At 48.4% G+C, this 139,661-nt stretch overlaps 7 protein-coding genes and 1 pseudogene across 17 annotated transcripts in view; 6 read left to right on the top strand and 2 right to left on the bottom strand.

The window, feature by feature from the left end:
* The first annotated feature begins 3,739 nt into the window (after positions 1-3,739).
* MYADM (myeloid associated differentiation marker) lies at positions 3,740-11,084 on the top strand. 5 transcript variants are annotated; one of them, XM_045847260.1, is made up of 3 exons: positions 3,740-3,905; positions 6,947-7,012; positions 8,746-11,084. In XM_045847260.1, the coding sequence occupies exon 3, from the start codon at positions 8,748-8,750 to the stop codon at positions 9,714-9,716; it is 969 nt and encodes a 322-aa protein (XP_045703216.1). In that variant the 5' UTR covers positions 3,740-3,905; positions 6,947-7,012; positions 8,746-8,747; the 3' UTR covers positions 9,717-11,084. The 5 variants fall into 5 exon arrangements, with proteins under 5 accessions (XP_045703216.1, XP_045703214.1, XP_045703217.1 ...); XM_045847258.1 differs by lacking the exon at positions 3,740-3,905 and adding an exon at positions 5,090-5,230; XM_045847261.1 differs by lacking the exon at positions 3,740-3,905 and adding an exon at positions 5,153-5,225.
* Positions 11,085-13,474: 2,390 nt separating this feature from the next.
* Positions 13,475-31,125, top strand: PRKCG (protein kinase C gamma). Its single transcript, XM_045847242.1, has 19 exons — positions 13,475-13,563; positions 13,973-14,172; positions 14,544-14,575; positions 15,560-15,642; positions 19,671-19,782; positions 19,917-20,048; positions 20,532-20,688; positions 21,361-21,495; positions 21,757-21,844; positions 22,142-22,171; positions 24,089-24,241; positions 24,575-24,763; positions 25,883-25,974; positions 26,063-26,125; positions 26,249-26,387; positions 27,455-27,535; positions 28,701-28,808; positions 30,182-30,322; positions 30,538-31,125. Exons 1-19 carry the CDS (start codon positions 13,525-13,527, stop codon positions 30,724-30,726), a joined length of 2,163 nt encoding a protein of 720 aa, XP_045703198.1. The 5' UTR covers positions 13,475-13,524; the 3' UTR covers positions 30,727-31,125.
* A 2,333-nt stretch (positions 31,126-33,458) lies between these two features.
* CACNG7 (calcium voltage-gated channel auxiliary subunit gamma 7) lies at positions 33,459-54,493 on the top strand. 2 transcript variants are annotated; one of them, XM_045847247.1, is made up of 6 exons: positions 33,459-33,584; positions 36,233-36,457; positions 37,101-37,187; positions 37,587-37,727; positions 52,646-52,791; positions 53,104-53,499. In XM_045847247.1, the coding sequence occupies exons 2-6, from the start codon at positions 36,262-36,264 to the stop codon at positions 53,359-53,361; spliced, it is 828 nt and encodes a 275-aa protein (XP_045703203.1). In that variant the 5' UTR covers positions 33,459-33,584; positions 36,233-36,261; the 3' UTR covers positions 53,362-53,499. The 2 variants fall into 2 exon arrangements, with proteins under 2 accessions (XP_045703203.1, XP_045703202.1); XM_045847246.1 differs by lacking the exon at positions 52,646-52,791 and having other exon boundaries at positions 53,104-54,493.
* On the top strand, positions 38,917-39,073 carry LOC123824215 (annotated as a pseudogene).
* Positions 54,494-66,885: 12,392 nt separating the features above from the next.
* On the top strand, positions 66,886-83,634 carry CACNG8 (calcium voltage-gated channel auxiliary subunit gamma 8). Its single transcript, XM_045847254.1, has 5 exons — positions 66,886-67,120; positions 69,704-70,163; positions 80,144-80,227; positions 81,407-81,547; positions 82,889-83,634. The coding sequence occupies exons 2-5, from the start codon at positions 69,989-69,991 to the stop codon at positions 83,632-83,634; spliced, it is 1,146 nt and encodes a 381-aa protein (XP_045703210.1). The 5' UTR covers positions 66,886-67,120; positions 69,704-69,988.
* Positions 83,635-89,254: 5,620 nt separating this feature from the next.
* Positions 89,255-100,807, top strand: CACNG6 (calcium voltage-gated channel auxiliary subunit gamma 6). The gene is made up of 4 exons (XM_045847245.1): positions 89,255-90,752; positions 94,609-94,683; positions 96,096-96,233; positions 99,945-100,807. Exons 1-4 carry the CDS (start codon positions 90,422-90,424, stop codon positions 100,181-100,183), a joined length of 783 nt encoding a protein of 260 aa, XP_045703201.1. The 5' UTR covers positions 89,255-90,421; the 3' UTR covers positions 100,184-100,807.
* An 11,720-nt stretch (positions 100,808-112,527) lies between these two features.
* LOC123824155 (V-set and transmembrane domain-containing protein 1-like) lies at positions 112,528-127,703 on the bottom strand. 4 transcript variants are annotated; one of them, XM_045847263.1, is made up of 10 exons: positions 127,532-127,703; positions 126,262-126,297; positions 124,992-125,276; positions 121,365-121,403; positions 115,748-115,840; positions 115,389-115,416; positions 115,140-115,171; positions 115,000-115,031; positions 113,561-113,638; positions 112,528-112,800 (listed from the first exon to the last, which is right to left on the bottom strand). In XM_045847263.1, the coding sequence occupies exons 1-10, from the start codon at positions 127,563-127,565 to the stop codon at positions 112,717-112,719; spliced, it is 741 nt and encodes a 246-aa protein (XP_045703219.1). In that variant the 5' UTR covers positions 127,566-127,703; the 3' UTR covers positions 112,528-112,716. The 4 variants fall into 4 exon arrangements, with proteins under 4 accessions (XP_045703219.1, XP_045703221.1, XP_045703220.1 ...); XM_045847265.1 differs by having other exon boundaries at positions 124,992-125,184; positions 127,532-127,636; XM_045847264.1 differs by lacking the exon at positions 113,561-113,638.
* A 7,421-nt stretch (positions 127,704-135,124) lies between these two features.
* TARM1 (T cell-interacting, activating receptor on myeloid cells 1) overlaps positions 135,125-139,661 on the bottom strand; it is a 17,259-nt gene continuing 12,722 nt past the window's right edge. The window contains exons 5-10 of one of the 3 annotated variants that reach the window (XM_045847248.1): positions 139,093-139,128; positions 138,613-138,699; positions 138,477-138,504; positions 138,071-138,105; positions 137,657-137,694; positions 135,125-136,031 (exon numbers count right to left, since the gene is read on the bottom strand). In XM_045847248.1, the coding sequence (XP_045703204.1) occupies positions 135,888-136,031; positions 137,657-137,694; positions 138,071-138,105; positions 138,477-138,504; positions 138,613-138,699; positions 139,093-139,128 (368 nt within the window). In that variant the 3' untranslated portion in view covers positions 135,125-135,887. The remainder of the gene's footprint in view (positions 136,032-137,656; positions 137,695-138,070; positions 138,106-138,476; positions 138,505-138,612; positions 138,700-139,092; positions 139,129-139,661) is intronic. The other 2 variants (XM_045847249.1, XM_045847250.1) reach the window with 2 other exon arrangements.

Below are 139,661 nucleotides of genomic sequence, written 5' to 3'. Positions count from 1 at the left end.
TTATTTAATTTTTATTTTAATCATTGTTCAAGTAGTTTTCTGTCCTTTACTCCCATCCTGGCCCACCCACCCATCCCTCCCTCCCTCCCTCCCTCCCATTTCCACCCCCCAAGTTTTTGTCTATGTATCCTTTATACTTGTTCCTGTATACCCTTCCCCTTCTCCCCTGAAATTCCCTCCCCTCTCCTCTCTGGTGTTTATTTATTTTTAGGGAGAGGAGAAGGGAGAGAGAAATATCGATGTGGGAAAGAAACATCAATCAGTTGCCTCTCACACACCCTCAACCAGGGGCCAGCAACTCAGGCATGTGCCCTGAACTGGAATGAAACCTGCAACCTTTTGGTTTTCAGGATGATGCCCAAAGCACTGAGCCATACCAGCCCAGGAAAATTGTGGTTTTATATACTAGGAAGTCCCCCAAATACTAAACATTGTCTGTAGTGTTTAAATATGCTCAAGTTCTGCAGAGAACATTCAGGGAAGTAGGAGGTTTTAGACACTCTTACACCAGAGACCAGCAGAGCAGGAGTCCTGGGTATTTAACAATTTCAGGAGCCACACTTCCTATTTATTCAGCATTTTGTTTTATTTTAGGGAGAGGAAGGGAGAGAAGCATCAGTCTGTTATTCCATCTATCCACATGTTCATTGGTTGATTCCCATATGTGCCCTGACCTGGGATTGAATCTGCAACCTAGGTGCATCTCGACGATGCTCCAACCAACTGAGCCACCTGGTCTAGGCTGTGAATTTACTTTTCAACTGTCTATTTTATGAATTCTATCTACAGATAAAGCCTTTCCCTTGAAAACTTAGCATCCAAGTTGAGATGTGCTTTGCACTGGCCAGGCAGCTCCATTGGTTAGAGCATCATACCAATATGCCAGGGTTGCGGGTTTGATCCCCAGTAAGGGCACTTACAAGAATCAATCAATGAATCAACCAATAAATAAGCAGAAGAACAACTCTCTCTCTCATAAAAAAATAAATAAAATAAAATAAGTTGAAATGCACTAAAGTTTTTTTATATTTATTTAATTTTTAGAGGTGGGCAAGGGAGAAAGAGAAGAAGAGAAACATTGATGAATGAGAGGAACATCGACTGGTTGCCTCTTGCACACCCGCAACTGGAGACCTGGCAGGAAACCCAGGCATGTGCCTGACTGGGAATCAAACCAGAAACCTTTTGGTCTGCAGAGCAGCACTCAACCCACTGAGCCACACCAGCCAGGGCACATTTTTGTCATTTGAAGCCACCAAGATTGTGAGGATTTGTTAAGGCAGCCCTAGGAGGCTTATACAGTTAGATGTCCCACCTTTGCTTGGAGTTAAATTAATTCTCTAACTCTGTTCCACAGCTTATTCTGCAGGCAACTTGATCTTTTAATGCCTCATAGATTCCATTCTGACCAACTGTGTGGATGACATCATGTTGATAAGACCTAAAAACCAGGAAGGAACAGATTGATACACTGTATATCTTATCAAGACACACACAGGTCAGCACTGGCTAGGTAGCTCAGTTGGTTGGGGCATTATCCTCCTACCCCGAGGTTGTGGGCTCGATCCCTGGTCAGGGCACAGACAAGAAGCAACCAGTGAATGCAGAAATAAGTGGAACAACAACTACCTATCTCACTCCCTCTCTAAATTAAAGAATAACAGAGAGCATGGAAGATAAACCTGAGGGAAATGAGGAAGCTGATCAAGGCAGGGGAGTTACTGAGAACACAGCAACTGAGGACAGTGGGACTATTGCACATACCCAGATGAATTTACTACATCTTGAACCCTCTGTCACTAACAAATGAGGTAAAATCTTCATTCTTTAGCTTGCTTTCTTCTCACTTAGAAGACACTCATAAATAACTCATATTTGCCGATGAATGAATGAAACTTTCCGAAGAAGCCAGGGTATGGAGAGACGTGTGTAAGAATGTGCCTTCCAGAGTTCAGTGAGCCATTTTAGTGAATTATTAAACCTGGGAGGGAGTCACGGGGATCCCCACTTAGAAGTAGGGGAGGCATGGGAGATGTGCTTCGCGTCTGAAGTGGGGGGTGGCCTTGGGGCACTGAGCCCTTAACCCGCAGGGGTCTGACGCTAACCCTAGGTGAGCATACCCCGATTCAGAAATCGAATCGCTGGATACTCAGCTGTTGTCCTGAGAGTTGGAGAAATGGCTGCTGGTGTGAAACAAAGAGACACACCCTCACATAGGGTGTCAGGAGTGAAAAACAATTCACCTGTATCCCAGGGGAAGGTCCTGCCTCTCAAACTCTCACGGAGAATGCATTTAAGCCATCTGGTAGGTTGACCAGATGACCAGACCTCTCTGTGGCTCCATCAGCATCTTTCTCTGGCCTCCCTGGTGCTTGCTTAATGGGTTCATCAGTATTCAGTGATTCACCCAAGTTTAGCCAGCAAGGTCACTCATACTGACAAAGGCCCACCTTCCTGGCAGAAGCAAGCAGTGTTAACTGCCCCCTCCCCTCCACTATGGGATGATTTCTTAGGGAGACCAGCCAAATACCTGGTCATCAGAGAATTACATGGAGCCCCTTCCACCATGGATGGGGCAGCGAGATTCTTCCTCCCTAGAATAATTTTATCTCCCGGCTGTATTTGCTTTTCTGCCCTTCCACGCTGCTGCCAACAGCAGCACCTGGGCCTGCACTCAGTGGCCCTGTTCACCGTCTCATTAACCCACACAGTATCGCTTCTGATCAGGGAACTCCAATTACGAGGAAGTCAGTGGGCGGGTCCACGTCCCCCATCGTCCCGGAGCAGCTCACCTCAGAGAACAGAGGCGAGGCGTGTTTGAGGCTGGGCAACAGTGCCAGGCTGCAGGCAGCATCGTGGGGGGTCAGGGTCTCGTTCCCCCAGGATGGGCAAACACTCCGAACCAACCTAGGAACCCGAAGGTTTCACTTCCCTGGATCACACCCAATGAGTCATTCTTTAAATGTTTGCTTCTGGTCCCCCTGCCCTGAACTCCGCGGCTGTGTGTTGTAATACCTCAAGGGGGAAAGGTTTCTACCAGCGAACGCAGAGCGTATGTTGTGTGAGTGCAGACCGCCCCGGCACTTTTCCGGGTGTCTCAGGAGGGCCACCGTGGGGTCAGGCAGAGAGAGTGATGGATTTGGGCAGGAAGGAGAGGATGGGGAGATACTGCTGCCCTGGGGGCCCGGGAAAGGTGTAAGTAAGGTTTGGGGATGTCCCTGGAAAACCTCTAACTAATGCCACGTTAATGCCACGTCCTGATTTTCATCTGTCCTGATGTAGGGTGTTTTTTTTTTTTAAAGATTTTATTTATTTATTTTTAGAGAGAGGGGAAGGAGAAAGAGAGGGAGGGAAATACCAATGTGTGGTTGCCTCTTGTGCATCCCCCACTGGGGACCTGGCCCTCAACCCAGGCATGTGCCCTGACTGGGAATTGAAACACGACCCCTTATTCGCAGTCCAGCGCTCAAATCCACTGTGCCACACCAGCCAGGGCTTGATGCGGGGTTCCTGAGGACCCCTTCCCTACGCAGGACAGAGAATGAGACAGGGTCTGTACCTACCCACTTTGCAGGGGCACAAAAATGGGCACACAGGCTCCACATCCTACCCACCCCCCATTTCTGCAGAGGTCCCAGCATCCAGGCACCCCCCCCCGCCCCTCCCACCTCCGCAGGGCTTGCAGCAAGGTTTACGATGCTCCCGGACCCTTTCCCACCCCTCCCTTCCCTACTCGAGCTGCTCTCACTGCGGGGCTGGTTCTGCAAGCCTCGTCCAAGCACGCAGCGGCAGCAGCTAGGCCAGCAGAGGGTTAGCTCCGCGTTACAGAGCATCTTCATCCGCCACCAGGCCCCGCCTCGCAGCGGCAGCGAGCCAGGTCGCGCAGAGGACGACTACAGAAGGTGGTGAGTGCACAGGCCCTGCGGTGAGGGACCTCAGCGGCCTAAACCCTGCCCCACCCGACCCAGGGCCCGGCAGCAAGGCCTTCAGTTCCCGCTGGCTTCTTGGCTCTGTCAAGCGGTGTCAGGGCCCCAGAGCCGCCCCCAGAAAAGGACCCCACAGCCCCGCCCTGCTCCGGGTCGTCAGACCCGCTCCTACGGCCCCTCCCCTCTTGCAGGAACCTGGAATCTGGCGCCCCCAGTCCCGGTCTTCATTAAGCTTTTGAACCCCTCCCTCTTTCCAGGAGCCAGGAATGCAGGCCAAAAATATCTCTCCCTTCCGGACCCATGAGGCTCCGCTTGCAACCACATCTGCTCTGGAAACCCAGGCGTCTAAGCTTTGATTGCTCTTTCAAGCCAAGGATATGGGTCCCCAGCCTGGGCGTCTTGTGGAACCCGGGAGTCGGTGCTCCCAACTCCTACCGCCCTAGTTCCCAGGAATTTTGCTGCCAACATCCGCCCCCCCTCCCCCGACTCTATGGACGGTGACATCAGGGACCCAGCGGTCCAGCCCGCCAGTCCTTGCACCGCGAGTCCCGGTGAAAATAACGATCAGGGGACCCTCGGATCCTTAGGGACAGGAATCCGACCACTGTTATTTTGGGGACCTAGGAGTCAGGGACCTCAGCTCTGAAACCTCCCGAAAGCTGGGGAACCTCTATCCTTTTTAGACACCTAGGAGACAGAGATCCTAGACCCTGTTAAACTGAGGCCCGGTCGCCCACCCCCTGAGACCCAGATGTCCCATGATTTCATCCATCCTGACAGGCTGGGCTGGAGCAGACGGGGAGGGAGAGGGCAGCGAGGCCGAGGCAAGAGTGAGGTGACACAGGGGCGGGACCTAAGCTGAGGGTCTCGGTCCTAAACAAAAGCTAAACACGCGGGTTGCCATGGCAACGGCCTTCCGGGGCCTCCCCTGGAGACCGCACTGGAGCTGTGTGGGGGGGGGGCGACCTTAGGAATCCCCACTCTTGCAGCTGTGTGTCTTCCTGTTTTGTCACCATGGTGATAGTGACTTCAGCCCTCCACTCCCCGCCACGGTGGGTGGAGTGGGAGAGTACGGGTTCAATTATTCCCCCAGGGGGCGTGATCTTTGTGCCGGCTCCGCCCTGGGGCGGGGCTGGGATAGCCCGGGCTCGCTGGAGTCCTGTTCCAGTCCAGAACCCTGAGCTCCGGCCCCGCCCCCGGCCGCCATCCCCACCCAGCCCGCCATCCCCACCCAGTCCGCAGACCCTTCTAGTCTGCAGCTGTCGCCTCTGCTTCATTCAGCTCAGCAGCCACAAGCTGGTGAGGTGAGGCTGCGGTGATTCCGAGGGCGGGGGCAGCAGTCCAGGATTCTTGGGTGCAGGAGGAGAAATGGGCTGGGATTCACAATGTCTGAGTCCCTCGAAAGACTGGGGCTGGGCCAGATTCGGGCTCTGGAGAGGAGAGGGCTGGGGACCTGGACTCCTACAAGTCATACGTCTGAACGGAGAAGGGGAACAGGGGCCTAGACCCCTGGGCCTGAGGGAGGAGGGGCTGGGGGTCTGGACCCCTGAGTCTGAGGGGGAGGGGCTGGGGTCCTGGATCCCTGTGTCTGAGGGAGGAGGGGGTGGGGGCCTAGACCCCCGGGTCTGATGGGGGAGGGGCTGGGGGGCCTGGACTCCTGGATCTGAGGGAGCAGAGGGATGGGGACTCCTAGGATCCCAGTTTGAAGGGGCTGGAATGTGGTTCGGAGAGGTCCTCAGGAGGCGGGGAGCTTGGAGTGGGAGTCCTGAGTTTGGGAAAGAGTGGCCTGGGGTTGAGAATTATCGACTTCCCAATCTTGGGGACAGAACTCGAACTTGGACTGGAAAGGCCGGGGCTGAGGTCCAGCACCCGTGCTCCAAAGCGCGGACGGAGCTGGGAAGCTGGGCGCGTTAAGACGGAGACAGAACAAGGCTGAGATCAGCGTCCCCGGATGTGGAGCGCACAGGCTGGGATCCCCGGGTGCGATCCTCAGTCTGCAGGGCGGAGGGGTGGGGTGCAATGCCTGGAGGTGGGGAGATGGCAGGCTGTGGCCCGGGGAGTCCTGAATTGCGCCGAGAAGCCGGAGGGGTGTTACTTTTCCTCCTCGGGGCCCGGCCGCCCATTCCCGATCTCTGTGTCAGGCCATCCCCAAGGTGGCCCCAGTGTTAACCGCCATCCACGCGACACCACGGGAGCCCTGGCCCGGCCTCTTCCTCCTGGGCAGTCCGGACTTCCTCCTAACGGGTCCTCGAGGGAGGGGCGTGGGGGCGGCACCTGCCAGGTGTCCTGGGACACCGCCCTTCCTGGAGCTGCTGAGTGGTGTGGCTGCGTATCTCTGTACTGAGCCTCTCGCCAGGCGCACACAGGGATTAAGGTTCCCGGCCACTCCTCTTGGGGGGGGGGCAGGTGTCCAGCCCATCCTCCTGGGGACCCAGAACTCACATGTTGGACGTCCCAGAAACGTAGGTGCCAAGCCTTTCCAACTACAACCTGGAGTCCCGGTTCTCTGCGCCTTCCCCCTCTTCTCCCAAACCGACAAGCGTGGTGGGTCATCCCAGAGGCCAGCGCGCGGCTGGGGTCCCAGCGCCGCCTACTGTCCCCCGCCACTGTACTGCTGGCTGGGCTGACTTGAAGTCCTTATAAGGCCCGGAGACACGGCGCCGGCTGGCCCGGCGCCCGGCAGCCCCGCCGCCTCTGCCCAGGGCCCTCCCCCGCGGCTGCCCGGGGGGTTGGGTGACGCTCACTCACGCCCACGCTCGCCCGAGGGGCGTGCCCTTTCGCTTTTCCGCCTCAGCTGCACCGCCGCGGTTTGGCGGCTCCGGAGACAGTGGGGCTGCCCTGGGGTCACGCCACCCAACTCTGGCCCTGTGGGGAGGTGCGCCCGGGCTGATGGAGCGTCTACTAGGCGGTTGGCGGGAGCCTCCCACCGAGGCCCGCCAGCGGCCTGGGAGGGCGGAGCTGGGGCTGAGCTGGACGCTGAGGTTCTCCCTCCCTCTTATGCTTTGACTAACCTTTTCCAGGTGTCTGACTTCATCCGCCTCCGCAGCCCGATCTTTCTCTGTCGGGGTCCTCAGCTAAGACCGCTGGTGAGTGGACTGGAGGCCTGGACTCCCCGGGCCGAGCGGGGAAGGGCTGAGGGCCTGGACTCCAGGGTCTCAGGGGGTAGGGGTTGGGGTGGTGGGAGTCTTAAATATTTTGGTCTGAGAGGATGAGACTGGGGTTCGATGCCTAGATCCTTCGGGAAGTACCTGGGAGCTTGGTTTCCGAGGAGTCGTGGGGCCCCAACACCTGTGTGTGGGAGGAAGGAGTGTGTCGTGGAGCTGGGCTCCTATGTCCTCAGGGAGCCACTGTGCAGGGATGGCAGGGCCTAAGTGGTTAAAGCTTGTTATACTGGCTCCTGACGCTGGAAAGAGGAAGTTTTAGTTCCCTGTGGCTGAGAGAGGCCTTCTGAGCTTTTTAGAGATGGCAACACCCCTAAAGAGGTGTTGAGATGTGAGACATTTCAAAGGCCTGAGAGAGGATCTGATCCCCAACACACTGGAGATGCCAAGGCTGTAGGTTGGGGAGAGAGTGAAGCCGGAAGCTGATTTCCCTGAGTGCAGGTGTGTCTGGTTGTTGTGGGCTGAAGGCCCAGAATCCCGAAGTGTGAAGCTGTATAAGGAGCAAGTGAGGGGAGGAGAGGCCTAGAGAGTTCAGTGGAAGGGCCAGGGCGCTGCCCTGTTGAGAATCTGGGAGCTGAATTTCCATGAAGGTGGGGGACTAGCTGGCTGGGACCCTGAGGGGGTTGGACTCCCTGCGGGGGAGGGGGATAGGCATGAGGAAGCCCCACTTCCTTTAGGTTGAAGTTCTCAGACAGAACTCCCAGGCAGGAGTCACACTGGTGATCTCTGAGTGGGGAGCGGGGCAGAGACTGCTGGGGGAGAGGGTGCTGTTCAGAGGCTGGAGCTAGTTCCAGGGACTGGCTGGAAGCTCTGATCAGATGTGAGTCCCTGAGGATGCTCGCACGTGGAGGTTGCACTCCTGAACTTTGGGACGTGGGAAATATCTAGGCCTGTTAGGTGAAGGAGGAAGTTGGAGATGAGGGCTGAGATGCAGAGCCCTGGGAACTCAAAAAGGGGGAAAGCAGAGAGAGAGAGAGAGAGAGATGGGTTGTTATGGGGACAGAGCCTCTTCTGTCAGGGGTGGTGGGGGAGGTAGGGAAAGGGATGCTTTAGAACCTGGTCTTAAATGCTGGGTGACTGAGTCTCTGGGGCAAGGAGGGCAGCTTTGGATGTCCATTGGAAGAAAGCTCTGTTAATTTATTTCCTTATTTATATTGAATTTATTGGAGTGACATTGGTTAATGGACTTATATAGGTTTCAGGAGCACAATTCTATAATAACATCATTGATATATTGTATTGTGTGTTTACCACTCCAAGCCAAGTTTCTTCCCATCACCATTTACCCCGTCTTTATCCTCTCCTACCTCCTCCCACCCCAGAAGCTCTGTGGTTTTATAAGAGGTGGGTTACAGGGAGAGGAAAGGAGTGTCTTGACAAGGAGAGAACTAGGAGCTGGACTCCTGAGTTCTGACATGAGAGGAGGAACACCTGAGGCCAGAGGAAAGGAGGGGCCTGGGACCTGGTTATTAGCCAAGTCATCCTAGTAGGCCTGGGACTGTCCCAGTTTGAAAACTGAAAGACCTGAATCTGGGAAACCCACTCCAGCTACAGTCCAGGTTCCTTTGTCCCCCTGGGATGGGGGGGGCAAAGAGGCTGGGAGCCTAGATTCTCCCAGTTGGAACCTCCTTAAGGCATTGTCTTTCCCCCTCCTGCAGCCATGCCGGTGACAGTGACCCGCACGACCGTCACAACCACCACCACGTCATCTTCAGGCCTGGGCTCCCCGACCATCCTGGGGTCCCCTCGGGCACTGACCCAGCCCCTGGGCCTCCTCCGACTGGTACAGCTGCTTTCCACTTGCGTGGCCTTCTCATTGGTGGCCAGTGTGAATGCTTGGTCAGGGTTCGCCGGTCACTGGTGTATGTTCTCCTGGTGCTCCTGCTTTGCCGTGACCCTCATCATCATCATTGTGGAGTTAGGTGGGCTCCAGGCTCGCTTCCCACTGTCCTGGCGCAACTTCCCCATAACCTACGCCTGCTACGCCGCCCTCTTCTGCCTCACGGCCTCCGTCATCTACCCTACCATCTACGTCCAGTTCCTGTCTCACGGCCGCTCAAGGGACCATGCCATCGCCGCCACCTTCTTCTCCTGTGTCGCTTGTGTGGCTTATGCCACTGAGGTGGCCTGGACCCGGGCCCGGCCCGGCGAGATCACTGGCTACATGGCCACGGTGCCAGGCCTGCTCAAAGTGGTCGAGACCTTCGTGGCCTGCATCATCTTCACCTTCATCAGTGAGCCCAGCCTGTACAATCAGAAGCCGGCCCTGAATTGGTGCGTAGCCGTCTACGCCATCTGCTTCATCCTGGCTGCCGTGGCCATCCTGCTGAACCTGTGTGACTGCACCAACGTGCTCCCCATCCCCTTCCCCACGTTCCTGTCCGGGCTGGCCCTGCTCTCTGTCCTCTTCTATGCCTCTGCCATGGTCCTCTGGCCTCTCTACCAGTTCGACGAGAGGTACGGTGGCCGTCCAGAGCGGCGGAAGGATGTTAGCTGCCAGAACAAGCACAGCTCCTATGTGTGCTACTGGGACCGCTGCCTGGCTGTGACCATCTTGACGGCCATCAACCTGCTGGCTTATGTGGCCGACCTGGTGTACTCGGCCCGTCTGGTTTTTGTCAGGGTCTGAGGCTCTGACCAGGAAGAAGCTCCCGAATCCCACTTCTTTCCCCGGGTGTCTTTAATGAGTTCTGATTTCCTCTGATGTCCTCTTCCTGGGTCCCTCTTTTCCCCTTCTCTTCTCTTTCCCATTCAGCTCACTGTCTCCTATCTCTTTCACCTGCTCCCCCCTGTCCTGATGCTCTGCCTCCTTCTTTTACTGCCTTTTTTTTTTTTTTGGTTGCTCACATCCTGTTTTGCCTTTCTCTTTTCACTCTCTTTTCTACTTAGTGTGTTGCTTGGTTCTTTTCTGGTCATCCTGTTGGTGTTCTCACCTACCTTCTTTCCTGACTGCTTCCCATTTTCCTTCTTTCAATATCCTCGGGAGCCCTGAGACTTCTCTGTTCACCCCCCCACTGCCACCCCCCACTCCAAAGGTGCTGAGCTCCACATCCCACACCCCTCTTCACAGCTGTTCAGACCCTGGGCCCCCTGAGGGGCCTCATTGCCAAAGCATGTGCCCACCCTGGCTGTGCCTTAGTAGGTGTGTGTGTATGTGTGTATGTGTGTTTGGGGGGTGGGGTGGGTGGGTAGCTATGGATTGGCCTCCCTTTCTCCCAGTGGAAGGGGGTATACAGTGCACCTCTTTTTTAAGTTAAAAAAATGCCTGGAGGTTAATAATTTCTAGTGTGTGGGAGGCTTAAATCACAGACCCCGACTGCTTAGTCCCTGCCCGACACTCAGCCTTACCTGAGATTGGCTCCAGAATTTTTGCCAGGCTTAGTAAAACCTTGTGCCTAGAGGCCCTCTTAAAGAAAGCAGAGAGTGATGGATGCCTTCCACCCCAGCTGCTCTCTGGATGTCAAGATTCCTGAAGTGTTTGTGAGGGGCAGGCATGTGGGGCTCCAGCTGTAGTATTAAAAACAGCATGCACTGCCTTTGCAGGGGTGGGGGGAATGACCACTGCTAGCCTTACTCAGACTGGTAGCCAGGGTTTTTCCTTCTTCCTGTCACAAGGGCAGACATTACTGGGTGGTCCTATTCTTAAAGGGGAAGTTTCTTTTCCATTGAAAAAAAAAAATTTGTGGGTGGGTTGGGTAAGTGGGGATTGCCATTGCCCTAGTGAGGATTTGCACTGCTTGAGTGTGTGACACACGCATGTTTCTGTGTGCTAGGTGCTTCCTGCTGCTACTTCCTGCTTCTCTGGAACCCACACCCATAACATGATATATATATATAAATGTACAAATATATATTTTATTTTTTTTAATTCCTTGGAGCTTCTGGTTCCCATCAGCCTCTGCCGTCAACTACAGAGGGAAGCCTTGTCCCTTCCTCCACTCCCACACTCGTCATGTTCTTTATTTTATTTTTTACCTCAATATAAAGATAAAAGGAAGGCTTGTGCTTGTGTTATTATAGGGGAGGGCTCCAGGAGGGTAGGGCAAGGCCCAGATTCCTAGGTCTGGTGGGAGAAAGGGGTGTCTCAAACCAGGAGAACTACTTAGGATAGAAATGAACAAGATTTCTCCGTCCTTGGAGACCCATGGCCACCTCAGAAATACAATGTCCCAACCCGAATGCAGCATCTTTCTTTCAAAATTAATTCTTGCAGATTCCCCACCTTGGTATTAGCCTCTCAGAGCTGAGGACCCAGGCACTTTTTCTTCCTGGCCCCTTTCTCAGTCAGTTATTAATCAAACACTTTATATATATATATATTCCCTTATCCAGGTTCCTGACCCAGCTCAGGTTTCCTTGTTTTGCACCAGAGCTATTGCCCCAGTCTTGTCCCTCACCATCCTACCTCCAGCCCTTGGGTGCTCCCAACACCCAGGTGGGATCCTACCCTCCTTGCTCACATCCTTCCATAGCCCACTCGACCTAGCCTACGGGTAACACCAAAACCCCTCGGTCCGGCATTCAAGGCTTTCAGGATCTGACCCTGCCTACATTCCACTCTCGCTTCTTTTTCCGTTCTTCCCCCCACCCCCCACTCTCAGTTCTAAGCCCCCTGTTACACCTGGTCAATAGACGGCCTTGATAAAGAGCAAATGAGTTTCTGTCCCACAGAAAGTCATCCTGCCCCTTTCTCCAGACCCAGAATCATAAATATATAAATCTGAGGAACTGCCAGAATCGTGCCACCCAATTTCTGCACCGACACCTGTGAAAGCAGTTGGGAAGAGGAACTGCAAGGGTGGGGAGGGTCTCACCGGAAGAGTGGGGGGCCTACCTAGTACAGAGGCACCCCATTTGATGACGTATAGCCTCTTATCGCTGCAGTGTCCACCCCAGAATTCTGACCTGCATCTACCCCTGTCTCCTCAAAGGTCGTCTCCTACCCTCCTAGCTGGGGGTGTCTCTCCCCACCCCCACCCCATGCTTGAACCCCTTCTGGAAGGCGCCAGAATGGGCCGCTCGAGCAGCCAGGGGTGGAACGTAGATGACGGGGAAGAACCCCGGGAGCACTGGAACCGAGGGCGGTGGGATTCCGAGGTCAGTTTCCAGGGCCACTCCTGCCCCCATCTACTCTGGGGCATGGCAGATGCCCGGGGTTGGCTGGAAGGCGAGAGGACTCTCTCTCGCCTCTCCTTTGATTTTGGAAAGGGGTACCCGGATCCCAAAAAGTGCGGTGGGAGTCCCGAGTCGCCAGGCACCGCCGCAGCGCCCCGCTCTGCTTTGCTTCGAGGAGCATGCCGGGAGAGGAAGTTCTCGACCGCCTCGTGACCTCAGGCCGTCCCCAGGATCAAACTACACGCCCCAGGATGCATTGCGCCCCGCAGCCCGGGCGGCCGTGGTTGCCGTGGGCAACAGCGGAGCTCTGAGCGAGCCCTGCGAAGCTCCCTGGAGCTGAAGGAGGGACGGAGCGCGACCAGAGAGGGACAGAGAAGCTGGCGGAGTGACGGAAGGGGGCGGGGGAGGAGACCCCCCAGGGCCGATGTTTGGAGAGACCTCTCCCAACGCCGGAACAGATGCTATTTTTAATACTAGAACTCCAGAGCCGGAGAGGGCCAAGGACTGAATCCCAGAAAGGGGGGCGGGGGGGGGGGAGAGAGGCGCGCCCCTCCCCAAGAGACAGAGAGATTCATAGAATCAGAGAGACAAGTAGAGAGTGGGTGAGAAAAGCACAAAGATGGTGGGGGGCGGGATCAGGAGACGGAGAGAAACTCCCCCACCCAGCAACAGAGGGGAAGGATTGGGTCTAGAGAAGCACGGGCAGAGAGAGATAAGAAGAGACCAGCACGAGCAGAGAGGGAAAAAGGAAACATTTCCCAAGACGGAGAGAGGGAAAGATGGCCAGGATTTAGAGACCGAGAGACAGAGAGAGAGAGGATTTAGGGAGAGACCCCCAGCAAGAGGGAGGCGGGAACACACGACCTACAGAAAGGCAGTGAGATCAAGACCCAGACAGGGTCACAGGATGAGTGACAGATACAGATGGGAAAGAAAAAACCCCCAGAGAAACAGAAATCCTCAGAGACTAGAAGAAACAACGACCCACTCAGAGAACGTGCGCGCCCGGCATCCGGGGAGCGCAGCAGCCACCGAGAGCGACGCCCCCAGCGGGAGACCCAGACGCAGACCTGCACAGAGGCCCCGGGAGAGGAGTCAGGACTCAGGTGGCGGCGGAGAGAGTGAGACGCCAAGCCTCCCCGCTCGCGGGCGGATCCCAGCACCGAAGGAAAAGTTTCTGGGTGGAAGCAGAGTGGCGCCGTCAGAAACGCAGAGATCCGAGAGGGGTCGCAGTGGGCTACGGGGAGCCGCAGCGGCGCCCGAGTCCGGAAGGAAGGCGGGCCAGGCGACAGATTGGGGTGGGGGAGGGCACGGCTCCCAGGATGCCCCCCCTTTCAGCCAGCCCCCGAGGCGGAGCGGGGGTGCGCACGTGTATATGTGTGTGTCGGGCGGGGGAGGGCGCGTTAGGAAGAGGATATTTGGACATTTGTCCTGTGTTCAGGGAGGGGAACGCCTTTAAGCAGAAACCCCGCCCCTCGGTCGTCATGGCAACGCCTACCCCCACCCCGGGCTCCCACATTTCAGCAGGTGCCCGAGCCCGAGCTCCCACCACCGCCGCCCGTGCCTCCGGCTGCGCGCACCCCTGCCCTAGGCTCTGCGCTCCGCTCGCCCGCTCCCTTTGGGCGCGCCCGGGGGCCGCTGCCGGTGCTGCACGCTAGCTCCTGGAGGTGCCTCACCCCTCTCCTCCCTTCCTCGGGATCTCCCCGTGGCTCCTCGGCTTTCCCGAGTCTCCGGCTCCTCGCCCTTCCACCTGTTCCCCCAAAAAGGCAGGATCCTGGTCCCTGCGACGTTCTTGGGGCCATGGCAGGCCTGGGCCCCGGTGGAGGCGATTCAGAGGGCGGGCCCCGGCCCCTCTTTTGCAGAAAGGGGGCTCTGAGGCAGAAGGTGGTCCACGAAGTCAAGAGCCATAAGTTCACCGCTCGCTTCTTCAAGCAGCCAACCTTCTGCAGCCACTGCACGGACTTCATCTGGTGAGGGAAGGGGGCTGGGGGCCTGAGGGACGAGGGGACCAGGGGTCGAGACCCCCTGTCTCACCAGATTCCTGAGTAATGAGGAAAGAGGGGGCTGTGAGTAGTCCTGGCTTCTGGTCCCAGGGCAGGAGGAGTCTGGGAGCCAAGACTCCTGGATCCGAGGGAGGAGGCACTGAGGGTCCTGGGCTCCGGGGTCTGAGGGAGGAGGGGCTGGGCGCCGGAATTTCTGGGTTCTAGAAAGACGAGGCGGCTAGGGCTTGGACTCTTGGCTCCCGAGGGAGGAGAGCCAGAGGCCGCCTGTGGGGCTCACAGATGTGACGGGATTCTGGTCGCCCTTTTCTCTACTAACCCCGGGTCCTCGACTCTTGCAGGGGAATTGGAAAGCAGGGTCTGCAATGTCAAGGTAAGACCTGGCGACCTGGACTCCTGGGACCCTCAAGAGGGTGGAGGCTGGGGCCCCATAGCTGAGGCTCCTTGACACACGTGTTCTCTGGTCCCCAGAGAAGCGCGGGGGAGCCCGGGGCGGGGGGTGTGGCAGAGACACAGCTTGTGGTGGGGAGGGAGCTCTAATGGTGGGGCCACCGCGGAGGTGGTGCTGGGGGCCCCTCCCTTGGCCGGCTCCAGGTGGGGACAGATATTTGGAGAATCTGTTGCCATGGGAACAGGGAGATTTGGAAAAGGGGAGCTGAAGGGGGGGCTGAAGATGCCAAGTCAGAGCCCCACCCCCAGGCTGCCGTCACCATGACAACATCAACCGTCCTAGGCAGGGGCAGGCCGGGTGGGGTCACCAATGAGCGGGTGGGGACCGGGTGGGGCCGGCAGTTCTGGGGGGCGGAAAGGGGGGGCGAGTCCTAAAGCACCAGCTGCTACTCTGAGAACAGAGTGAGTCAGGGAGCAGGGCGACCGCAGAGGCGCCCCCAGACTCACTTCTGCCCAAGTTGCGGCTCTCTGTTTTGTCCGAGGACATCCCCGTGCGCTTTCTCTCTTTCCTCTACCTCCTTCTCTCCTCCCTCGCTCCTCTCTTTCTGGGCCTGGGCCGGGGCCTGGGTCTGTCCGTGGGATCCTCTGTGCTCTCTCTGTCTCTTTTTCTGTCTTTCTGTCTCTGTCTCTGCGTGTGTGCTCTGTGCTCTGTGTTTCTCTCTCTGATTCTTTGCCTCTCCGTTTCTGTCTTTGAGTCCATCTCTTGAATTTCCATCTGCTAGTTTTTCATCTCTGTTTCTCTGCTTGTGAAGCTTCCCTTTTGATTTACTCTCAGTTGAACTCTATCTATATGGGATCTATCTCTCTCTATCTGGTTTTCTTTTTGTCGGGCTCGCCCCCGCCCCTCTGATTTTCTATCCCTTAGGGTCTCTCTCTGTCTCTGTGTCTCTGTGATTCTCACCTTCAGTCTGCAGCTTTGTGGTTCATCGGCGATGCCACGAATTTGTGACCTTCGAGTGTCCAGGCGCTGGGAAGGGCCCCCAGACGGACGTGAGTGCCCAAACACCTGGTTATTCCTCCTCAGGCCGCGCCCCCTCCCTCACCCCCTAGGCGTCCGTCCCAATTTCTCCTGCTATTTTTAAGGCTGGGAGGGGAGGGGGGCTGGAGAGATAGAGAGAGCTAGTCTGGCCCAGATTCTCTGCCCTTGGCCTGGAAAGGGGGAATCAGAGAGGACTGAGACAGGCTGGAGACACAGGTGGGGGACAGAGAGGAGGCAGAGGTGAGGGGACCAAAGACTGGCACTGGAGGAGGTAGCTGGGCTGTGAACCAGTGCTCAAGACATTTAAAACGAGAAAGCCGAGGGAGAGAAATATTGATGCAGGCCCCAAGATCCTGAGATAAGAAGAGAGGGAATCTCAAAAATGCAGAAAAAGATAGAGACCCAGAGAGAGAGAGAGACTGAGGCAGAGAGAGAGAGAGTGAGAGCAAGTGAGAGAGAAAGAGTTGGAACAGAGGCAGCAACACACAGGAAGCAGAAAAAGAGGACCTGGAGAAACTGCAAGAAACAGAGACAGAGACACTCAGAGAGACAGAGGTGCAGATAACTTAGAGAGAGACCAGAATAGAAAATGGTGGGTATGGAAAACAGCTGAGGTTCTGAGAGGAGGTCCAGAGAGATCCCACAATACACATGCGTGCACTTGCACGTATGCAGCTCCTCATATGCACACATATGCATTTATAGATCCTCGTGCACATACAGGTGCATACACAGATCCCACATGCACACACACACCTGCATATGCAGATCCCCCTTGCACACACACATTGCATATGCAGATTCCCCCTTGTGCTCACACACCTGCATATACAGACCTCTGAGGTGCACACAGACCTGCACGTGTAGATCCCCATGTGTGCACACACACATCTGCACATGCAGATCCCTGTGTGCACACACCCACCTAAATATAAAGATCTCCATATGCACGCACACACCTGCATATACAGATCCCCCTTGCACACACACATTACATATACAGATCCCCGTGTAGACACACACACACCTGCACATGCAGATCCCCGTGTGCATACACACCCACCAAAATATAAAGATCTCCATATGCGTACACACACATTGCATATGCAGATCCCCCATGTGCACACACACGCCTGCATGTGCAGAGCCCCATGTGCATACACACCCACCTAAATATAAAGATCTCCATATACGTACACATACCTGCATATGCAGGTCCCCTATGTGCACATACACATGTGCACGCAGATCTGCATTTGCACACACACATGAATATACAAGTCCCCCTGTGCACACATAACCACCTGCATGCCACACACACACATCATGCATATATAGATCTCCATGTGTACACACATGTGCATACAGTTTTTTATGTGTACGCACATAGATGCCTACAAATTATCTTTCCCACCCCCACATCAGGGGCTCAAAAAACAGCCCATCCCTTACCCCTCCTTCACTTTCTGTCTGGCTGTGGGGCTCTCTTCTCTGAGCCTCAGCCCCCTGCTCCCTCACCTCCCTTATAAAGTGGGTCTGACCATCTAGTGTCCACCAACAGAGCTTTCTGCAGTGATGGAAATGTCCTGTGTCTGTGTGTCCAATACTGAAGCCACTGCCACGCTTCCAGCGAGCACTTGAGAGGGACTATGTCACCGAAGAAGGGAAATCTAAGTTCCATTTTGTTTGAATTAATTTAAACTTAAGTAGTTGCATGTGGTTAGTCACTACCACATGGCACAATGTAAATCTAGACATCCCAGTTTTGGCAGTTTAATGAAAGCAGGTGTGTTAAGCATCTAGCCCAGGGTTTGACACAGAGTTAGAGATGGCTTTATCATTAGTAGACAGAGAAAGAGACAGAGAGAAGGAGGGAGAACCACACACACAGAAGTCTATGAGTAATTTTGCCAGCTTGTCCAGTGGAGAAAATAGAAGTTTCCATAAAGGATGTGACTTCATAGAACATATATTGAGCACCACTGACTACCAGCACTTATAGATATTATTGATCAGATGCCTCACCTGCCCACCTCCATTGCCAATGCTACTTCTGATTTGCCCAGTTTCATTGCACACACTTATCAGGTGTTGTGAATACAGCATAGAATCGAATCTGCACAGCAGCTTATCAGGTTAGGCACTGGCCATCTTCTCAGCAGGGCCCCCCAAGCCAGAACACCTGGGCTCAGATCCCAGCCCCACCACATGTTGGTTCTGTGACCTTCCAAAAGGTGGCTTACTTGTCGGCATCTCTTGAGTTCCAGTTTGTCACCTGTAAAGTGAGGAGGATCAGCGTGCCCAACTTGCAGGACTGTTTTGAGAACTAAGTGAGTCAAACGCTTGGGACTGTACCTGGCACATGGCAAGAGACAAACTATTAATTGTCATTAAAACTATTATTGTTACTGATGATGAAACAGAGGTAAATAGTGAAGAAGGAGTCTTTCCTCTACATACTGGCTTTTTTTTTTATTCTTAATGTGTTTGATTTCATAAGTAACCTGGATTGAGGATGATGACTTCATTTAGTCTTCACAAGACCCCTTGCAGGGATGGCTCCCCTCTGCCTCGAATTTTATAGGAAGGAAATCTGAGTCTCTGGAAGGGATTGGAGGAGCCCACCCAGCTGGCTAGTGGGCAGAGTAAACATGTGGACCCTGATCCATCTAATGGGAGCCCTGCACTGTCACCTTTTGGATAAGTGACTTTCACCTTGAGAATAATACCAGCTTCTCCCCATGGGGTGTGCTTGTGTGTCAGTCACCTTGCTGAGGACTTTCACATGCACAGCATCTCAATTGGTCGGGCAGGAATCCTTTGATTCAGGATCAGCTGAGCATCTTTAGAAGCCCAGAGCATTGAAACAGATCATGGCAGCCACCGACACCTCCTGCTACACCACCCAAGTATTATTCGAAATTGGGTCCCCACTAAATTGCCAAATAAATAAAAGTCTGGGAGAAACCTGAATTTTTACCCTTTGGTAACTCTTGCAGTGGATACTTCACCAAAGGCAAATATCAAATGCTTTTAACACTCAGATCTTGCTGGGGGTGGAGGGAGTGTGCTTTTCCAGTGCCCTAAATTCTTGCTTAACTGGACTCTAGACAGTTAGCATTGCTTCATGATGTAGCTTCTTTATTTCCACTGGGCAGAGAGGGAGGCTAAGGCTCAAAAGTGGGCATGAGCTTGTCCCAAATCACACAGCTGGGAACTGGCCTAACTCTTATTTAAACCCAGGGCTACACTATGAGAGGACTGCAATAAACTCACTAATAATAACCCCCGCAGTAAATAACAGTACTGAACACATTCCACACCTTAGGCCCTGCTGTGTGGTTTACACGTAATCTTTCATGTAGGATGCCTGGGGTCCTGTACCAACAGGCCAGATCTCCATTTCACCAGGGGCTCCGAGAAGGCAGGTGTCTGGGCAAACAGTGACAGAGGCTGACAGTGATCCCTCACAGATTCACAGTGGCCCACAAGCTCTCGAAGACCAGCTTGTGTGACGTGGGGGCGTAGGGATTATGGGACTTTGGAAGCCCCACCTCCTTTGGATTAGTCCCAAATGCCACCTTGTTAGTCATGGCTACTGGTTGATCATTATTTCAACCTTTAGCCCTCCCCCCAGTCCGACACACACACACACACACACACACACACACACACACACACACACACACTCTACTGGCAGTTCCTTCCCTGCTTCATTTCTCTCTCGAGCACCTATCACCGTCCATCATAGATTATAATGTATGCATCCCGTTTATTTTCTGTGCCCCTTCATTAGAAAGCAAATGCCATGTGGACAGGAATTTTTGTTTGTTTTGTTCACGGCTGGGGTCCGAAACCGAGAAAGAACCGTGCTTGGCACACAGTAGGCGCTCCATAAATGCTGTAGAATGAATGAGTGAGGCGGAGCACCAGCAAGACCCAGAAAGCCAAGCGGAAGGAGAAAGAGTGCAAAGGACTAGTCTCCGTGGGTTCCAGCCACCCCTGCCGCCCCCTCTGACTGACTCCTCTGTGCTCTCAGGACCCCCGGAACAAGCACAAGTTCCGTCTGCACAGCTACAGCAGCCCCACCTTCTGCGACCACTGCGGCTCCCTCCTGTATGGGCTGGTGCACCAGGGCATGAAATGCTCCTGTGAGTACTTCTGCTCCAGCCAGAACTTGGCGCTTCTGGGGCCCCTGCGAAAGTGCAGTGGGAATGGAGCCTGGGGTCCCAGGTGAGGCCTGAAGGGCTACCCCAGTTTTGTTCCCCCGCCACCCTCCACCCAGGCTGCGAGATGAACGTGCATCGGCGCTGTGTGCGCAGCGTGCCCTCTCTGTGCGGTGTGGACCACACGGAGCGCCGAGGGCGCCTGCAGCTGGAAATCCGAGCTCCAACTGCGGATGAAATCCACGTCACGGGTGAGGCCACGCCCCTTTACCCAAGTCCGCAGCGCTAGCTCTAGGACCGGGAAGGCCCCGCCCCTCTCAGTGACCGCGCCCATCTAGAAGGCCACGCCCACGCCCGAGTCCCCCTTTAGAGGCTAGCACCACCTGGCCATGCCCCGTCTAGCTGACAGCCCCATCTCCAGCCTGGCCTCTATCAACTTTCTGCCCATTTTAATGACCTTTCGAGGCGTCAAGGTCCTTGAGAGGGAGGGATAAGAGAAGACCTGCTGATACGGTCAGGTCCTGACTCCTGGGTCCTAAGGAAGGAGACTCTGATTTCCGGGTCAAAGGTCTTTATGCCCTGTCTCTGGTACTGGAGAAGTGAGATATCAAAGGCATCTGGGTCCAGAGGAGGGCAGCTAAGAGCATGGAAACGTTGATGCTGACTGGGGGCGGGCTTGGGGCCCTCTTCCTGCATCGCTAACCCGATCTGCCCTCCTTCACCTCCCCGCTCAGTCGGTGAGGCCCGTAACCTCATCCCAATGGACCCTAATGGTCTGTCGGACCCCTACGTGAAACTGAAGCTCATCCCAGACCCTCGGAACTTGACAAAACAGAAGACCCGGACAGTGAAAGCCACGCTGAACCCTGTGTGGAACGAGACCTTTGTGTTGTGAGCCTCGAATACAGGGGAGGTCGTGATGGCTGACAGAGGAGGGTCTGAGGGTCCTGGTGGCTCACAAGACTCCCAGGGAGCAGCTGGTGGAGGAATTAGGATAGAAGAAACCTCCCTGAAAAGAGCAGAAAAGGATGATGGGAGAAGGGAAGGGAGTGATGGGGGGGGGGGTTAGGAATGGAGATACCAAAGCTAAGAGACAGGTATCTGTGTATTTAATCTCCATCAAAGTGCACCACGTGAGAGCGAGACAGAGACAAGGGAGAGAGGGAGGAGAGGACGAGGAGGAGAGAGACCCCCAGCAGAATGGAAGTGGTTGGGAGCAAAGAGGTGGTGGGTGGGTGGCAAGGGAAGAAAGAGAAGCCAAATGAGATAAAGACAGTGGAACTCAGAGTAGGACAGAGACCTGGAGACAGGGATGGGAAGGGGCCAAGAATGAGGGAGTGAGGGAAGGAGTGGGGGGAGATGGAGAGAGGGCTACCCAGGTGTACTTAGGGTTCTGGTGTTGGGCGAGGGAACCTGTATGTGAGGACCGCAGGTGGGAAGATGTTTCACAGAGCAGGAAACAGACCCCAGCTTGCCTGCCAGGTTAGTCTTTTCCTGCAGCAGCAAGGATGGGGAGTGAGGCAGCCCGCAGCTGGGCCCCTCACTCTGCCCCTCCTCCTGCAGCAACCTGAAGCCTGGGGATGTGGAGCGCAGGCTCAGCGTGGAGGTGTGGGACTGGGATCGGACCTCCCGCAACGACTTCATGGGCGCCATGTCCTTTGGGGTGTCAGAGCTGCTCAAGGCGCCAGTGGATGGCTGGTGAGGGCCAGGATGGGGCGGGCGGCCAGCATCTTCACCTCTGTATGTGTTGTCTCCCTCCTCCAGGCCAATGTCCTCCTCTCTCCCCCATCCCCCATCCCACTCTCTCCTTATCTCACTCTTTCTCTCCATCTCTGTGTCTGTCTCTCTGTGTCTCGTTCCCCCTTCGGATGTCTCTGCCTCTCCTGTGGGTCCCCCCCCACGCCTGGCCCACCCATCTCCCCCCTTCCTGCCTGGCTCTGGTCTCTGTCTGCATGTCAGGTACAAGTTACTGAACCAGGAGGAGGGCGAATATTACAATGTGCCGGTGGCTGATGCTGACAATTGCAACCTCCTCCAGAAGTTTGAGGTACCGGGACCCTGGCTTCCCCATGGAAAGCCCAGCCCAGCCCCCCTCAGTTCAGTTCAGAGCTGGCCTTTCTCAAATGCCGCTGCTGGTAGCCCACTCCTGGGACTACAATTCCTAGAAGATCCCGAGGCTCCTTTCCCTGCTTTTCTAGGGAACTCCTGCCTCAGGGCCTGATGGGAATTCAAGTTCCTATCCATCCCTGTGACTTGGGAGTTTGGGGACCCTGACCCCCTCCTCCAGGGCAATCTCTTCCTTCTCTGGGGCTCTGACTCTGGCTTTCTTCCTGCCCTTTCCCAGGCCTGTAACTACCCCCTGGAACTGTATGAGGTGAGTGGAGCTGAGGCCTGGAATGGAAACAGTTTCATTTTTGGGGTCTGTATCTGTCTCCCCTAATATCTATCTTCATGTCCACACACATGGACTGAGTACATACTTGGTGGCAAGGGTTATGCTTGCTGAGTAATCCTAGGTGAATCTGATTCTCAGGTAATTTCCCCAGGTAGGGGCACTGTCACAGATATGATAGTTAAACCCCAGGATGATGTACTAAACCAGAGCCCAGGACACTCAAGAAGCAAGAGGAGGTACTAATCCAGTCTAGGGGGGAAGGTGGTCAGGGAAGACTTCCTGGCAGAAGTGCCACCAGAATTGATCCTCAAGTTTTTCTATATATTTATCACTGTGGCCTCTTTCTCCTCCATTCATTTACTCATTCACTAAACATCTGTTTCCAAAGGTGTAATGTAAGCCAAGAGTACAATCAAGCCATTGTCTGGGGTCTCTTCTTTCAGTGTAAAAGAAAGTTACTGCTAGAGAAATTGACCACCAGGAGAAATATGTTTGATATGGAGAGCCTCAGGCTCTAGGGAGATCCTGGAAGTCCTTGGCACTGCCTGGGAGAATCAATCAGAGAAGGATTCCCAGAGGGCTGAGTCCTGGAGGATGTGCAGGATTCCCCAGGCGAAGAAGAGAGGTACCGGATTACCAGGCCAAAGAAAGGCAAACTTTCTTCCTCATGTATTCTTCCATAAAACATTTTGTTGAGCTCCTCTGTGGGTAAGGCATGGCCCAGGTCACTGGGGATAGAGCTACGAACAAGAGAGAAAAAAAGTTCCCACCCCCATGAGGCTTAACATTGAGAAAGATATTAAACAAAATAAAGTAAATGATAATATGGTAGAAAGCAATGAGTGATGTGGAGAAAACCAAACGTGAAAGAGGGTAGGGAGTGCCCTTGGAGACGTTTTTGTGATTGTAACTGCAGTAAGCAGAGAAGGGTTCACTGAGAAAGCACCATGTGGCAAAGATGTATGGGAGGTGAGAGAGAAAGACAGAGAGAGTGCCATGTGGAGATTGGAGAAGAGACTTCCAGGCAGCAGGAACAGCACGTGCAAAGGCCTTGAGGTGGGGGAAGGCTGGCAGTGTCTACTTCACAGCAAGGAAGACAGGGTGGGGTTGGGGTACAGGAGAAGAAGAAGTCCGAGAGGGAAGGTTGGAGGTGGGGGCACCTTGTGACTCATTGGAAGGATTTTGGCTTTTAAACCTAGTGAGGATATCAGACATGGCCTGAGTTGGTTTTGATTTGAACAAGGTGACTGCCTCTGTGTAGAGGTCAGATGGTGGAAGGCAAAGGTGGGAGGAGGGAGAAGGCTGTTGTGACCACACAGGTGGGGGCAGCTGGCCCAGGGCACAGCAGGGGAAAGGATGCTCAGATTCTGGGTCTCGTCTGAAGGTTGAGTGATACATATTGCATTCAGCACTTGTCTTGGAGATGGCCATCCATTCAACACCCTCTTGCTGAGACCTTCTGTGTTCCAAGCCACGTGCTGGGTGATGGTAGAGAAACAGAAGGCAGGGAGACACAGCCTGACTTTAATGGATTTTGATTTCTGGCTTTGCCTCTTATCCTCTGTGTGACTTGGAGCAAGTTGCTTAACATCTCTGTGCCAGTTTCCTTTTCTTTAAAATGAGAGTGGTATGGGGATGATAATGGGGTTTTCCAGAGGATTAATGTCATATAATAAGTTCTCTAAGGGTTAGTTAAACAGTAAATAAACCCTCTGGCTCTGGAAAGTCATAGAAAGGTCTTAGGTCAAGGAGGGGGTAGAAACAACTTTTGTTTTCTCTCCATCTCTCCCCACCTTTTTCATTGTTGGATGCTGTCTCTCTTAGGGGCACCCCCCGCCCCCCACCTTAAACCTATCAGGGATCTGACTACTTCCGGGTCTCTCCCCTTTCTCACAGAGGGTGCGGATGGGTCCTTCTTCCTCTCCCATCCCCTCCCCATCTCCTAGTCCCACCGACTCCAAGCGCTGTTTCTTCGGGGTGAGCCCTGGACGTCTGCATATCTCAGACTTCAGCTTCCTCATGGTTCTAGGAAAAGGCAGTTTTGGGAAGGTTGGATTCCTGGGGCTCTGGGGGGAGGGAAGGATGTCTGGAGGGTGGTCACATTTCTGGTCCTTAGAGAGGAATAGGAGGGGAGGGACGTTGGGCTACTGAGTCCCCAAAGAGGGTTGGATGGGGCCTCTGGGGTCCCTGGAGAGGAGAGACATAAACAGGTGGATTGCTTTCCCTGAGGGAGGGGTTGGCAAAGTCAGAGCACCAGATCCCTTGTGAGGGAGAGGAAGGACCTGAGATTTTGTTTCTCTGTGTCCCTGAAAGGGAAGGGCAGGGGCCTGCACCCCTTGGGGTTCCCAAGACAGACTGAGCCTTTCATGCCTCTGTGCCTAGGTGATGCTGGCTGAGCGTAGGGGCTCCGATGAACTTTATGCCATCAAGATCCTGAAGAAAGATGTGATTGTCCAGGACGACGATGTGGATTGCACCCTGGTGGAGAAACGTGTGCTGGCTCTGGGGGGCCGAGGCCCAGGAGGCCGGCCCCACTTCCTCACCCAGCTCCATTCCACCTTCCAGACCCCGGTAAGGACGGAGCTGGTGGAGGCTGGCTCTAGAGGCCTGCCTCATCCCCACCTAGATGGATCAGGTATCTGCTCCAGGATTCTGAGCTATGGCAAGAGACCAAAGAGCTTCACCAACTCTGAACAGGCTTGGCCAGATGGATGGGGTCCTGAGTGGGCGTGGCCAGGCAGATGGTTCCTGTGTTTAAGACCCAGCAAGCTTGGTCTTGAGTGTTGAGTGGGTGTTTTTGAGTAAAGGCTTGTTGAGTAAAGGAATGCGTGGAGGAGAATGTTTTCTGAGTGGGTGTGCCCAGAATTGGGCTCCGAGTGACGAGGTTGTCACGCTTGGATTCTGAGGGAAGGACTCATCAGAAAGAAGCTTTTCTCAAGATGTGGAATGGGACAAGGAGTCTGAACCCTCAGGCATTTGAGAGGGCGTGACTCTACTTCCAAGAACTCTGAATGGGTGTGCCTAGCTTCCTGAGTTTTTTTTTAAAAAATTTTGTTTATTTTTACAGAGGGAAGAGAGGGAGAGAGAGAGAGAGAGAGAGAGAGAGAGAGAGAGAGAGAGAGAGAGAGAGAGAGAGAGAGAAACATCAATGTGCGGTTGCTGGGGGTTACCTGCAACCCAAGCATGTACCCTGGCTGGGAATTGAACCTGCGACACTTTGGTTCGCAGCCCGCGCTCAATCCACTGAGCTATGCCAGCCAGGGGCTTCCTGAGTTTTAAATTATTATTATTATCATCAGTAGCAGGTGAGGCCTGAACAACATCAGTTCCTAACAGGTGGCTAGAACTGCATATGGGTGTGAGTGGGTATAAAAGAGGTTTCTGATCCCAGGGATTTCCAGCGAATGGTGAACTTCAAGCTTCAGTTCTGAGAGGAGGGACCAGAACAGCTATCATTTGGAGTAACAAGGGATGGGGCACTTGGAGATTCTGAGATTGCCTTCTTAGATCTTGGGGGGGGGGGCAGTAGGCGTGGCCAGTTGCTCTGGGCTCTTGATTGGGTGGACCCCAGCCTTTCACATTTGTCTCCAACAAGTAGGAATTGACCATTACTTGAGTGCTGCATGCATAGGCTGACAAGAACCCTTGATGGGCTTGCCCTCGCCTCTAAGCCCTGCCCACTCCCCCCAGGATCGCCTGTATTTTGTGATGGAGTATGTCACTGGGGGTGACTTGATGTACCACATTCAGCAGTTGGGCAAGTTTAAGGAGCCCCATGCAGCGTAAGTCTTGGCCAAGGTGAGGGTGGAGGAAAGCAGGAAGGGGGTGGGATCCAGCCGTTGATCTCTGACTCTCCACCTCCTCCTCTAGGTTCTACGCAGCGGAAATTGCCATCGGCCTCTTCTTCCTTCACAATCAGGGTATCATCTACAGGTTAGCAGTCTCATGCCTTTCCATGGAGGGGATCAGGCCCCTAGAGGGGAAGGAGTTTGAACTTAGGGATCTAGTCCATTGAACTCTCTCTGTATTTCTACTCAACCCACCCCACACCACTAGGGACCTGAAACTGGACAACGTGATGCTGGATGCCGAAGGACACATCAAGATCACTGACTTTGGCATGTGTAAGGAGAACATCTTCCCTGGGACCACAACTCGCACCTTCTGTGGGACCCCAGACTACATAGCCCCAGAGGTAACCCCAACTCTGCTGCCCTGGGTGCTCGCACTCCAAATATGCTGAGTGGGTGTGGCTAGTTGTCTAGTATTCATAATGCAGGGCACCTGACCCTGGGGTCTTTCCATGAGTAGGGGGCATTCTAATGGAGAACAGCGCACAGAGGTCTTTGTGCTGAGCATTCAAAGTGGGTGGAGCTGGGTCTTTAAATAGGCAAAGTGGGTGGGACCTGTGGGTGAACCTACTAGAAGAGTGAGACCAGCTCATAGGAATTCCAAGAGAATAGGGTCTGTTAATGGACTACTTTGAGAAGGTGCAAAGATTTCCAGTTAGTCTGAGTGGGTGGGGCCCATCCCCCCAGAACACCATGCCTGTGTCTCCTGAGTATTTCAAGTGGTCAGAGTATGCTGGGGCTTTGTAAAGGGGTGGGGCTAATGATCTGACTGCACCTATAGATAGAGAGTGTGGCAGGAGGAGATGGTGCTGGTGGTTGCCATCCATGATCTTTCCAGGTGATTCAATGCTAGTGCCCAAGTAACCAAGGTTAGTGGTTTCAAAACCTGGCTGGTAATCAGAGTCACCTGGGGAGGTTTAGAAACACACACACACACACACACACACACACACACACACACACACACACCTGTTCCTGCCTCTAACTATGTCCTGTTGAGGCTAGAATTCTTCAGGGCTGGAAACATCTATTTTTAAACAGTCCCCTAGATGAATCTGAAATGCATCCAGATTTAAGAATCTCTGGTCTCTGGAATTGAGCCCTGTGCACCCAGTACTGTAAGAAGAGGGTCCAGTTACCTACATATTCTAGATGGGTGGGACTTGTGACTTGGCCCTTAGTTGTCTTTTTATTTGGGACCAGAGGAATATCCTCAATAAGTAAAGTTTGTTCCCCGGATCTCCCAAAGAACAGAGCTCTGGCCACGGTATTCTCGGTGGGGAGAGTTTGTGCTGAATACTCTTAAAGTGGGTAGGGTACCCACAGGTTGAAGCCAGAAGGGTCCTATGCTTCTTAAAGCACAAAGCATGAATTCTTGCCTTCCATTCTCCCTCCCCTCTCCCCTAAATAGATCATTGCCTACCAACCCTATGGGAAGTCTGTCGACTGGTGGTCCTTTGGGGTTCTGCTGTATGAAATGTTGGCGGGACAGGTAAGGGAAGCTGGGGAGAGGCTAACCTGGCTAAAGGCAACACGAAGCGGGACACCATCTGTTACATGATCTTTATCTCAGAAAAAACCTGGGAAGGAGGTTCTATAGTCTAAGGAAGTGCTTGAAGGCTGGGAAGGTCAAGCCGGTTAGCGCTGTCCGTGGTTCTGAAGCGTTGTCTTCCCACTGTGCTTTGGACCCCTTCACAGAACAATGGTTTCCAATACACAAAGTAGCCCTGCCTGGAGTGGCTCAGTGGATTGAGTGCCGGCCTACCAACCCAATCAAATGCACAAAGTAAAAATAGGGTTACAAAAGAAGTCAGTCGTATTAAAATATATCACCAATACTTTAAACGTGTAATCTAACCAACTAAATAAGTTTAATTTCAGTGTATATAGTTACCTAAATATTAATCACCAATGTATATAGTTACCTAACTAAATATAGTTACCTAAGTAGACGTGAACATATATATGATGTCCTACTAATAAGCTAAATAGTAATATCTTGCTGGGATAGGAAGTAAATAGAAAGATCTACCAGTAATCTTGAAGTAGAGATGACTGATATTTTGAGATATCTGCAACTCTAATGTGGTAAAAAAATATTAGTAGTTTCTGTTGGTGATGAAGCCACAAGTATTGCTGTTATGGTTTGTTGCCTACATTCATAATTGAAGGGAATGTTAAATTCCAGCTAGACATTAAAAAAAAAGATGCACTTTCTCTGTCCAAGTTCATGGGCACCTTCAATTGTATAAACACTTTCTAGACCCCACATTAAGAATCCGTGCCTGGATGGTGCTCTTCCTCACCTCAGAAGAGTGGAGACCTCTCATCCAACCAGAATGCTTGTGTAGCTTTTCCTGCCGTTTTCTCTGTCTTCTAGTTAAGTGACATATTGCCTAATTAACGCCCTGCTGATTTACATAACAGATAAAGAGAGAAAGAGCAGCAAAGAGGTGCTGAGAGCTGAAGTCTTAGGGAAATCAAAGCATCTAGGGGTAGGATGAGGTGGGGGAAGATAAAGCTTTGTTGGTTAGCTCACTTTGTTTTTTCTAGGATGTATGTGGGGGGCTTGTGTTTGTGATGGGGGATGAAGGTGTGGAAGGTGAGGGGAAGTAGTCCATCAAGCCTTGGACTTTGTAACCCCTCTACTTCCTTAGCCCCCCTTTGATGGAGAAGATGAGGAGGAGCTGTTTCAGGCCATCATGGAACAAACTGTTACCTACCCTAAGTCGCTGTCCCGGGAAGCTGTGGCCATCTGCAAGGGGGTGAGAACCCTGACTCCTGGGTTGTCTGGACTCACTGTCTGTGAGTCCCACCACTGCCAGGGCTTCCCACCCAGTGTCTCTGTGCATATTAGAAAGTGGCTCCCATTGCTCAAGTCACTTGACGGCTGTCTGCTGGATGAGTTTATGTCACAGCAATTTTGTTAGAATAATAATTTACTGCCCACTGACACCTCCAGTTCAAGAATGGCCTCTGTCTTAACCTCTTCTGCTGCCCCCAATCCCCAGCTCACTACAGGGAGGGCTGGAAGCCAGGGCCTGCCTCTTTAGAACCAGGTGGGTCAGACGAACCTCTCTCCACCACGTGTCCTCCTGTGGGATTTTGGGCAAGTCAGTGGAACTCCAGGAGCCTGGGTTTCCTCTTCTAGGGTTGCAGAGTCAATGCAGGAGGAAGCTGCATAGCTTATAGCAGCTTTGCCCCAGTCGTCAGCACACTTCTGCTCCTGGCTCCTCTCTCCATGTCTCTCTGATGGTCTCTCTCTTGGTTTCTGTCTCACCCCTGTGCCTTTATCTACCTGTGATGGGGCTTTCTGTGTCTGTCCCTTTTCTGTGTCCTCTGGAATCTGTCTACCTCTTGCATCTCTGTTTCCTTCTTCCCCCGACTTACACACACACACACACACACACACACACACACACACACACTGGCTGTCTGTCCTTCTTTGTCTGGATTTCTTTCCTCCAACTTTTCTGACATCCTTCTCTCTGAGGGTCTGTCTCTGGAGACTCTGTCCTCTGTTCTGTTGCCTTCATTGTCTATGTTCTCTGGGTCCCTACCGCTACTTCTGGCTCTCCTCTCTCTCAATCTCTTATTTCCCATTTTTTGGGGGTCTTCAAACTCTTTTCTTCTCCCCCCATGCTGTCCCCCTCTCTTCTCATTCTCCCACTCTGAGATTCTTCCCTTGTCCTCTTCTTCTCTTTCTGGGTCTGTCTCCTTCTTTCTCTGAGTCTCTGCCTTTGTATCTGGTTTTTGTTATTCTCTCTGGGGGTTTGTCTCCTGGGTCCCCATCCCCCTTTACTCTGGGTCTCCAACCTCTCTCCCTCTCTCCTTGTACTCCATCCATCCCCTTCCCTGATTCTTTCCTGTCTCCTTCCTCTCTTTCTGGGCTTCTCTGGCCCTTCTCTGTCTTTCTCTGTCTTTCTCTGGGTCTGTGGGCTTGGATTTCATCTACCCCATTCTCACTCCTCTTTCTTCCTCTTTCTCTCTCCCCACCCTTCTGTCCCTGGATCCCTATGCTTGTGTCTCTCTGTTTCTTCGTCCTTGTCTCCCCCTCTCTCTTTCTTGTTCTCTTGGCCTTCCTGTTTGGGACTTGTCTGTCTGTCTGTCTGTCTGTGTCTTTCTGTGTTCTCCACAGTTCCTAACCAAGCACCCTGCGAAGCGCCTGGGCTCAGGGCCTGATGGGGAACCCACCATCCGCGCTCATGGCTTTTTCCGCTGGATCGACTGGGAACGGCTGGAGCGGTTGGAGATCCCACCTCCGTTCAGACCACGCCCGGTAGGTCACCTACCAGAACAAAACCTTGTTCCCTGGAGGTGGGGCACTCAGGAGCTCCAGTACCCAAATGAAGAGGTGGGGCAGGGTTCCCTCTGAGGAGACCACTGAAGTGGGGGACACACAAGGATATGCAAGGATTCCACAGGAGATTGGAGATGTTTGGAGATGTTTACCCAAGGAGAGAGTAGAACATGTTTTCCTCCGGTGTTTTCCAGTGTGGCCGCAGTGGTGAGAACTTTGACAAGTTCTTCACGAGGGCGGCGCCCGCGCTGACCCCCCCAGACCGCCTCGTTCTGGCCAGCATCGACCAGGCCGATTTCCAAGGCTTCACCTACGTGAACCCGGATTTCGTGCACCCGGATGCTCGCAGCCCCATCAGCCCAGCGCCTGTGCCAGTCATGTAATCCCATCTTCCACCACTAGATGTCCCCACAGCTCCCTCCACCGCACCAGCCTGGGCTGTACTTCACCATCTCCTTTCCAATTCTAGATCCTGCTCCCCAGCATTCTGGCCTCTGCCCCCTGGGTGCTAGGTGCCCTTCTCAAGTGTTCCTGGCATTCTCAACTCCATACAGTTTCTAGAGCATCCCCGTGCTCTAGATTCTGCCGTGTTGAGTCCTAGTTTCTCACCCACCTCCGTGTTCTGGACTCTGTTTCACCAGGTTCCAGAACCACCACTACCATCCCTACTCCATGGGGTTGTACACTCCATCTTGGTAGACTCTCCTCCTCCTCTTCCTCCTTTCTTCCCTTTCTCTTCCTTCTCCTCTCCTCCCCCTCCCTCCCCTCCTCCCCTCTAACTCCTCCCCTCCTCCTCCCTCCTCCTCCCTCCTCCTCCCTCCTCCTCCCTCCTCCTCCTTCTCCTCCTTCTCCTCCCTCCTTTTCCTCCCCCCTCTCCTCCTCCTTCTTCTTCCCCTCCAACCCTTTCCCCTCCTTCTCATTCTTCTTTTCTTCCATTCTGGGAAATAGTCTCATGGGGTGGGCTGTTTCAGACTTGGGTTCCCAGACAAACCCCCACCTCCAAGGCCTTGCCCACCCCCACTTCATTCTGGAGTAAGTGGGGGGCTGTGCCCCGATGCTGGAGTAAGTGGGAGGCTGTGCCCCGATGCTCCAGTGCCCTCTTCCACACTCTGGGAATGCCTGGGGTGTGCGGAGGATCCTTTCCCCCACTGTTCTCAACCAGCTTTCATTCTAGACTCCCCCCTCCTACACCCAGCCCAACCGCCTGCCAGGTGCATGGCTCCAGTTCTGCTCGGAACCCCGCCTCCACCCCGTGCCTGCCACTCTCCACTCTCGGGGACTCCCCACCCCCAACTCCTCTTCTCTTTGCCTCTCCCATCCAGCCACAGCTGCTGGAGAATAAATTTGGGATGCTGACGCTGAGGTGTTTGGATGTTTTCTTCTAAGCTTGGAGAGTGAAGGGTGTGCGGAGGTGGGACAAGGACTGCACATAGAAACAAACACAGAGAGAGAGGGAATGGGAGGGGGATGGCAGAGAGAGAGGGAATGCTCTGAGCGCCATAGAGGGAGAGAAGATACCTACAGGATGAGAGCGAAGAACAGAGACTCGAAGACAGACCCACAGAGAGGATCGAAGGGCACACGTGCCCGGGGAGGTGGAAATCCATTGCAAGCACCAGGGGGAGACCCTGGGTGTAGAGACGCAAGCAAGCACATCCTCACCAAGACATTCTCACAAGCTCACAGACACACACTGCACCCAGACACGAGGAAGTCCCGGGCGGGGAGATGAAAGGCGAGCCTCCCACTGAGACATCTGCAGATTCCATCGGAGGGACTGACACAGAAACCTAAACGATAAACGACCAGAACTTGCGAGCTTAAGGATCAGCGACTGAGGCGGCAGGCAGACAGACGCGCCCCCCAGGCCTCCTTCCCCTGACCCAATTGCCAGTGGGGGGAGTCAAGAGGGTAGTACGTATGGACTACACATCCCAGCAGACACCGCGGCGGCAGACCCTTCCCCCAAGTGCAGCCCCTCGCCGCTAGTACTGATGGGAAATGTAGTCCCTGGACGGGGCAGACTGGTCGAATGGTGTGCCTCTGTCTGTGTGTTTGGAAGGACTGAGCCCCAAAGCTTCACAGGTTCCCTCGGGGAGCCCCAGCGTCTCTTCGTTCCTCTTGGGTTTATGGGGATCTGTCTCCGGAATGGATGCTGGGGCTTCCTTTGTGTCCCCCAGCACCGCTGTGTACCCCCACCCAAGGCCCGCGCCTCCCAGGCACCCTCCCACCCTCGCTCCGACCCTCGGCAGGCGGCCTGCCCCTTTAAGAGTGGCCCCGCTGACATCACGGCGGGGGGGGGCGGGTGCTGGCCCCGCTCCCGGCTCCGCGGCGGCTGCAGGACCCGGCTTCTCTCTGCGCCCGCCTGCTGCTCTGGGGACCCAGGCTTGGGACGCCCCCTTTCGCTTCCTCCAGCCGTCCAGACCCCAGGCTCCGCCCCAGGCCCGACCAGAGCCCCAGTCCTCATCAGGGGACCCCAAGGATTGCCCCTGTTGTCTCTCCTCTCAGGGTCTCTCTCTGTCTGTCTCTGTCCCTCCTTCTGTCTTTCTGTCTCTCTGCCTGGCTCAAGGTGTCTGGGTCTCAGCGTCTCTCAGCCCAAGGCCTCTGAGCGCCCCGTGCCTCTTTCTGCCTCTGCTGCCTGACCTCTTCACTTCTAGCGCCCCAGAGTCTCCGAGCCTGGGGAGCAGGGGCCTGGGACCCACTCTCTGCCCCACCTCTCTCTCTCTCTCTCTCTCTCTCTCTCTCTCTCTCTCTCTCTCACTCTCAGGCCACCTCTGTGTTTCCTCGTCTCCAGACCTGCGAGTCTCAGGATTGCTCAGCCTCGAGGTCTGGGTGCGTCTAGTCCTCTCTCCGCTGTTTCCCAGCCCTCCGGGCGCCCCTGCTCCTGTCGGCGCTCCGCTCGGTTCCTACCCTCTCCCTCCCTGCCACCCCCCATTCTCCAGGCCCGTCACCCTCCCTCCCGCATCCTTGCTCCCCCCTCTGCGCCCCTCCCCTCCTCCGCGGCAACCAATGAGCGGCCGCCGGTCCCAGCTCCCGGCGTCGTCCGCCGAGTGAGGCCGCGGGCGCGGGGGGTGGGGGGTGGGAGACCAGGGGGCCGGGACGCCGGGCTCCGGGGCGGGGGCGGGGGGCGCGGGCATCGGCGACCCCGGTGGCGGCGGCGGCGGTGGCCGGGGGAAGCCGCGGGGCCGGTCATGCGGCTGCGGGGCCCGCGGCCCGGAGCGTCCCCCCAGCCCTGAGCGAGGTGAGCGTGAGGGGAGGGTCCTGGAAGGAGGTGTGGGGGGCGGGGGTTCCCCTTGAGGTGGCTGGGGGGCAGGGGCTGGGGCTAAAAGAGGCCTGTGTGGCCCCGGGGGGTGGCATTCCAGCGGCCCGGACGCCCGACTTCGGGAGGCTATGGGGCATGCAGGGACGTTGGGGCCTAGGGAGGACGGGGTCCGAGGGTCCGGAGCGGGGCAACTATACTCGTCGGGTCTGAGCCGCGGAGACCGTGCGCTCTGGGGAGGGTGCAAACCAGGTCCTCGAGGGAGGCGGTCCTGGCGCAGCGGGAGGATCTCGTCCGCTTAGAGCAGGATGTGAGTCTGAGAAGGGGTTCCCGGAAAGCGGGGGTCTGTCCCCCGTGAGGTCGAAGGGAGATGGAGTTTGGACTTGGGTTTGCAGGAGGGGACCCTGGGGATCCGCATGCTCCAATCCAGGAGACTCTGGGGAAAAGGATGAGAAGGAGGCTCCAGGCCTGGGCAGAGAGGGTCCCAAAGGAGAGAGGTTGGAAGCTGGCGGAGAGTGTAGAGGGCTGGGCGGGCCACGGAGAGTGAGGAGGAATCGGAGCCGTGAAGGAGGGGGTTTCCAACGAGAAAGCGAGCTGAGTGACTGTGAGCCGGGTCCCCGCTGGAGTCGGAGGCGCCAATGGCGGGAGCTGAGGTCAGCTACCTGAGCTAAGGCAATCAGGGTAACTGGGTTTCTGAGGCTTGTTTCCGAGCTGAGCAGGCTAGAGGAGGAGCGGGCAGCTGGCGGTCGAGCCCTGGAGCCACGGGACGGGGGATGGGAAGAAAAGCTGGTCGGAGCTCTGCCACACTCGGGTCCCCGAGTCCTCCAGGAGGCTGGGGGCGGGGAGGAGGGGCACTGGCTGGGGAAATGAGAGTAGTGGCGAAAGTTGTCTGACTCCTTATTGGGGTGGGAACAGAGTTTCAAGGCTACCAGCATTCTGTTTTTTAAAAAGTGGTGTCTCAAATCTTGGCTGCATTTGTTGGGAAGTGTTTAGGGATCTTAACCTTCATAGTTAAAAAGATGATGGGGACTCTGATATTCAGAGGTGTAGAGGTCTCTGGTTGAGATTGGTTGGGGATCCCATATTGAGTCTCCCAAATCATGGGGTTGTTTAGGGAAAAGCTCATGGTGGGGGTGAGGGTGCTGGATAAGGGATGAGGAGCATCCTAGTTGGAATCTCCAGATTCCTGATTGGAGCGGGGAGGGGGCAGCTATGAAGAGGAGATCTCTTGTTTAAGCATCCAGTGTTTTGGTGATCAGAGCCCTAGCATGAGAAGTGGGGCCCAGAACCTCTGGTAGGGAATTTTGGGGTCAAACAATGGAAGACTAGGGAGATGGGATCCTGGTCTTCCTGATGGGGGTTTAAGAGTTCAGAGGACTGATCCCTAGCGTGAAGGAAGGTCACTTGTTTGACTGGAGAGCTCTGGTTAGAGTGCTGACTTGGGGGTGGAGGGCGGGTTCCCAGATCATTGTTTTGATATTCGGGAGTCTTTATTCAAAATCCTGGCTCCAGGTTTCTGGGCCCAGTGTTTAGGGATCCAGCATCCCAGGTTCAGGGGCCTGCTTGGGCTTGATGTTGGAGGGCATTAAGGTTCTGGAATCTCAGATTAGGGTACCAAATGGAAGTCAAGACACAGGATCAGAGTCAGAAGGTCATGGGTCATGTTCTTGGTGTTAGAATTGGGTGTTATGGATCAAGATATGAGTCTAAGAGATTACACTTAAGTGGGGGCCTCTGCTCAAGGTCTGAGGGAAGCCTGAGGTCAGGAGACTGAGGCTAGGGTATGGAATTAGGGCCCTTCGTTGGTGACCCACTTGGGGGACTTGTGCTTTCCATTCAGGGACAGAGTCCAAAGAGAAAGGATCAGCAGACAGACTCAGGATTGGGTGGCCTGGGTTAGGGCTTCTACACAGGTTACATTGCTCACCATCCAGTGTTGATGTTTCAACACTCAGGGTTCAGAGACCTAGGTCATGGCTGAGTGATGAGGTCACAGGCCCTTGCTGGAGTCTTGTATTCAAAGTTTGTGGCTTGCATCAAGGCACAAAGTCAAGGTTGGGGCTGTGTTCCCGGCCCTGGTTTTGGAGCACCTGATCACCATAATAGCTTCTGAGTCATGGGCCCAGGCTCCTGGTTAGGGATTCTGGTGGGGTCTAATGTCTGTGGTCAAGGTCTCGGGTCAGGGCATGCGGTTCAGGCTGGAGGGCTTGGCTCTGGGGTTGAGAATCTAGAAACTGAATTTCTAGTTGAAGTTGTGACATTGGGCACGCAGGTCCAGACACACAGTTGGAGCTGAGGTTCAGTCCCTGGATGTGGGCTGAAGATTATGGTTGGAAATCTTATCCTGGGATTTGGGGGGGGGTGGTGTCGGGTGTGGGGTCTCTGATCAGGATCCAGAGCCAGAGCACAAGTGTCAGGTTTGGGAAGGCCAGTTCTAGGGTTGAAGGTCAACAATTGGTGTCACTGGTTCAAATCCAGGGAGGGAATCATGGGTCAGGACACAGACGTCAGATTTGAGAGGTTTGGGGATTGGTGTCTTAGTCCGAGTCCAGTGTCCCAGCTGAATGCATGGGGGTGAGGACTCTAGTTGGTCCTATCAGGTCTCCCCAAGGCAGCTTCCGGTCCCTCAGGCCCCGCAGGGCGCCCCCCGCCACTGAGGATGAGTCACTGCAGCAGCCGCGCCCTGACCCTGCTGAGCAGCGTGTTTGGTGCGTGTGGCCTTCTGCTTGTGGGCATCGCAGTCAGCACTGACTACTGGCTATACATGGAGGAGGGGACGGTGCTGCCACAGAACCAGACCACGGAGGTCAAGATGGCGCTGCACGCCGGCCTCTGGCGCGTGTGTTTCTTCGCAGGTACAGACCGCAGCCACCCTCCACTCAACTGTCCCTGCCTTGCCTGGGTGGGATCCGAAAGTCCTGATCCTTAGTTCGGTCTCTTGGGCTCCAGAAATCCAGAAACTGATCCTGTTTCTGTCCTGAAGTGTCAAATTCCTACATGGAGACCCAATTTCTAGCCCTCTATTGCCTGGGTCTAGGAGTGCTAGAGCTCACACAGTCTTGTGGTCCCTAACCCCCTAGGAACCTCAGAGTCCCCCTCCCCCTCAGAAATGGCAATCTAGGTTCAGAACTTGTTCCCTGGACAGCTGCATTGCTGAATGGACAGGGTAGAAAAATCTGTGTTTCCCAGAGATCACAGAGACCCCTCCTTCAAGGACCCTGTCAATCACTACCTTATTTTCTTTAGGGACCTAGAAGACCTGGTCCACAGCCCCTCCTCATTTGGGACCCAGGGTTCCAGCCCTGCCCTCCATCCATGGGTCTGGTCTCTAGGAAAGCTGGCACCAGGAACTCCCAGACCTCCTGCTCATCCCCTTCTGTAACCCTTGGACTAAGCCATTGCCATCCTGGGGTCTCCCCACTGTGCATCGTGCCCCTGACTGCCTCTCCAGAGCTTAGGATCATCTCACCCAGCGCTACTTTCTTACCGTCCCCCCAGGTCGGGAGAAGGGTCGCTGCGTGGCCTCGGAATATTTTCTTGAACCGGAGATCAACTTGGTGACGGAGAACACGGAGAATATTCTGAGTGAGGGGAAGCAGGGGGCCTAGGCAACAAGGGGGCAGGATCACAGGGCAGGTCCTGGGAGAAAGGGCAGGACCAGGAAAGGGGTAGGGCGAAATGGCAAGAGTGGAGACTGGAGAGAAGGCAAGGTGGTTGGGTAAGGGGGAGGAGTCGAGTTGAAGGGGCGGGGCCTAGTCAGTTGGTGGAGCCAACAGGAAAGGGGTTGGGTCAGGCCAAAGAGGTGTAGTCTGAGTAAAGGGGTGGAGTCTGCAGTGGAAATACCAGACTTGGGAAGAATCTGCAGAGAGGGGAGAAACCACCCAAAGTAAAGGGACAGGGAGATGGTGGAAATGGAGAGGTCCGGGGAATGGGGAGGTGTCCCTGCGGATTGTCCCCCTCACCCCTTCTCTCCCCCTCCCCCAGAGACAGTGCGCACAGCCACCCCCTTCCCCATGGTCAGTCTCTTCCTCGTGTTCACCGCCTTCGTCATCAGCAATATCGGCCACATCCGCCCGCAGAGGACCATTCTGGCTTTCGTTTCTGGCATCTTCTTCATCCTATCGGGTGAGCCCAAGGAAAGGACTTACGGGCTGGGGGGCTCTTTTAGGTAGCAAGAGCCCGAAGTCCCTCTTCCTTGCTGTGCAGTCCTGAAGGAGCTGCAGAACCTCTCTGAGCCCCACTTTTCTCCTGGGTGAGAGGGAAAGGGAAGCGCCTATTTCACATGGGACCGAATCATAGTGAATGCTCATTAGGTGCTAGTTAGGTGCCAGGTTCTGTGGTGATCCCCACAACCCTGGGAGGTGATAACAGGTTATAAGTTTCCTTGTTTCCTGTGGAGTATTTTGTCTGAAAATTTTTCAAAAAGAAAAGGTGAAAAATTTTGGAGTGAACACCTGTGGACCTACCACTTAGAGCAGCCATCGCCATATAACTAGACTTGCTTTGTCCTGTATCTGTTCATGTAGCTATATTTCTACCTATCTTATTGTTATTTATCTCACGATTTTTTATGCATTTCAAAGTGAGTTGAGGCATCATTACACTTTACCCTAAATACTTCACTATGCATGCCATTAGCTAGAGTTCAGTATGTGTTTATAGCTTTTTTTAAAAATTTTCTTTATTGATTTGAGAGAGAGAGAGACATTGATTTGTTGTTCCACTTATATATACATTCATCAGTTAATTCTTGTATGTGCTGTGACTGGGGATGAAACCCACACAGCCTTGGTGTGTATGAGGACAACTCTCCAATCAACTGAGCCACCCAACCTGTGCCATAGTTATTTTTATTTTTATTTTTTTAGCTATGAGTGATCTCAAATCCTTTTTCATAACATCTCTGCCTGGGGGTTATTATTAGCACTCACTGAATAAAATGGGGGTACTGAGGCCCAGAATTGTGCACAGATTTGCCTAAGACACAAGCATAAGCTGGTGCCCCGGGGACTCAAGTGTCCTGAGTTCTAGAGTAGAATCCTTTTTGGTGTTCCCCTCATCCAAACTGCAGCTCTATTTGGTCTACTTCAGTCCCAGTCAAGTAAAGTCAGCCTAGATCAACTCAGCTCTGACACATTTAACTCCATCCATCTACTCTAACTGACCCCAATCTATTCTGACTCAATTCTTCAGTTCAATTCAAATTAATTCAACATAACTTAATTTAACTCCATCTGGGTCCTTTTAATCCAGTTGATATTTTATGAACAAACCCTGTTGTACATCTCATTTCTATTCTTTCCCCTGGGTATTGATTGCTTCTCAGCCTTTTGGCTAAGATCAAGGATAGAGATCTGTTTTTACCAGTTTAATATTCTGTCCCCTGGGACCTCCACTTAGCTCCCCCTTTAGAGGTGGCTCTGCAAATAATTAAAGGTGAATTTTTGAATATCGCTTCCCGCGGTCCCTTTCCTGCTCCTCGCCCAGCTTCCTCTAGGCTAAACCTCCATTGTGCCTCTAACTGAGACTGACAAGACTTTATCCAGGGAAACCAGGATGCAACCTCTGTGTGAACTTGAACCACCGCGTGTACAGCCAGACACTGAGCTAAAATAAGACATGTAGGATCTCACCATCCCGGAGTGTCAGAGCAAAAGGTCTCATCCTTTTTTTCAGATGACAAAAAACATAGTGGCCTAGAGAGAGAGAAAGTGGGGCATGGAGACTTTATTTAATCCACCCAAAACATTTGAAAGAAAATCCCATTGATTGCGGCTCACAGCAGTGGAAACAGGAGAGGTGACCTAGCTAGTCAATGGCAGGGCTGGGGTTAGAAGTGAGGGCTTTCTCATCACAAAAACCATGCTCGTGCCAGTGCACCAGGACCTTGAGGATCAGTGGTGCTGTCGGGGCTGGAAGTCAGGCCTTTGATGTAACAATCTGAAGGGGACTGAACCCCTTCCTCAAGTTTATATCATGGACTATGGCCTGTTTACCCACCCCAAGGTATCCATCATGTACTTGTTTTAAAAAATATTTTATTTGTTTTTATTTTTATTTTTAGACAGAGGGGAAGGGAGGGAGAAAGAGAGGGAGAGAAACATCAATGTGTGGTTGCCTGTAGCATGCCCCATGCTGGAGACCTGACCTGTAACCCATGCATGTGCCCTGACTGGGAATCGAACTGATGACCCTTTGGTTTGCAGGCTGGTGCTCAAGCCACTGAGCCACACCAGCCAGGACCATCATGTACTTTTTTAAAAAAAGATTTTATTTATTTCTAGAGAAAGAGGAAGGGAGGTAGAAAGAAAGGGAGAGGAACATTCACATGCCCTCAATCGGGGACCGGGCCCACAACCCAGGCATGTGTCCTGACTGGGAATTGAACAGGTGACCTTTTGGTTCACAGGGTGACACCCAACCCACTGAGCCACACCAGTCAGGGCTCCATCATGTACTTTCAAGGTTGTGGGTGTGGTGCCTGAAGGCATATGTTGCTGTGAACCTGGAAAGAATGGGGTTCAAATCCCAACAGTTACTGTATGTGTTACAGCTTCCCTTGGTGGAGTTGCTGAGAAAACAGATCTTGGGCAGAAGTTGGCAAACTTTACATAGCAAATATTTCAGGTTTTGTGAGCTGTTGGGTTGTAGTGCCCAAGCAACCAGAGGTAGAGCAGAGGGCATGGCTGCTGTGTTCCAATAATACTATTTATGGACCCTAAAATGCAAATTCAATGCAATTTTCATGGGTTATGAAATATTTTTTGTTTTTGTTTTTTCATACCATTAACAAATGTAAACACCACACTTAGCTCACAGACCATACAAAATCACGTGGTGGGACAAATTATAGTTAGCTGACCCCTGGTCTAGGTCATGGTTGTGAAGGGCCAACCCAGTGGCTGGTCTGTGACAATAACTGCTCAACACATGGTAGTTTTAGTAACAACCACCACCGTAACAATAAATGCTTTATCCAGGGCCATGGTTTGGGAAAATTCTTGGGAAAATTCTATGTGCTTTTTCTTCACCTTGCAAGGCAGACAGCGTTATTATTCTCATTTTCCAGTTGAGGAAACAGAAACAGTCAAAGTTAAGCTGCTCCATTATGGAAGGTGGATTGCAACCCAGGCTTTTCACTGCGGCACTATACTGTCCCATAAAAATCATAAAAATGAAGGTGATTTAAAAGGGAGTGGAAAGGATGGAAATAGTACCAATATCTTAGATCTTGGAGCAAAATGATCTGGTACAACCACCTCATGTTCCCTATGAGAACAGAGAGGGAGAGAGAGAGGAGTTGCCTGAGGTCTGACAAGTGGTAGAGTTGACATTCAGTCCTGGGAAAAGCAATGGAAGTGCTGGGACAGGAGAGGGATAGGGTCACACTGGGCATTAAACATCCCTCAGGGAGCTGTGTTGGGGATGGACTAGAGGAAGATGAGCAAACCAAGGAGGAGGCTTATGCAGTGGTCTGAGCAATAAGGTTTGAGCTGAGCCAGGGCCAGGAGGATAAAGGCAATTGCATGACTTTGAAAGGGAAGAATATTGACAGAAAAATCAATATAGAATCAGTTGGCTGACTGGGTCTGGTGAGAGATGGGATGAGGAGGCTGGTGTAGCATTGATTTTCCTTTTCCAGGTCATAAAAGGCATGCTTTCTGGGCATGGCCCCTATTAACCCCTGATCCTCAAAAACATGTTCTAGGCATGTGCCCATTTATTCACTTGTCAAACATTTACAGAGACATCCTACATACCAGGCTCTGTGTTGGGCCCTGGAGACAACACGGCTGAATCCTAAGTGAGAGTCCACATGCAGTTACTCCCCAAACAGCCCCCAACTGCACATTCATCAAAGCTTAAATGTCACACATCACTTGAAGTCTTGAGTGCTTTGATGAATTCCCATTACACTTAGAGTACGTCCAAACTCCTTCTGCTGGCCCTTCATGGTTCGGCTACTGCTCAGATCTGTGACCTCATTTCCTAACCCACTGACACTCTCCTTTGCTTATAACTTCAGACACACTCGCCTCCTGCTACTCCTCAAAAATGCAAATCTCAGCCCAGTTGAGGATTTTTACAATCACTATGCTTCTGTACTTGTAAGTCTCTTCTCCCTGGTTCTCACAGGGCAGGGATATTCCCTCTTCAGAGTTTCTTCTTTCTGACAACAATATGTAATGCCTTGCTCCCTCTGCTATCCTATTCCTTGTTTGATTATTGTTTCTTAGCACGACTGCTGTTGTCAGTCATCTTGTTTTCAGTCCCCTCCCACTGGAATGTAATTTCCGAGCTTCAGAGAGCTCTACAAACATCTGCCAATCCTATATTGAGTTGCTAGTACAAAGTACATACTGAAATATTTGTAGACCGGGTGAGGGATAAGGATAGCTCAGGGCATGCTGGGAAAGGGGAGATGTATTCACCTAACACAGAAGAGTGGTGGGGAGGGTGGGAGTGACCGGGATTCCAACGGGAGGTGACATCCAAGCTGATGATACTGAAAGAGGGAGGGGTATTTTTTCTTGTGAAGAAAGAGAAGGCAGTGATTTGCAAGGATATTGAATTAACAGCGTGTGGTAAGACCCCAAAAGCAGTTAAGACTCAGGTCGACGCGGGTGCCGCTCTCCATGGTCCTGAAACGGTATTGTTCTAAAGCCGAGGTGTGTCTCTATTCCTCTTGGAATGTAGGCGATTCTTGCCTACTGAGCTCTAAGAATTCTGGAAGAGATACAGTGGAGAGGGTAGGGAGAGGGTTGGGTTACAGAAAAAAAGGGAAGGAGAAAAATAAGAAGGGAGAAAAGGTTATTTTTAGAGAACAAGAGCCATTGTGAAATGGCCAGGAAGGAGAATGACAAAAATAATTTACCTTCTGACATTATTTTTATTTAATTTTCAATGACCAAAAGCAAAACCACAATCAAAACGTGTGTATTTGTAAATGTTTGTGGGGTTTTTTTCTCATCAGTTCCTGCTCCTCTCTCTCCTGATGGAGAATGTTTTTTATTTAGAACTGTTATATGAATCATGGTACTTAAAGTGAGGCAGGTGTAGTTAGCAGGGATCGGATCATAAAGAGCCTTGAATCTCAGACAGTAAAATTAATACCTTTTCCTGTGTATAGCAAGGAGCCAGGGAAAGAGTTTCAACAAGAAAAGAAAAGAAAAGAAAAGAAAAGAAAAGAAAAGAAAAGAAAAGAAAAGAAAAAAGAATCCAGTATGAGTTTTAGAAAGAATCTGTTCCTAAAACAAGGGGATGGGGTGGTACAGACATAGAAGTAACCTTAGCTGGGTCAGAGGACTTGGGTTAACAAAAGTGGTGTAGATTCATGAGAGATTCAGGAAGTAAAATGGACATTACTTGATGACTGGGAATCCTTGATGGAAGAGAGAGAGCGGAATGAAGGTTACCCCTGCACCTGACTAGGGTGCCCAAGTGAGTGTGGTTCAGGGCTGCCTTTGGTATTCCTTTCCCAGAAACCTGCTCACCTGTCAAGACTTAACCTCAGATGCCTTTTCCCCTGTGTAACACATCATGGGCCCCCTCTTGTTTGAACATTAAAATTACGGGATACGCCCTGGCTGGTGTAGCTCAGTGAATTGAGCATGGGGCTGTGAACCAAAGCATCACAGGTTTGATCCCCAGTCAGGGCACATGCCTGGGTTGCAGGTCATGGCCCCCAGCAACTGCACATTGGTGTTTCTCTCTCTCTCTTCCTCCCTTCCCTCTCTAAAAATAAATAAAATCTTAAAAAAAAAAGAATGGAATCTCTTGATTCCTTCACCAAAGCTTTAAAAAAAATTATGGGATACTAGAAGAAGTTCAAAGTATTGTGGAAGTTCAGAGCAAGAAAAGGTTAATTCTTAGAGGAGGTTGAGAAATGGTGGGAGTTAGAGTGGATTAAAATAGGGAAGCAACTATGAGCTCTTGTGGAAGTTCATTGTGAAGCAAGTATATTAATTCATTCAACCAGTCTTTATTTGTGCTGGATCTTTGCTAGATGTTGGGATGCTAGCAGTTGGGGACAAGGTAGACTGGTTTCAAGCATCCTAGCAGGGGTGGGAGAGATGTGTGGCAAAAAAAAATACAAATAAGTGGAAAATGTCGTGTCAGGTGGTAATAAGTGCTATGAAGAAAAATGAAGTAGGTTAAGGGGAAGGTGAGTGATGGGGGAGGGTCCTTATTTTATCTCACCTGAGTCACTCTGAATTTTTTAGTGGAAACTTTAAAACCTATATAATGGTACAATGAATGAACACTGTCATACCATCTCCCACCTACATCCAAATAGATCCTGCATTTTGCTAATTTTTGGCTGTATCCTCTCTCTCTCTCTCCTCTTCCTCCTCCTCCTACTACCACAAACACATTTCTTTGGCCTTACAAAATTGAAAGTAAGCTGCAGACACCATGACAGTTTACCTCTAAACATTTTATAACAGTATGCATCTCTAACAGTAAGGACATGCTTCTATGTAACATTAGCACCATTATCACACCCAGAAATTTTACAATAATTCTATAATGTAATTCATTCCATCTTTAAACTGTCACAGTGGTTTCAAAAATGCCTTTTAGCCCTGGCTGAGGAGCTCAGTTGGTTAGAGTGTCACCCTGATATGCCAAGGTTGTGTGTTTGATTCTCGGTCAGGGCCCATACAAGAATTAACCAATGAATGCATCAATAAATGGAACAACAAATTGATGTTTCTCTCTCCCTCTCTCTATCTCCCTTCCTCTCTCTAAAAAAATCAACACCATATTTTGCCATGTATAATGCACACCCACGTTTTTGGCCCAAACTTCCAGGAAAAAAAACTTTCATTTTAATTTTTAATTCAATTTTTTACTTATATATAAAACTGGTAATCATATTCCAGAGTATTATTTTGCATATGGATATCATTATTGCTTTCTAGAGTTATACCTATAACTCATAAGCATGAATAAAAGAATTAAAAACATTTATATAGATATGAAACTAGTACTACCCATGTATAATGCACATCCTTGTTTTTCCCTCAAAAATTTGGGCAAAAATGTGCGCGTTGTACATGGCCAAAAACAGTAAATTTTTTTTAAAAAAGATGGCTTTTACAGCTTTGCCCCAGGACCACATTTAATCCAGTTTCACATATAGTATTTGGTTAATGTCTCTGTTACTTCAGACGACTTCTCCCACTATTTTATTTACAACAGTGACTTTTAAAATGTACTTCATTTTAAAAATATAGAAAGAATAGTGTAACGAAATGCCATGCATCCTTCACTGAGTTTCAACAATTATCAACATATGGTGAGTCCTTTTTTAAGCCACACTGCCATACCTTCCCTCTACACTACACTACATTTTTTCAAAGCCAAACTCACACATTAAATCATCTTACCCACAAACATTTCTGTCTCTCTGAGAAATAAGCATTTTGTTATTTAACATAACTGCAGCACCATAATCATGTCCAAACAATTAAGAATAGCTGCTTAATATCATTTAATATCTAGGAAGTGTTCAACGTCCCCACTTGTCTCATAAACGCCTTTTTTACAGTTACTTTGTGGTAAGTGGGGATCCTCATTCCACTTGTGCATTCGGCTGATAGATCTCCAAAGCCTCTTTTAGTCTATAACAGTCCCTCTCCTGTTTTTTCCTCGCCATTTACTCGTTGAAGGAATCTAGTCATTTGTCTTGTAGCATTCACGCTCTAGATTTTTCCAGTTGTGTTCCTGTGTCATGGTTTAACGTGCCCATCCATCCCTGTATCTTCTTGTAACATTGCTATTGACCAGGTTCAGGTTTGATTTTTTTTTTCCAAAAATATTTTATAGGTAGGTGGTGCTGTTTGCATCTGACTGTATTATACGAGACACATAATGTCTGGTCATCTCTTCTTGAGGTGTTAAGACTGATCACTACTTCTGGTGTTATCAGCTTGATATTTATCACATCTTGGATTTGGTTGGTTCCTTGTGGCATCATTTAATTTATTCCTCTTTCCTTTGTATTTTCTGTAGTTTTGTCTGGCCAACATGAAAATTATGCCTAGACTACCTTACATTGATGAGATTCAGCTTAAAAATGTCTGGCAAGAAGATTCAGAGGAACTGTGTTCTTTATATTTTTTTACTTCAGGTGGTTTCACCATGAGTAATTCAAAATTTGAATTTATGATTTTTTATTGATTGATTGATTTGAGAGCGAGAGAGAGAGACAGACAAACATCAGTTTGTTGTGCTACTTATTTATGCATTCACTGGTTGATTCTTGTATGTGCCATGACCGAGCTTCGAACCCACAACCTTGGCATATTGGGATGGTGCCCAAACCAACTGAGCTACCCAGTCAGGGTTGTAGTGCAAAGTCTGAATGCTTGATAAAGGATGAGGTCATCAGAGCTCTCCATTGAGATGGGGCATTTTTCTTTTTACAATGAATAAATAATCTGCAGGTAACCCTTAGGCACCTTGGGGAAAAATCCTGTTTGGCAATACCTATTTTTTAAATTATAGTTGATGTACAATATTATATTAGTTTTATCGCTTCTTGGTCTTTTGGCTAAGATCAAGTGTAATATTATATTAGTTTCAGATATACAACCCTGTGATTAGACACTGATATAATCTACAAAGTGATCCCCCTGATAATTCTAGTACTCAGCTGGCATCATCCACAGTTACTACAGTATTGCTGACTGTATTCCCTGTGCTGTACTTTACACCCCCATGACTATTTTGTAACTACCAATGTGTACTTCTAAATCTTGGGGATACTTATTTTATTTAAACATTTTAAATTTTGGAAATAATTCAAATTTTAAACTTACAGGAAAATTTAAAAATACAGTGAACTCATATAGCTTTCACTTAGAGCAATTTTTTTTAGAAACTGAGTTTTAAAAAAAATATTTATTTATTTATTTTTAGAGAGAGGGGAAGGAAGGGAGAAAGAGGGAGAGAAACACCAATGTGTGGTTGACTCTTATGTGGCCCCCACTGGGGACCTGGCCTGCAACTCAGGCATGTGCCCTGACTGGGAATCAAACCAGCAACCCTTTGGTTCGCAGCTCACACTCAATCCACTGAGCTACACCAGCCAGGGCTCACTTAGATAAATTTTTAACATTTTGGAACATTTGTTTTTATCTATCTATCTATCTATCTATCTACTTATCTATCTACTTCCATTGACCACCTCCATTGATCTATCTCCATTGATCACCTATCTATCATCTATGTATTTATGTCATCTACATCTATTAATTCTGTCATCTATCTAGCTTTCTATCATATACATGGCTCGTCTATCTATATCCAATTATTAATTATCTCTATTAAGCTTTATCATTTTCCCTCACCCATTTTATCTCTGTTGTATTTATTAATATCTAACATATATTTACATCATCTATGTATCTATCTCTAAAACCACTTGACTATACATCATAAACACTTTACCCTTAAGCCCTGCAGCAAGTATCTCCTATGACAAGTGTGCTTTCTTTTCTACCCACAGTGCAATCATTGACTTCAGGAAGTTGAACCTTTACACAACCCTATAGCTGATACACAGTCTATATGCCTCTTTCACCAATTGTCCCAGTGCTGTCTTTTATAGCCTTCCCCCACCCTGAGTTGGGATCCAGTCTGAAATCATGCTCTGTATTTCTTTGTCGCGTCTCTTTTGTCTCTTCATCTTTTATATAGTTCCTGTGCCTTTAAAAAATTATCTTTCATGTCAACTCTCTTTGAAGAGTGCAGTCAGTTGTGCTGTACAATGCCCCAGTTTCTGCAGGAGTGGATTCAGGTTACACATTCTCAGCAGGGAGGCTACATAAGTGAAGTAGAGGCAGGCTGTCATCGGAAGGTCATGGCATCAGTCTGCCCGTTGCTGGTGATGTCAGCTTCCATCCCTTGGTGAAGTTGGTGTCTGCCAGGTTCCTTTACAATAGAGGAAGCTTTTTTTTAATCTTTATATAATCTCTTTTTTTTATTTTTGAGTTACAGTTCACATGCAATATTATATTAGTTTCAGATGTACAATGTAATGATTAGACATTTATATAACTTGTGAAGTACCCTCCCTCCATAAGTCTGGTATCCACTTGACACCATACAGTTATTACAATATTATTACCTGCATTCCTTGAGCTGGCTTTACATCCCTCGTGACTGTTCCAAAACTACCCTTTTGTGTTTCTTAATCACTTCACCTCTTTCACCCATTCCCTCAGCACCCCTCCCCTTTGGCAACCATCAGTCTGTTCTCTGTATCTATGAGTCTGTTCTCATTCTGTTTGTTTATTGTGTTATTTTGGTTTCACACGTAAGTAGAATCATGGTGTTTGTTTTTTTCTCTGTCTGACTTTATAATCTCTTTGTAATTAGTAGCTATTCCATGGGGAAATTCAATCCAGTGATTCAGTGTCCACTGATGATTCTTGTGCAAATCCCAATATTACCACTAAGGTTGCAAAATGGTGTTTTCTAACTCTGTAAATAAGAATTTTCTCTCTTCCTTGATTAGTTATTGACTTTATAATATATCATTATGTATTCCCACTTTTTAAAAATCCAGCATGTTTAATGCCATTACTTTTAGTATTCATTTGATCCTCAAATTGCCCCCAGTTGGATAATCAGGAATTCCTTTCCAGCTAGTTCCCATGTTCTTGTTTGACACGTTCCTTTCATTCTTGTTTGGAGCACTTCCTTACTTTGTGGCACAAATACACTTTTACATGTCTTCCCCAGGCTTTAAATTAGCTATTTCTCCCAGGAGCCCCTGCTCCTTATATAGTGCAGGGTGATATTAGAGACCAAAATCTGGGTGCTAGGTGTGCTCATTGCTGCTGAGATGTCACTGCTTCTGGAATCTTTCAGGAGAGAAAGCTGGCAAATTATATATATTGGTAAAATAGGAGCTTATATTGCACCTAAGCCCCAGAGGTTTCTTCCTTGCTTTAACTTATTCTGACTTATATCTTACTTCTTTCAGAGAAAGAAGAGAACTTGAGCTCCCCAAAACATTAACATATTTACACATTTACTCAACCCTACAATGTAATCAGAATAATTTCAGAACTGTTACCCCTAGACCACTAATGACAACAACAACCACCATATTAAGTAAGGTTCAAAATTTCTTTGATGATCTTCTTGTCTTTGGACTGAGATATATAATCAAAGTACTCTATTCATAAGTTACTGGATTATTAATTTCCCCCTCCTGTGGTGATACTCTTCATTTGATGTGAAGTCAGTTTTATTTATGTTTGTCCACATTCACCTTTAGTTTTTCCCCATCCTTGTTGAAATTATCTTTTGAATACACAAAATATTAGCATAGTTGCAAAGGTCAAAGCTCAGGGGAGTGCCACTTCCTCCCTATTGCTTACTTCTTTCCTGTTCTCACCTGCCCCTAGTAGGTTATCAACTGCATTTGTTTTCTTTCCTTTGTCTCATATTTCAAAAATAAACAGATGCATACATGTGTTCTTATGTACCCTTCTTTTTTTTCTTAAAAGCAGCATCCTGTACACTCTTTTGTGCATTTTTTAAAGAGATTTTATTTATTTATTTTTTAGAGAGAGGGGAAAGGAGAAAGAGAGGGAAACATCAATGTGTGGTTGCCTCTCACGCACCCCTTACAGGGGACCTGGCCCACCACCCAGACATGTTGTCTGACTGGGAATTGAACCTGGGACCCTTTGGTTCACAGGCTGGCACTCAATCCACTGAGCCATGGCAGACAGGGCTGTGCTTTTTTTTTTTAATGTGGTGAGATAGTCTGAACCATCACTGAACTCCATCCACATCAGTGCACAGAGATTGACTTCATTCTCACTGCACAGTGGCTCAGTACTCTGCTATGTGATGTTTTCTAGATTATTTCATGAATCAAGGGCATCTGGGTTGTTTCTGATATTTTGCAATTATGAACACTGACTGCCGCAGTGAATTAACTTGTACCTGTAAGCTTTCATCAAACAGATATCTTCATTGGAGAGATTTCTCCAGGGAAGATTCCTAGCAGTGAGATTTCTAGGTTAAAGGATAAACACCTGTGTGGTTTTGTTAGTTATGGCCAGACTCCCCTCCATGGGGGCTGTGTTATTGTACAGCTGCACAAGGAACATATAAGAGCTTTCATTCTCCTGGCCTCACCAGGAAAAAAAATGTGAAACTCAAAAAAACAGTTTAAAAAATTGATTGGTTTAGAGAGAGAGATTAATTTGTTTTTCCACTTGCTAATGCATTCATTGGTTGATTCTTGTATGTGCCCTGAATGGAGATTGAACCCACAGCCTTGGCGTATCGGAACAATGCTCTAACCAACTGAACTAGCTGGCTAGGGTTGTTGTGAAGCTTTTTAACTTTTGATGATCTGATGCATGAGACATGGTAGCCCCTCATAGTTTTCACAGGTTTTTGTCTTACTTTGAATAATAGAGCATGGCTTTGTTTTTGTTTTTGTTGTTTTTTGTCTTGTTTTTCAAGAGAGAGATCATAGAAGGCCTTTCTAAAGAAGTGATAAGGAAGGAGAGGGTTAAGTGAAGTGACAGAGAGAGAGAGAGAGAGAGAGAGAGAGAGAGAGAGATCTGGGGAAAGAGAATTCCAGGGAGCTAGAAGAGCAAGTGCAAAAGCCCTGAGGCAGAAATGAGCTTGGTGTGTTCAAGGAAGAAGGAGAAGTTCATGTGGTTTAAGCAGAGGGAGCAAGGAGAGAGTGACCAGGGATGAGCGTGGCTGGTACCATGTGGGCATTATAGTTCAGGAGTTGGTCAAGTTTTTCTGTAGGAAAGCCAGACAATAAATAGAGTTTTGCTGGCCTCACTGTATCTGTTGCAGCCACTGAACTTCGCCTGTATAGCCACGGGCAATGTGTAAGTAAACTGGCTGTGTTCCAATAAAATTTTACTTGTGGACCTTGAAATTTGAAATTCTTAGACTTTTAAAATTGAGATATTCTAATTCATATAACCTAAAATTCATATAATTCTATGTTTTTTCACAAGGGTGGGCATCCCCATTACCTAATTTGACAACATTTTCATCACCCCCAAAAGAAACTTCACACCTTTTAACAGCCAGTCATAATCCCCCTTTACCCCATTCCCTGGCAAACACTAATCTACTTTCTGTCTCGATCGTTTTGCTTGTTTTGGATGCTTCATATAAATGCATCCATGTAATATGTGGTCTTCTTTTACATACCATATTTTTTAGGTTCATCCCTGTGGTAGCAAAAGTCAGTACTTCCTTTTTCTGGCTGAATAATATTCTCTTATATGGTTGGTTATGCCAGTTGATGGCCATTTAGGCTGTTTCTACTTTTTGGCTATTACGAATAATGCTGCTACAAACAGTCGGGTGAAAGTTTCAGTGTGGACGTATGTTTCTGAGTCTCTTGAGTAGACACAAAGGAGTGAAATTGCTGAGTCACAGGTCCATTTTATTTTACCTATTTAAAAAATTTTATTGATTGATTTTGAGAGAAAGAGGGAAGGGGAGACGGAAAACATAAATTTGTTGCTCTACTGATTTATGCATTCATGGACTGATTCTTGTGTGTGCTCTGCATGAAGATCAAACCCACAACCTTGGTGTATCAGGACGATGGTCTAACCAACTGAGCTAGCCAGTGAGGGCACAGCTTTAACACTTTGAGAAACTGCCAAATGCAATTGCATACTTTTTAGGTGCCACAAAATATCATTCTTCTTTTGACGTTTTAAAACAGTTTAGTTACATAAAAGCCATTCTTAGCTAGGAGGCCATACAAAAAACAGCCCTGTTGTAGGCAGTGGAAGGAATGTCTACTTATTCTAGGGCGATGGGCACACAATCCTATTCGTAGGATTCAGGGGGAAGATGCTGACAAGGATGACATCGATTCATTAGGGACCCTTAGTGTGGCTGCTGTTAAAAAGAAAGATCATCTTGAGGAAGCGTTATTTGCCTCCTAAAAATTTTCAACCCAGACCTCTCCTCTCCACCTTCCTCATGAGCCTCTGTTTCCTCATCTGTAAATGGAGATAAAAATGGTGCTGACTCGAAAGCGTTGTAAAGTTTGAATGAGTTAAAGCATATTTGACACTGAGAATGGTGGGTGGCACAGAGCAAGATCTACATAAGCAGTTGTTGTTATTGTTATTATTATTGATGTTGCTGCTATTATTACCCATAACTCAGCTCAGACCTCCTCCTTCCCCCACCCCGGAATATACAACTCCAGTGTTTCTCCTCCAATCTCTTTCCAAAACCAACCAGCCCCCAAATGATCTTCTACTCTCCAATCTGGTCCTGTCATTCCTCTGCTCCAGACCTTCCATGGTTCTCTGCTGTCCTGGGCATCAAGGCTGAGCTCCTCTGCCAGGCATGGGAGGCTTACCATGGTTGTGCCCCTGCCCCCCCACCCCCCGTTTGACCCCATCTCTTGTGGCTGCGGTCCATGTTGTAGCCACATGGACGGATCAGCTCAGGCCAGCCTCCAAGCCTTTGCCCTTGGTGTTCCCTCTGCCCAGAGTGGTATCACAGGCACTCTTATCCACTTCCTGTAGGACTTGGGCAAAGGTCCTTCTTCCAGGAAGCTTTTCTTGGCTTCCCCTGACCCTGACCTTGACCCTGACTCTGCCTGTTGACCAGCTTTCATAATTTCCTTTCCCAATGACGCTGGGAGCTCCTGGATACAAACTTGGGGTGGGGGAGAAGGAGGGCGATTCATTTCTGGGATTGCTGCACCCAGCCAAGGCCCAGAACACAAGGGGCTTCAAAAGAAGGAAGTTAGCCCCTAGCTGGGTGGCTTAGTTGGTAAGAGCATCATCCTCATATGCCAAGGTTGCCAGTTCCATCCCTGGTCAGGGCACATACAGAAATCAACCAATGAACGCATCAAAAAATGCAACAACAACAACAACAACAAAAATGCTGGAAGTTAGTTCACACCCCAGTAGGGAGGAGAGGGAGAGGACAGTGGTGGGAGGGTCGGCGCTGGGGAAAGAGGTCCATTGCTAATGGACCACGGGCACCCCCTGCTCCCCCAGGCCTCTCCTTGGTGGTGGGCTTGGTTCTCTACATTTCCAGCATCAATGACGAGGTCATGAACAGGCCCAGCAGCTCTGAGCAGTATTTCCACTATCGCTACGGGTGGTCTTTTGCCTTCGCTGCTTCCTCCTTCCTACTCAAAGAGGTGATGTCTTGGGGCCCACATGAAAGCTTTGAATGGGGCGGGGTCTCGGGTCCAGGAGGAAGAGAAGAGGAGATGGTGGGGTAGGGGCATAGACCCTAGAAGAGTGGTGGCTGAGGCCCTAGGGGAGGAGGGGGCTGGGGACCTGGATTTCTGGGGTCCTGCGAGGGTAAAGGGGGGTGGGGACCTGGACTCCTGGGGTTCTGGAGAAGGAGGAAGCTGGAGGCCTGGAATCTTGGGGGTCGTGGGGGTCGTGAGACTCTGGGTAGAGAGCCTGAGACCAGCCTCCGGGACTCTGACCCTGCTTTGTCACAGGGAGCTGGCGTGATGTCTGTGTACTTGTTCACCAAGCGCTACGCGGAGGAGGAGATGTACCGCCCGCACCCGGCCTTCTACCGCCCGCGTCTCAGCGACTGCTCCGACTACTCGGGCCAGTTCCTGCAGCCCGAGGCTTGGCGTCGCGGACGCAGCCCCTCCGACATCTCCAGCGACGTGTCCATCCAGATGACGCAGAACTACCCTCCCGCCATCAAGTACCCGGACCACCTGCACATCTCCACCTCGCCCTGCTGAGGCCCTGCCCCTCGGAGCTCCCTTCCTCCTCCTCCTCCTTAGGGGTCTCCCTGCGACGCAGCTCCCCTGCCTCGCGTCTCTTCTGGACTCGGCTTTCTCCTAGAGGGTGCTGCCCACACTTTAGCCCCACCCTCTGCCCAGTAGCCACGCCCACCCCCATACCCCTTTCTCTTTCCAATAGCCCCTGCCATTTCCTGGCCCTTATACTTCATTGGGCCCGTTTACTTCCAGATCGCTCCACTCCCTCGATTGCCCGCCCCCTTTTGCGGAGGCCACGCCCCTTCCTCGGGCCCCGCCCTCCCAGCTAAGTCACTCACTGGGTTCTACCGTGCAGGTGCCCACCTCCCCGGAGTCCCCCAACCTGCTGCCTCCCCACAGGGGCACTGGGCTGGAGAGTAGGGTCCGGCAGCCGCCAGGAATGCCAACCATCCTCTTCTCCCTTCTGCTCCTAATGCTCCTTCCTGGCTCCGTCTCACCTGCGCACCCTGGGGGCTCTTGAGTGCAGTGGGGGGCTTCTTTGCTCCGCCCACAGCCCCGGGGTGGGTCGGTGTCTGTAGGCCGTGGGTATGGTTAATCTGGTGTCCCTCCCACACGTGTCTCTGGCCCCACTGGGAGACCCCCTTCTTTCTCACCGGCTGGGCTCTTCTTGGCCACCTGAGGGTTACGTGCCTTTCAGGGGGCGCTGTCTAACCAATCTTCTAGCTTTCTCTGCTACCCTAGCTTCTCTTTCTCCCTCCTCTCCTTCCTCTTCCTCCTCTAACTGTCTCCTTCCTCCTTTTCACCTACACACCACACGTCAAGGATGGAGACCCTAGGGTGAGGGAATTCCGTGCTGTTTCCACACCTGTGCCCGCCTCTTCCCCCTCGAGGCTCCGTCGGGGGAGGGAGAGACAGTAGCGGGGGTCGACACCCCCCAAATCTCGAAGTCTTCCATTTTCTGGCAACTCCCTTTCATTGAAGTTTCCCTTCCCATCTCAGACCCCCAACTCTGGCCTCTTTCAAGGGTCCGTCCTCCCCCTTGGACAGATTTGGGGGCGTCTCAGAAATTCGCCCACCCCCCCGTATTAGGGGAGGAGGGGCGAGGTAGCACAGTGTTGTACACGGAAGCAGAAAGGCCCCCGGGGTGGGGGGGGGGAGGGAGGCAGGGGAGGGACGCGGGCTTTTAGTTTGCATCTTAGGTGGGAGGGGGGGAGGGGGGACCGCAGCAGTTAACCTGTCTTTACGCAGCGATTTTTAACGAGGCTGGGGGGAGGGGGGCTACGGGGGGGGGGAGGGTGGGTGGGGGGCCTGGCTCTGTTATTTACCGTGTATCATATGTAAATACCAACAGAAACTTCAATAAACTGTATTTCAAACACGTCTCTGCCTGCCCAGGGGGAGGGCATTGGCTATGGAGTGCTGGGTTCAGGTCTCTGCCCCCAGGGTCAGGGAATAAGGTTAGATTGGTATTTGTCAAATTGCTCAATCCTCATCGTTATTAACATCAGCACTTTATCATTCAGTCCATGTAAAGCGTGTAGGACTGCAAATGACACGGGTCAGAATCAATAAAAATTAACTCTTGCTATTACTCTGACCACTTAGAGTACTGTTACTCTTCCTCACCTTTTTCCTACATTCACCGTTTCATTTTGTTTTCTCCCCAAGACTTCACGTGGAGTTTGTGGGACTCCCTTTGCAGCGAGACCCACAGAGGTGAGATGACTCCTTCAGGGTCACAGAGGTTGAACTTGGCAGAACCATGAGCCTTGAGAGAGCGGTGGGTTCTCCCCATGTGAGGGTTTCAGTCATTCTGTTTAGAAATAACTGTTACCATTTATTGCACACCTACTATGAGCCACACACACAGTCCTCTTGTCCAGACCCCATGAGATGTTTCCAGCAGTGCTGGTGTAGGAATTATCACACACACAAACACACACACACACACCCAGTGGACTCTGCTATTTATGATCTCACTGTCTACATTTAGGGACTAAAAACAGCCTGCTTGTTGGATAAACCTGTTCTTGAGTTGTATTGAAAAGGAAACACAACACAGTGTAGCCCATCAGTTCTTTGCCTTGTCTTGATTTAACTTCTCCAGGACACTCCACTCAGAACTTCAGCCACACCCACACTTATCAAGCTGTCATTCAGTGTCGAACCCGGTGCTGAGAACCCTTCATGCATAACCTGATCGGATTCTCTCAGCCATCCTGTGAGGATTCCACAGAGCCCCATTTTGTAGATGTAGAAACTGAGACTCAGGAGGTGAGGTCACTCAGCTGGTAAGATGCCTAGGAACTTGGCAGGATAGTTCAGTTGGTTAAAGTGTCGCCCCCATACACCAAGGTTGCAAGTTTGATCCCCGATCAGGGTGTATACAAGAATCAACCAATGAATGCACGAATAAGTGGAAAACAAACTGATCTCCATCTCTCCCTCCTTCCTTCCCTTCCTTCATATCTCATAATTAAAAAAAAAAAAACAAGGAGTGCTAAGGAGAATTCACACCCAGGCCTTTCCAACCCCAGAATCTACTCTCTTGGCTGCTCCATTTACTACTAGGAATTTGATGCAAACTCATTCTGTGACCTTGAGCAAGTCTTTTAATCTCTGGGGCTTCAGTTTCTTTTTCTGTAACAAAGAAGGGGGATGGGCTAGAAGGACTCCAGATCCATCTGGAAGAGGGAGAGTTGGTGCGGGGAGGGGGGGTGGTGAGTAGGTTAGCAGGAAAGAATTAAGATTCAGCAGGATCAGACTCCCTGGGGGAAATAACTCTGAGTCATTTTCAGTGGTTTCAGGAATTTCTGGCGATCACACTTGAGATTTGGGATGGCAAATAGGTTTCAGCTTCTTTGTCAAGATTAATCGATCCTTTGTGGCTGCCTGCAGAGCACAGTGTTGATAAGGATTTTGAACTTCTGCTCAGTGGGGAAGGACGTCCCCATCAATTAGTGCTGTCTGCTGTCCTGATTAATTGATGCTGTGTGTCCTGCTAGCAGGATGGGAGATGGTGGTTCCAGTGCTGGGTATTTGCTGACTTTGTCCAGAAGCTAACAACCCAAAGTCTGAAAATATATGTTCTTTTTATTATTTTTTTAAAATCATGCTAGTTTTTGTTGTTGTTATTGTTGTTTTGCTTTATACATTTTGAAAAGGGATTCCATAGTTAAAAATCTGTTTTTTAAAAAACATTTTTATGGATTGATTTTTTTTTTAGAGAGGAAGGAAGGGAGAGAAAGAAAGAGAGAAACATCAGTTTGTTGTTTCACTTATTCATGCATCCGTTGGTTCTTTCATGTATGTCCTGACTGGGCATCGAACCTGTGACCTTGGCCTATTGGGACCATGCTCTAACCCACTGAGGTACCCAGCTTGGGCTTGTTTGTTTGTCTTTAAGGAATGCTGTGAAAAGTCAGTCTTACTTCTGACCTCTTGACATCCGGAAGCCCCGAGGTACTACCATCTTTTAATGTATAACTTCATGAATACTACATGCACATTGAAATATATATGCCTGCATTTACAGCCACACTGGTGGATATGTCATGTGTATGTACGTGTTGACTGGACTCAGCATTTAACATCAAAGGCACACAGTGCTGTATCTTTCCATTTCACGTGGCAATGTATCATGGAGATCACTTAGCATCAGTTACATAAGCCTGCCTAACTGTTTTCTAAGGCTGCTTAATAACAATACTTTGCATGAATTAGTCACATAATTTATCCAGCGTTTCCTTTGTGCCTTCCCCTTTGCATTCCAGTCCTCAGCACTTTCCATTCAATAATCCAAGGAGGTCGGTGCTTTTATTGTCGCCCCCATTTTATAAATGACATCCTGAGGCAAAGAGAGGTTGATTCACTTTCTCCTGGTCACACAGCTGATAAATGGTCGAGTTAAGATTTGAACCCTGGGAGTCTCCTGAGCCTGCCGTGCTTACCCACTAAGGCTAAGCTGTATACCTCTGCATATATTGAAGCCACATTGTTTCATCTATTTATCATGATTTTTATACCATGTTTTGCACTCAGTTTATTTACAGAACAATACAGAATATCTGGGGTTCTCACAGAGTAGCCCAGGGACCCTGGGCATTCCTGAGATGTGTTTAAGGGGTCCATGAGGTCCAAACAATTTTTCTAATAATGCTGTGATACTGTTTGCCTCTTCACTCCTAGTCTCTCATGAGTGTAAGTCCAGAATCTTTGTGTGGCTTCAGGGCAGGTGACAGCATAGCAGAGTAAATGCGGAAGCAGAGCCCTGGCCCGTGTGGCTCAGTGGATTGAGCCCTGGACTTTGAGCCAAAGGGTCACTGGTTGGATTCCCAATCCAGGCACATGCCTGGGTTGCAGGCCAGGTCCCCATCGGGGGGCATGCAAGAGGCAACCACACATTGATATTTCTCTCTTTTTCTTCCTCCCATCCCCTTTCTCTAAAAATAGATAATTAAAATATTTAAAAAATAAATGCAGAAGCAGATATGAGAACTCAACTTTCTTCTATAAGGCCAAACACTGAGTAAAATTTCAAAAATATAGATATACATACATTTATATGTGTTTTATTTATATGTATATAAATATACATATATATGTTTTTGTTTGGTAAAATACAGTTATTTTCCACCAAAATAAGTCATTTATATAAACATACAATGACTTTATTATTGTTTTACTTGAATGAATACATATTTTTAAAATCTTCATTTAAATTTTGAATATGTTGACTATGTATAGACAAAACTCACATAAACCAAAGCTCTTTGGGATATCCTAAAGTTTTTAAGTGCATGAAGAGAGCCCTGAGACCAAAGGGGTTAAGCATTGGGGTTGTATCTCATGCAGCAATATACTAGAAGTGAAGACGTCTCATTTTTTCAATGACTTTGTAGTGGTCCATTGAATAGGACTACAGAAGTCCCCCTTCTCTTATCCACAGGGGATATAATACAAGACCCCCAGTAGATCCCTGAAACCTCAGATAGTATTGAGGTTTATTTATTTATTTTATTTTATTTAGTATGTTTTTTCCCCAATACACACTCTACTTTTTCACTTAAGCTTTTCACTTACGCACTATGACTTCTCTTTGGTATATCTGGATTGCCAGAATCATTATGCTTCCTCTTCTGGACTTTTTTTTTTACACACTGCAGGGACATTTTTAAAATTATTAATTATGTATTGATTTGAGAGAGAGAGAGAAGAAGGGAGGAGGAGGAGACCCCCTTCTCTTATCCACAGGGGATATAATACAAGACCCCCAGTAGATCCCTGAAACCTCAGATAGTATTGAGGTTTATTTATTTATTTTATTTTATTTAGTATGTTTTTTCCCCAATACACACTCTACTTTTTCACTTAAGCTTTTCACTTACGCACTATGACTTCTCTTTGGTATATCTGGATTGCCAGAATCATTATGCTTCCTCTTCTGGACTTTTTTTTTTACACACTGCAGGGACATTTTTAAAATTATTAATTATGTATTGATTTGAGAGAGAGAGAGAAGAAGGGAGGAGGAGGAGACAGAGGTTTGTTGTTTTTCTTATTGATGCATTCATTGGTTGATTCTTGCATGTGCCCTGACCAGAGATCGAACCCACAGCCTTGACAAGTGGAGACAACGTTCTAACCAACTGAGCTATCTCGCCAGAGCCTTCTTTAGGGCCATTAGGAAGTACAATAACGATTACCTGACCATAAGCACTGTGACACCAGTCAATCTGATCCTGGAGAAGGCTACTAACAGGTGAGTAGTGTACATTGTGTGGAGACACCGGACAAAGAGATGATTCACATCCTGGGTGGGATGGGGCTAGATGGCGAGGGATTTCGTCATGCTACTCAGAACAGCGCACAATTTAAAATTTATAAATTGTTTATTCCTGGAATTTTCCATGTCATTATTTAAAAAAATATTTTATTTATTTGTTTTTAGAGAGGGGGAAGGGAGGGAGAAAGAGAGGGAGAGAAACATCACTGTGTGGTTTTCTCTCACCCTGCAACACAGGCATGTGCTCTGGTTGGGAACTGAACCTATGATCCTTTGGTGCACAGGCTGGCACCCAATCCATTGAGCCACACCAGCCAGGGCTTCATATCATGTTTTCAAACTGAGGTTGACCACAGGTAACTGTAACAGTGGAAAGCAGAGCGCGGATAAGGGGGATAGCTACTGTAATTTACTTTAACAGTAAACTTATTTTTATTATAAATTTAGTCATGATCTTCAAATGTCAGCAGCAGAGAAGGGTAGAGGATTTTTTTTAAAGATTTTATTTATTTATTTTTAGAGAGGGAAGGGAGGGAGATAGAGAGAGAGAGTGAAACATCAATGTGTGGTTGCTGGGGGCCGTGGCCTGCAACCCAGGCATGTACCCTGACTGGGAATCGAACCTGCGACACTTTGGTTCGCAGCCTGCGCTCAATCCACTGAGCTATGCCAGCCAGGGAGGATTTTTTCTTCTTCTTCTTCTCATTTCTCAGAGGAAATGATTTTTGGCAGTTTCTTCTAGAGCAGTGGTTACTCACTCGAAGGGTTTTTGTCCCCGAGGGACACAGGGCAATATCTGGGGACATTTGGAATGTCACAACTTATGGGAGCTGCTGTTAGCATCTAGTGGGTCAGGGATGCTTCTAAACATCCTACAATGTAGAGGATGGTCCTCGTCACAGAGAATTACTGGTCCAGGATGTGGCTAGTGCAGAGGCTGAGAAAACTCTGCTCTAGATGATATGCATTTATATATGTTCCCTGTTCATTTTTTCTGCCTTTATTTTTACTAACACAAATGAGATTTTGCTAAATCGATTTATAAGCAGTGACTCTTAACTCGTAGGGGACGAGGGATCCCTTTTGTGAAACAGAGCAAAGCTGTGGAAGCTCAGAAAAGAATACACATACTCACAACATTTGCTAGATAATTCTAGGGCTTCACAGACCCCCAGAAAGCCCTGCTAGGATTCCTGGGGGGTGTGACTTTGAATCCCGGTCCCAGAATATCCCATCCAGAGCAATCTCTCACCAACTGCAATCCCCTTTCACAGACCACAGGATGGAGGTGCAGAGAGAACAAGAGTCTGGCTTCTGGGTCCTACAGGGAGAAAAAGAAAAGCAAGGATTGTAACTCAGGCCACCTGACTCCCTAGCACTGGAATATTTCCACTTCACCCTGAATGAGGACGTTTTAGAAACGCTGATCTTCTCTTCCTGGTACAGCGGGAGAACACACCACCACCACTTGGTTCCTCTTGAGAAAACACAAAGGGCCCAGCTGCTGCTGATGACAAACACTCAAGCACCTGGGAAACCACACATTCGGAATGGGAGGCGGGGAGGGGGATTGGACCGGGACAAGAGGTTGTGATTGGCTGTGAGAGGGAGAGGACGCTGGAATCTGTATTTGTCTGTTTGTCCCCTGAGCCTTTCATTCATTCTTTCAATCATCTATCCATCCATCCATTCAGTACCTGTGGTCTGAGGCTTCCTGTCTACTGGGGCTGGCCTTTGGGGGACACAGAAGTGATCCAGACTGTGTCTTTTCTTGAACAGCTTCCACTGGGCTGGGGGAGACCCGAGCGAGATCACAATGCAGGGTGACTTTGCTTTAATGGGGGTAGTAGAGGGCAGTGTGGTGGGAGCACAGCTGTAACCTCTGATGCAGGCTTGGAAGGTCAGGGAGGACTTCCTGGAGGAAGAGGCATGTAAGTGGAATCTTCAAGAGAAAGTAGAGAGTTTGTCCTATGACTGAGAGATGGAAAGGGATTCCAGGCAAGGGAGCCACACTCAGAATCCTCAAAAACATGAAGTCACTGGGCATGGAGTGGGGGTGGGATGTGTCTCCTATTTGCAGAAGACAGCAGTAGGGAGGGTGGCCTAAGATGTGACAAGTGGTCTTGGCAAAAGACAATTTTAAACAGAGGACAAACAGGGTCAGCTCTGAATGTTAGAAAGAGCCTTTAGGGGCCAAGTAAAAATTGCGCTCTGGCTGATGTAGCTCAGTGGATTGAGCTCCAGCCTGCAAACCAACGGGTCGTCAGTTCGATTCCCAGTCAGGGCACATGCCTGGGTTGCAGGCCAGGTCCCCAGTAGGGGGCGCACAAGAGCCGACCACACATTGATGTTTCTCTCCCTCTCTTCCACCCTTCCCCCTCCCTAAAAATAAATAAATAAAATTTTTAAAAAATATTGTACTGGAGGGAGACCAGGGGTGTAGGCTGGTGGCACAGTCCAGGCAAGAGCAGGACAGAGAGAAGGGTAGGGATGATAGGGGTCCAGGAGGGAGAGGGGTCCATCCATAGGGAGTGAGGGACAGGGAGGCACTGAGGAGGCATTAAGGCATCACTGGCTGAGAGGCCCTGTGTGACCTTCAGGGGGCAAGGTGATTGACAGGGTATATTAGTTAGCTGCTGCTGCATAACAAATCACCACAAAGGGAGGAACTTAAAGCAACACATTTATTATCTCACCATCTTCATGGATCAGGAACCCAGGACACTGCCACTGGGTCCTCTGCTCAGAATCTCACAGGGCCAAAATCAAATGTCAGCTGGCTGTGTCCTCACCCAAAGGTTCAGTTAGGGACAGACCCACTTTCAAGCTTCTGCAGGTTGAGTAGAAGTAGTTTCCTTGTGGTTATGTGACTGAAGTCCCTGTGTTCTCGCTAGTGGTGGCCACCCTCATCACAGGACCCTCTCAACCACAGCACAGTTTGCTTTTCCCAGGGCAGTAGCAGAATCTCACACTTTGAAGCTCTCTGACTTCTCGACTCTTTAAAAAGAGATCAACTGATTAGGTCAGACCCACCAAGGATAATCTCCCTTTTGATTACCTTTGAGTAAATTTTAAGACTTTAATTACATGTACAAAATCCCTTCACTCAGCCATATCATGTAATCTAATCATGGGGTGACACCAGTCCTATTCACAGATCCTGCAGAGTATGTATGCCAAGGAATGGGAACCTCAGGGGCCTTTTTAGAGTTCTGCCTACCACATGGGGCCAGGGGAAGTGAGAGTGAAGGGCTTCTCAAGGGTAGGGGCTTCGCAGACTCATCTCTGAGTCTATGCAGTCTTTAGTTCTCTGGGTTAAGCCCACTGGAGACTTTGACTCATGTGAGATGAATTCACAAGCAAATTTGGGAATGAGTTCTGAAAGGGCCCATAACCTGCTTTGTTTGTGACTCTGCTTCTGAAGAGTCCTCCCCTGGGCCGATGGGGCCATCAGGGGGGATGTCATATTTCTATCTTCGAAATGAAGTCCAGAGACGCTACCTCAGTTCTCAGCCTGTGATACAGCAAGTCCTCTCCTAAGTATGTGCCCAACAGACGGGAAAACATATGTCCATGCAAAAACTTGTACATGAACGTTCATGGCAACATCACTCACAACAGCCAAAATGTGGAAATAACCCAAGTATCCAACAGAAAAATAAAACATGGCCTATTCATCAAATGGAATATTATTTTTTAAAGATTTATTTATTTATTTTTAGAGAAGGAAGGGAGGGAGAAAGAGAGAGAGAGAGAGAAACATCAATGTGCGGTTGCTGGGGGTCATGGCCTGCAACCCAGGCATGTACCCTGACTGGGAATCGAACCTGCAACACTTTGGTTCGCAGCCCGCGCTCAATCCACTGAGCTACGCCAGCCAGGGCTGGAATATTATTTTTTTTAAGTTTATTTATTTATGTATTTATTTTTAGGGAGAGGGGAAGGGAAAGAGAAAGAGAGGGAGAGAGACATCAATGTGTGGTTGCCTTTCTCATGCCCCCCAAGTGGGGACCTGGCCTGCAACCCAGGCATATGCCCTGACTGGGAATTGAGCTAGTGACCCTTTGGTTTGCAGGCTGGTGCTCAGCCCACTGAGCTACACCAGCCGGGGCAAATGGAATATTACTAATACAAGGAAATAAAGTTCTGACACCTACTACTATAGGGGTGGATTTGGAAAGCATTATACTGAGAGAAGTCAGTCACTAACAAGCATTCTGTTTATACCAAGCGTCCAGAATAGGCAAATCTATACAGATAGAAAGTGGATTAGTTGTTGCCTAGGGCTGGGGTGTGTTTGGGAAGATTGGCTGGCTCAGGGGTGTGTGGTCTCTCCTTGGGCTCCTGAAAATGTTCTAAAATGGATTTAAAGTTGATGGTTGCACTATCCTATGATTATAGTTAAAAGCCATTGAATTGTACACTTTAAGTGGGTGAATTGTGTGGTATGTGGATTCTCTCTGGATAAAGCTGTTACAAAAAAAGAAGAGATAGGCACTTGGAAACAAGAAATCACGATGTAAGTCTGTTGCTTAATGTCACCAAATGAACCAATAGCAGAACTAAAAATACTTATATGGGGAGGAAAAGAGGGAAAAGTGAAGTCCAGATGAGTTAAACCCTTATCTACCAGAGGAACAAATATCTGTAGTGCTGACAAACCCAGAAGATAATTATTTAGGGATGTAGAGGCAAGTAAGAGAGGAAACAACTACAAATATTAAAAGGCTTTTTCCAGTAAGGAACAGAATTGGGGTGGAACAGATGGAGTTCTCTTTATTACAGCTCTTGTTTTTGGCATCTGGAGGGGAGAGACCAGAGATGCCACTCTGGTTCCTACTATGCACAGGAACCCCCCCACCCCCACTCACCATAGGTAATTGTCTGACCCGAATGCCAATAGTTCCAAGGCTTAGCCCTGGCTGGGTAGCTCAGTTGGTTAGAACGTTGTCCCAATACCCCGAGGTTGTCAGGGCACATACAAGACTCAACTGGTGAATGAATGTATGAGTAAGTGGAACAACAAATCGATGTCTCTCTCTCTCTCCCCTCCCATCCCTTCTCTCTCTCTTTCTGTAACATTGATAAATAAAAATTTGGAGAAAAAAAAGTTCCTTCCTGGCCAGTATGGCTCGGGTGGTTGGAGTGTCATCTGTAAACCTAAAAATTGTGGGTTCCATTCCTGGGTTTAGTTCCTGGTCAGGGCACATACTTAGGTTGCTGGCTGGTCTGGATCAGTCCAGAAGCAATCAATTGATCTCTCTCTCTCTCCAATGATGAGGATTGAAAAATAATAATAAAAATAATAAAATCTTTAAAAAACAGTTCCAAGGTTTAGAACTCCTGGCTCCTTTTATTATCTGATAGTTGTTTCCACTTTTTGAATGTATCTGTTTCCGTTGTTTATTTTTAGTTCTCTCATTGAGGACATAAACAACCCTCACCCCCACCCACCGAAGAACGAAGAACGGAGAGGCAGTCAGCCTTGACTCTGATTTCCACCGTGCCCATGCAAATCGCTCAGAATCTGTGATATCAGCACTTAATTTATATCAGTTCCCATTATTGTCCGCAGCTGTATTTCTCTCCTGGCGGAAGAGCAGAGGCGGAACGAATGTTTCTCAGTCGAGTGAATTCCAGGCCCCTTCCCTTGAGGCTGGTGTTTCTTCGCTGCTAAACCAGGGGTGTCCGAATGCTTCTCTCTAAACTCCTCTCCTGAGTAAGTCAACTGACCTACAGAAATTCCAGTGGAAATCAGAGCCCGTCTGGGGAAGGTGATTGGATGTGCGGGGAGGAGGCAGGTTATCTCTGCCTTCCTCCAGCTCCCCCCCCAAACGGAGGAGCTGGCCCAGGAAAGGCTGGTTAAGTGGTTCTGAAGTTCACCTAAGGTTGACTACCCCTGGCACCCCCCACAGAGAGGCTGCTTCATCCCCAGGTCCAGCTGAACGTGGGCAAATCACTACTCATCTCCGAGCCTCAGTCTGCTCATCTGTAATATGGGAACATGAGTGTCTACTGGCAAGGATTTTCGTAAGAATTTCATGAGACAACAAAGCATGCAAAACGGCCTAACCCCAAGGCTCGCTTTTCATGTTTGATAGCATTAGTACGAGGACACACCTCTGAAATAACTGTGTACCTGGAGCAGCAGGCAGAGATACATTTATCATCCATATCTCATTTCATTGGAGGTAGTCCGGCCCCCAGGATACCTGGAAGAGAGGAAATGTTTTGCCCGAGGTCACACACAGGGGCATCTCTGAGATCCGAACCCAAGACCAAACTTTCTGGGCTCATCTAATTTTTTTTTTCTTTCCTTGAGTTGTCTCCCTCCCTCCCCACACAATCCAGGATGGATTTCTTTCAAATGTATTTCCACTCAAGCTTCTTTCTTGCATCCTACTTTGCTCCTCACTCCCATCCCCATCTTGGGAAAATCAAACTCTTAGAGTTTAAAGTTGGGTAGTGGGGTAAGAAAAAAAAATTTGTTGGTGCAACTCCAAGGGCTTGCCATCCTTGTAAATTTAATATAATTGTATTTTCTGGAGAACTTTGTCCTTGCCGTTTGGGGGAGGGTGGGAAGGCACGGGGAAGTTGAGCTTTTCCTTGGATTTTGGGAAAGGGGCGAGCTCCTGGGGTCCTTTCTAAAAGGCCCTCCCCTCATTTCCGGCCGCTGTTGCCAGCCTTGGCTGGGCGCCTGGATCCTGTTGCTATGACGACAGGAAGAGGCGGTGGCGGCGGCAAGCGATGCTGTGGAGAGATGGAGGCTAGTGGGGGTGGGGGTAGTGGCTTTGAATTGGGGATGGGGGTAGGGATCAGGGGCTGGGGAGGAGGGTGGGGGAGGGGGCAGGGGTGTCCTTTCTCTCTGACCTCTTTCACTGCTCTGAGCCCGGCCCCTCTCCCGTGTTTCTCCACCTTCCTTTTGATGCCTCCTGGGTCTCTATCTCTGTCTCTCGGTCCTTGGGTCTCTCTCTTCCCCACTCACAGTCTCTCTCCATCTGTCTCTCTCTTTGGATATCTTTTCTTCTGCACCTGCTTCTCTGTCTCCAGGCTCCTTCTGCCACTCAGAGCCCTCTCTCTTAAATTTCTCTAATTCATTATCTCTCTCTGTCTCCTTTTCTCTTTCTAAAGCATCCCTCTCTCCTTTGCCCCATCCCCAATTTCTCTTCCCCTTGTATTTTTTTCTCTCCCCTCTGTCTCTCTCTGTCTCTCCCCATCTGTCTCTCCTCCCCCTCTCTGGATGACTCTCTCTCAGTCTCTTCTTTCCTTCGGCTACCCAGACCCTTCCCCCCATCCTCTCCCTCACCCCAACCCTCCCCCATCCCCCACCTTCCCCCAGTCTCTTGGTCTCTCTCTTTGGGTCTCTGTCTCTCTTCCCTTCTCTCTCTGGATATTTCTCTGTGTGTGTGTCTCTCTCCAACTTCCTCCTGCTACCAGCCGCTGCCTCCCCCAAATTTCTCCCTCCCCCATTTCTGTTTCCCAGTCTCCGGGTCCCTTTCCGCTTCTCCTTGCCTCTCTCCCTCCCTCTCCGGGTCTCTCTTTTCTTCCCCAGCTTCCTTCTGCCACCCAGACCCTGCCCCCCCAATTATTTTCCTCCCCCATCTCTTCTCCGTGGCTCCCCCATCCTCAGCGGCTCCCCCTCCCCCTCCCTCCCTCCTCCCTCCCTCTCTCGTCCTCCAGCTCCGCACTTTACCCAGCGACACGAGAACCAAATTGTCTCCTCACCTTTTTTTCCCCCATCTCAACCCCCCCCACTTTCTTGGGGCCCGAGCTCAGAGCTGCCCCTCAGCCTCCCCCACCACCTCAACAGCCCCCTCTCCCATACGCCTCCTCATCTCCACCCCCCTACCAGGTCGGACGCCTGGGTCCCTCGCTGCTGGGGGAGGGGGAGCAGCGAGAACTGGGAACCACAAAGGTGTTTCTGGGGGGGTGCCGACAGGGGGGCACATCGTCCCCTCCCCAGTGCATCGGAGAGTTGACCTATCGTTAACAGAGGTGAGACAGATCTTTTTATTAATCGGAGGTGGGTGGATGTAGAATGAAGCTTCTGTGACCCCCCTAATTCTGGAGGAAGGAGCTGGTCCCCTCCAGAGGGAGAGGGGATGGTAACCCCTGTCATATCCAGAGGCTTTAGAATTGGGGGTTCCCTTCTCCCTCTTCCTTTGCTGCCGCTGACAGATGGACTAAAGGAACAGTCCCTAAAGCCAAACAGATTGTGACCCCCACATTGATAAAATGAAAGATCTTCAAGTCTTTTTTCAGATGGAGAATTTCCCTCATTTGCCCCCGGTTTCCATCCCTTACTAACCTCAGGTTGTAGGGGGCCCAGCACGGGAAGGGGTACCTCCTGGGGTCACAGGCTCACCCAGGTGGAAGCAGAAATGTGCTAGGACAGTGGACGTGGCGGTGCTGCTGCTAGTGAGGGGCACAGATGGGGGAGAAGAGGCCCAGAGACCAGAGGAGAGGAAACTCGGCAGCATCTGTCTGGAGAGTGGAGAGAGGAAGGGGCCAGCACCCAGGAAAGGGAGGCTGGGGGTGTCAGTGCCCAGTGCCTGGTGAATGGGACCAGGTAGGGGCTGCGTGTGGGCAGACAGGAGCTGAAGTGGGGGAGGGAACACATGTGTGGGGCACTGGGCCCAGTTGCCATGGAGACACCCCCCCTAGACAACCTTTTCAGCAGCCCCTGGAAGCAGACCCAGTGGGGGCTCCCCTGTTGATGGGGGCAAAAGAGGCCAAGGTCACCCTGGTACTGGGACCCAGCCTGGCTTTTCCTCTCCTCCGTGGCCGCTAGGCTCTTCAGTCTAACAAGGGTTTGGGGAGGAAGTCTAGGAAAGAGTGAGTGGTGGAAGCAGGTAAGGGACACACCTGGGTGAGGTGGAGAAGGCAGAGCTGAGGGCGTGGTGGTGGGACTGCTCTGGAAGAGGGAACTGAATGGACACTGGAGGGGTGTGGAGGGGGAGATTATTCCTACCTGAAAGAGAGCAGTAGTCCATGGACATCAAATTTGTGTCAGGGGCCTTGTCTGTGGAGGAGCTCTTTTTAAATTTGGAAGATAATGCATGCACGGTGTATGTTCCTGCACAGGTGAACTAGTAGGGGGAGTCTTGGGGTGTTCCCAAGAAGGGAAGTCTGAGGGCCATGTAGGGGGTTTTCCTGAGTAGGTGAGATGCTGCAAGTCAGAGTGGGTGGAAGAGAGGGCTGAGTGAGGGAGATTCTTCGTGATGTAAGAGAAGTTGGACAGTGGGTGGGGAAAGTTCTTGTAGCTGGAAGAGACAGTGGGAGGTCCAGGTGAGTTGGGGAGATCCAGAATGGGGGGTTCCTCTTGTGCGAGGAGATAACAAGGGTGACCCTGGGGAGGTGGAATCAGTAGGAGATGGTGGGAGGACCGTGGAATGGGGTGGGAGGGTGCTGGGTGGCGGCAGTGGGTTTGGGGGGAGGCGGATCTCCTTGGACAGCAGTGGATGTCCAGGTCAGACCTTGCGAGGTCCTGAATGGAGAGGAACTGGGGGTCTGAAGGAAGGGATTCTTGGGAATAGAAAATGCCATGAGCTCATGGGGGAAATTTTTTTTTAATAGAGACGAAGAAAGTGATGGTGGTGATGAGTTTGTCTAAGTTGTAGCAATGGAGGGGGCCAGATTCCAGAGACTTCTTTAAGCAAAGCGAAGAGGGGGTGGTTTCTTGAGTCGGAGACATACTAAGGGGTTGGGGTAGTCTGAGGGGCCTCAGTAGCAGCTGTTAGAAGGGATGTGATGGAGATGGGGGAGGGTATTCTTCTAAACCAATGGGGCTAATGTGGTGTTGGTTGCCCACTAAAATCCCCTAGGTAGCGGTGAAAAACCAAGGGGCTCTGGGCTACACCAGAGCAGACCAATAAAATCAAAATTTCCCCAGTTGGGACTCAGGTATCTGTTCTCCAAAGGTCCTCTGGTGACCTTCCCAAGGTGGGTTGGAACCTTGATCCAGAGAGAGAGGGATCTGTGTGGAGAAGGGGGTTCCCAGGCAGAGGACCCTATGTTTGGGAGGGGGGTGTTAGTGGTAACCATGAGGATTCTTCTGAGTTGTGAAAAAAGTGAGGGTTCCTCGGGAAGACTTTTTTTTTTTAAGCTGAGAAGACATGAAAAAATTTATATTTCTTGAGTAGGGGACACAGTAGGTGAAGAAGTAGGACTAGGAGGGAAGAGAGGGAGGAGCTGTGTCTGAGAAGAAGGGTGATGGGGGGTCTTGGAGGATGAGGAAAAGAAGGGGGGGCTCCTTGGGCTGGGGAAGCGCTAGGGCTGGAGCGAAGGGTGCCTTTTTATCTGATGAGAACAGTGACCAGAGGGGAGGAGCTTGGGGGGTAGAGGAGGGTCCTGGAGTGTCAGGGAGGGGGGATACTCCTTGGGGAGAGATTGGTGGTAAGACTTTCCTCAGAAGAGGCGGATTTTGTCGCCTAAGGGGCGGCAGTGGGAAACACAGTGGAAGGAGTTTGTTCGGGTGAGGATATAGTGGGGTTCTTTTTGGGGTCGCGGGCCAGGGTGGCTGGGGAGGTAGGTACTGATGCCTCCTAACCCTGTATCTCGCTCCCTGCCTTCCACCAGCTGGTGATCATGGCCGCCCTCTGACCCCTCCCGGCTAAGCCTCGTCCTCGCCGCCCTTCCCCAGCCTCCAGGGGCCCAGGCCCCCCACTTCTGCCTGCGCTGTGACCCCCCCCAGCCGCCGGCACGGCCCCGCCCCCGCTGCCCCGGTGGTGGCCCACGGCCCCCCGGCTGCCCGTGGTCAAACTGGAGTCGCTGAAGCGCTGGAACGAAGAGAGGGGCCTCTGGTGCGAGAAGGGGGTGCAAGTGCTGCTGACCACGGTGGGCGCCTTCGCCGCCTTCGGCCTCATGACCATTGCCATCAGCACCGACTACTGGCTGTACACGCGCGCCTTCATCTGCAACACCACCAACCTCACAGCCGGCGACGAGGGGCCCCCCCACCGCGGGGGAGGCTCCTCCGAAAAGAAGGACCCAGGGGGCCTCACCCACTCTGGCCTCTGGCGGATCTGCTGCCTGGAAGGTAGGTGGGGCCACTGCGCCCCTCCACGCAGCCCCTCCCCTCCTCTCCTGAATCTCCCAGGGGTGGTCTGCACTGGTGGTGCTGCTTCTCCCGCTGGTCCCCGCAGGTGCACGCCCTGCCACCCTCTCCAGCCTTTCACTCTGCTCCACACCCCCCCCCCCCACCGTGCACCCGTCTTGTTCTCTCTCCCACATCCTGTCCCAGGGCTCTGAGTATCCCCCTCTTTTGCCCCCATTCACACCCTCTCCTCTCTCCTCCATCCCTTTGCTGCGTTTTGGTGGTTTCTGCCCTTAGACTCCCTGCCCAGCTGGTCTTAGGTGTGGCTGTCTGCTCTGGCCTCTCACCCTTTCTCCTCTTGCCTCCTCTCCCACCCCCGGTGTCTTCCAACCTCCCACCCTGGTCCTGGTCCGCCCTCGTCCTCCTGATGGCTCTGTGTCATCCTCCCTGCGCCCAAGCCCGCAGTCTCCTCTTCCTCCCCCCGCACCTCATTCCTCTTCCAACCTCTTATCTCTGTTTTTTTTCCCCCTCAGTGGTCTCTCTCTCTCTACCCTGCTCCTCGCCAGTCCCCCTGTGTGACTGGTATCTTAGCACCTCAGGCTCAACCTCTGGGCCTCGCAGCCCCAGCTGTGACATGAAGCAGTGGGACCAGCCTATCCCAAGGCTCCCCCTTAGGAGCCAGAAATGCTGAGGTTCCTCCCCTTCTTTTTTCCCCCATCCTTTTCTCCCCTGTGTGGCCAAGCACTCAGGATGAGCAGGGAATGTTATCATCTTGTTTAATCCTGTGAACTGGGCTTCACTGCTCCTGTCTGGAATGGGGAAACTAAGGCTCAGAGAGGTTAAGTCACTTGCCCAAGGTCACCCAGCTGTGGATGGGGCAGAGCCAAGAAAACTCAGGTCTGAGGGATGGGATTTGCAGATAGGCTTGGTTTGGCATGTGGAGTGTTTGAAGACCAAAACCAAAATCTGAATTAGTCGCCAACTTTTAAAAATAGGAAGACTTCACATTGAAAAATCTGATTTCCGGTTTCTTTGGAACTAGCACAAAACTGACAACATGGGGGTCTGCCATGGCCATGGTTGGCTGGATCCGAGTAGCAGCTGCTTTTTCAGATAACACATCAGGGGAGGGGTATGTCCATACCTTCACAATCCCCTCCGCTCCCTATTGCCTCCTATCCTGTCCACTTCTCTCATTAGGAAACTTTCTTCCTCCTGTGGGCATTTGACTTCAGGTTCACTCACTGGTCTGACTGAGGAGCAGGCATAGAGCAAGTGGTCTGGCTTGCATCCTGAAACCCCTAGGACAGCGTAGGGCATAGAGTAAGAATGTCGTTTGTTCGTTCATTCATTCATCAACAACCAATATTTATTGACTTTTTACTGTGTGCCAGGAACTATTCTTGATTCTGGGGCTACAACAGTGGGAAAAACAAACAAAAAACATTCCTGTTTTTATATGCCTTATATTCCAGAAGGAGAGACAGAGAATAAAAGAGATCAACCAATAAAACACTTAGGGTGTTAGACAGAGCTCAGTGCCGAGGAGATGGATGTGTGAGGGGCATGTGTATAAAATTGTCTTGGAGACTTTGCAGGTGACATGCGGTAGAGGTTCAAAGGAAGTGAGAGACAGGCTTCAGGCTGCAGAAAGAGCCAAAGCAAAGGCACTGGAGTAGGACCAGGGGGAGGTGGAGAGGCTGGGGCAGAGGGAGTGAGGGGGATGTGGTGAGACGGAAGTCAGGGAGATAACAGGGCCCAACTGGGGACCTGTCTCACAACCTAGGCATGTATACTGACTGGGAATAGAACCGGTGATATTTGGGTTTGCAGGAGGATGTCCAACCCACTGATCCACACCAGTCAGAGCCATATCAGAGGTTTTCTCTCTCTTTTTTAGATTTTATTTATTTATTTTTTAGAGAGAGGGGAAGGGAGGGAGAAAGAGAGGGAGAGAGAGAGGGAGAGAAATATCAATGTGTGGTTGCCTCTCACACACCACCAACCGGGGACCTGGCCTGCAGCCTGGGCATGTGCCCTGACTGGGAATCGAACCTGTGACCCTTTGGTTCTCAGGCTGGCACTCAATCCACTGAGACACACCAGCCAGGGCTCTTTCAGAGTTTCTTGAGCAGAGGAGTAACGAGAGCTGACTTCAATTTGAACAGGATGGCTCTTGTTGCTGTGTTGAGAAACTAGGGAGAGAAAGCAGGAGGTGGTGTGTCTGGGGTAGAACATTAGAGTTTGGGCAGTGGTTTGAATTCAGACCCAAGTCTGAAGCTATAATGGCAGGAGTTCCTGGTGGGGCAGTTGTGGGATATGAGAGAGAAGAGTCAGTGTGTTCCTAGGGCAGCATTTCTCTACCACAGGGCTGTTGACATTTTGGGAGAAATAACTCTGTGCTGTGGGGGGCTGTCCTGTGCATGGTACCATGTTTAACAGCATCCTGGCCTCTACCTTCCAAAAGCCAGGAGCACTTTCCAGTTGTGACAACCAAAATTGTCAACTCTCTCTAGACTAGGAATACAGTTACCTCTAGTTGAGAATCACTGCTCTAAGGTTGTATCCTGAGTACCTGAGAATAGGGTGGGGGAAGAAGGAAGTGTTCATAATGTGTAACAGCAGGTATTTTATTTTATTTTTGTTTCTGTCATCTAATTTATTGCAAGGAGGGCTATCATGAGCCTAAATTTGGATGTTAAACTTAAATTATTTATGTATTAATTTTAGAGAGAGAGAGAGAGAGAGAGAGAGAAACATTGATTTGTTGTTCCAATCATTTATCTATTCACTGGTTGCTTCCTGTCTGTTCCCTGACTGGGGATCCATCTCAAAACCTTGGCATATCGTGACAATGCTCTACCCAACTGAGTTACCTGGTTAGGCCTGGACACATTAAATTTAACCTGCCTATTACAGAGATCATCTAGGACAAATGTCAGCTTGGTAAAAACCCTGCAATGTGTCACATACTCAACATTTTAGGCTTTGTGGAGCACAGTTTGTCTCACAACCACCCCTGAGAACAACCAGAGAAAACATAAGAGTTAATGGCTGTGGTGGCACTCCTCACTTATAGTCACAGACATCTGAATTTCCTACCATTTTCACGTGCCATGGAACAGTCTTTTTTGATATTTTTTCAGTCCTTTCAAAAAGTATAAAACCCAGCACTGGCTGCTGTGGCTCAGTGGATTGAGTGCCGGCCTGCAAACCAAAGGGTCGTGGGTTTGATTCCCAGTCACGGCACATACCTGTGTTGTGGGGCCAGGCTCCCAGCTGGGGACATGCTAGAGGAAACCACACATTGATGTTTATCTCCCTCTCTTTCTCCCTTCCTTCCCCATTCTCTAAAAATAAATAAATTTCCTTTAACAGATATAAAACCCACTCTTTGCTGGGTTTGGACTGTGGGCCACAGTTAGCAGACCCCTTATCCAGGCTGTCAGCAATATGATGTGAGGCCAGAGTTCAGGAGACAGTCTGGGCTGGAGACACAAATTGGGGGTCATGGCATATGAACAGATGAGGTCACATAGGGAATGAGAAGAGAGAGAAACCAAAAAAGAGTTGAGGGCCTGCCGCCTGAGTTAGTGATTACAAGGCAGTCAGAGAGATGAGAAGAAACCTGCAAGGGAGCTGAGAAAGGAGTGGCCACAGAGGTTTGGGCAAAATGAAGTGAGTGTGTGTCCTGAGAGTGAAAAGAAGGAGGCGTTTTATAAAAGGGATACTTACAGGCTGGCTTGATTGTTACCGTCATTGTCATTCCTTCGTCACAAGAACCCTGTGCGATATGTATTCTTAGATCTCCATCTGCTGGAAATGGAAGCTGAGGCTCAGAGAGGTGAAGCAATTTGCCCAAGGTCACACAGCTAATATGCAGTAGAGGTTGGATTTGAATCTGGGTCCATTTTTTTTCCTAAGGAGAACAAAGCCATGTGTCCATCAGCCACCAGCCCCTCATGGATCCGGGAGTATAGAAACTGGTCCCCTTGCCCTGGCTGGGTGGTTCAGTTGGTTGGAGTGTGCTCCCATGCACAAAAAGTTGTAGGTTTGATCCCCTGTCAGAGCACATAGGCTGTGGGTTCGATCCCTGGTGGGGGCACATACGGGAGGTCGATGTTTCTCTCTCACATCGATGTTTCTCTCTTTCTAAAATCAATAAACATATCCTTGGGTGAGGATTTAAAAATCAAAGAAAAAGAAACTGGGCCCTCTGAGGCATCTCCTCCTGAAAGTACTGTATCCCCTGGAATTCTTGGGGTCCACCCCCAGCTCTGAGTGATGCAGTGGACTGTAGTGATTGGTTTACCTCCTGGGTGCCATGTACAGCAGGGTCACCTTGGGCCATATAGTTAACCTCTCTGTGTCTATTCCATCATCGGTGAAATGGGGATTAGAAGAGCCCCCAACCACAGTGTTATGGGAAAAGTCAACTGAGTTAGCATGTGTGAGACATTTAAAAGGCTAGCAGGCTCAACCCTGACCCACAGAGTTCAATGGGTGGGGCATCGCCCTGCAAATGGAAAGTTCACCCTGTTCAATTCCCGTTCTGGGCACATGCCTGGATTTCGGGCCAGGTCCATGTGTGAGAGGCAGCTAGATTCATGTTTCTCTAGCAGATCATTGTTTTTCTCCCTTGCTTTCTTCTTTCTTTCCCTTCTTTCTAAAAATAAATAAATAAAAAAAAGGCTGACAGGCACAGAGTGAGGGCTGGATTATATAGTTTATATTTGGTTGTTCTTATTATTATTCGGAATTCAGGTGACCCTGAATCCCTGCTCCTTGGTAATCTAGAAGTCCCAGCCTCTCTCCCAGCACTGCCCACAGAGACATCACACAAGCTGCGTATGTGACTTAAATTTTTCTAGGAGCTACATGAAAACAAGTAAACAGGGAAAGGTTCAATGAATATAATTTATACAACATTGTACATTCATGTGAAGGCTAACAATTTATTTAACCAAGCAGAGCCCAAATATTTTACCATGTAATCAATATGTACAATTAATGAACTATTATGCTTTTTTTCATATTAAGTCTGTAATCAGTGAGTATTTTACCCTCACAGCTCATTTCAGTTGCCGTGTTTCAAGGACCCTAGACCTATTGGCACTGGTGGCTGGTGTATGGCTGTAGCCCCTCTCCGGGAATCTCAGCTGCAATCCCAGGTCCTCTGTTAGGACACAGTGACCTGTACCCAGAGACCATTTATTCCAGCCACTGTCCAAAGCCTCTTTGCTCAGCACTTTGCCTGCCTTATTATCTCATTGAGTCCTCTCAACTGTGCCAGGGAAAGGTATTATTATGGCTTGTGTTTGTCAGGGCAGGAAGCTGATGGCCAGAAAGGGGAAGTGAGTCAGCCTTATGGCTCTCATACACGCAATGGGCAGAGCGGGCTGGAACCCACTTCTGCACATGTCCTCACCTCACCTGTGCCCCCTTCACAGCAACCTAGGCAGGTTCTGGGGGAGACTCTGGGACCCATCGCCATCACTGCACATGGAAAGCTCCCAGCCCAATAGGGTCACAGGACATACATGTAGCCTTGTAATCCCCATGTGTCCTGTAATTGTCCTGTGCTTGTCCTGTGTTTCATGGAATTCTTTTTAAAAGTTATTTATTTATTTATTTTTAGGGAGAGGAGGAGGGAGAAAGATAGGGAAACATCAATGTGTGCCTCTTGTGCGCCCCCTACTGGGGACCTGGCCTGTAATTCAGCCATGTGCCCTGACTGTGAATCAAACCAGTGGCCCTTTGGTTCATAGGCTGGTGCTCAATCCACTGAACCACACTAGCCAGGGCTCACTGAATTCTTATCAAGCCCTATAAAGTCCTGTCATCGTCCTCCTTTTTGAAATGAGGAAACTGAGGCTTGTAGCCACCATGCTCCGCAGCCCTCAATCTGTTGGCCTCTGAAGCCTAGCTGCTCCTGCACCTCCTCCCATGACTAATCCTCCATGTGGGACCCAGAAGCCTCTTCAACTCCATGCCTCAGTTTCCTCATCTGCAGAATGAGGAGACTGTTATTGCCTCGTACCTCTAGATTCGTCCTAAGTATTGGGTGTGTTACTCCCTGTCAGTGGCTGCTTGTTATTACTGCTGTCACCACCGTTCTGCTGAAAGAGTCTGTGTGCCCTGTGCTCCCCGTGCTCAACCTCATTTAATTGTCATTAATGTTGGGAGAGCAGGACTGTGATCCCATTCGGGAAAGGAGAGTACTTCAGGGGTCCTCAGTCTTAACTGCCACATCATCGTGCATGTGCTGATGGGTAAGAGTTTGCTCTGTGAGTGTATGTTCATTTATTCATTCAATCATTTTTTAATTGTAAAATATATGGAACATAAAATTGATCATTTTAATCATTAAAAAAGATTTTATTTATTTATTTTTAGAGAGCGGGGAAGGGAAGGAGAAAGAGAGGGAGAGAAACATCAACGTGTGGTTGCCCCTCAAGTGCCCTCCAGTGGGGGGTCCTGGCCTGCAATCTAGGCACGTGCCCCAGTGGGAATTAAACCGGTGACCCCTTGGTTCACAGGCTTGTGCTCAATCCACTGAGTTACTACAGCCAGGGCCATTTTAACCATTTTTAAGGCTACAGTTTAGTGGTCTTAAGTACCTTCACGTTGTACAACCATCACCATCATCCATCTCCAGAGCTCTTCTCATCTTGCAAAATTTCAACTCTGCCTCCATTAAACAACTTCTCATTTCCTCTCTCCTAGCTCCTGTATTTTGAAATTTGTCTCCTGTATGCACCAGATAGAAGTGGAACCATGCAGTATTTGTCTTTCTGTGTTTGACATATTTTACTTAGCATAATATCCTCAAGGTTCATCCGTGTTGTTGCATATATCAGAATTCCCTTCCTTTTTACAGCTGAATAATATTCTTTTGAATATGTATACCACATTTTATCCATTCATACATTGATGGACACTTGAATTGCTTTTGGCTATTGTGAATAATTCTGGTATGAAAATGGGTATACAAATATTTCTCAGAGACCCTGCTTTAAATTATTTTGAGCATATACCCTAAAGGGAAGTTGCTGGATCATCTAGTCATTGTTTTTAATTTTTTTATAGGAACCTGCATACTATTTTCCATAGCAACTCCACCATTTTACATTCCCACCAACAGTGCACAAGGGTCTCAATTTCTCCACATCCTTGACAACTACATTATTTTGTTTTCAAAACATTTTTTATAGTAGCCATCCCAGTGGGTATGAGGTGGTATCTCACTGTGGTTTTGATCTGCATTTCCCTAGTGATTCATGATGCTGAGTACATTTTCATGTGTTTGTTGGCCCATTCAGTCATTCTTCCTTTCTTTCTTTCTTTTCTTTTTTTTTAAAAGATTTTATTTATTTATTTTTAGGGAGAGGGGAAGGAATGGAGAAAGAGAGGGAGAGAAACATCAGAGTGTGTTTGCCTTTCACACGTCCCCTACTGGGGACCTGGCCTGCAACCCAGACATGTGCCCTGATTGGGAATTGAACCTGCAACCCTTTGGTTCACAGGCCGGCACTCAATCCACTCAGCCACACCAGCCAGGGCCCAATCATTCTTTCATAAAAATATTTATCAAGCCCTGGCTGGGGTAGCTTAGTGGATTGAGTGCCAGCCTGCAAACCAAAGGGTCGCTGGTTCAATTCCCAGTCAGGGCACATGCCTGGGTTGCAGGCCAGGTCCCTGGTGGGGAGTGCATGAGAGGCAACCACACATTGATGTTTCTCTCTGCTTCTTTCTCCCTCCCTTTTTTTTTTTAAAGAATGAAAATATTTATCAAGCACTTACATGTGTTAGGCGTTGTTCCAGGTGCTGGGGATACAGTGGTGAACCGTCCATATGCTTACATTCTAGTAAGGAAAACTGTGGTGTGTGAGTCTGCTTGCACCACCCATCAGCTTTGAACTGATGAACCCTTTCTGCACCTCTGTTTTCCTCATCTGGACAATGGGTATGTCTACTGATCATGACTGAGCACTTAGTTGTGACCCAGGCACAGTGCTAAATCTCTACCCGAATTCAATCCTCACCACATCCCCATGAGGAAGGTCTTACTGCACCCTTTTTAGGTGAAGAAACTGGAGCAAATTGACCTAAGTAATGCCAACAGGTCACAGAATAAAGACATGATGAAGTGCTGCTTCATTATCAAGCAGTGGGACTCAGATTCGCAATGTTTGGTCTCTGCATGAGACCAATAACATCATGTATTTCACGGGACTCTGGGGAGCTCCAGATGAGTTCATTCACCTAGGAAGCACTTACCAATGTTAGCTCTTAATGGAATTACTCACTGTCTAATAGTTCTTCGGACTCCTTGTCTTTCCCCCATTCTTTTCCCTGTTGTCATCTACCTCAAATCCTGCCTTCTGCTATCCTTATATTTACTCACTCTCTCATTCATTCTTTCAACACCCATTTCTTTAAAAAAATTTTATTTATTGATTTTAGAGAGTCATGGGGGAGAGGAGAGAGGAAAAACATTATTTTGTTGTTCTACTTATCTGTGCATTTGTTGTTTTTTTTCCCTGTATGTGCTCTGATGGAGGATGGAACCTATAATCTTGGGGTATTGGGAGGACACTCTAACCAATTGAGCTAACCAGGGCTGGACTCCCATTTCTTGAGGCCTCCTTTGTGCCAGGCAATGCTAGGGACACAGAGGACCCAGACCCTATGTGCCTTTGCCTCCCCTAACACACACACACACACACACACACACACACACACACACTGCCTTGCAGAAACTCTCAGCTTGCTAACAAGAAATTCATAAGTCCACCGGATGCATACCAGAAAGCGGGTATAGCACAGGGAGCAGCTGCAGCCCAGAGGGGGAATTGGACCCAACTTTAGTGGGAGAAGTGAGTGCAAGCCCAGGACATGCTCCCTCAGGAGGCATCCTGTGAGCTGGCCGCTTGCAGGGTACATTTTCTTCAGTGAAGAATGTGAGTGGACTGTTTCACAACCTGGAGTTAGAAGGAGCCTGGAGAATCGAGGAAATGAAACATATTGATATTTATGCTTAATTATAGAGCAGTCTCAAGTGATGTGTTAGAACGGGAACTGTCCTCTGAAATGAGATAATAGGTTCTCAAAGGGTGTGAGGGCTGGGACCTGAGGATAGGATTCTGGGGTGGATGAAGGGGGAGAGGCTGGAAGACCCCTGGAGGCAGACCTCTCACATGCCTCTGTTTGCTCCAATCACTCCATCCCCTTCCAGCGGATTCCAGGGAAGTCGCTGGGTATCCCTCTCCTGATTTACAGGATCGAAGATGCTAGAACTCTCATGAACAGCTGGGGCTGCTCTCCCCGCAGTTGGACTCAAGATTTCATAGGGTCTCATGGGAAATATAGTCTTCCTCACCTTATGCAGCCTCCTTCAGCTTCCCATGCATTTTCAGAGTCTTAGCAAGTTCAGACTTAGAAAGGCATCTTCTTGTAGAGGGAAACACGAAGCCAGAAGGCAGAGAGGCTGGTGTCCTAGCCCAGGTTTCAGGGCAAACGTCCCTGTGGCCTTTTAGTGAGCTTTGGAATTTATTTTAAGTTTTATTTATTATTTCTATTTTTAGAGAGAGGAGAAGGGAAGGAGAACGAGAGGGAGAGAAACATCAATGTGTGGTTGCCTCTCATGCGTCCCCCATTGGGGACTCGGTGCACAACCCAGGCATGTGCCCTGACTGGGAATTGAACCAGTGACCCCTTGGTTCGCAGCCCGCGTTCAATCCATTGAGCTACACCAACCAAGCTGGATTTTTTTTTCTCTTTTAAAGAAAAACTGGTGAGGAAACCAGAGCCAGAGAGGTGGAAAGTTTGTCCCAAATGCCAGGACAAGCTCAGGAGCCAGGGTTTTCTATCTCCCAGTCAACATGGGGCAGGGGGCCGGTTGAGGGAAGAGGTGGGATTCTTTCAAAGGGGGTCCCCGAACTCCGAAGTACCCTCAGAGCACCACCTCCGTCTCCCTCCAGGGCTGAAAAGAGGCGTCTGCGTGAAGATTAACCATTTCCCGGAGGACACCGACTACGACCATGACAGTGCGGAGTATCTGCTCCGTAAGTTGGGGTCGTAAGTTGGGGTCGGGGACAGATTAGGGGACTGCGGGGCCTGGCCTGTGTGTGTGTGTGTGTGTGTGTGGCGGGGTGGGGGGGCAGTTTGATCGACACACAGGGAAGAGCGTGCCAGCTAATTCAAGTCCGAACGCTGAGATCCTCTGCTCACGGATTGGCTTAGTGGTTTCTCTCCCGCCTGCTCCTCTCACCTCGGGGCGGGCTGAGTGGAGATCCTGGGAGCTGATTGGCGGCCGTGTAGTCACTCTCTGGGCTGGGATTTGCCTTTGCGCCCTTGGGCTGTGATGCAATTTGCGGGGCCGCCCGGCCAATCTCAGGAGCGGGCTGGGGAAGCATGTAATGCGATTGGTAGCTACCACAAGAACGCGGCAAATCCTGAGTTATGATTGGCTGTGGCCTCCGCGGCGGGGGGGGGTGCTCAGAAATCGCAAAATCTGTTAGCCTAGGGTTTGGGGGTGGAAAGGACTGCAGAGAGAGGGGGAGAGAGGCTTGACAGAGAGAGAGAGAGAAAGAAGAGAAACTCAGAGCTATAAATGAAGCCAGACAGAAAAGGGTGGGGTGACATAGAAGAGAGGGGGAGAGAGAAAAAAAGAAACAGAAGGGGGAAGGGGGGGAGAGAAGGGAGGAAAGAGGAGAAGGGAGAAGGAGAAAAAAAAGGAGAAACCTAGAGAGATAGATAAAGCCAGGCAGAAAGGAGAGGAGGGAAAGAAATATTAAGAGGTTTGACAGGGATCTGGAGAAAAAGAAATGCGCGGAAAGGGCAGGATCGTGCTAGAAGGGGAAAGAGAAAGGGAGGGGTCCACGGAGAAATAGAGAAGTTCAGAAAAAGAGCGATTTAGAGAAATAATAAGGAAGAAATGTATATTATATATATTTGCCAGAAGACAGAAAAATAGACTGAGGAAAGAAAAATGACAAAGAGAAAGAGGAAATCTGACTGAGAGAAAAATGTTTAAAAGGAAGATGAGGCAATGAATGAAATAACCAGAACACAGGGAGAGACGGAAACCTGAAGAACTAGGGAGGGATAAGTGGAGGCAAAATCAGGCATGAGGCGCAGCGTGCCGGGCTGAGGGCGGGGGCGGGGCGCAGGCAGCAGCCTCTGACCGCCCTGATGCCCACCCTCTCTCTGTCTCTTCCCCTCCCCTCCCTTTTCCCTGGTAGGAGTCGTCCGGGCCTCCAGCATCTTCCCCATCCTCAGCGCCATCCTGCTGCTGCTTGGGGGCGTGTGCGTGGCAGCCTCTCGGGTCTACAAGTCCAAGAGGAACATCATTCTGGGCGCAGGAATCCTGTTCGTGGCAGCAGGTGAGAGGCAGAGGGAGGGGGCAGCTGTCAGGGCGGCCCACCTACGTCACTACGAGTGTGTGTGTGGGTGTGTGTCGGTGTGTGTGCGCGCGCAAAACCACTCTGCCCCGGGCGCCCCCTGGGGCCTGGAGCCTGCCTAGGGTCTTCCCAAACTCCATCGCCACCCGTTGGGCAAGGTAGGTGTCGCCTTTGCGCCAGTTACGGGGGAGCAAACAGCTCAGACAGGTGTGCAGCGCGTAATCTGCGATGCGGGGAAGGTCTAGGGTCCAAAGCCCTTGGTTCTGGTGACCGAAGGGGTGGAGCTTGAGCGTTGAGGCACAATTAGGGTCTTGAAAATAGAGGGGCGAGGCTGGGCGGTGAAAGACCTGGCCGCAGAGAAAAGTGATTTGGTGCAGATGAGGAGGAGCCTGCTTTAGGGGGCGGGGCCTTGTGGTCTCTGGCGCATCCAGGCAGGGGCTGTCTTCGGAAACCATCCAGACCAACTCCAAGCGACACACCTCATGAAGGGGTCAGATGCCCTTTCTACTGGAAATGAGTAGTAACTCAGAGAAGGCTCATTAAGGGATGAGGGTGTTTTTTGGGGGACGGGTCAACATCTGAAGGGGGCGGGGCTTGCTCGACCTGGGAGAAGCCCGATCTAGAATCGCGGGGGGAGCGGGCTGTGTGGGGCATGGAGGCTGGATTTGAGTAGAAATGGGACCTGCTCCAACTAAGGGGAAATTTTAGACCAGCCCAGAAGAGATAACCAGACTGGGATGATAATCATAAAAGGAGAAGTTTGAATCAACTAGGGTCAGGGCCTAGAGTCAGAGTGGGATTATTTCATTAAGAGTTTAAACTAGCAGAAGGTGGGGCCTAGGGGAAACCCAGGTGTATAACGGTAATGGTGATATTAGACCAATCAGAGTAGGGCCTGGACCGCCCAGCGGGGTGTCCGGACCACGTAAGGTGTGGCTAAGGCTACCTGGGGGCGGGGTCTGGGCCAGCCGGGGCGGAGTTTAGACGGGACTCGGACGTCCGGGATAGAGTCTGAACCATTAAGGGCATGGCCTCTAGACCATCCTGGGTTAGAGTTTAGACCGGTTGGGTTATCTGAGGGTGGGGCGGAGGCTTTGTAGGGGCAGGATTAGACCTGATGGGTTGAGGTCTGGACCTTTTGGGATGTGTACCTGGGGGACGAGGACCGACCAGCTGGGGCTTTTAGCCCACCTGGGACAGGGTTCAGACCACTGGGGCGGGACCTATACCTGGGGGAGTGGAGCTTAGGCCCGCGGGGGCGGGACTTCAGGGAGGGGCGGGCCCGGGTGGCCTAGAGGCTCCCCTCTGACCGTCCCTGCCCAGGCCTGAGCAACATCATCGGCGTCATCGTGTACATCTCGGCCAACGCGGGCGAGCCGGGCCCGAAGCGGGACGAGGAGAAGAAGAACCACTACTCGTACGGCTGGTCCTTCTACTTCGGCGGGCTGTCCTTCATCCTGGCAGAGGTGATCGGCGTGCTGGCCGTCAACATCTACATCGAGCGCAGCCGCGAGGCGCACTGCCAGTCTCGCTCGGACCTGCTCAAGGCCGGCGGGGGCGCGGGCGGCAGTGGCGGGAGCGGCCCCTCGGCCATCCTCCGTCTGCCCAGTTACCGCTTCCGCTACCGCCGCCGCTCCCGCTCTAGCTCCCGTTCCAGCGAGCCGTCGCCGTCGCGGGACGCGTCTCCCGGCGGCGCCGGGGGCCCGGGCTTCGCCTCCACGGACATCTCCATGTACACGCTCAGCCGCGACCCATCCAAGGGCAGCGTAGCCGCGGGGCTGGCGGGGGCCGGCGGCGGAGGGGCTTTCGGCGGCGCGGCTGGGGGCGCGGGCGGCAGCGGCGGCGGGGCGGGTGCCGAGCGGGACCGCGGGGGGGCGCCCGGCTTCCTCACTCTGCATAACGCCTTCCCCAAGGAGGCCGGTGGCGGCGTCACGGTCACGGTCACCGGGCCGCCCGCTGCCCCCGCGCCCGCCCCGCCCGCGCCCGCCGCGCCCGCCCCCGGGACCCTGGCCAAGGAGGCCGCCGCCTCCAACACCAACACGCTCAACAGGAAAACCACGCCGGTGTAGGGGCGCGCGGGGGGCGCCGGGGCGCGTGCGCGGGCGCGCGTGCAACGAGGCTGCCGGGGGTCGGGGGCACCCCCTCCTTCCCGTGAGCGCGCTGGGACTGCTAGGCCTTCCCCCCGCGTCCCCTCCCCCCCCAGGAGTGGAGGAGTGCCCCCCACCCTCGAATCAGGGACCCCAAGGGAGGGGGAAAGGAAGGCGAGGGAGTGGGCCGCGTGAGGGAGCGTCATGTTCTATTTTATTTTTTGTGGGATTGGGTGGGGGAGGGCCTTGGTGTTTTTTGCAGTTTTGAGATGTTTTCTTTTTAATGTTTTGCTGTGTGCATGTGGTGGTGGGGCGGTGGGGAGGGAGGGACTCCCAGCCCAGCCCAGCCAAGCCCAACTCCTGGAGAGGGGCCCGTAATACAAATATAGAGTTACACCTACCAACTATATATATGCTCTCTATAAGGAGACAGGTAAAGAGAAGGGATGTGGAGAGGCTGAGGGACAAGGTGTGGATGTGGACGTTCATTTACTTTTCCGTTTGTTATTCCACAAGGGTTTACTGAGCACCTGCTGTGTACCAGGACAGCACCTCAAAGGACGTAAACGGGCACAGAAAGGGACTCATTCAGTCATTACCAGCAATTTATTTGTGTCCTGAAGTGCTAGGCATTGTTCTGAGCGCTGAGCCTGCAGAAGGCAGGAAAACAGACAGGGTGCCCACTATCCTCAGAGAGTTTACATCTTGTGCATTTAATCAAGTGGACATTGTGTGGACACAATGTCCACAAACAGTAAATTACAGTTAGGACATAGGGAAAATCCAACAGGCTGCAAAATGCTCTGTAACGGGGGCATTTTAACCTAGTTTAAAAGGAAGGGATAGTTTAGCTTACACGAAATAGGATGACAAGCAGCAGCCAGGTGAAGGTGGGGGGAGCTGTTTCAGCCAGAGAACAGCATATGCAAAGGTCCTGGGGCAGGAGGAGCTTCCAGGGAAGGCTTTTCTGTAGTGAGGGAGCCAGGTGCAGACGGAACAGGATGAGGCTGGAGTGAGTGAGCCAGGTGCAGATGGAACAGGACGAGGTTGGAGTGAATGAGCCAGGTGCAGATGGAACAAGATGAGACTGGAGTAAATGAGCCAGGTGCAGATGGAACAAGATGAAGCTGGAGACATTGACAGGGCCAGACAGGGCCAGACTTCCCGGGGACTTAGAAGTTAGGCTGGGAGTTCAGATTCTGTTCTGAGGCCAGTGGGAAGCCGTGGAATGAATGGTTGTCAGCAGGAATGCAACGTGAATGGTGTACAAAGGGGAGGCGGGAACTCAGAGATGAGAGAGGCAGACACGCTGGGGTTCAGCATCAAACACAGACACTGGCTCTTGAAATTCACACTCGTGGGAGAAGGCTGATAATTACACAAATACTGAAGCACAGGCACCGTGTCTTCAGCGTGCAGGAGATTCGTGTGTCATTCATTCATTCAACCATCCACTCGTTGACATTTTTGTGCCTCTGCTGATGTACCAGGCAGTGTGCTGCAGCATCAGGATCCCTGGAGGTAAGAGGTTTAAGCAGACCTTACAGGAACCAACAAGAACCACAATCCAGGCAGAGCAATGGGTGCTGTAACAAGGACCACGTTGGGTATCTTGACGGAGAAGGGAGTGACAAACCGCCCAGACTGGGCAGCATGTAGGGGAGCTTCCTGGGGAACTTCATGCCCACACCAGCCTAGGCTTCAAATGGATGAGTAGGAGTCTGCCAGGTGAGGAAGACTTTTGGACAAAGCCCTGGAGGAGTGAAACAGCATGCTGCAAGGGGACAGTGGTCAGTTTGGGGATGTTGAAGGACAAGGTGAAAGTGGGAGGTAAGCCCAGAGAAGCAGCCAGAAGGCAGAGTCTTAGGTGCTGGAGTTCCAGGCTGAGGGAAATATGGGAGACCTTTGAATAGGGGACTAGAAGGATCAGTTGTGGGTGTTAGGAGAAGCCCTTGGGACATGGCTGGTGCTGTTGGGTGGTGAGAGAGTATGGCAGTTGAGCTGGGCAAGGGCTGTGGGGGTGGAGGGGGGATGGGTTTGAAGGTCAATGAGGACGACCAAGGAACAGTGCTGGGTGGCTTCCCTTCATTGATTCAACAAAGGTTCCCTGAGGTCTCCCAGCTGCCAAGCCCAGTGCTCTGAGATGCTGGGTGTGCAGAGATAATCAAGCCAAGCCCTGCCCTCAGGGGGCTCCTAGTCTGGTGGGAGAACAGACAGGGAGGAGTGGGCAGTGAGGGCCCCATGATGCTTGGGGCTCTGTCAGCCTGTGTTGTGACAACAGGGAGCAGCAGAAAATGGTGGGACAGAGGAGGATGGGACTTCCCCGTGGGAGAATGGGTTTGGGGACTTCCCCCAGAGACCCCTGTGGAAGGACTAGAAAGGGGGAGAGAGATTGGAGGGAGGGGACCAGCAAGGAATGACATGGCGACAGTGTCAGAGATACCAGACAATGTGGGGGGAAGGAATATGCATTATTGAGAGGGGAGAACTTGGTATAGGGTGATCTATGGAAGGGGGGCGATGGAGAGGTGGGGTTAGAAACCAGTTTGGTGGGAGTTGGAGCTCTGGTGGAGGGGGCGCAGAACTGGTGGAGGGTTGTGGAGTCTAGAGTCCAAAGGCCAGAGAACAAGAAAGAGGTAGGGGGTGGGCATAGGCAGGGATACAGGGGAAGGGAAATGGGAAGAAGGATGGGGACAACAGAGATCCAAACCAGGTGAGTCACAGACTGAGAAAAAGGAGGGAGATCCAGAGAGGAGAGACAAAGGGACCAGAGAAACTGACACAGAGAAATGAGACATTGCAGAGACATTAAAAAATATGCAGAGAGACAGAACCACAGAGAAATATCCCAAGATCTGCCCAGAAAGAAATACAGAGACCCAGGAGAAAATGTGCCATGTAGGAGTGAGCCATTTCTGTTGCTTGGTTTCTTGTGTTCAGCATTTGAGAAGTATTCACTGAGCACCATCCTGTTCTAGACTCTGGCGAGGCCCCAGGCATTGGCTGAGTGGATAGCCAAAGTCCTGCTCTCCTGGAACTCACAGGAGAGGCAAATGAGAATTTGGGTTACAGGGAACAGCTTAAAAAACCTAGCAGAATGTATGGACCCCCTCGGGGGCAGGGCTCTGGAGGAGACCTCCCTGCAGAGGTAACCTTTACACAGAGACTGGGGTTGTGAGTAGAAAAGGGACAGGGAAAGTGTTCTGGCCACCAAAGGCAGCGCCAAAACCCAGAGGAGCCCCAGGGTGGCCAGGATGCTTGGAGGTGGTGGGCAGGCTAACAGAGAGGCAAGTCGGCAATGAGGGCCAGCAGATCAGGGTGAGGTCAGAGCAGGCTGGGGGCCCATCAGGCAGGACCTTTCAGCCCTGGGAATTAACTTGAATTTCTAGTTTCCGTGGGGATCGAGCACAGGCCCGATGACATGATTATAGTTTCATTGAAAACCAAAATAACAGCACCACACAGCTGTGCTGAGAATCGATTTCAGAGTGAAAACGTCAGTAAGGAGTTAGGGAGCCGTTGTCCTTGGTGGCCTGGCCCCATGGGGCATTGGTGAGGGTGGAGAGAAGTGAGATTCTGGAGGCAGAACCTACAGTGATGAACTGGATGCTGCAGGAGGCAGGAGTGAAGAAGCAAAATGAGAAGAGGAAATCCTTAATTGGGAACAGACCAGGAGGCCCCAGGGGAAGGAGTCAGGATTCTGGTGGCCCGATCCAGAGCCCTCCTTTGTAGAGGCCTGTGAGAAACCCAAGTCGGAGTATCACGTTGCTGGTTGGGAATGTGAGACTAGAGCTGGGGAAGAGAGGTCATAGGTGGAAATACAAATTTTGGAAAGGTCAGCATATAGGAAACGATTAAAGCCAGAGGACTGGATGAGGTGACCTAGGAGGTCAGTGCAGACAGAGAAGCAGACACAGCCCGAGGGGTGGGGGTGGGGGGAGCATCTGCACAGGGCAGAAGAGGATGTAGCAGAGAGGGGGAGAGGGGTGACTATGAGGTAGGCGGAGACCGGGAGGAAGCCCTGAAATGCTGCTGAGAACAAGGAAAATCCCGAAAGTAACCAATGAGTTTGGTTTGATGGCTGAGAGGCCATCGCAATACAAGGCTGGGGACTGGGCCCCTGCTGGCGTGGAAGAAAGAATGAGGGAGGGTGGAGACCAGGCCTTCCTTTTGGTGTGAGAGTGACAAAGACTTCCATGCCAAAGAATGTTCGTACCCTTTCTGTGAAAGGAGAGACAGGGAGACTGGCAGATGGAGGTGGGGTGGGGGGGGGGGACAGAAAAATGCACCCCGGAACGAGAGAGCTGTTACAGCAGATAGATTGAGAAAGACAGGGGGCTCAGGGCCTAGAGGGGACATGGATTCAGGGGGCAGGTGACTGTCCCCAGGGCTGCCCTGCCCTGCTGTGCACCTGGGCTTCCCCCCCAGGGAGCCTGTGGAGGTCTGGGAAGACCCTGTGATGTGAAGAAACAAACAGGTTTCACTCATACATTTAAGAGGGTTCCTGAGTGGTCTGGAGACTCGCAGGACAGCCAATTAGATAGCAGAGGGGGTGTGGCCGAGGGGGTGCTTTCCCTAGCTTGGGAGAGGATGTTCCCATCTCACTCCATCCATCCATTTGCTCATTCATTCATTCATTCATTCACTCACTTGCCTAATGCACACTTCCTAAGGCCTTCGGTGTGGTCCTGGGGTGGGCGGTGCTGAGGTGGAAGAGGTGAGTGCCACCTGCACCTGACCCAGACCCCAGGCCACAGGGCAGCCCACAGATGCGCTCAGTCACATCCCAGGGCAGGTGATGTGTGTTCCTGTGGTAGCGACATGGCGCCGCGGTGTCCAGAGCAGGGTGCGCAGAGAAGGCCAGGGCGCACCAGCTGGCTGGAGCAGCCAACTCTGGTCAAAGGAGTTGGTGAAGGTGGGTCCCGCCTGGGCCGTTGGCACAGAGGCTGAGGGCAGCGGGGGAAGGGGTGAAGACCAGGCCCTGCCGCCATTCCACACGGCTGTCCTGTCCCTGCCCCTGGGGGAGCACACAACTGCATGGAAAGTCCTCCGGGGCGCCCCGTCTAATAAACTTGATGAAGAGGACTACGGCTCTGATTCCCGTGCCTCTCTCAACCACCAGCCTCTCCCTGGGTGTGACCTTTCACCCTCCTGCGGAGCTCAGGCCCCAAGCGCCTCCTCCCTCAGACCTGGGAGAGTGAGCTCTCGGTCCCCTTCTGACCCAGCACTCAAGAGTTGAAGTGCCCAGGTTTCTTCTCCTCCTGGACCCGAGACTGCCGGCGCAGCCCCTCCTCCCTCGGAACCTGCAGTTCACTTCCCAGCTGGGCCTAGGCGGGACCAAAAATCGAAGCTCCCTGTCCTCCTCCCTCTTTCGCCACCTGGGAGGACAGACCCTCGGCTCCCAGGCTTGCCCCTTAAGGTAGTAAATGTCCTTTCAGGCTCCAGCCGGGTCAGGACCCAGCCCAGCCCCTCCCCCGCCCCTTGTCCCCTTAAAATACCCGGGATCCCTATGGCAACTAGCGCGGGGCGACAGGTGCTAGTGTTATTTACGGGTCGAGCCCGAAATAGCCCGGAGGGTGGGGGTGGGCGCCCGGGGGCGAGGCCGCCTCGAGCGCAGCGCAGGTCCAGGCGGCTCAGCAGCAGGCGGTGCGGAGCCCACGGTTCGGAGGATCGCGGAGCTGGGGCCGGCGCGGCACCCAGGCAGGAGGGAGAGGGGGGTCCCTGCCCAGGAGCCCGGGGTGGGAGGCCTGCGGGAGGCGCCCGGCCTGGTGCTGAGCCTGGAGCCATCCCGGCCGGGCAGGCCCTGGGAGCCCGGGGGAGGGAGAGCCCGGTGATCCCGAGGGATCACAGAGTCTCTTCGGGGTCCCCGCTGTCATTGGAACGGCGGGGGGGGTCTCTGTCTCCATTTCCTGAGCCGCAGAGCAGAGCGCAGCCTATCTGAGCCCCCGTGGGGACCCCAGGTCCCCCCCCCCCGCACCAGCGCGGGGGAGCCCTCAGCTCCTTTCTCTGGACTCCGCCGTGTCCCTCAGCCATCGGTCCCCTGTCTCAGGTCCAGTGCAGACCTCTGATCTCTGTTCTCTGAATTCCAGCAGGTCCCCAGCCCCCCCCCCCCTTTTCCGAGCCCCAGCCAAGACTCTGCTATTTCCTTCTGTGAATGCTGGGGGTGGCCTCCTGCCTGTGTGAGACCCAGAAGAAGTTTGGATCTCCCTCCTAAACCCCCGAGGGGACCCAACTCCTACCTCCTCAGATTCTGAGCCCCAAAGAAGCCAGGAGGTGCCTCCTTTCAAACGCACGGAGGACCTCAGCTTCCTCTCCTGGGTACCTCGAACTCTGAGCCCAGTGGGGACCCGGAACAGCCCCTCAGAGCTTCGGGTAACCCCCCACGACCACCTGTGGAGCCCTCAGGCCCCCCTCCTTGGCACCCAAGTTCTAGCTCGGACCTCAGGGGACCCTGATTTTCCCCTGAGGTCTCTCCTCTTTGCTGAGTTTCTGTGGATACCTCAGGCCTTTTGCTGAACCTCAGCAGGCTCCCCAGCGCCCGGGGGCGGCCGGATCTTGTTTTTTTTTTTTTCTTTCTTTTTTTTTTCTTTCTTCCTCTTCTGAGATCCAGAGGCACCCTCGGCTTTCCCGTGTGAGGTTCCAGGGAGATTCAGAAATTCCTTTTTTTTTAATAGTCCAGTGGAAGCAGCTCCTCACCCGCTTCGAGCCCCCAGGCCTCCCCCACCCCCGCCCCCTCCCAGCCCTCTCGGTTCAGCTTTCTCCACATCTTATGATGATGTGGTCCAACTTCCTAATGCAAGAGGAGAACCGGCGGCGGGCCGAGGCCGGGCGGCGGGGGCGCGGGCAGGGCCTTTCGGGGCTGTCGCCGGAGCAGGAGGGGAAGGTGAAGCTGGTGCTGCTGCTGACCGCGGTGGGCGCCACGCTGGCCGTGCTGGCCGTGGGCACCGAGTTCTGGGTGGAGCTCAACACCTTCAAGGCCAACGGCAGCGCCGTGTGCGACGCCGCGCACCTGGGGCTGTGGAAGATGTGCACCAAGCGACTGTGGCAGGCGGACGTGCCCGCAGGCAGGGAGACGTGCGGCCCCGCGGAGCTGCCCGGAGGTGAGGCCGTCCCCAGGCACGGACCCCAGATGGCGAGAGAGCCGCGGTGGGAGAAAACAGTGCCCCAGAGACAGCCTGAGCCCCAGGGAGGGAGCTTGCACCCTGGTGGTCAGCCCGAAACCACATCACCCTGTGCTCCCCAGCGGCCTCTGTCCCTGGCACAGACTCTGTAGGGAGAGAAAGTCTGTACCCCAGACTAGTGTGTGCTCTAAGACCAGCATGCACCCCCAGACTAGCTTGTTCCCCAGGCCAGCTTCTTCCCCCAGACCAGCCTATGACCTCCAAAGCTCCTGCACCCCAAGTGTAGCCTGTGAACCCAGACATGTCTGTGTCCCCAGGCCAGCCTGCACCCCCTGAGAGCGCTTAGAGACAACTTGTGCCCCCACACATGGCCCAGGTCCTGACACCCAGCCTGTGACTCCAGACACAGCTGGTGTCCTCAGACAGCCTGGGTCCCCCAGAAATGCCCACACCCCTCTCCCCTCAGACAGCCTGTGCCCCTAGAGAGAGAGAGAGTCTGGGTTCTTGGTGTCAGCTTGCTCTTCCCACTCCCAAGACAGCCTGCACCCCCATCCTTGGAAGACAGACCGCCTTGACCCCCATCCCCAAGTAGAATCCATGCCTGTTCCAACCGACTGATTCCACTGAAGTGGAGTTCTCACCACACACCTCCCAACATCCCAGGGTAGCTCCCCAGCTTCCAGGGAAATGATCTCTTTTGTGTCCCATCCTCTTGCCTCCAAATGGCCAGATGGTGCATATCACCCTGCTCATTTTCTCTTACAGACACCCCACACCCTCACTTCCCCACAGAGTGGCTCTTCACCCCTAACTATGCCAGGGAGCCATCCCCTGCCTCTCACTCTTCCTGACAGGGCACACACACCATGCCCTTTGCTTATACCAGGGGGACACCCTACCTGCCTTGGGCATCAAATCTCATGCCACCTTCACTGACTGGAGGAGGCTACCTGACTCCCCTCATCACCCACATGGATCTCCATCACTCTTTACTCTCCAAAGGCCGCCCTATAACTTCCATACCCCCTCAAAGATCTCCTATCCCTCTGGGCTCTGATAGGACCTCCTTCCTTCCTTCCTTCTTTACTTCCCCAAGTGTGGAATCCTACATCCATGGGATCCCAAATAGGATGAGCTGAGGCCTTAGTAGCAAAGTGGGATGTGAAGCACCCCTGTTGTCTGAGGTACCCACCCACTCAGATTACACTTCACTTCTGCAGGTGGGCTACCCCCCGCCCTTCAGATCCTCAGGCAGGAACTTGCCAAACTTTTGTCAAATGAGATGCCCCGTAATATAAATATTAGATGTTTATGTAGGGCCTGGCTCTGTTCTAGGTACCTGGCATGCAAGTGACTCTGTAGATGCAGCCTGCCTTCTCATATGGGGTTCGAACCCTGGTCATCTCTGTTCTTAGCTACTACACTACATTGTATCTCACTGTTCGGCAAAGATGTCCCAAAGGTTCCCACGGCACTGGAGGCAATGTCCCACCCACCACATTGCATACGATGGGGTCCCCCACAGCTCTTGCTGTCCTCCGATTGGTCAGAAAGGACTTCACCTTCATTACAAGACCATTACCATCCTCTCATTCAGAGGATATCTCACCTCTTTCATTATTTCAGAAATATCCCACACATCCCACTGCCTGTCAAAGGGCATGCCAAGGGGCTGCAAAGGGGTGACTTCTAAACTACTCTTTTCCAAATGGGATGTGCCATATTCTTTGGGGTCAGAGACAAGATGTCTTAGATTATTAGTAGCCAAAATGGGATGTCAGACATCTCACACTGCCCTGGAATGATGTTGCACCACACCCACTAGAGGGGACTTCCCAGTTCCCTCATGCCTGTAGGTCACGTCCCCCCATTAACTGCTACAATAGGGTCCTCTCTCCTGTGCTATGTGAAGCATAAGTCCTGTCCCTGCTTCTGAAGAGACATCTCATGTCCTCCTCCTTCCCTTAGGCCACCAGGTGGAGTGTCCTGCCTCACTTGGCTCAGTTTGTCTCTTGTCATTTTTCTCTTCTGTAGAATGGGGCAATGAGAATTACTCATGGGATTGCTGTGTGGATGAATGAGTTAATGCATGCCAAGTGCCTGGAACAGAGCCGGGAGCTACCTAAGCATCCAATATATATAATACCTGCACATTTTCATTGCGAATACCTTCAGTTTGGAAAGTTCCTTCCCATTCCCCCAGACTGCCTGGCCCCTCCTCTATTTCTTTCACCCCTCTTATTCTCTACCTCTCTCCTCCCTTTCCATGCCTAACTCTATGTAGAATAAGAAAGTTGAAAGAGATGAATTCTGTGGGAAGTTCTGGCTTTAAAATGCAGCTTGGAAGGTGTATTCTTTTTTGTTTAAGTTCAGGGTTTCTTGGACTCATCTAAGAAAAAGTTGGGTGAATCATACTCTTCAGTCTATGTCACAAAGTCATTAACAGCTTTCACAAGATCCTTCTTCTGCTCTATTTAACATTATTTTTCTTTTGTTTCATCTCTTTCCAACTCATCTCTTTAATGGGTTTGTTTTGTCTTTCCACTTGGAAAATATGTGATGTTATTTTACACCTGTAGGTGTTTTAATTTACATAAATTATATCAAGGTATAGATTTTTCCTGTTTTTTTAAAAGTATTTTTTCTTAATACTGTGTTTCTCAACTATCTCTAGGTTGCTTTCTGTTAGTCTTCTGGCTCCCTGTTATTGTAAATATATATGTTCCTGCATATAGTTTTTGTCTGTATGTATCCCCAGAAGTAAAATGGCTGGTTGTAGGGTATAAATGTACCACACTTTATAAAATCTGTCAGCATGATTTCCAAAAAGACTAGCACAGGCATGCCTCAAAGATATCATGGATTCTGTTCTAGGCCACTGCAATAAAGCCAGTCACACAAAATGATTGGTTTCCCATACACATAAAATGTGTGTTTACACTATACTGTAGTCTATAAGTGTGTAATAGCATTATGTCTAAAACAATGTACATATCTTAATTTAAAAAGACTCTATTGCTAAAAAAATGTTAGCCATCATCTGAGCCTTCAGTGAGTTGTAATTTTGCCTGTGGAGAGTCTCACCTTGATGTTGGTGAAAACACAGTATCTTCAAAGCATAATAAAACAAAGTATGCCTGTACCAGTTCACACTCCCAGCTGTTTCCTCTTATCCTTCCAATGCTTGATGTTATCCTTTTAATATTTGCCAATCTAATTGCTCTTAAGTGACATTCCCCTGCTGACTCGAGTTGCATTTCTGTGATCCCTGGTGAGGTGGAGCATCTCTTCACATACTTGTGAGTCATCAGGCTTCCTCTTCTATCAATTGACTATTCATATCCTTTGCCCATTTTTGATTGAGTTACCTCTCTTTTCTGGCCTGAGGGATTCCTTTGTGTATTCTAGCCAGGAATCCTTTCTGTGATAAGAATTTCTTCTGTTAACCTTCCATTGCCTGGATCTTGGCATCCTTTGCTGAATAAAGCAATTATCCATTTCTAACCCCACTTGACTCTCAACAAACCCATATGATGGAGCCAAGAAAGAGACTATTATCTCATTTCATAGAGGAAGATTCAGAGGTCCCCAAGAGGTCTATAGCCCACTCAAAGCTACAGATCTGGACCTCAAAACTCTGCATTGGAATCCCAGCTCCTGGGTAGCCTGTGACAGCAGGTAGCTTCACTGAGCATCATTTTTCTCTTCTGTCTATCAGGGATGCTAATGTCATATGTGTAGGTTACTGTGAGCTATGTTTCATGCCCAGTCCTGACATTATATGAGGGACCTCAATGTCCTCACTTCCCTTTCTCTCTCTCTCCCGCTCCCACAGAAGCCAACTGCACCTATTTTAAATTCTTCACCACTGGGGAGAATGCACGCATCTTTCAGAGAACCACAAAGAAAGGTGAGAACTTTTCCCCCTGTGGCAGACTGGTGATGGGGATATGCTATGTTAGAGGAATTCTTGGTAGCCCTGTGCTCTTCCCTACTTTGGTCCAGGATGGTCTCAGCTCCTATGTCCTTGGGAGGTCCCACCTTTGGGAGGGTGGTGGCAGTGAAGTCTTGGTTCCCCGGAGCCCAACACTCCTACCCCAGCTCTGCCTTTGCCACATGCTGTGCAACTTCAGTCAAGTCACAGCCCCTCTCTGCGATGATACTTTAACATCTCATGAACATGTGTCTACCACGTGCTAAGCATGGCACTCGATGTTCCGTTTATAAGATCTCCATCCTTGTCACACCCTGCAGGCAGTGGCTTCTTAAGCCTCCTGACGAGAAAACAGATGTTCCTACAGAATCTTCTGTGAAAATGAAAACGTTCTGTGCCTGTGCTGACCAATATGGTAGCCACTGGACCCATGTGGCTGCTGAGCACTTGGAGTGTGGCAGGTGCAACTGAGAAACAACTTTAAATTTTATTTAATTTCAACCCATTTAAAATGAAAAGGCCACATGGAGATAGTGGCAACCATATTAGACAAGGCAGCTCTTAAGACTTTTTCCTTTCTCTTCTAACTATAGCTTCTCCATCACCTCCAGAACCTCCATATCTCGCCTGTAAGGGAATTGGGATCCTGTCATGAATTGTATCTGATTTAGTTAGATAATGCAGCTCATACACACAGTGTGGTGTCCAGCACACAGTAGGTCCCCAGTAAACAGTGGTTCCTTACTCCTTTCTCTCTTGCCTTGATGTTCAGTGAGTTTACACAAGTCACTGTGCTCCTCTGAGATGGTAAAATAATTGTAGCGCGCATGTATGAAATGACTGCTGGGTGCCAGGTGCTGCACTGGGAACTATACTCCTGTGGTTTCTAGTCCTTGCAACAGCCTGATCCAATAGGCTTTTTTTTTTCCCCAGTAGGGATTTTGATCCTGATTTTCTGGAGGAGAAAACTGAGGCTCAGAGAGGTTCTGTGACTTTACCAGAATCTCCCAGCTGGGAGTGATGGAGTGGCCAGGGAGAATTCAGACTTGGATCATGCTACTGTAGCATACCTTCTCCATTGTCACATACACCCCACTGCCTCAGTTTCCTCACCTGTGAACAGACAGTGACCAGATCATAAGTAATCATTGGTAGTTCTCATCTCCTGGTTCTGGCTGTCCTCTCTTTGCTCTGTGACCTTAGGCAAATTACTGAGTCTTAGTTCCTTCAACAGTCTAAGTCAATTATTGGACTGGATGATTTTCTACTTGAAAATTCTTCTCTAGTCTTGAATCTCCCATTTTTTTCTGGTTCTGGGTCCCTATCAGAGAGTTCTTCCCACTTCCTCCATCCCATGTTCTCCACTTCTTTCCCTTCCCTCTTTGCAGAGGTGAACCTGGCAGCTGCAGTGATAGCAGTGGTAGGCCTGGCAGTCATGGCCCTGGGGTGCCTCTGCATCATCATGGTGCTCAGCAAAGGTGCAGAGTTCCTGCTCCGAGTTGGAGCTGTCTGCTTTGGCCTCTCAGGTAAGGGTTAAGAGCCTGGAGACTGAGGAAATTGCATGCAGGGAGGTGGGATCCCCAAGTACTGTTGCATGCTGGGAGGTGGGATCTCCAGGCACTGTTGCATTCTGGGCTGTATGGTCTCCAAGAACTGTTGCATGCTGGCAAGTTGGGTATCCAAGTACTGTTGCATGCTGGGATGAGAGACCTCCAAGTGTGGTTGCTTAATGGGAGGTAGGGTCTCCAAGCACTGTTGCATTCTGGGAGGTTAAGACATCTCCAAGCACTGTTGCATGCTGAGGGGTGGAGATGGCTCCAAACACTGTTGCATGCTGGGGGCACAAGGGCTATAGTAGGCTCAAATATGAGAGTTCTAAGCTCTGTCGTTGGCTAGGAATTGGAGGGTCTCCAAACTCTCTTTTAGATTTGGACCTGGGGTGTGCAAGGACTGTTGCATTTTTGGAGCTGAGGCTCCAAAAGAAGTGCTACATCTTGTGGAATATAGTTCCCATTGGGTCCAATGTTTTCTAATGTGGATAGAAAGGTTATTAATTATATGAGCAGTTGTTTGTTATGGCTGCCATAACAAAGCACCATAGACTGGGCAACACAAACAACAGAGATGTATTTTTGCACAGTCTGGGAGGCTGAAAGTCCAAGTTCAAGGTGTCAGCAGGGATGGTTCCTCCTGAGGCCTCTCTCCTTGACTTGTAGATGGCCCTTTTCTGCATGTCCTCACATGGCCATTTGTGTCCTCATCTCTTCTCATATGGGCAGCAGCCATATTGGTTAGAGTCACCCTCATGACTTCATTTTAATTAATTTCTTTGAAGACCCCATCTCCAAATACAGCCACATTCTAAGACACTGAATCCCAACACATGAACTTTGGGGAGGATGCAAGTCAGCCTACAACAATACATCTACCTGATTACTGTCTATCTCTCCTTCTGGGATGAAGCCCCAAAAGGACAGGGCCTTTGTTAGTCTCATGTATATATTTTATAGTAAGAGCTTAATTTAGATCTGTTAAATGGCCCTGGCTGGGTGGCTCAGTTGGTTAGAGCATCATCCTGATACACCAATGTTGTGGGTTCAATCCCTGGTCAGGGCATGTGCAAAAAATCAACCAATGAGTACATAAATAAGTGGAACAACAAAATCAATTTCTCTCTCTCAGAAAGAAAGAGAAGGAAGGGAAGGGAAGGGAAGGGAAGGGAAGGGAAGGGAAGGGAAGGGAAGGGAAGGGAAGGGAAGGAAAGGTGCCCTGGCCTGTGTGGCTTGGTGGTTGAGTGCTGGCCTGCAAATCAAAGGGTCACCAGTTCAATTCCCACTCAGAGCATATGCCTGGGTTGAGGGCCAGGTCCCCAGTAGGGGGTGCAGGAGAGGCAACCACACATTGATGTTTCTCTCCCTCTTTCTCTCTCCCTTCCCCTCTGTCTAAATATAAATAAATAAAATCTTTTAAGACAATTTAAAAAGGAAAAAGAAAGATCTGGTAGGAGGATGCATGAACTAGCAAGAGAGTGAAGGCGACTGGACAGTGTCTCCTCCTCATCCAGCTGTTTTTTCCATATTCAGTGTCCTAATGCTGAGCTGCAGTGGGCCATAAAAGGCTGGAGAGAGGCACTGAACCACAGTACACAGACTCTAGGCTACATTCTCCTGGCCCCTGATTAAAAACCATGGGGGAATTGGAGGACAAAGAGGAAGGAGGGGCAGGACCTGAGGCTAGAGCCAGCCTCCAGCATCTGGGAGGGGAGGCAGCCAAGACCCATGACCATAGATGACCATCAGATGGTCCTACACTGTCTGACCCCTGCTCAACCTCTGCACTTCCATTGCCCACCAGTTTACTCCTCCCCACTGCCTGCTCTGGCCACATTGACATTTCTTTCCCTCAAACACACTATACTCCATCCCACCACGGGCTTTCCAACCAGTCGTTCCTTCTGCTCGGAATAGCTGTGGCTTAATTTTGTGCGTGGCTGGCTTCTTTTTATTCTTTGTTTGGGTCTCAGCTGAAATGGTTTTTCCTAGTAATACTATTTAAAGTCCTCGCCCCACCCCTGGATGCCACTCCCCTTCCCATCACCCTGTTTTTATCTGCTTCCACCCTGTCTCACTCTCTGAAATTATCTCGTCTTCTCATGTGTTTACTTTGGAGGTTGCAACCTGGAATCCGGCAGGCCAGTGATGGACTTTGGGCTTTGCTTGGCGGGCAGTGTGTAAAGATTTCTCTGAGTCAGCGTGGAAAGTTTGGGTGAATTCCCATAAAAGTCATAATCATTGAGAAATTTTAGCTCTTCTTGAAAAAAACCAGAAGGTCTGGCAAATAAAGTCACCATTTCTGAAGGGCTACAGTTGGCAGAAGCTGAATTTCAGTCCTCTGTCACCATCCCATCACACCCACCTGCCTCATTCTTGACACTTTGTCATTGTCTCCAGCAGGCATTGTTTACTGGCTGCCTCCTCCAAGTAGAACATAAGCTCCACAAAGTCAGGGTCTTTGTCTTGTTCCTTGTTTTTTCCTCTTTTTTCTTTGTTTTAAAAATCTAATTACATTACAGCTTGATTGTCTTTCTTTTCTTTTTAAACTTAAAAAAAGTATTGATTTTAGAGAAAGAGAGGAAGGGAGAGAGAGACATCAATTTGTTGTTCTGCTTATTTATGCATTCAGTGTTTGTTTCTTTTATGTGCCCTGGCTGGGGATCAAACCCACAACCATGGTATATCAGGGTGATGCTCTAACCAACTAAGCTACCTGGCCAGGACCTTGACTGCCTCTCTTTTTGTTTTGTGATCCACCATCACTATTTTTTCAGCTTTACTAGGATGTGATTGACAAGGAGAAATTGTGTATATGTAATGTATACAATGTGATATTTTGATATACATATATAAATCATGAAATGAGCACCACAGTGAAGCTAGTGAACACATCCGTTACCTCACATGATTACCTTTTTTTTTCTTTAGTATGGCGAGGACATTAAGACCTATATATTTTCTTAGCAAATTGAAATAGACAACACAGTATCATTGTCTATAGTCCCCATGATGTACATTAAATCTCCAGCACTTACTCACCCTGTATAACTGAAACATTGACTATTTTAACCAATGTTTCCTTATTTCCCCCACCCTCAGCCCCTGGCAACGATCATTTGAGTCTGCGCTTCTTCAAGTTGACTATTTTAGATTCCACGATCACTCTACAAAAGCCTCGATGGAGTCTTAAATTGACTTTTGTGATTCTGGATTCCTGGGCTTGCTTTTTTTTCTTTTTTTAAAGCAGCAAAATATACGTAACATAAAATTTACCATTTGCGTTATTTTTAAGTGTCCAGTTCTGTGTCATTACTTATGTTCACACTGTTGTGCGGCCATCACCACCATCCATCTCCAGAACCTTTTCATCTTCCCCAGCTGAAACTCTGTCCCCATTAAACACCCACTCCCACTCCCCTCGCCCAGCCCTGGCGCCCACCACTCTACTTTCTGTCTCTAACAGTTATTGTTTCTTCTTTCTCTCCTCCAGCTTCCAAAATTGCATCTGATATATAGTAGGTGTCCAGGAAGTGATAGTTGTTGAATGAACAAATGAGAGGGTGCTTGGGTGTCCCCCAGCTTTCTTGTTTGAGAAGCATGTGGTGGGGTGCATTGGAGGAGATACTGAGACCCAAGCTGGGCATCCCCAGGGACCTGAGCACCACGTCTCTCCTCTCCCCACAGGCCTGCTGCTCCTGGTCAGCCTGGAGGTGTTCCGGCATTCCGTGCAAGCCCTTCTGCAGAGTGTCAGCCCAGAGCCTCCCCCAGCTCCGGCCCTGGCCTATGAGTACTCCTGGTCTCTGGGCTGTGGAGTGGGGGCCAGCCTGGTCCTGCTGCTGGGCGGCCTCTGCTTTCTCCTGCTCACCCTGCCACCCTGGCCCTGGGGCTCACTCTGTCCCAAGCAGGGGCCGAGGGCCACCTAGGGCCACCCTGTGCTTTCTCTAAGCTCCTTCTAAAACCCTTCTTTTTTAACCCTTGCCCCATCAAAATCTTTTGCCCCACATCTTGGAGAAACTGTTTTCCTTGAGCTGGGGCCCAAATTGTTTGCACAGACCCATCTCTCATGCCCTCATCTTTTCCCTCTGTAAATACGTTTTCCTCAGTGGCTGAATTTGGGTCGCTTAGGGGTGGGGTGGGGAGAGGCATTTTGCAAACGAGGGTCCCCAGGGAAGGTTGCTGGGGACCTGATGGGGTAACTAGAGATGGGGGGATGAAGTCAGGGGGTGTTGGGAGGGAATTGGACCTATTCATTTTTCAGACTGTGAGAGAGCATTCTTCTGGCTAATTTGAAATGTGTAGAAATAGGGGAGGTGCGGGTGGAGGGGATGTCTGGGTCTGACCACAATGAGGTATGATTTGGGAATTAAAGGTTTGGAGATTTAACAGCTTTGCTTTGGAGTCCCTTTGTATTGTGACTGTGTTTTCTGGGGTAGAGCAAAGTTACCCCTCTGCTCCCCAGAAACACTGGCCCCTCAGCCATATGTCAATGAACCCATAGAGAGAGGTGGGCATCCTAAAATCTAGAACACATGCATGTTGTTATGGGTTGAATGGGTCCTTTCCAAAAGTACCATATTTTGTCATGTATAATGCACACCTATGTTTTTGGCCCAAATTTTCAGGAAAAATCTTCATTTTATTTTTTTAATTTAATTTCTTATTTGTTTATACTTAAAAACAAAACTGATGATCATATTCCAGGGTATTATTTTGCAGACAGATATCATCATTGCTTTTTAGAGTTACACTTTTAATGTAGAAGCATAAATAAAAGAATTAAAACATTTATATAGATACAGAATTAGTACTACCCATGTAAAATGCTCATCCTTATTTTTCCTCAGAAAATTTGGGAAAAAAACCACACATTATAGATGGCAAAATATGGTGTACGTTGGAGTCCTCACCCCCTGGACCTCGGACGGAATGTGACCTTATTTGGAGATGCAGGCCTTTACTGAGGTAATCAAACTAAAATGAGGCCATGTGTGTGGGCGCTGGCCCAGTGTGACTGGTGTCCTTACAAGAAAACGAGATGAGGACACAGACACACACAGAGGGAAGATGAGGTGAAGAGACAGACACAGGCCCTCACGGCCTCAGAAAAAACTGTCCCTGCGACACCCTGATCTGGAACTTCAGCCTCCGGAACTGAGAGGCAGTACATTTCTGTTGTTTCAGTCACCCAGTCTGTCATATTTTGTTATGGCCACTGGAGCAGGCTGATACAGATTTTAGTACCTGGAAACGGGGTGCTGCTGGAACAAGCACTTAAGAATGAGGGCACAGCTTTGGGATTGGGGAGCAGGTAGGAGCTGGAGGAGTTTTGAGGCACATGATAGAAAAAAGCCCACGTTGCCTTGAGACTGTTGGTAGAAATGTGAACATGAAAGTCTGGGGAGGGCTCAGAAAGAAGCGCAAAGAGCTGTACAGAGCTTCTGTCACCTTAGAGAACACACTGACCGTTGTGAATGGGATGTTGTAGAAGCAGGAATGACAATAGCACTAGCAGTCACTGGGGAGTGAAGACCTGGGTCAGACGTTTGAGTTCCTCTAGGCCAAAGGGTCAGCCTCCTCCCTCACGAAGACCAACCCACAATTTTAGCACAGAAGGTCACAGCTTGGATTCTTCCACTAGACTGGGGTTGCTGATGATGGTCTTTTAGCTCTCAGAGGCCGAAGTCTCTTAAACACTGAAAAGTATTTAAAATATGGACTATGTGCTGGCTTATGAGTACAAATGTATTCACAGTCTCAGTTTGATTCTCTTAAATATTTCTATAATTATAAAGTATAATTATATAGAATATATATTATATTATTATACCACTATTATGCATAGTATATAATCATTATATCCAACCTATTCTCATATTAATATTATGAATATTATAAGATGATATATTAATATATATAAAATATCTCCATATTTAATTATAAATTATAAATTCAATTATATATTATATAATTATATGTATTTTTAACATATCATTATAATAATCTTTAAGATATTCTGTTAATATCCTATCATATTATGTAAATGTTACTTGTAATATTGCATATATGTAAAGTCAGTTTATGCAACAGAACATCATATTATATAAATGTTATATTTATAATACAACATATGTAATGCAACATTTCTGTATTATATGTTCTAACATATTACATAAATATAACATGTCACATAGATATCACATATTATATTACACAGATATGACCACATATTATATTACATAGATATTATCACATTTATAATTATACACTGTCCCACGGTTGAAAGCTGCTTCCTCCAGAGGAGAGCACTTGTTGTCCAGGAAACGCAGGGCAGCCTGTTTTTGATTGGCAGGCATTGCCTGTCTCATTCAGCGCCACACTCTTCTTCCTCATTGAGCTTCCTCTGCACTGAGCTCAGCATGGTGCTGAGGATCCTGGGGGAGGAGAGCTACTCACGTGGTTCACTTCACTGATCTAGCAGAGGCCGCATCGGGCAGGGGTTGAGGTGTGGGCTGCAAACACCGCTGTCTGGTCTGAAGCCTGGCTCTGCCTTTCCCACCTGAGCAACTTGCTCGCCCTCTCTGTGCCTCCCTTTCTTTCTGCCTTAACCTCCTGGTGTCCTCCTGAGGAGCACACACCCTAATAATCCTCACAAAGCTGCAGAAGACTCTCAGGCCCCTGGTCATGGCATCATCACTCTGGCTGTTAGTATTTACCGAGTGGCACTTTGGGCTCTGCATACAGTAGAGTCAAAAGGGACCCCCGATGAGCTGACAGCCTGGTGCTGGAAACATAGTAATCACACAATCACACTAATGAATGTGTAATTATAAACTGAGATAAGTACTAGGATCAGGGATCATCAACAATTTTTTTTTCTATTTAATTTTGTGGCCAGCCAGCTCAGGGAAACCTCAAAAAATGTTTGCTGCGGGGGAGGGACCACTGGTCATGGGGAAGTGGCTCTATGTCCAGTGGGGTCTTCACTCTGCATTGCCTTCCCTACCCGGGGCCTTCCTGCACTCTCAGAAGGGGGAGAAGGGAATCAAGGCCCCTCCAAGACATAGTATTATGAGATGATTTACTAAAGCATTAACTTACATCTCTTCGTCTTATTTTTTCTGTAGTAAAGCAAACCAAAAACTTCTTTTTAAAATAACTTGTAAAAATGATCACTTGTAATTGACATTTAATATTATTAGTATTAGTTCAGGTGTATGGCACAGTGGTCAGACAATTATATACTTTACGAAGTGATCGCCCAGATAATTCTAGTCCCCACCTGGCACCATCCATGGTTATTACAATATTACTGACTGCATTCCCTGAGCTGTACGTTACACCCCCATGACTATTTTGTAGCTACCAAATTGTACTAAAATAGAAACTTCTTAAAATCTACCACCCTCCTGTCCCTTTCATATACATTTTAAAACTTTTTGGAACACAATTTCAAACTTGCAGAGAAGTTTCAAGAATCAAAACGGTGCCCTGAAGACCCGCATGCTCTTCACTGACTCACCAACGTAGGGGTGAGGATGACGGTGTCTCACTTCAAGCTTCAAGAGGGGGGAAGCCTCAGATGGACCACTCAGTACTTAATATGGGCTGAGGTGCAGGGCCCTCTAGAGAACCAGGGGTTCTGGTTCATGTTTGAAAGGTCTCAGGGGATCAAGATTTTGGCGAACATCCCTGAAGACATTTAGGGACTGCAGAGGAGAGGGCGAGAGAAGAGGATGAATGAATCCGTTGTCTTACATCCTTTCAACGAGCGCCACCTGGAGGGCGCAGGCGAACCCTGCAGAGAGAAGCTGGAGCTGGCCCCGCGGAGGCCCCAAGATTGACGCAGTCCTTGTTGGTGATCAAGTGGAGGAGATGCATTTACAGGCACGGAGAACTAATTGCAGGTGAGAAGACAGCGGCTTTGAGAGAGGGGGTGCGGGGGAAGGAAGCATAGAAGCTCTAGATGGGGAAATAAAGAAAAAGCTGGCCAAGCCCAATGCAGCTCAAAGCAGTTCAATTTCTGAACTGGAGCTATTTTTTTCCCTTGCCATGTGATTACAGAATAAAACAAAAACCAAAACCAACACCACAAAATAGTGACTGTAAGTCATTATACCTAAAATGACTGTAAAGGTCATAGGACTTGCCTTAGGTGTCTCCTGAGGGCACAGGTAAAGAGTGAAGCAGGTAAAGGTGGGTATGATAGAGATGGGGGCAGGAAAGGAAAAAGTTGTTCTCTAAATCACTCTGATGGTCATACCTACATCTTTACAATGGATGTACTTGCCACTAGGGTGACCGGCTCATTCCGATTTGCCTGGAACATTCTCAGTTTTAGCCCTGAGTTACCATCTCCTGGGAAATTCCTCGGTCTCCTATCCTGGGAATCCCCCAGGCCTTTGGAAAACTGGGATGGTTGGTTGTACTGCTCACAAAAACCCTCCTCGCTTTCTGTCTGCGATGAGAAGGTGGACTTCCAGAGATGTTCAGAAATCTTCCCAAGTTCACAGTGCTCAGAACTTACATCGAATACTGTGTGAACACTGGGGACTCTCCTCTTCTCGTGTTTTTTTCCCCTCTTCTCAGCAATGTCCCATGTAGTAAGAAAACAAACCTGGACTCCACTTGCCACTGTATTCGTGACTTCAGAAAATAAATGGTCAGAAATCACTTTATTAAAAGGAAAGACTTGCACCCTGGCTGGGTGGCTCAGTTGGTTGGACCATCATTCCATGCACCAAAGGTCACAGGTTTGATCCTAGGTCTGGTTTCATCCTGGGTTGAGGCGCATGTGGGAGGCAACCAATCAATGTTTCTCTCTCTCCCTCTCCCCCACCTCCTTTCCCCTCTCTCTAAATCAGTAGACATGTCCTTGAGTGAGGATTAAAAAGTAATAATAAAGACTTACTATCCTAATTTAAGGAGGATAAATTCTAGAATGGATGTCTGTAAGTGATTTCTTTTAGAGTCATCCATTTTTGTTCTCAAATATTTGTCAAGATGGTTTGATCAAAAACAAAATCTCTTCTCAGACTAGCGTAGACTCAAAGGACTTTTTGGGTTTTGTTTTCTTTTGTTTCTGGCACAGAGGGTGCCAAGAATGATCGAAGAAGAAAGCTGCAAGGAGAGAAGGGAGGCTGAGTTTTGGAAGCAATTAGAAGGAAAAAAAATGTAGGCATCATCACTGGTCTCCTTTTCTGGATGCTGTCTGAGTCATCTTCGTGTTTCTCAGGAAAGACCAGCTTCCTCCACATGGTGAGACAGATGGTCACCAAGAGCTCCAAGAGTTAGAGTGAATGACTTCTGTGGCAAGAGGCACAGAGAGATACTCCACCCCTCCTTGCTACTCCACCCCCACTTGCTACTCCACCTCCTCCTGTTGCTCCCCATGTGACCTTGGCCACCTGTGGCTGGTGAGGAGGGGAGCAAGGTGATACTCTTTCAGAGGAGCCATTTCTGGGAGCTTCTGGTTGAAATAGAATGCCCCCACACCAGCTCCATGGGCACAGGCCCAATGCAAACGGACCTCCCACTCAGAAGGGGACCCTGTGTTTGGGCTTAAATGCTCTGATGTCATTCATCTTTGCATCTGTGTTTTGTTAATGAATTCCGATGGCACCCTAGACCCAGGGGCTTGGAGCTGGATTTCTGCATGGCCTTGGTCCTTGTTCCCTCCCCCACTTCTGCTCTGTGCCTCTGTTGGGTTAGGGTTGGGGGAGGGACAAAGGAGATGAAACAATCAGGGGCCCAGACTCAGGAGGCCTCCTGGCTCTTGCTCCCTTTCTCAACCCACTGTCCCTCACTGAACTTGTGATGTGACTCAGGCTGTAAAAGCAAAGCCATGAGGTGCAAAGCTTCCTATGAGATAGGCACCATTGGAGTAGCAGGACCAGCTGGGTCTCCTTCCAAAGCAATGTCACTGGGGCCCCTCCCTGGGCAAAACCACACCCACTCTAGGATAGATGGCGCCTGAGGCTTAGCAGGTCAGACAGAAAGGACCCCAGAAACCACCCAGTCCTACTCTTTCTTGCTGTTTACAGATCTAGAAACTGAGAAGAAACAAAACAAAATAAGATAAAATAAAAAAGCCTTCCCCTGCACTCTAGCACATGTATTTCCTGCTTTGGTTCAATTCTTATTCTGGCAATTGGTTCAGATTTCAAAAAGCACTGTTCTAGGGCAGGGGTGGGCCAATCTGGCCCACCACTTGTGTTTGTAAGTAAAGTTTTATTAGAACACAGTTATACCTACTTGTTCACATATCAGCCTTTGTGCTGCAACAGCAGAGTTGAGTAGTCTCAACAGAGATGCTACAGCCGATGGAAGCTGAAAACATTACTCTTTGCTCCTCTTCAGAAAAAGTTTGTTAAGCTCTGGTTCTAGCAATCAGAAGGAGCCTGGGTTTTAGAGCAGTTTGGAAACTTATTGGTAAGACTAGAAAAGTAATGTGTTTGATTCTAACCATCTGATTTCCCTTCTATTTTATTTTTACATTTTTTATTTATTGATTTGAGAGAGAGAGAGAGAGACATCAATGTGTTGTTCCACTTGTTTATGCATTCATCGGTTGCTTCTTGTATGTGCCCTTACCAGGAATGGGCCCTGTCTGGGAATTTATCCTCCATCCTTGTTGTATCTGACAATGCTCTAACCAACTGAGCTACCAGCCAGAGCTGCCATTTTGCTTTTTCTCTGGATGTTTCATCTATCATGCGTTAATAGTTTCTGCATGGACAGACATTAAAGCACCTCCTCTGTTATCACTCCTGATAAGGCAGGTGTGCTTTAGCTAAAGCCTGGAGGTTTCTTCTCTGTGTCTTAGTTGTAGTAATTGTATGAGTATGAACTTAGCCTCCTCAACTATTCGGTTGTCTGACTGGTTATAAACAAAAGGCAGGATAAACACTGGATTCTTGTTTGTTCTGTGTTTAAAATTTTTGTGGGTTGACTTTCTAGCATCTTCCAAAGGTAGCCACTAACATCTTTGTCTAGATGGATCCAGTAAGTAAAAAGTTCTCCTTACCTCTTTGGCTAAAAGTTTGTAAGACTGTAAGCCTGCAATTGTCACGATCAGCCTCAGGCTCAGAAGCACAGCTGGTTTGTATAATAATTATAACACAGCCCTGGCTGGTGTAGCTCAGTGGATTGAGTGCCAGCCTGTAAACCAAACAGTCGCAGGTTCAATTCCCAGTCAGGACACATGCCTGGGTTGCAGGCCAGGTCCCCAGTAGGGGGCATATGGCAGGCAACCACACACTGATATTTCTCACTCTTTCTCCTTCCCTTCCTCTCTCCATAAAAATAAATAAATAAGTTCTTTAAAAAATAAATAAGTAAAACCTTTAAAAATAATGATAACACAAATAAATAGAGATAAGAGACAGAAGAAAAGTCTAAACAGCTTTCGAGGACAGAAGGCAGCTGTCTGAAGTGGTCTCTAGCTTGGTCTTTTCCTCAGTTTGGTTACCTGATCCTTCCTTCCTTCCTTCCTTCCTTCCTTCCTTCCTTCCTTCCTTTCTTTCTTTCTTTCTTTCTTTCTTTCTTTCTTTCTTACTCTTTGTATGTATTATCCCATGTACATATATTTCAAAACTAGGCAAAACCAACCTATAGGGTTAGAAGTTACAATAACAGTTACCTCTGCAGGGATGTAGTACCTACCTGCAAGACAGCAAGGAGGTCTTCTGGGATGCTTGGTGAGGTTTGACTTCTTAATCAGGGTGCTGGTTTCAAGGGTGTATCACCTTGTGAAAATTCATTGAACTGTTCTTTATGATTTGTACATTTTTATGTATATACATTATTCTGGATAGAGAGTTTCCTTTGGGAAAAACTTAAATCCATAAAACCATATGGTAATATTGTTTTGCAACTTGAATAGAAAAAACAACATTATGTTTTTAATATGCATCTACCTTAGTCCACTTGATCTAGTTTAGTTCAATTCCTTTTTTAAGGTAAGTTTTTCCTAACTTTGCCATTTCCAGTCAAGTATCTGAACAACTCTCATGATGGAAAGCGGGGTAGATGACATAGATGTCATATTTCAGTAAATTGAAGACACAATTTAAATGAAAAAGAGCTTTTCAATAGAGGGCACTAGGGCAATTGGTCTAAATGGGAAAATGAGATCTCTACCTCACACTGTAGACAAGAATTGATTTCAGCCTTGCCTGGGTGGCTCAGTTGGTTGTTGGTTGGAGTGTCGTCCCGTACACCAAAAGGTTGCAGGTTCAATCCCTGGTTGGGGCATATACAGAAGGCAAGCAATGGATGTTTGTTACAGTGATGTGTCTCTCTCTTCCTTTCTTTCAAATCAATAAATGTATCCTCAGGTGAGGATTAAAAAAAAGAATTCACTTCAGAAAAATTAAAGATAAAAACAATACTTCTTAAAAAAGGTTTTATTTATTTCCAGAGAGAAAGGAAAAGAGGAAGAGAGGGAGAGAAACATCAGTGCGTGGCTGACTCTTGCACACCCCTTACTGGGGGCCTGACCTGGCCTGTAACCCGGGCATGTGTCCTGACTGGGAATCAAATCCACAACCCTTTGGTTTGCAGGCTGGCACTCAATCCACTGAGCCACACTAGCCAGGGCTAAAAACAACACTTTTAAAACACATTTTAAATCTAAAATTTAGAAGAACATTATGGGAAAGTATATTTCTCATGCAAAGCTAGTTGAGACACAAAGAACTCCCTCAACGGGGGAGTGTGTGTGGGGGAAAGGTACAGAGAATAAGTAGCATAGATGGTAGGTAGAAAATAGACAAATAGATGGGGGGGCAAGAATAGTATAGGAAATGTAGAAGCTAAAGAACTTATGACACATGGACAAGAACTAAAGGGGGGAATGTAGGTGGGAGAGGGTGTACAGGGTGGAGGGGAGTGAAGGGGAGAAAATGGGACAACTGTAATAGCATAATCAATAAAATATATTAAAAAAGAACACCCTCAAATATAAATTGAAAGATGAATTATTCTGAGTAGCTAACATTAAAAGGTACAAAAACAAAGGAAATACAAGGTATTTGCAACATAAAGCTTACCCAGGAAAAGTGTGTAAATACATCCTTCAAATTAATAAGGAAGAGGCTAGCAATTCAACAGAAAAAGGAACAATAGATAGAAACCTTCGACTCACAGAAGAGGAACCCCGAATGCTCAATAAACCTCACTCACCTCAGGAAAATGCAGAAATAAAGCACCAATGAGATGTCTTTATACAGGCAGCTTAAAATGGGGTATGACTTCCCTTCTTCCTTTTTTAAAGATTTTATTTATCCACTTCTAGAGTGAGGGGAAGGGAGAGAAAAAGAGAGGGAAAGAAACATTGACATGCAAGAGAAACATCAATTGGCTGCCTCTCACATGCCCCCAACTGAGGACCTGGCCTGCAACCCAGGCATGTGCCGGGACTGGGAATCAAACCAGCTGTCCTTTGGTTCACAGGCTGGCACTCAACCCACTGAGCCACACCAGCCAGGGCTGACTTCCCTTTTTTTTATCAGCAAAAATGGAGAAGTTTAATACATTTATGCATTGACAAGGATGTGGGGGAATTGGAAACCACCTTACTTATCAATTTTCCTCTCCTAGTAGGATGAAAGGCATGGGCAGAAGGCAGATTTTACTTCTAAATACCTACCCTAGAGAGGTCACACACTTGTGAACAAAAAGCCTGGAACAAGGTGTTTATTGCAGCAATTTGCTGATGGCAAAGCACTGGAAACACCCAAAATATCTAACATTTGGAGAAAGAATGAAGAGGCACCATGGTTTGAGTTCTTTTCAAACATTCATTTTATTGACACATAATTAACATATCATAAAACCCACACTCCTAAAGTGTACAATTCAAAGTTTTTTTACTAACTCACAAGGTCATGCAACCAACAGCACTCTCTAATTTCACATTTTTCTCATTCTCCCCAAAGGAAACTCTGTACCTTTTTGCAGTCTCTCCTCATTCCCTTCCCCTGAAGCACCTGCAAGCCACCAGCCTGCATGCTGTTTCTAAGGACTTATTCATAAATGGGATGCTACAATATGCAGCTTTTTGTGTTTGACTTCTTGCACTTATAATAATAATGTTGTCAAGGTCCATATATTTTGTGGCTTATAAGAGTGCCTCATGCCTTCTTTACGGGTGTGCAATATTCCATGGTAGGGTTAACAGCTGAATTCTACACAGTAAACAGCAAGCCCAACCTGCAAAAACCACCTGGGTAAATTTCAAAAGCATGATGGGGAAGGCAATAAGAAAAGGTCCCATAATTGTAATATGAAGTATGATTGCATACATATGTATGTATCTATTTCCTCTCCATAGATTTAATTTTTAATTTTAATTTTTAATTTTTAGTTACAGTTATCACTTAATATTATTTTTTGTTATTTTCAGATGTGCAACATAGTGATTAGACTTATGAAGTGATTCCTCCTGATAATTATAATACCCACCTGGCACCACATGTAGTTGCTAGACTCTTATTGTCTATATTCCCTGTGCTGTAATTTACAAACATATGACTATTTCACAACTACCATCTGTACTTCTCAGTTTCTTCATCTTTTTCACTGAGTGCCCCAACCCCTTTTCCCTCTAGCAGCCATCAGTCTGTTCTCCATATCTAAGTCTGTTTTTGTTGTGTTTGTTCATTTATTTTGTTCTTTATTTTTAAAAGATTTTTATTTATTTATTTTTAGAGAGGGAAGGGAGGGAGAAAGAGAGGGAGAAAAACATCAATGTGTGGTTGCCTCTTGGGTGCCCCCTACTGGGGACCTGGCTCTCAACCCAGGCGAGTGCCCTGACTGGGAATCCAACCCACAACCCTTTGGTTCACAGGCTGGCACTCAATCCACTGAGCCACACCAGCCTGGGCTTATTTTGGTTCTTTAGATTTCACAGATAAGTGAAACCATATGGTATTTGTCTTTCTGTGACTTATTTCACTGAGCATAATATCCTCTAGGTGCATCCATACTCTTGCAAATGGTAAGATTTCATTCTTTTTATGGCTGAATAATATTTCTTTGGATATATGTCCCACATCTTTTATATCCACTTGTTTATTGATGAACACTTGGGTTGCTTCCATATTTTGGCTATAGTAAAGAATGCTTCACTGAATGTAGGGGTGCCTATATTCTTTCAAATAAGTGTTTCATATGTATATACATTAATAACATAAAACGGTGCCATGAGTGAACTATTAATAGATGTCTGGGTTGTGAAAGTATGAAAATGCCTAGGAATAATATGTGCAACCTTGGAAAATGTTTACTTCTGGTGAGGAGAGGGAAGAAAAAGATTGGGAAGCAAAATACTAGTGTCAAGAAAATAAGGTTGGTGTGGGTATTTCCATTCATGTTATTCGGTGACTTTCTCTTTTAAAAAGAGAAAAGTTATTCAGCATATGTTTATGCATTAAGAGTGTTTATATACAGCCCTGGCCGGGTAGCTCAGTTAATTAGAACATTTTCCTGATACGCCAAGATTGCAGGTTTGATCCTTGGTCAGGGCACATACGAGAATCAACTAATTAATGCATAAATACATGGAACAACAGATCAATGTTTCTCTCTTTCTCATTCTCCCTTCCTCTCTCTCTAAAATCAATAAGTTAAACAGTTTAAAACCATTGAGGAAATAACACAAACAGAAATATGGTGGCAGTCATGTCAGAGAGGAAACTGGTCTGGACTTGAGACTACATGGCTGCCCAACACATCATGAGAAAATTATGACACAAATACATTTAGCTGCTGGCCGGGCTGCATGCTCCATAGGGATGCTGTCATTAGCTCATCATTGAGTGTCCCATCACTTTGTGGCTCATGTTTTGTGCTCCTTTTCCAAAGCCCTGTGTCTAGGGAATGCCTCACCTGATTGCAGCCACACAGGCCTCTCTAGGGAAACCATTTTCCATTCATGGGGTGCTGTCCACAAATCCCCAAGTGAATATTATAAGTACCACCAGTCCATGTATGTAGGACATAATCTTAGCCTATGTTTTAAGTCAAACCATACTAAAGCTAGACTCCAGAATTTAGAAAAACCCATCCAGTAGTTTTTGAGAGGAGTGGAAGCAAGAAGAAAAACATTAATTTCAAAAATATTTTATTTATTATTTATTATTAGAGAGGGGGAAGGGAGGGAGAAAAAGAGGGAGAGAAACGTCACGGTGTAGTTGCCTCTCATGCGCCCCCTACTGGGGACCTGACACACAACCTAGGCATGTGTCCTGACTGGGGATCAAACCGGCCACCCTTTGATTTGCAGGTTAGCACGAAGTCCACTGAGCCACATCAGCCAGGGCAGAAAAACCTTAATTTTATTAGCATGGACGATGAGCTGAGGACACAGCGTGATGTGGGTTTCCACACATCCAGTCACTTCAGCCACCTGAATCCAAACTCTCCTCCCCAGGGGAGAAGTCCTTCCTCCAGTGGCTCATTCACAAGATCCCAGGGGCTCCTCCTCAGCCGGTGCCTCATTGTTTACATCAGCAGGGGTGTCTTCCTGGGGGTCTTCAGTCTTTCAGGAAAAGAGAGGGGTACACACCGGCATTTAGAGCTGACATGCCCAATGTGGTGGCCTTGAGCCACATCCAGTTACTTAAATTTAAATGAACTAAAATTAAATTAAATTAATTTGAATTAAACTGAATTAAATTAAATGTAAAAATACGTCCAGCGAGCAGTAATTTCAAATGTGTGGCAGCCATGTGTGACTGAGGGCTGTGGCATCGGGTGGCCCAGATGCACAACATCCTATACCGGCTGAGCCTCATGGAGAATGAGGGCTTTGACTCTAGTACTAATGAAAGGATTCTGACAACCAGTAGTACCTGGTGCTGATAAAAGTCATTGCAAAAGTGCCTTGGAGAAGAGCTACCATCCCATGAGAACACCTGTTGGCACTGTGTACTGTTATATTCTCATTTTAAACAATGTTATGGAGGTGTAATTTATAAATGAATAATGTATGATGTCCCTAGTAAATTCCCCTATGATAAGTGTACAGTTAGATGACTTTTAGTGAATTTGTACAATGATGTAGCCCACAATCTATTTTGAGGGCGTGCATCACCCACTCCCCCCAATTCCCCTGTGCCTATCTACAGGTAAACCTTGCTCTCCTGCCTCCCACCCCACCCCTCCCCCTACTCCAGCCACAAGCAACTACTTATTTGCCTTTTCTGGAGACTTTTATATAAATGGAGCAACAATATATATAGTCTTTCATTTCTGGCTCATTTCACTTAGCAAAATGTTTTTGAAGTGCACCTGCTTACCGCATGTATCAGTAGTTTCTTCCTTTTCATGGCTGAATAGTACTTCAGGGTGTGAAGGTACCATATCTTGATATTATACTGTTATAACATTATCAATAATTTATGAAATAATGACATTAATCCAGCATGTGAAATGGACCAGATTTGTTAACTTATGCTTAATTTGTGACTATGCCTTTTTTTTTAAGATTTTTAAAAATCTACTTTTAGACAGAGGGGAAGGGAGGGAGAAAAAAAGGGAGAGAAACATCAGTGTGTGGTTGCCTCTTGTGCACCCCCTACTGGGGACTTGGCCCACAACCCAGGCATGTGCCCTGACTTTGGTTCTCAGGCTGGCACTCAATGCACTGAGCCACACCAGCCTGGGCACTATGCCTCTTTTATAAATTTATTTACATCTATCTATCTACATCTATAGATATAGATTTATATCTAAATGAACACAATGTGCATGAGTATTTTTTCAACATGATAGTGAACTCCTTGAACCTTTTGGTAACCCTCTATTTGCTCTGGCGTAAAGAATGAGCTAGTGAACCTCTGTGTCCCGTGGAAAATTGTATAAATGTTATCTTATGTTGCTCTTAGATGGAATGCTAATCAATGTGGAATCACAAATCAGCAGTGTTTTAAATAGTAAAACAACTGATTGATGTAAATTGATTAACATTTATTCATTGACGTTTTCACACCATCCACCTGACATTTAAAATTTGCCAGAAACTCCAGGAAGCTTTTTATGTTTATGACCTTGCTCGATTTACACAAGCCTTTTCCATGGGGAGTTTGCTTCCCACTAGATACAGTATGAAACTCAGGGCTCAAATCACAGGGACTTCATGATTCATGTCAGACCATACTGGCGATCCATAGGAGACATTGGGAGCTGAGATTCAGCTACTTTGTCATTCAAAGGACACGGCTTTTTTGTTTGTTTGTTTGTTTGTTGAGATATAATTGACATATAGCATTATATAAGTTTAAGGTATACAACCTATTGATTTGATACATTTATATTCTGCAATTCGTGATGTTAGCTAGCACCTCCAAAGGGCATGTAATTACCTTTAATTACCTTCTGTGTGTGGTGAGAACAAGTTCGATCTATCCTCTTAGCAACTTTGAAGTTTATAATACCTACTGTGAGCTATCATGTGTCAGCTCTGCAGGACATTTATTTATGAGTTACAAGTCTGTACCCTTAAACATCACCTCCCCAGTTGCTCCGTCCCCTAGCTCCTGGTAACCACCATTCCACTTTCTTGTTTTTAGGAGTTTGGTCAAAGTGCCTGGTTTTAGACACGATATTAACTGGTCTCTTGATGGTATGAGTTGGGGTATCCATGTAACCAGACTGTGGGCTGAACTGGGAAGCAGGCAGGACCAGCCGGGTTGCTAAGACAGCTCTTGGGGGAATTCCAAGAGGTGGGAGAACTCACCGAGAGAGATTCTGTTTCCAGCTTGGGTAAATCTGCATGTGAGTGAGGGAAAAAATAAAAACAAAAAAACACTTCAGTTCTCAGTCAGCAGGAGTCCAACTGCCCTCTGTTCTCTCCTGGGTTCTTCTCTTATCACTTACCTGAAGCCTCCTGCTTGGGGAACTTGGAATGGCTTGTTCGGAGAGAGAGAGAAACACATGGTAAGTGTGGGGCATGAAGATTCTGGAGGGAAGATAAGGGCTTTGGAGAGGAGAGGAGGAAGGTCACACCTCAGACTGAGGGAGGGGCATGGTCAAGGAACAGGGTGTGGTTGGGCCTGAAAAATGGGGTCTGGGAAAATGGGGTTCCTGAAGGATGGGCTGAGACACCTGCCAAGTATATCTATGTACCTCTTGGTGGCTTCTTTATGTGATGAACCTATAAAAAAACACAGGGGGAAATTTATCAAATGAGAGAATCCTTCTCTTTATTTCTGTTCCCCTGTAGGTTTTTAAAAAAGATTTTATTTATTTGTTTTTAGAGAGAGGGGAAGGGAGGGAGAAAGGAAGAGAAACATGAATGTACAAGAGGTACATTGATCAGTTGCCCCTCACATGCCCCCAAATGGTGACCCAGCTTGAAACCTAGGAATATGCCCTGACTGGGAATTGAACCAGCAACCCTTCCATTCACAGGCTGGTGCCCAATCCACTGAGCCACACCAGCTAGGGCTCTCCTGTGGTTTTGATGGGGGTTGCTATCTACTCACCATGCTGAGTGCATCTGTAGATGAGGAATATAGAGGGAAAGAGGAGGAAGATGATGAGGCAGCTGAAGGTGGTGACAAAGATGACTCTGGTGTCTGGAAGGAAAGGAGCAGGTCAGAGAATCAGTTTGGCTTCTGGAACACGCTGATGGAATTTAGAACAGGTAAGAGGAGCCAGACAACCTGGCTTCAAAACGTGGAGCTGCCTTATTTCTCGCAGCATAAGGTCCATCCATGCTGTCACAAGTGGCAATATTTCATTCTTTTTCACGGCTGTGTAATATTCCATTGTGTAAACGTACCACAGATTTTTTAATCCACTCATCTACTGATAGGCACTTATGTTGGCCATTGTAAATAACGCTGCAGTGAACATAGGGGTTCGTGAATCTTTTTGAATTAGTGGTTTGGGTTTCTTTAGGTAAATACCCAGTAATGGAATTGCTGGGTCATGCAGAGGAAGATAAGTACCATATGATTTTTCTAATATCTGGAATCTAAAAAACAAAATAAATGAAGAAACACAATAGGAACAGACTAGTAGACACAGGGAACAGACTGGTGGTTTTTACATGGGAGGGGGCTTGGGGGTGCTGGGTGAAAAAGGGGAAGGGGTTAAGAAGTACAAATTGGCAGTTACAAAATAGTCACAGGGATGTAAAGTTCAGCACAAGGAATACAGTCAACAATGTTGTAATAACTATGTATGGTGCCAGGTGGGTACAAGACTTATTAGGGTGACAATTTGTAAGGTATATAAATGTCCAACCTACTATACTGTGCACCTGAAAGTAGTATAATATTGAATGTCAACTGTAATTGAAAAATAACATTAAAAACATTTTTTAAAGATTTTATTTATTTTTAGAAAGATGGGAAGGGAGGGAGAGAGAGAGGGAGAGAAACACCAATATGTGGTTACCTCTGGAGCACCCCCTACTGGGGACCTGGCTCTCAACCCAGGCATGTGCCCTAACTGGGAATTGAACTGCCAGCCCTTTGGTTCACAGGCCTGAGCTCAATCCACTGAGCCACACCAGCCAGAGCAAGTTTCTTTTTTCTTCTTTCTTTTTTTTTAACATGGAGCTGTCACTTCAGAGCAGGGACATCCCATTGCTTGAAGCATTTTGTTTCATCTTCTCCATTCAAAGTGAGGGCAATGACAGTAGCTACTTTACTGGACAACATTAAATGGGCCCTTATCAACCATGCCTCGCACATGGGAAATTCCCCATAGATGTTTCACTGACTGCAGGGGTATTGGTCATTTATTGTGAGCCGCTGTGTCAGGTGCTTCATGGACACTCTTTCTCACCCTGATGATACACATGCAAGATAGGTTCACTGTCCCATTTAATTCATAAGTAGGCCAAGTATCAAGGAGTCCATTGAATACCCCAAGGTCACATGGGAAGGACAGACTTGGATTCTGCTGTGTCTAACCCATCAGGCCAGTCAGCCACAAGGTCAGGGGGGCCACTGGGTGCCCAAGTTGGAGAGATGTGATATTCTGAACCTTTCCCAGGGAACTGATGATCTGGGGAGATAACATGTACCCCGCCAGCTGTAATGCCGCAGAGGTAGTGGCAGGTCCAATCACAGGGGGATGAAAACCCACACTGTCCCCGAGCTCAGGAATCATCATCTTTGTGGTATATGTACAACATGAACTACAACCTGAACAACAAGGACAGCCTGCCATTTGCAACAACATGGAGGACATTATGCTAAATAAAAAAAGTCAAAGACAAATACTGCATGGTATTACTTATATATGGAATCTAAATACTACTACTACTACTACTACTACTACTAAGACTAATGATAATAATAAAAGCCATAGAAGTAGAGAGTAGAATGGTTGTTGCCAGGAGCTGAGGGGTGGGGGAAATGAGAGGTGGTAAAAAAGATACCGGTGTGGCTCAGTTGGTTGGAGCATCACCCCATATATCAAAAGGACTTGGGTTCAATTTCCAGTGAGGGCATATACCTAGGTTGCAGGTTTGGTCCCCACTGGAGGCATATATAGGAGGCAACCAATCAATGTTTCTCTCTCCATTGATGTCTCTCCCCCAACCCCACTGCCTTCCTCTCTCTCTAAAATCAATAAGTGTACCCTTGGGTGAGGGTTTAAAAAGTTTAAAAATTTGCTAAGACAGTAGGTCTTAAACATTCTCATTAAAGAAAAAGGGAAGAGGTAAGTATGAGGTGAGGGATGTGTTCATTAACTCAGTGGGGGGAAGCCTTCCAAGATGTATACTTATATCCGATCATCATATTAAATATCTCCCCGTTTTACCCAGCAGTTATAGCTCAGTGAAGCTGAAGATAACATAACATAACATGAAAAGTGAGGTAATGGCTTGAGCCCCCATTGTAGAATCTGCCTCACTGTGCAGGATAATGAAGCCATGAGAATGGTGGCTTTCTCACCTAGCATCCCACCCATACCCAGGTCCCTCTGTACCAGGTGCTGCAAGTGCTCCCACACCCAGGTTCCCCCAGACCTTAGCCATTTAAAAAAAAGTATTTATTTATTTATTTTTAGAGACAGGGGAAGGGAGAAAGAAAGAAAGGGAGGGAAACATCGATGTGTGATTGCCTTTCACGTGCCCCCTACTGGGGACCTGGCCCACAACCCAGGCATGTGCCCTGACTGGGAATCAACCTGGCAAGCCTTTGGTTCACAGGCTGGCACTCAGTCCACCGAGCCACACCAGCCAGGGCAAAATTGTTGCCATTTCTATGCACTCTCGATCCTGCCTTCTTCCTCTTTCCTATGTGAGACCTTGTATCTGGAAGGATCCCAAGTGCCTTGGAATTTATGGGCCTCAGGGTCACCCCTTTACCATGACTGTTATTTGTGGAGATGTGAATGCCCTAGCTCCCTGGCCTCCCGTATTTGTCCACTTTTCTGTCACCTGTGCTTCCCCACAGGATTGAGTGGAGAGCCTGGAATATTCCACTGTTTTTTAGTCTCTTTTCCTTGAAGTCCTTCTTCCCCACTCCCCTACAATGTCATTTTTTCACTAATATTTGAGAGTCTGCTTCTGGTGGCATCGGATCCAAGAGACCCTCAGAAGCAACAATTCTATCAAGGCATCTGCATGGACATATGAACACAGGGCAGGAACAGTTGTTCCCGGACCCTTGATGGAAGCAGAGAAACATCAGTCCTGCTTTAAGCATTTACTTCTCTCTCTGTCCAGCCTACAGCTTTTCCTCACATAGCGATTCACTGGAAATGAGAAGTAAGTTCTTGCAAAATTCTCTTCCTGTGGCCCCATAACCTGATGAACTGGGTTCACCCTGAGATGTTTACATATCCTTGTAAAATTTCACATGCCTGTTCGCAAGTAGCCAAAATAAATTACAGAGAATATATGATATTCATCTGAAGGAGTCTCCCTAGGCAATGGGATACAGCTTAACACAGGCATCAGAAAGCAAGCCTGCCCTTGAGTCAAAGTTAGGTGGTAAAATTCACTATTGGTCTACACAGAACGGGAGGGTAGGGTCCCTTCCGGGCAGTTTGGGGCATGCACATACAGGGTGCAGACACCTTATCTGTGCTTAAAGATTCGTTATTCTGTTTAGAATTGTGGTGGCATCAGTGTGAACTCAGAAAGTACATTTTAAGAAATGATATGCACACCCACTTGGATGGCTATAATAAAATGAAAGGAAATTAACAAGAGTTGGCAAGGATGTGGAGATATTGGAACCCACATATATGGCTGGTGGGAAGGTAAAATCATGCAGCCACATTGGAAAACTGTCTGGCAGGTCCTCAAAAAGTTAAACATAGAGTTACCATATGTCCCAGCAAGTCTACTTGTAGGTAGAACCCGGTTGAAAGCAAGAACTCAGTCACTTATACATCCCTGTTCACAGGAGCATTCTTCAGAGTAGCCAGAAAGTACTAACAACCCAAATGTCCATCAGTGAATGAACGGAGAAATAAGAGATGGTCTATCCACACAATGGAATATTATTCAGCCATGAAAAGGAACAAAGCCCTGACACCTGCTACAACATGGGTGAACCTTGAAAACAGGATGCTGAGTGAAAGGAGCCAGACACAAAAGACCACAGGTCGTGTGATTCCACTGATAGGAAATATCCAGAATAAGCACATCCATGGTTTGCAGAGCCTGGTGGGAGAGGATAATGAGGACTGACTGCTTAGTGGGTACAAGATTTCATTTTGGGAGTTGTATTAGTGGCAAAGGTTGCACAGCCTTGCAAACTGTACACTTTAAAAGGGTGCAGTTATGGAATGTGGATTATATATCAATAGAAATGAAAGAAAATAAGTTCCACATGAGCTAAAAATATAAAAGCTTTTCTACCTCTTCCCTCTCACACATTGCGGGACTTCCCACCTCATCTCTGATACTTCCATGCTCCTCCATTCTATCAGATTTCAGATCTGTCCAAGGAAACATTCCTGGCGATTATGTTCCTACAGCTGGAGTAGCAACCATGTCCCAAACCAGCTGATACGGAAAAAGAACATTTTCAAAGGTTAATACTTATTTTGCAAAGACACCTCAGAGGATATCTTCTATGAAAAAATGAATTAGCCCTGGCCAGATAGCTCAGTTGGTTAGAGCATTGTCCCCATGTGCCGGGTTGTGGGTTTGATCCCTGCTCGGGGCACATGCAAGAACCAGCCATTGAATGTATAATGGTTGCAAATGGAATGCAAATGGGTGGGGCATCAGGTTGATGTTTCTCTCTTTATTTCTCTTTAAAAAAAAATCAATCAATAAAACATTCATTGAAAAAAACAAATTATACCAGCATAGACTTTAGTGACAACATTTTAAAAAAGATTTTTAAAATTTATTTTTAGAGGGGAAGGGAAGGAGAAAGAGAGAAACATCAATGTGTGGTTGTCTCTTGTGTGCCCCCTGCTGGGGACCTGGCCTGCAACCCAGGCATGTACCCTGACTGGGAATCGAACCAGTGACCCTTTGGTTCCCATGCCTGTGCTCAATTCACTGAGCTACACCATCCAGGGCTCCAGTGACAACCCTTAACAATCTTGGCTCCTTGGAGTCCATGGCAGGGAGGCTATGAGTTGCTGAAAGAAAGAATAAGTAAGCATCTAGATGTTGTTAAAGTTTGGTTGAGTTCCTGTTTCAGTCTAAAGCTATCAAAAGCCCTAAATTTTTAGAAGAATCTCTGAGGACAGAGCCTTAGTCAACTCTTCATGGAAAAGCAACATCAGAGTAAAAGAATTTGATAGTCACCTATTTTTGAGAACTTTGAAGCTTTACCAAGTCCTTGATCACACATATCCCCAAAGTAACCTGAATGCTACGGGTCCCAGTCCCCTTCCCCAAGCCGGTCACACAAACTCACCCCCATGCTTCACATAACTCTAACATAGTTTTTCGTTATGCAAGATGTCAGACAATGCACCTCAGGATGTTTTTACCCACCAGGATTTACAGGAGTGGCTTAGAGGCCATCTCCCCCAAAAGGCAGTGGTTCCTCCCAAGGCATTGAGAAAGTGGGCATTAAGATTCTTCCCGTGCCTTTTAATCCAAAGGGATCCCCTGCCTCAAGGTGGATACAATTGGTTAAAACATCTCTTCTCTAATTATCTTACCTGTTTTTACTGAGGAAGCTCCAGATCCATCACGGGTATCTAGAAAACAGGATGCAAGATAAGTAGTCAGTCCTGACTGCTGTGGCTCAGTGGGTTGGACATCGTACTGCAAACCAAAAATTTCACTGGCTTGATTCCCAGCCAGGGCAAATGCCTGGGTTGTGGGCCAGGTTCCTGGTTGGCAGTATTGGGAGAGGCAACTGATCGATGTTTCTCTCCCTCTCTTTCTCCCTCCTTTCCCCTCTCTCTAAAAATATATCCATATTGCTTCTTAGTCCCTTCACCTCTTTCACCCAGGAACACTATCATTTTGCAAATATTTTTTTTTCCCATTTGGTAGGTTGCTCTTTCATTTTGTTGATGGTTTCCTTTGCTGTGTGCATGCTTTTTAGTTTGATGTAGTCCTGCTTATTTTTTTGTTTCTTGTGCTTTAATGTTATATCTAAAACATTGTTACCAAGATCAATGTCAAAGGGATTTTCCCCTATGTTTTCTTCTAGGAGTTTTATGGTTTGGAAGTCTTATGTTTAAATTTTTAATCCATTTAGAGTTCATTTTTGTGACTGGTGTAAGATAGGGGACCAAATTCATTTTTCTGTATGTGGTTATCCAGTTTTCCTAACACCATTTGTTGAAGGGACTATCCTTTTTCCATTGAGCATTTATGGCACCCTTCTCTGATATTAGCTGATTGTACATGCAAGGGTTTATTTCTGGGTTCTCTATTCTGTTCCATTGATCTATATGTCTGTTTTTATGCTATTACCATGCTGGTTTGATTACTACAGCCTTGTAGTATAATTTAAGATCATGAAGTATGATACCTCCAATTTTGTTCTTCTTTCTCAGGATGCTTTGGCTATTCAGGGTGTTCTATCTGTTTCATACACATTTTAGGATTGTTTGTTTTATTTCTGTGAAAAATATCATTGGCATTCTGATAGAGATTGCACTGAATCTATAGATGACTTGGGTAATATAGACATTTTAACAATATTAATTCTTCTGATTCATGAGCATGGGATAGCTTTCCATTTCTTTGTGTCTTCAATGTCTTTCATAATTCTTGTAGTTTTCAGTGTAGAGATATTTCACCTCCTTGGTTAAATTTATTTCTAAGTATCTTATTGTTTTTCATGCTATTGTGACTGGGATTGTTTTCTTTAATTCTTTTTCAGATATTTTGTAGTTAGTGTATAGGAATGAAACTGATTTCTGTATGCCAATTTTATATCTACCAATTTTGCTGAATTTGATGATTAGTTTGAACAGTTTTTGCTTGAGTCTTTAGGATTTTCTATATATAAGAGCATATCATTACTAAGTAAAGACAAATCTGCTTTTGTTGTAATTTGTAATCAGCAATAGGCTTCATAGATTATATACTTATAACTGAGATGACTTCCAAGACTAAAGAAAATTGTACTGAAAAGTATTAAGATGCAAAGGTAACACAGTAGATGTAGAAAATAAAGGAAATTATGAAGAAGTACCATCCTAGGATTTAAATATATTATAAAAGGCAATAAATCTGAATTATAATAGTGGCCCTTGGAGAAATCACTTAATTCAATGGCTAACTATTAGTTTACTTCTTTAAAATATTTATAACATTACCCACTTTGGGCAACTATTTAACTTGTTCCTTTCCAGTTCGGGTTCCTTTTATTTCTTTGACTTGCCTGATTGCTCTGGCTAGCATTTCTAGTACCATGTTGAATAGGAATGGTGAGACTGGGCACCTGATCTAAGAGGAAAAGATTTCAACCTTTTATCATTATGATGTTAGCTGTTAGCTTGTTGTATAGGGTCTTTCTGCTATTGAGGCATGTCCCCTCTACACCCACTTTGTTGAGAGTTTTTACCTCAAAGAGATGTATTTTGTTCAATGCTTTGTCTGCATCTGTTGAAATGATATGATTTTTCTTCTTTATCTTACAAACATGGTTATCACAGTTATTGTTTTACGTATGTCGACCCATCCTTGAATCTCAGGGATAAATTCCACTTGATCATGGTGTATGATCCTTTTAATGTGCTGGTGAATTCAGTTGCTAACATTGTGTTGAGAATTCTTGCATCTATAGTCATTGGAGATATTGATCTGTAGTTTACTTTTCCTTGTAGTGTCCTCATCCAGCTTTATTATCAGGGTAAAATGAGTGTGGTAGTGTTTCCTCCTTTTCAGTTTTTGTTCAAAAAGTTTGAGTAAGATTGGCATTGTTTCTTCTTTAAATGTTTGGTGGAATTCACCGGTGAAAACATGTGATCTTAGGCTTTTTTGTTGTGGTGGTGGTTGGGAGGGAGGTTTTGTGTTTTTCTTTTCCTTACTGATTCATTCTTTTCACCCATTACTTTCTGTTCAGATTTTCTGTTTATTCATGACTCAGTCTTGGTTTGTAGACTCACACAAAGGCTTTCTCACTGATAGGTGTTGTCCAAGTCCATCAGGTACTTCCAGACCACAGCCAAGAGGGGCTGGAACCAGCACACTGTCTCCTGCAGGTTCCACAGCTGGTACTGAGGTCCGTCTGCCTATGACCTGATGCACAGGTAGGTGAGACTCCTCCCAGGTCCCTTGGCATATGGTGCTGGATCTCATGATTCCCACAAAGACACTTTTGTTTGTAGATGGATGCTGAATTTTTGTTGTTGAAGGGAGGAACAAAAACAAAGGACTTTTTATGCCACCATGATGCTCAGTTAGGTTTTGTATTACTTTCTCAGTTTGTAATGGTTCTGGATTCCCATTTTCAGCAGAGCAATAATGATACACTCAGTTCTCTTGTATGGAACCAGACATCAGAGTGTCATACTGTGACCTGGAGTCATCCCCACTTTGCACTGACTGACAGGGGAGGTTTTAGGAGTGATCCTGAATAGAACAAGGCAGTCTGGATGAAGGGAAGGACCAGGGCTTCCCATTTATCCTTGTACTGAGGACACGCTCACCCATCTCTCTGTATTAACCATGGCTTTATTTTCTACATCAGATGCTTTAACATTTGAGAACCTTGATGACTTCAGAGGGATTCCCCTCTCAGGGTTAGCAATTCCTAGAGACAGGCAACGTCTCTCTCTGGAGCACACCTCTCAAATGCAAACCAACCAATCTGGAGCCCACACTTCCAATGACCTCCTTCATTGGTTTCTCACACTCAGGGCCATTATTTCCCTGCCCTCATCACCCCAGGGTCAGGTCCCAGATAACCTGGGCAGCCTCTGTGCCCCAATCCTAAGCCTGTTGATTCTCACAGAAACAAGTATAAAGGCTCATTCCCTCTGGCTGCTTCCTGGCCCTGGTGCTTCCCCATGTGGCTCTACATGACACAGTGTGACCCCACCTCTCAGAAACTACCAAACTATCTCTTCAGTGACAGCTGTCTCTTGATCCTATGGCCTTGCTGCCCCTCAAATTTTCTATCAATACCTCTATTCTAAAACACTGTCACCCATCCACATTATTGAGACCCTCTCAGAAGCCCTGATGAGAGTCTTGTTCTCATGTCTCCATTTCCCTACACTGGATGTGTCACATCTGTCTTTTTGTTTCCTGCATTCCTTTTTTCTCTGCCAGGTCCTATCACAGGACAAGGAATATGTGCACCAAGGAGGAAACCTGCTTACCTGTGACCACAAGCTGCAGGGGTTCACTCTTCTCGGACCACTCGTGGGAGCCCATTGTCTTATAGGCACAAAAGTATATGCCAGCAGTTTTAGGCTCCAGGTCCACAAGGAGGAATTGAGCATCATATCCTGCTGAGCTCTGCTCCTGCTTGTACCCAGGGTCCTGCAACTTCCCCAGCATGACCGTCACATTCTGGAAGTGACAGTGGCACTTCAGGGTCACATTAGCACTGTGCTTAACCACCGGTCCCGGCAAGGCATTAAGGGAGGGTTTGGGAAGTTTCTCTGGAAAGAATTCAGAATTAGTTGGACTCTTTACCTTTTCTTAAACATTTTTCTTTTCTTTTCTTTTTAATCCTAACCTGAGAATATGTTTATTGATTTTACAGAGAAAGGAAGGGGGGGGGGTGAGAGAGAGAGAGAGAGAGAGAGAGAGAGAGAGAGAGAGGAAGGTCAATATGAGGGAGAAACATCAATCGGTTGCCTCCTGTTTGTACCCCAAGTGGGGATCAAACCTGCAACCTAGGCATGTGCTCTGACCAGGAATCAAACCTGTAACCTTGGTGTACTGGACGATGCTCCAACTAACTAAGCTACCTGACTAGGGCTAAAATTTTATTTTCCAATTGCAGTTTACATTCAATATTTTATATTAGTTTCAGGTGTACAGCATGTGGTTAGGTGATCATATCCTTTACTTGACCCTTTATCTTAATGTCCACAAACACTCTCCTAGAATTCAGAGAATTAAAGGTAAAAGGTCATATGACTCAGCCATTAAAAAAAAATGAAGTCTTGCCATTTGCAGCAATGTGGATGGATCTAGAGGTTATTATGCTAAGTGAAATTATGTGAGGCAAGGAAAGACAAATACTATGTGATTTCACTTATATGTGGAATCTAAAAACAAAATAAATGAACAAACAAAACAGAAACAAACTTGGAGATACAGCAAACAGACTGAAAGCTGTCAGAGGAGGGGGTGAAAAGATTATGAAATACAAATTGGCAGCTATAAAAAAGCCACAGGGATGTAAAGTATGCACAGGGAATATAGTCACTAATATTGTAATAACTATGTATGGTTCCAGGTGGGTACTGGATTCATTGGGGGATCAATTTGTAAGTAAGGTAAATAGATATTTAATGACTATATTGTACGCTTAAAACTAATGTAATATTATATGTCAACTGTAATTGAAAATAATTTTTTTTAAAAAGTCACAAAACTTGGGGTGACAAAACACAGTTTATGTGGAAGACAACTCACCATTCTTGTGTTCACCTTCAAAGCCCAGACAGAGCCCTGGAAGAGAAAGTCTCATGACAGATAAGTGATGTGCTTGTCTTTTAGTAGCAATGAGGCAGAGAACGCATGACCAATTTGTTCAAGATCTGCTGTGTTCCATGCAGGTATTTCCCTGGGTTTATTCTTTACCTTTTACTTTTGTCCCATTGTTTGTCCTTCAGAAGTTATGTTAATGGAGAGCCTTCCACAACCCTTCCTGATTTATTGTGTTGGTAAATGTAACTAAGCTTTTAAGATTAGTCAATCCTTTTGCTGTCTATAAGTTGAACATTCACCTCCATTTTTCTCTCATATTTTCTTGGATTGCCATATTTATCCTTACCACTTCCATGATAAATAGTTATTTTACTGTAGAGTGTTGGGAGGGGGGGTTCTTCCTCAATCAAATGGAAAGAGTTTGTGGGGCAGGAAATGCATATGGGAGACTGAGGTCAGTCTGTGACTGCTCCTAGTTGTCTGCCCTGCAGCTGGAGGTCACAGGTATGTTCACAATAGCCTAAAGTTCAAGTGTATGTGTGGGAGGAGCATTACCCCAAAGGGAACAGCTGTGCCCAAAGGAGGAAGGAACTGAAGCAGATAAGTCCTGATATCCCCTCCACACACCCCACTCACAGAGGAGGAGCTGCGGGCTGAGGGAGGTGGAGCTGTTGGTTCAAAGTCGAGAGAGCTCCTGTGAGCCCAACCCAAGATTATAATTCAGGTGTTTTGTTTTATTTTGTTTTGTTTTGTTTAACTGGCTGAGGGCTGCTTGATTGCATTATGTTTGAGTTGAAGACAGTTAAAATGAGGCTGAGGATAGGGCTGGTCAGAAAATTTTCTTCTTAGCTGCCATCCCCAGTCATTGTTCTTCTTGGTATTCCTGGTTTGTACCCAAACCCATAGCCTTTCACACTCTGTAGACCCTGCCCTCCTATACGCCAATGCAACATTCATGCCAAGACTGTGGTGTTTGGAGGATAGATTTGAAGATCCCATCTGAGCTCTGAATGTCTCAGCTGAGTAAACTGCGGATGTTACCACAGGCTCTGAACCTTAGGTTCCTCATCTTTTTGTGTGAACATCAGAATGAAGACATGAGCATATCAGAGCCCATAAAATTCTGACAGGGGCCATGTATCCAATACACAGATGTTATTGTTTCTGTACTTGCCATGTTTCCCACAATAGCCCCCACTCCACCGTGAATTTTCTCATCTATCCAAGCCCATCCCTCCCAGTCCTGGAGACTCACCGAGGCAAAGCAAGGACAGGAATCCGGTGATCATTGTGTCACTTCCACCCAGACAAAGATCTCGTCTTCAGTTTTACAGTTAAAGAAGGAGGACTGGGGTGATGGAAGCTCTCCAACTGCCCACTTTGTCCCCAGGATGTGTGGGGAGACGTTTCACTCTGACACTCTGGTTCTCCACACCACCTGGCACACAGTTTCCTTCTTGCAATCAACTCAGGAAACCAGAAGCCATCAATGACAACATCTTCCCCATAATCCAGTGTGTGTGGCTATGGCTCCACCCACCCAAGACCTCATCTCATCTGAATTTGTGCCCAAGACATGTCCTTTCTCTTTTTATTTTTATTCATTGATTTTTAGAGAGATGGGGGAAGAGAGCAAGGGAGAGGGAGGGAGACAGGGAGACAGGGAGAGAGAAACATCGATTTGCTGTTCCACATATTTATGCATTCATTGGTTAATTTTTATATGTGCCCCCACCAAGGATCAAACCTACAGCTTTGCTCATGGGGACGATGCTCTAACCAACTGAGCTATGCAGCTATGGCCAAGTCATTAAAAATTTTGGGGGGGAGGATATTTATAGAGTCACAAAAAATAGTATACAGAGTTCCCACATCCCCACCAAGTTAGCTGCTCCCGTAGTAATGTAACTATAGTACATGATCAAAACCAGAAATTGGTACTGACATAATACAGAGGCTGGGCAAGAACATAATAACATCTAAAATGCTGGGATCTCTGTATAAGCTGGACACTCACAGCCCCTGAGAGCAGGTAGGTCAACAGAACAACAACAGCAACAACAAACAGAAATGAATGTGTCTGCCACTAAGACTGAGTAAACTTGTCCCCAGGAAACCATGACAAATGGGTCGGTCACACAACAATCAGATTTTTACTGTGCTACCTTCCTACAGAAGAGAAAGTAATCAAAGGACATTGAAAAGCTTCCATTCAATTTTTTTTCTCCAGTGGGAAAAGCATAATCCCATTTCCTAAGGCACCAAGGAGGAAACATTGATGAATTAAGAAAGTAGTTCTTCCCTAGAAGTACAACTTTTATTCATCTTTCCTCCCCAGCTACTCATTGCTTTTGAAGTGTTAACCTAAAAATAAAGGGACCTTTCAAAGTGAGAGGCAATAAGCATTTATTTGAGTTCAATAAGAAGAGCTATTTATCTATCTGGGAAGCAATGATTCAGACAGAAGCTCAAAGAGTGTTGTAGCTTGGAGACAAAGGTAATAGGTATTTACAAGAAAGGGAAGAGGACCAATTACATCAATAGAAGAAAGGCATTTCTTTTTTTTCCATGTGAAAAATATCATTTTATTTTATAAGTATGTAATAGTTTATTGCATGATGTCATAATTGATTTAATATATTGTGGGAACATTTAATTCCAGTTTTGGGCTATTATATAAATTTGCAAAGTAGACATCCTTGCATGTATGTTTTGAGCACACAGGTAGACTAAATTTGAACGGAATTATTTGATTATAAGACTCCTGAAATTTTCTGATAAATATTGCTGGTATATTTCAGAAAGGCAGTGTCAATTTGTACTCCAAACAGCAATATATGAGATCTTCTTTTGGCCCACAACTTGCCCGTTTGAAAGGCAAACATAGTATTTCATTGATTATTCAAGTTGCATTGCTTTGATTAGTTGTGAAGGTGAATAAAGTTCTCTTATTTACTGAGTCTCAAAAATAAAAAAATTTCTAAATTTTCTTAGGCATTTCCTAAGCACACAGAAGTTTAAAAAATAGGAAGGTATTTCCACAGGTGCAGATAAGCTAACATAATAACTGTAATTCTAAACATTTTAAATTTCCAGTCTGAAAGTATTCAACCCAGTAGTCATAGTGTCTGTTTATTGTTTTCTTAATTAAAAATATATTTATTTATTTATTTATTTACTGGAGAGAGAGCGAGAAACAGAAAAACATAATTTTGTTGTTCTATTTTTTCATACACTTATTGGTTGAGTCTTGTATGTGCCCTGAGTGGGGATAGAACCCGCAACCTTGGTGTATCAGGATGGTGCTCTAACCAACTGAGCCACCTGGCCAGAGTTTCTGCTGTCTTATTGTCTTTGCAAACCTTGGAACAAACAGTTGCTTAGGCCCAGTCCAAAGGTTTTTAACATTCCAGCATTTGATGCGTGCAAGACAGTTCCTCTGGAAGGCAGCTCCTCTGGGATGGTAGCTCAACTTCTGCTGTATTTTTTTTTAAGATTTTATTTCTTTATTTTTAGACAGAGGGGAAGACAGGGAGAAAGAGAAGGAGAGAAACATCAATGTGTGGTTGCCTCTTGTGCACCCCCTACTGGGGACCCGCCTCGCAACCCAGGCATGTGTCCTAACTGGGAATCGAACCAGCCACCCTTTGGTTTACAGGCCAGTGCTCAATCCACTGAGCCACAATAGCCAGGACTAAAACTCCTAACATTTCATCTCAAACTAGATGCCAGCTCTTCAGACACACAATACCTCAGCAGAGGCAACTAACAGCTGAGCAGGAGGCCAGGAGTACATTGTCAAACATTTTCCGAGAGACAAAATGGATCAAGTCCCCCAGACTGGACTAGTATGATTGGATGGACTGATTTGTAGAGAAGACAGATTAAGTGGAGAAAAACTCCAACTGTAGGCCACTCCACAGCTATAACAGAACTCGTTTGAAGCTCATACAGGCTCATTGCCCTCTGATTCAATTTAAACCTGTCCTGCAATTGACTTTTATTTAAGTGCATTTTTTTTCAGGAGTTATGTTTCCAACAAATCACCAGTGGAAAGTGAGTTCTGAGTTTTACTAAGATTTGAAATTACAATGGATTAGTCCTGACTGGTAACAGAAGTGTGTTGGAAAGCACACACTTTCTCCATATCACTTGGATCAGTTTATTTCTGTCCAACTCTATCTTTATTCAAATGGTGTAACTTTGTCCCCAACCCATGCTAGTCAGGGACTGGAAATTGTGGTCATTCTGCTCAATACCACTCACAGCAATAAACTGTATTGGGTAAAACAGATCAGAAATTTTATTCTTTGATCAAAGAATAGAGAAGTACAAGTTTGTGCTCTAAAGATCCCTTCTCCCCAACTCTGGGGAATTAGGAAAGTCTTAAATGCTTTTGGGAGGGGATAGTTAGGGAGGTTCAGGGGCTGAAATTTTCAAGGAAGGGTATTTTCAGATTTCCAAGAAAGCACATGCAGTTCCAAAACATGCTTGGGACATGCTTAGCCATACATCACATGTCTCATTATAATGTTAACTCTCCACTCCTGGGTATAACTTTTAGTATGCTAATGAAGAAAAGTTCCTGAAAAGGTTGCTTGGGAAGGGGTGTAAGGCACCACTTTGGATCTTTCTGGTGCAAACAGACATCTCAGTTGTGGTCCTTGGGTTTCTTACCTGGTTCCTAAGCACCAAGGATTTTAAATTCCAAAATCCTTGGAATTTGTCTTTCCCTGATGATTCCACCTGCTTTTGTCAGGGGATGTGTTGGAGAGAACACAAGGAAGTTAATATAGTTGAAAGATTATTAATGTAGTGGGACAACCTGGTGACAGCTTGGCTCATTTACTTCCTGAAAGTGAGGCCAGCTCTGGCTGGTGTGGCTCAGTGGATTGAGCACTGGACTGTGAAGCAAAGGGTCCCTGGTTCAATTTCCAGTCAGGGCACATGCCTGCACTGTGGGCTAGGTCCCCAGTAGGGGGCGCGTGAGAGGCAACCACATTGATGTTTCTCTCCCTCTCTTTCTCCTTCCCTTCCCCTCTCTCTAAAAATAAATAAAATCTTTTAAAAAGAGAGAGAGGTCAAAGGATCCTTGTATCCACTTCCCACCGAGGCCCTGCTCACCACACTCCTACATAAACCTGTACCTATCACCATATCAAACTCCTTTCCAGTCCCTGCCACCTTCATCCTTTGATTTTTGCAATTTCCTCTTAATACAGAGCATTCCATGTTCCAAGTCCTGAGTCAAACGCAGCATCTTCCAGGAAGTTTCAGACCTCTGGCCCTTTCCTGACCTCCAAGAGGGCTCACTCATGGTTCTAATTTCTGTTCATTCCATCCTACCTCACATGTTCATCTTTCTACTGAAGCTAAAGTGAGGATGAGGGCTGAGGCCTGAGCTCATCTACCCTCCACCAAGCCTAGAAAGGTGTTCTGCACACAGTAGGCACTCAATAAGTAATACGGACAGGATTTGACGTAAAGCAGGCATTGCTCTCAAATTCTGTAAAATGGGAGTGTTTCTGCCCTGGCTGGTGTGGCTCAGTGGATTGAGCACCAGCCTGAGAATCAAAGGTTTGCCAGTTGGACTCCCAGTCAGGACACATGCCTGGGTTGCAGGCCAGGTCCCCAGTAGGGGGCGCGTGAGAGACAACCACACATCAATGTTTCTCTCCCTCTTTCCCCTCCCTTCCCTTCTGTCTAAAAATAAGTAAATAAAATCTTCTGGGAAAAAATGGGAGTATTCCCCAACCCTTTTAAGTACCAAAGGGGATGATGACGGGGTCTCCAAGACCCAGCGGCAGGCCCTAGTTGAGGGTGAGTGGGGGTTTTTTCTTTTTGCACAGAGCTGGGCAAGAAGATACTGGAGTGTGTGCCAGGGAGGGTCAGGGGGATTTAACGGGCAGGAAAACATGGACCTAGATGGTCAGTGGACTTTGGCCCCATCTGGGCAGCGAATGTAAGACGCAGCATAATCCGGGGCCAGCCAAGGTCATCAATTTACGGTCCCGCTAAGCAAGCTCCCTCTCCCGAACGCCACGTGCTCCTCACGCAAGCCAATCCCAAAATACGCGGCTGCTTCGCACGCCCCACCCGCCTGCGGCCTCCCACGCACGCCGCTCCGCAAGGCACGCCGCCCCCATCCACCATCCACGTTCCACACGCGGCTCACCTCGTACGCAGCCTTTCACCTCGCGCATGTGCAGCACGTCGGTCCGGAGCGTGCGCGCCTCCTTTGTCTCCTGGGTCTTCCGTGGGCTCCTCTGTGCGTCACCCGCCTCAGTGTTTGTTCTGGGAGAGGCCTGAGAGTCGGGTCGGGGTTCTGTGGGTCCGGGGACCTTACTGCCCTACCCCGCGTGGTTCGCTTGCGTCCTGATAAGGAAGCACAGCGCCCCCAACCGGTGAGCACCGCCGCCGTGGCCCGCTGAGCGGGTATCCCCCAGAGGAGTAAGCCACGTGAAACACCGTCAGCGTCGTGGTGCCGGCGCCTCTGGTGGGTTCGCGGTGGGGCGGGCAGTGCTGGAGCAACCTCAGGACCCGTTTCCGCTCCTTCAACGCCTCTACCTCGCTGGGAGGTCCGGGGTTCTTTGATTTGAGGTGCTTTGGGCGCGTCCACTGAATAATGAAATCGACTAGGTGTTTCATCACCTAAAATGATTTGTTCTGTAAGAAGAAAGGGTCGCACCCCAGTGCACAGCCTGCCTGCCAAGATGGCGGAGTGTTTACAGAAGGGAAAGGAAGTTAAGGGAGGGGGCCCGTGAAACACAGAGCTTTATTATTAACAGAATTCTTCCTGTAGAGTTCTTCCGATTGTGATTGCATGGAGTGCAAGAACTTCCACAGACCCTAGCTCCTCCCATAGACCCCACTGATTAGGTTTGTTTAAAGGTCCTGTTGGTCTCCATCCGCTGTGGCCCCGCTAAAGAGTATCCTAAATATACCACGGATTCTTTTTCTTTACAGAACTGGCTCTTGGTGTAACCAATTTAATATTTTTAACGACTTAAAACGGCATCTGTAACATGCTCATTCACATCCTGTAGTCTTTTTCTGTAAATACATTTAACATGTAACATTGTGTACACGAGTTTAAGGTGTTAAGTTTAAGGTGTACAAGGTATTATTTTCATAATTCGTGTATTGTAGCATGCTTGCCAGGTCGTAGGGATAAGTATCGCGTTACATAGTTGTATATAGCAGGTTCTTGAATGATGTCATTTTGTTCATTGTAGTTTGGTTGTAACTGGTGATACGATGCCTAGGGACTCAAGTCTTGTTTCTATCAATTAGCCTGTGGTGAAATAGGTTTCCTCATGTGTTGTCACTTCAAGTTGCAGAAGCTATCTGTGATGTTAAGTGAGGGCTTACTGTACAATATTGTGGTCTACATTTATTATACTGTGCATTAAGTTTCTTATGGCTTGTTTATGACTCCTTACAAGTGTATACCCTTAAGAGACATCAGTGTTATTATCTCCCACTTCCATCCCCTGGTAACCACCATTCCACCCTTTTTACAAGTTTGACTTTTTTTAGGTTCCATATGTAAGTGAGATCAGACAGAACTTGTCTTTCTCTCGTGTGTCTTGCTTAGCATAATGTCCTCAAGGTCCATGTGAATTGTCACAAATGATAGGATATCCTCCTTTCTGGTGGCTAAAGAATATTTGTGTGTGTGTGTGTGTGTGTGTGTGTGTGAGAGAGAGAGAGAGAGAGAGAGAGAGAGAGAGATGGAGAGATCTTAACCATTCATCCATTTATGGGCATCTTCATTATTGTGAATAATGCTGCGATAAACGCAGAGTGCATATATGTATTGCATTGAAATCCTGTTTTCATTTTCTTTTACCCAGAAGTTGGATTGTTAGATCCTGTGGTGATCTATTTTTAATTTTTCGAGGACCCTTGTATGGTTTTCTATATCATGGTTGTGATACAGACATAGTCCCAGATCCCTGAACAAAGCAAATTTCTGATCTCTGTACAGACCAAGTACTGATCCCTAACAGCCCAAGTCCCTAATCTGTGTACAAGATGAAGACCCTCTCTCTCTACAAGAGCAAGTCCCTGACCTCTTTTCTAAGTTGTTAATCCCAGTATACCCAGTTCTATGATCCTTGTGTAAGACCAAGCCCCTGATTTCTATATAGACCTATTCCCTGATCCATGTACAAACTCTGAACTCTGCAGAGGCCAAGTCCCTGATTTCTCCTTTGATGGTCCCTGATCCCTATACACACAAACTCCCTGACCCCTGTAAGACAGGTGCAAAAATTGGAACCCAGCTCAGTCTCAAAAGCACATTCACTTCCTGTTCCAGATAATCATTCCAAACCTCACTATCTCACCCCACCCCCCAGTGGTGAAATGTTGCATTGTCTCAGGTATCATTCTGTGGAAGGGTGCACAGAGGGTCTGAGTGAGCATGTTAGTTATCTATTACTGTGTTACAATATCACCACAGACTCAGTGGCATTAAGCAACACATTATTCTCTCCTAGTTTCCAGGGCCAGCAAAAAATGGCACAACCTCTCAGGATCCTCAGGGGCTGTAGTCACCATGTCAGCCAGGCGGTGGTCTGATCTGAAAGCCAGTCAGGGAAAGGATCCACTTCGGAGCTGCAGTGTAATTTCGGTACACACTACCCAGAGCTAGCACAGCCCTCACAGGTTAAGGGTGCATTGCCCACAAGACTGCCCTTGCTTTAGATACCAGCTGCAAATTCAGGTGTCCTCAGGCCACCCTGACCAACAGCTGAGAATTTTGGAGGTCCCTACTATCCCCACTCATCATAATTTGCTAGACCCACTGAAAGAATGCAAAGGAAGTGCTATACTTAGGGTTACAATTTTATTGTAAAGGAAACAAATCAGTACCGGCTAACTGAAGAGAGACACATGATGAAGTCTGGGAGGGTCCCAAAAGCGAAGCTTCCTATATCCTCAGGATGTGTCCACTGTCCGGGCACGTGAGGGTGGGTCACCAACCAGGAAGCATCCCTAGCCTCGTATCTGGCATTTTAGTGGAGTGTCATCAACAGGTGTGGTTGATTGAATTATTGCCTACATGACTGAGTCTGTCTCCAGCCTTCTTCTGTTCGCAGAGGTTGGACTGAGAGCACCTGGCTCACATTCCCAACACTCTAATGACATGATTTGTCTTCCTGGCATGAACAGTGCTGCTGCTCCTCACCCCCAACCTGAGGCATTTCTTGGCATATTACTCTATGTAAATGATACTTTTCACTTAAAAAAAAATAGTCCTGGCTGGTGTGGCTCAGTTGGTAGGATACCATTCCACAAAACGAAAGGTCGCTGGTTCATTTAGCAGCCAGGGCATACCCCTGGGCTGCAGATTCAATCTGCAGTTGGGGCGCACGTGAGAGGCAACCAATTGATGTTCCTCTCTCACATCAATGTTTCCCTCCCTCCCTTCCCTCTAAAAATAAATCTTACTAGAAATATATAAATTTTATTTCTTTAGGAGAAGGAAGTCTAAACTGGAGATTTGAGGAAAGGCATCTCCATTTGTCTCATCCTCCAAGGGGCTTCTGCCCACTGTCCAGCCTCTTGTTGGAGGTTCTTCCCGGATCCAGATCTCTTCCTGGCTACATCTTAAGGGTCGAATACACACAGGTTTCTAGAGGTTGCTGCATCTGGTTGGAAGGGCCCTCACTCAGGGCTCTGGCATTCAGCTCAGCATACATCACTCCATGAAGTTCTTCAGCTCTTGACTCCTGAGATCCTTCATCCTGAGGGTGAGCAAGGAGGAGAGGATCAGATCTCCCAGGGAGGAGGATTTTGTGGTAAGGATGGAGCATTCATAATAACAGTGTGGTAGACAGCTTTCCAGGAGACTTCCCCAGAGTCTCCTAGTCCTTAATTGAGTTTGCCTCCTCTCTCGAGGGTTAGCTGGACCTAGCATCATACATCTGTGAGAGGAATAGAGCAAACACAAAAACACACCATAAAAGAAGGGAGGCCGTGTTCAAGATGAGGCCGTGAGGGACGGTTTTTTCTGTCATGCCTACTTCTCTATTGTCCCCTAGCTCACTCACACTGATGAAGTCATCTGCCATGTTATCAACTGCCCTTTGGAGAGGCTCATACAACCAGCATGGTCTCTGGTCAACAACCAGCAAGGAACTGAGTCCTGCTGACAACTACCTGAATGAGCATAGAAGCAAATCCTTTCCTAGTCAAGCCCTGGCCAGCACCTGCATCACAGCGCTGTGAGACCCGGAGTGAGAGACCCAGGTCAGCCACTCCAGAGCTGACCTACAAGCATGTGAGACAACAAATGTTGCTTTAGGCTACCACATTTGGGGAAGACTTGTTACACAGCAATAGGTAATTTATACAAACAGCTACCAAAATGAGTGTTGGTAGGAAACATCCAGAATCAGTAAATCCATAGGGACAGAAAGCATGTTTGTTACTGTCAAGACTGAGGGAGGGGGAGGGAATGGGGGAGCAACTGCTGAAAGGGTGTGGGGCTTCCTCTTGGGGTGATGAAAATTCCTGGAACTAGATAATGGGCATCGTGGCCCAACACTGAATGTAGCAAATGTCGCTGAATCATACATGTTACAATGGTGACTTTTATGTGTGTGTTCATGCAATTTTTAATATGTATTTATTAAATTCTCACCCAAGGATATATTTACTGATTTTTTAGAGAGAGAGGAAGGGGAATGGGAAACATCAATGTGAGAAACATCCATCAGTTGCCTCCTATATGCACCCCAACTAGGGATCAAACCTACAACCTTTTTGGTGTACAGGATGACTCTCTAACCAACTGAGAGCCATTCAGCCCAGGATTGACACAATTTTTCAAAAATTGAGTTACAAAGGGAAAAAGTAAGGGCTACTGTGAATGTTGCCACTGATGATGGATGCAGGATCTGCTGTGTGGTGTACAGTGAAGCAGGTGCTTTAAAGCAGGATCTTACCATGTTTTCACCAAAGGTGGGATTATTGTCCTCAGTGTCCAGATGAGGAAACTGAGACTCAGAGTGGGAACATCACTTGCCTGGGGTCCCACAGATAGTTAAAATAATGATAGCTTCCAGGTACTGAGTGTTTACAGCACACCTGGCATTTCCCCCATCTTTCTGTGGCTGTGAGTTCATTAAGCCATCCCATTAATCCTTTGAGGGACTTCAACCCATTTAAGGAATGGGACGTGTCCTCACAAAGGTGACTTGGGATGAAAGTCCCATGGCCAGAGAAGCATAGACAAGTCCAGACTGGGTTCTCCTGAAATGTACAGGAAGGGTTGGGGCAGAGTAAAGCAGAAGCCCAAACCATTGATACATCTACAGGGGGAGCAGTGGAGAGCCTGGATGGAGCAAGGGGCTGATGGGAAACTCACCAGGGCAGGAGAGCAGCTCATAATAGCTGTAGACGCATCTGGGAGAGAGAAGACTCTGTTGTTGGTTCATGCCCGGGATTGAGGGGTCAGGTCTACACATGCACACAGCTACACACATGTACTCTCACACAACACACATGTGTGCACTAATGCATGCATGTATAATATAGCGACACACCACACATGTGCACAAACAACATACAGACACACACAAAAGCACATAGATTGTACCTACACTGGATGCATATGTGTGTACGTGTTCACACGTGTATGTACCCACCCGCATGCTACATGTGCAAACTCATGCATACAACCCTCATGTGTGTACACACCACACACCTGTACATGCATCACATATTCAAACACATTTAAACACAGACCCCACACTACTACCTTCTTTCCCATGTTGATTACCTGTCACGACTTCAGGGTTCTTAGAAGAGTGGGAGCTGAGAGAAACAGAATGAAGCATTAGAGATTAAGGAAGGTAGAGAGAGAAAAGCAAGGTCACCACCCCAGTCTCTCCACCTATTCCCAGCTTGAATGCCCCACCCCCAGGTTTCCAAGTCACCCTATGCTCTAGAAGGTAGGTCTTGGAGCCAAAGAGAAGGAAATGGTTGGGGGAAAGAATCCAAGGAAAGGACATTGAGTGAGATGTGGAGGATGGTTGTGAGAGGAGAGAACATGGGAGGAGACCTGGGGTGGTTGTGGGAGCTGGTCTGGGGCATGTAAAAGGTTGACGTAACAAAGAAGGGTAAGTAGTCCAGGAAATGGTGAAGGCCAAGTTAAGTGTTGGCTGATGGGTTCTTGAGTGGCCTACCATTTCGTCGCCCTGTTACGAGCTGCCCCTGAGGGTGGAAAAAGAGAAGGGAACAAATTAGCCCTCTGATGTTAGCTTGGTCATTATGTTTCACCATTTCCCTCAGAAGATTTACCCACTTTTCTCCTGAACTCACCACAGCAGGTGTATTTGTAGATGAGGAGGAAGGCTGCAAGGAGGAAGAGTGAGGTGAAGGTGACAATGAGGATGATTTCAGTGGTCCCTGGTGAGAGGAGAGCAGGGATGAGGCCCAGTTGGTTCCCTGAGACCTGTTCTGATGCCTAAATGTGTCTACCATTGATTGTGTTTCTGTGATGTGCTGGAAACTCACTACATTTCTCTCATACAAGGATCCCAGAAGGGAGATAGCATGATGGCCATTTTACAAAGGTACAAGCTGAGGGTCAGGGAATTGAAAGATTTCTGAAGGCACCCAAATACTGAATAGGCAGAGCCCCAGCCCCACCCACCTTAAAAGATGTTGCATTAAACCATCATCTTCTGGCATCACTGAAACAGAAATATCCCTGAGGATGTTCCCAGCAAGACATAGCTTTCTGGGAGCTTCTCCCTGCATTTGAAGGGCTCTGTATCCCAGGAGTCTCTCTTTTCTTACCTAGTGTTTCTGTTCTCTTGGCAGACTCTGTTTCATCTAGAAGACAGAATTCAAGTTGCAGAACAACCATCACAACAGTGTACCATTAATGTATAATTTTTATAACTCTATATTACCTGCAGATGTGCACCTCTATTGTAAATGTATAGAAACATGCACAGAAATGATGCTACTAAGGTCAGAGTGAAGTTTCTTCTGGAGGGGGAAGGAAAAGGACTTGGTTTGTGGGAAGAAAACAACATGTAGCAAATGTGACTAAATGTGGACAAGTATAATTCTGGGTGGTGGCAAATGACTATCTTATCCTATTCCTGTTTTTTTTTTCTTTTCAGTTTTCTCAAAATGAAGCTCTTAAATGTAGTATATATTATAAATAACATTTTATCCAATTGGCTATATTTTTCTGGAGAACCTGGTCTAATACAACTGGGCAAAATTCTTGTAAGTCAGATATGGCTGCAGTTCCCAGGACAAAGAGACAAATCTTGCCAATTTTCCATAGTGCTTCTGAGGACAAAATCATAAATAACCCAACCTAACATGGTTTCAGTGCCTAACCTTTCATCTTC

Source organism: Phyllostomus hastatus, unplaced genomic scaffold (assembly GCF_019186645.2).
Source record: "Phyllostomus hastatus isolate PE091 unplaced genomic scaffold, TTU_PhHast_1.1 phas_contig_549, whole genome shotgun sequence".
Lineage (NCBI taxonomy): Eukaryota > Metazoa > Chordata > Mammalia > Chiroptera > Phyllostomidae > Phyllostomus > Phyllostomus hastatus.
The sequence above is the reverse complement of the archived record's forward strand: the minus strand, read 5'-3'. Positions and strand labels throughout refer to the sequence as shown.

Excerpts from the sequence above, each read along its gene's own strand:
- MYADM (XM_045847260.1), top strand. The coding sequence starts at position 8,748 with ATGCCGGTGACAGTGACCCGCACGACCGTCACAACCACCACCACGTCA.
- PRKCG (XM_045847242.1), top strand. The coding sequence starts at position 13,525 with ATGCCCCCCCTTTCAGCCAGCCCCCGAGGCGGAGCGGGG. Across the intron at positions 21,845-22,141 it reads ACCTCCTCCAGAAGTTTGAG|GCCTGTAACTACCCCCTGGA; the intron begins GTACCGGGACCC and ends GCCCTTTCCCAG. Across the intron at positions 26,126-26,248 it reads AATCAGGGTATCATCTACAG|GGACCTGAAACTGGACAACG; the intron begins GTTAGCAGTCTC and ends CCACACCACTAG.
- CACNG7 (XM_045847246.1), top strand. The coding sequence starts at position 36,262 with ATGAGTCACTGCAGCAGCCGCGCCCTGACCCTGCTGAGCAGCGTGTTT. Across the intron at positions 36,458-37,100 it reads GCGCGTGTGTTTCTTCGCAG|GTCGGGAGAAGGGTCGCTGC; the intron begins GTACAGACCGCA and ends CCGTCCCCCCAG. Across the intron at positions 37,188-37,586 it reads GAACACGGAGAATATTCTGA|AGACAGTGCGCACAGCCACC; the intron begins GTGAGGGGAAGC and ends CCCCTCCCCCAG.
- CACNG8 (XM_045847254.1), top strand. The coding sequence starts at position 69,989 with ATGACCATTGCCATCAGCACCGACTACTGGCTGTACACGCGCGCCTTC. Across the intron at positions 70,164-80,143 it reads GCGGATCTGCTGCCTGGAAG|GGCTGAAAAGAGGCGTCTGC; the intron begins GTAGGTGGGGCC and ends GTCTCCCTCCAG. Across the intron at positions 80,228-81,406 it reads CAGTGCGGAGTATCTGCTCC|GAGTCGTCCGGGCCTCCAGC; the intron begins GTAAGTTGGGGT and ends TTTCCCTGGTAG.
- CACNG6 (XM_045847245.1), top strand. The coding sequence starts at position 90,422 with ATGATGATGTGGTCCAACTTCCTAATGCAAGAGGAGAACCGGCGGCGG. Across the intron at positions 94,684-96,095 it reads TCAGAGAACCACAAAGAAAG|AGGTGAACCTGGCAGCTGCA; the intron begins GTGAGAACTTTT and ends CCCTCTTTGCAG. Across the intron at positions 96,234-99,944 it reads TGTCTGCTTTGGCCTCTCAG|GCCTGCTGCTCCTGGTCAGC; the intron begins GTAAGGGTTAAG and ends CTCTCCCCACAG.
- LOC123824155 (XM_045847263.1), bottom strand. The coding sequence starts at position 127,565 with ATGATCACCGGATTCCTGTCCTTGCTTTGCCTCG. Across the intron at positions 115,841-121,364 it reads AGCTTCCTCAGTAAAAACAG|ACACCAGAGTCATCTTTGTC; the intron begins GTAAGATAATTA and ends CTTTCCTTCCAG. Across the intron at positions 115,417-115,747 it reads CTACAGATGCACTCAGCATG|GTTCATCACATAAAGAAGCC; the intron begins GTGAGTAGATAG and ends GTTTTTTTATAG.